Source organism: Simochromis diagramma, unplaced genomic scaffold, assembly GCF_900408965.1.
Source record: "Simochromis diagramma unplaced genomic scaffold, fSimDia1.1 OVJJ01000321.1, whole genome shotgun sequence".
Classification (NCBI taxonomy): domain Eukaryota; kingdom Metazoa; phylum Chordata; class Actinopteri; order Cichliformes; family Cichlidae; genus Simochromis; species Simochromis diagramma.
The window spans coordinates 9,884,297-10,003,430 of NW_024386772.1; the positions used below are offsets into that span (position 1 = coordinate 9,884,297).

Here is a 119,134-nt window from a genome sequence, read left to right on the forward strand (position 1 = left end):
AACCAGTTAAAACCGATATTTTTGCAACGCCTGAAAGCAGCGAGGGAGCTGCTAGCGCTAGTAGCATGGGTGACCTTAGCACGGTGTTAGCTGAACTTCGGTCGTTGCGCGGCGAGTTTAGTGTATTCGGAACTAAACTGGACAGCATAGATAACCGTATGGGCGAAATGACGAAGTCAGTTGCTGCTTTGGAGACAAATATGACGGAGGTAAAGCAAAATGTTGCTGCAAATGCTATACGACTGGAGGAAGCTGAAAATAGAATAATGTCGGCAGAGGAGCTCCTGGGAAAGAGCATGGCCGATCTCAGCAATGCCATGAAGCGGATATCCTACCTGGAGGCAAAAACCGACGACCTGGAGAACCGGGGCCGAAGGAAGAACCTGCGGCTATTTGGCCTCCGGGAGGGCACCGAGGGTCAGCGGCCACTGCTGGAGTTTATAAGGGAGGTGTTACCGCGCTGGCTTGAGACCGACAGATCGTTCATTATTGAGAGGGCCCACCACACCCTAGCACCTCCAAAGCCAAACCAACACAGAGCTGTCCTTATCCGATTCCTGAACTTCCAAGATCGGGAGTTTGTTTTCTGCTCCACAAAACACAGTAACATCGAGCACGATGGAAACAAACTCTTTTTTGCCCAAGATTTCTCAGCTGAGACCATCCGGCAGCGAACCGAGTTCAACGCGATCAGAAAAGTGTTTGCCGACGAAGGAGTGTTCCGCGGTTTTCAATATAATCCATGCAAGATGAGGATCCTCCACGATGAGAAGATACGCCTGTTTTCATCTCCAAAGGAGGCCAAGGATTTCCACCGTAGACACACTGGACAGGACTAACTGTAGTGGTGAGCGTTTCACTCCCTGAACTGCAGAATCAGCTGCTCATAACTAATAGACGAGCTGTAAAAATCTGTATTTTCGCTCAGTTATAATATTTGGCTTTTTGCTACTCATTGACTTGCCATGTTATTGGACACAGGAAGTTTTTTTTTTTCTTCTTTTTTAGAGCTTGAAAATTTTCCATTACGTTTTAATAACGCCACTACAAACGTAATTTTTTGTTTGTTTGTTTTTCCTTTTTCTCTCTTTCTCCCTCTTGAACACAACAATGTTACCTACTTTGGTTAACTTTTATCCTTTCAAGTGGGATTCTGTAAGTTACAAAAAGGACACTGTCATGGAATTATTCTAATTTAGTGGCTAGTCTGATATGTTAACACATATGGGTTTGTTATGTTTATGTTATGTTTGAATATGGTGTATGCATGGTTGACGGACGCCACTGTTGCTTTAGTTGGGTTGGGTTCTTATAGTTCAGCTATTCCCCTTTGCAGTGGAATAGCACAGCCCCTAGTTTAAGGGGAGGGGGGGGGAGGACTTTAAGTGTTATGGGTCAATGCCAGGGTTTTTTTTCACTATTTATTTCTCTATTTTATTTTATTCATAGTTTACTTGTCACTTTTGTTTACTCAACATCAGCATCACGTGTTGTTGTCTTAATATTACAGAATGAAAAGTATGGACCAACTAAACACCCGCAATATCTCTGACATAAAAGTCACTAGTTGGAATGTCCGGGGTCTCAGGAAACTAATCAGACTGAAACAGGTTATAAGCAGGATCAAGCAATTGAAATCAAAAATAGTTTTTCTTCAAGAAACACATCTGACAGACTGTGAACTAAAGTCTGTGAGGAACAGATGGCCTGGCCAGGTGATCCACGCATCATACAATAACTATGCAAGAGGTGTAATTATTTCGATTCATAGAAGCATACCATTCCAAATGACGAACATAATAAAAGACCCTGCTGTTAGGTACGTAATCACTCAGGGTACCATCCTTTCTATTACTTTAAACTTGGTGAGTCTCTATGGCCCAAATGAAAATGAGCCCAAATTTTTTGAAGATCTGTTTCTTACTGTATCTGCTTTGCAAGGACTGTATATAATTGGAGGAGCCTTTAACTGTACTCTCAATCCGAGTATGGATCGCTCAACAGGTTCAGATACATATAAAGCACAAACTAGACAACTGATAAATCGATTTATATCAGATATCAACTTGGTAGAAGTGTGGAGAGAACAAAATCCTGATAAAATAGAATTCCCCTGTCATTCAAGTATACATAAATCCCGCTCACGTATAGATTACTTTCTTGTCTCAAGAGAACTTTTATCAAGGATCAAACAGTGTCAGTATGATAGCATAGTGATCAGTGATCATGCAGCTATCTCACTGAGTATCCATCTAGGAAAGTTTATCCATAACCCCCCTCACTGGCGGTTTCAAACAAAATGGCTGCAGAATCCTGAATTTGTTAAATTTGTAGAGGAGAAAATCGAAAATTACTTTGAGTTAAATACAGATCAAACTTGTGCCTCAGTGAGATGGGAAGGATTCAAGGCATATATTAGAGGTGAAATTCTTAGCTTTACGAGTACAAAGAATAAACAGCAAAGAAAGCGAATGGAAACCCTGGATAAACAGATTAAATCTTTGGAATTAGACTTAAACGTTAGCGATGACTCAACAAAACAAAGTGAGTTGCTACGTCTGAGAACTGAATATAATAAATTATCATCTGATGCAGCAGCAAAAAGTCTAATGTGGCTGAAGCAATCTTATTACGACCAAGGAGAGAAAGCAGGTAGACTTTTGGCATGGAGAATTAAGAAAATGCAGAGTGAAAGAGCAATTAATAGTATAAAGACCTCCTCAGGGAATGTAACAGTAGATCCATTGGAAATTAATGACAGCTTTAGAGAATTTTATGAAAAATTGTATAAATCAGAATGTGCTCAAACCTCAGAAGAACAGGACATATTCTTAGATCAACTTCAGTTTCAGACGCTAACAGAAAACACAAAGCAGGAATTAGACAGACATCTAACTACTGAAGAGATATCACAGGCTAGGGCTGGGCGATATATCAAAAATTTATCGTTACCGAAATTGATGACTCTCATCGACGTCATTTTGCCCATGTCGGTAAATTCGGTATTTTAAAAAAAAAAGGAAAGGCATGTGCAGGTTGGCGATGTTCATGTCCCTTTAAGACGCTGTGCTACGTTACAGACTTGACGGGGTGGAGTCACATGACTCTACTACCTGTAACAAGACGAGACACGGGTGAACAAATGGAGGACGATTTAAATGTTGAAGCAGCAGCGACGGAGGTAGAGCTGGTGGAGGAGGAAGAGGAGACGCTTGTTAACAAAAAAAATGCATCATCAATCGTTTGGCAACATTTTGGATTCAACAAGGATGATATTGATCAAAAAATTGTTAAATGTAAACTCTGCAAAAAGACTGTTGCGTCAAGTCAAGGTAACACAACCAACCTCTTAATAAATAATATTTATTATTAAACTATTTTGTTTACAAGGGATATACATTTTTTAGAGAGCATGGTTACATATTGTATCCTACACTTTTTATTTTGTCCAGTTAATAAATCTTAACCACTAAAAGTACTTACTACTATTGTCTTCATTTATTTTCAGTGACATTTTACAGTCCTTTAAAGTGCTAATAATATAATTGCAATGAATAGGTCTAGGGGGAATAATATTATCAAATTAACTGGAGGAACTATGCTGCCTGCCACAGCCCCATCAAAAAAAAAACAAAAAAAAACGTTTGTTTTTTTTGGCACTTGGGGTGGTTATCGTCCATTTATCGTTATCGAGGTTAACTGCTCAATTTATCATGATATTGATTTTAGGCCATATCGCCCAGCCCTATCACAGGCTATCAAAAGCATTAACAGTGGTAAAGCACCTGGGCCGGATGGCTTTCCGATTGAATTTTATAAAACTTTCCAAGACAAATTGTTAATTCCACTTTTTAACATGTATGAAGAAGCGTATCAAAATGAAGCTCTCTCACCCACTCTGAGACAGGCAATGATTACTTTGATACTGAAACCTGGCAAACCCCCTGCAGAGCGTTCATCATTTAGACCATAGGTGTCAAACTCTGGCCCGCGGGCCAAATTTGGCCCGCAGCCTACTTACATTTGGCCCGCGAAGCCATACCAAATTACTATCAGAGCTGGCCTACTGGTATTATACAGCTAATATATATATATTGTTTAGTATTAAGCTTTGCTTGTTCCATATTCAGTTTTTCAGCAAAACGTGTTTGAGTCCATAAGAAAAGATTCATTCTTATATCTGGAGGAATAAATATATTTCAATAAATATTAACGTTAGCCCGCGACTTTGTTCCAGTTTTGAATTTTGGCCCACTGTGTATTTGAGTTTGACACCCCTGATTTAGACCAATAAGTCTGATGTGGGTTGACACTAAAATACTTTGTAAAGTTTTAGCAAGGAGATTAGACCCCTATATATCACATTTAGTTTATAATGATCAAAATGGCTTTGTGCCAAAACGTCAAGGGTTTCACAATATAAGAACGGTTCTAAATATAATTCACGAGAAATTTGATGCTAAAGGTACAGCATTATTATCACTTGACGCTCGTCAAGCTTTTGACAGGATAGAGTGGTCATATTTATTTACTCTTCTCCCAAGATATGGATTTGGAAACAATTTTCTCAAATGGGTCAAATTTTTGTATACAAATCCCGAAGCTTGTGTTTTAACAAATAACATAGTTTCTAACCCTATTACATTGGAGCGTTCCACTCGCCAGGGGTGTCCATTATCTCCAATGCTATTTATCTTAGCTATAGAACCCCTGGCGATGACAATTAGAATGAGAGCTGACATATTTGGTGTCCAGTTAGGAGATCAGGAGCATAGATTGGCTCTGTATGCTGATGACCTGATAGTTTTTCTGACTAGGCTGTCCATTAGTATACCAAAATTAATGCAACAAATGGAGTTATTCGGACAATTCTCTGGCTATAATATAAATGATTCAAAATCCTCAATCCTATTTCTGAAAAAGGATGAAAGGCTAAATCCTATTAAACAAACCCCGTTTATTAATGCAAAAGAAGGATTTGTGTATCTTGGAGTTAAAATCACCCCAGACATTGATACCATTGTAGCAACAAACTATGATCCTCTGATTAGTGAAGTGGAGGAATCTCTAAATAAATGGATGACAATGCCCATATCAGTGATTGGCCGTATAAACATGATTAAAATGAATATATTGCCCAAATTTTTATATCTCTTCCAGTCACTTCCTCTGCCCCTTCCTAAAGAATTCTTTGGTAAACTAAACGGTATCTTTAATAGATTTATTTGGAATAATAAAAAACCTAGACTAAGACTTCGCTTGTTGTACCTACCATATGAAAGAGGGGGGTTACAACTCCCTAATCTTAGACTGTATTACTGGTCTGCACAACTGCGCTCAGCCATGTTCTACTTTTCCACTGAGACACCACCGGCCTGGTTACAAATTGAACAAACATCAGTAACAAATCTTCAGTTAAATCTGTATTTATATTCTGCAAGCCTGAACAATTTAAAAAAAAAGACAAATAACCCTTTTTAAAAAAACACAATAGATGTTTGGTATAGGGCCCATCAGTATATGGGAGATAAGTCTTCTATCTCTTGTTTTTCACTTATTTGCGGCAACACATGTTTTAAAGCAGGAAGAGCTGATGGGGGTTTCAAAATCTGGGCAGATAAAGGTGTACAGAAGGTGGCAGATCTTTATAAGGATGGCAACCTTCTTACATTTGATCAGCTATGCCAAATATACAACATCCCCAAAAAACATTTTTTTAAATATCTACAAGTTAAACATTTCATTATGTCAAAATATAAACAGATTGTATCTGAGCCACCATTATCACACTTGGAGAATGTCATACTTCAAAAGCCAGTGGGCAGAGGCCATATCTCTTCAGTTTATACAGCTTTGTTAACACATGATAAGGAATCTGCCACTGACAAGTTGGACGCATGGAGGGCTGACATCCAAGAGGAGATACAGGAGGTGGACTGGGAAACTGCATGTTTAAAAGCCCAAAGACAATCAATTAATACAAGGATGAAACTCCTCCAATATAAGTGGTTGATGAGAACTTACATAACCCCAGTCAAACTGAATCGCTGGTTGCCTGTCATCCCAGATAGCTGCAGTAAATGTTTAGACGAGAAGGGCACTCTGCTCCACTGTGTATGGAGCTGTCCAAAATTACAACAGTACTGGAAATTAATCACGCAAACTTTATCTAAGATTGTTGGAGTAAATATACCTGTTGAAGCAAAAATGTGTGTGTTGGGTATATATCCAAAGAACTGTGACTTTAGCACCAGACAGCTAAAATTAATTGACTTTGGCCTCCTGCAAGCTAGGCGCTTAATATCTTTGTATTGGAAGAAAGTGGATGTACCCTCAAGTCATATGTGGGTGAAGGAGATGGCATCATGTATTGTATTGGAACGACTTACTTATATTGTCAGAGGAAAGGGAGTAGATTTTGAAGAAATATGCTTACCTTTAACTGAGTTTCTGAGACATTATGAAGGGAATTAATTTAGAAAGTGATACTTGGTGCTGAGTTTTGGGTTTCTTTGTGTGTGTGTGGTTTTCTTTTTGTTTGTTTTTTTGTTTTTTTGTTGTTGTTTTCTTTGTTATCTGTTTCTTTGTTTTTGTTGTTTTTATTTTTCGTTCGCGTCTTGCTTTGTTTGTTTTACCCATGCTGTGCATCGGTTTTGTTTTATTTTATTATTTATTTATTTTTATTATTATCGTTGTTTCTTTTAATTTATATTTGTTTGTTTTGGGGACTATGTTCTTTAATATAAATCTCATGTTAACTGTACTATTATTCTTTGCTTGTTCTGTGATATAAAAGTCAATAAACATAATGTTTAAAAAAAAAAAAAAAACCTTTCATTTATTAGAACGACTGAGTGTAAACACAAAAACCTATTTTATTTTATATGCTGGAATGTGCAAAAAATATGTTTAAATGTTAAACAAATTTCTTCCAGTCAGAGAATGTTGCATATAATTTATTTTTTGCTTGATGCATAAAGTTAAAAGATTAAAATGAATAAAACAAGTTTTAAAAAGAGACTTTTCCATTTGATTACATTTTTTATGATGAATATAGAAAAAGTAGAATTGGGCTGACAGATCTATTGCTTTATTATCTATTCAGGTTGTAAATTGTGTTTTTAAAAAGTAACTAAATATTAATTAATTACTTTTGAAAATAAGTAATCAGTAAAGTAACAGGATTACTTTTTGGGGGGAAAGTAACTTGACCAACACTGCTGTACACTATGCAAGACCCTGCTTTATTAATTTATGTCACTTACCAACACATCGCTGAGCTGCTGTGGTTCCTAATCACTTCCACTTCATTATAACACCACTAACAGTTGAATGTAGAATATTTAGAAACAAGGAAATTTCACTACTGGACTTGTTGCACAGGTGGTATTCTATAATGCTGCCATGTTGGAATTCACTGAGCTCCTGAGAGAGACCCGTTCTGCAATAAATGATTGGAAAAGAAGACTGCATGCCTATGTGCTTGATTTTAAACATGTGTTGCCATGGAAGTTTTTGAAACAATTGAATTCAGTGCTTTGGGTGGGTAATTAAAAACTTCTCTGTAGAACAATATGCCATTTTGCATCTTTAGCAGGTTAAACATTTTAGGCTAAATATTACCACAAATTCACAGTCAAAAACTGATAATGCCTGAGATTGACCTTTTACATCCAATCTATTTACAGTTATAAAAATATTCCTTCAGACAGAGCTGTATATATGTGTTTATATTAAAATGTCCAAATATATCGTACCAAACTTTAATAGGTATATTCAAAAACTGCCATAATAACATCACATATTTTTTCAGGATAGTATTTGTAGCTGCACTGCTCTATATATACAACTCTGGTATGCATTTACTTTTGAGAAAGGCAAAGCAGTAAAAAAGACGGACCAAAATCCAGTTCGCTTGTAAAAATGCAAGTTGAGTTTAAGGCAGTGCAAGTCACCATAAAACAGTGTCACTGATATAATACTGTAATGCTCACTCACATATAAGGCCACACTTGTTGGTGCCTTTCTATTTCGGATCATGCAGTACAGCTTACCTCAACTGAAAATGTGGACAGACCTTTAACAAAATCTGATATCTCCCCCACAGCACATCTATCTATACACGCGCGTTTGTGTGTGTGTGTCTGTGTGTGTGTGTGTGTGTGTGAGTGAGAGAGAGAGTGTGTTTGTGTGTACATGTTTAGACATTTTTGTGAGGACAGGAAATTGGCATACTACTATACTTGTGGGGACCAACAATCCCCACATTAAATTGAAGAGTAGAAGAGGGTTTGAAATTCTTGGCTGGACGTAGACTAATTACTTGAGGAACCCAAGTAGTATGAGATGCAGTGCCAAAAACTAAAACTACTCCCCTGACACCACCTTGGAGTCTTCTTCAAATTACACCTTATGCACAGGATGTACTCCACCTGTGTGCACCTTTCCTCTGCTCTTTAATGTCACCCTATGGTCATCCCTCTCCTTGAAATATCTGTTCACAACAGCCCTTTCCATTTTTTTTACAAAGCCCACTACCATCTGCTCTTCTGCATTTCACTACTTAATACCATACCTACCCAACACCACCTAATCACCTCTGCTCATTTTTATTTGTCAAAGCCTGATACAATCACCACTCTCTCCCCAGGAACACTCTCTACCACTTTATCCAACTTACTCCAGAATTCTTTTTTCTTTTCTAACTGACATCCAACTTGTGGGGCATATGTACTGACAACATTCAGGATCATCCTTTTGATTTCCAGGTTCAAAATCATGTTCCTGCCTGACACTTTATTCACCTCTACAACAGGATAGCAAGGTGTGACAGAAGAGAATAATAATGAAGTTATGTGGATAAAAAGAATAGCAAAAAGGGCACAAATATCAGGTCCAGTGTTCCATGACTAGGATTCATCCTGAATTAAAGGTTCAACTACAAGACACACTCTGCAGCATGCTGGCATAGACCCTACCAGAGAGGCTGAGGATGATGCCCACCATTTGGCACTCTGTGCATTATGCAAATGACTGCAGTTTCATCCTGAGCACTTGAGACACATGTGAAAGGTTCTGGAGAAGCCACGGATAATGTTATCAGACCTCTCGTTTGGGCAGAGTGCTTGATTTGTCATTCATCATAGTAAAGGGATCTTATCCTTGTCTCATTAGAGTTTAAGGCTTTGTGAATGGTGAAGGGATCACAGACACTTCATGTGTAGAATTGTTAATTAAATTGGGGGGTTTTGTGCATGTTAGTGGCATCCATAGATGTCTAAGTGATCAGACAGTACTCATCACTAGCTCTCTCTAATGAGAGAGTTAGTAGCTCCATCACAATTAAGAAATTTCAGTGCACTTGTCCAGATAGAAGTGCAAGCAAAAGAAACTCATCTATGACTCGATATGGACTACGATAGTATTTTCACAAAAGTATTAAGATATTAGTAAGTAAGAAGTAAGACACTTAATACTGTACACCTAGCAAAGCACTGGGCTAAATAAAAAGCAGATCAAAAAGTGTTTCCATTTTTGGTTGTAATGCTGTGTGTCTGCTCTGCAGTTTTGTTGCAATTTCACCTGGCCCTTGGAATTACAGTGAAAACACACAACATACTGCATTTGATATTTGACCATGGACTTACCTTACCAATAGGTATAGGTACTTCTGGGTACTTCTGTGTTTTTGAAAAATAATTATATCTGCCTTTTTTTGCCAACCACAAACCACTCCTCCTGTCCTTTGCTGGATTTATTTTTGACCACGATAGTATCTCATGTTCTGCTAGAAAGATAGCAAACATTAAGCCAAGTTTGTGCAAGCTTTGGAAATAAAAGCTAATCCTTTCTATGATCCCAAATTTTCCCTTCCTGTAAGAATATATCATTTATTAGTTTATCAAAATTGTAAGCTAAAAGCTGTGCGCTCACTTCTATCTGCACAGAAATTAAATGTATTTATAACAAACTATTTTATAGTAATACATTTTTTAATATTATGTTTCCAGTAGCTATATATAACACCCTTCTGGCAATAACAGAAAGTCTGACGATTTTTATGTCCTGTAATTATACACCAGTGGCACTAGAAGTTTAAAACTGGCTATCAAAATATCAAAGATAGTTGGACACACACACAAGCTTAGTATAAACTGTATCAAATTAATATCCATTTATCTTCAAGAGTTATTAGAATGAATAATCCCCAAACCATGCAGAGCACTATTTTAATTTACCACTAACTATATTGTTAACATTTCTCATATTTTCCATATTTAGGAGCATAATCACTTAAAGAAATATACCAAATAAAACACAATACATTCGCAACATCTTTTTCACTAAGGAAAACAGCTGAATTGTTTATATTTGAAAGTATGTTGTATTAGAAAAGAGGGGTTACATATGCAGTAAATGAAGCAAGATAATTCATTTATTTTTGACCATATCAGTATCAAGAAGCAAGGTGTCAGACATTCATGACCAAACTAAGGAGAGTGTAAATGCTGAGGAAGCAGAGCCGTTGTGTATAAAAGCAGCAGCTCTGGACATTTGCTCTAACTGACAGGCATCTAAGACGGGTGAGTACAGTAAAAGATTCAGCTATCATGTTTTATCTACTGTGTGTTATATGCTCTCATTAAGTTTATATTTTACACTTTTAAGTGTTGAGTTAGTTTTTTTTTTATTCACACTGAAAATTTTGCATTTTGAATGGATTCTTAAACCGAAGAGTAAAATGTCCATTGATATACGTTTACTTATTTTATAGCACCTTGACATACACAGGATACCAAGGAAGTTCTGTTTGCATCAGCTGAGGTAAAATCCACAAATCAAAAAGAATGGATGTCAATTATGGTTTGTATAATAAGTACAGTAAATGATTTATGTGTCAATCCATCATATTTTCAGTCTCTAGTAAAGTGCCACCATGAGCACAGACGCGGAGATGGCGCAGTATGGCGCGGCGGCCATTTACCTCCGCAAGCCAGAAAAGGAGAGGATTGAGGCCCAGACTGCTCCATTTGATGCCAAGACGGCCTTCTTTGTGACTGATACTGATGAGATGTATGTCAAGGGGAAACTTACCAAGAAGGAGGGTGGTAAAGCCACTGTTGAGACAGACGGAGGAAAGGTAGATGAATTATCAATGTACTTTATCTATTTGTCAAATATATAGTGCCGAACTTTGAAAGCTGATTTTTTCTAAGTGATCTTAATTTTCTATTCAGACGGTCACTGTAAAGGAGGATGAAATCCACCCTAGGAACCCTCCAAAGTTTGATAAGATGGAGGACATGGCCATGATGACCCACCTTAATGAGCCATCTGTGTTGTTTAACCTCAAAGAGCGTTATGCATCATGGATGATCTACGTAAGTTTTCACATTACTGTGTGTGAGAGGAAAGTATCATGCTGATCTGTAAATGTTTAAATGATATTTATTCTCTATGATACAGACCTACTCTGGGTTGTTCTGCGTTGTCGTCAATCCCTACAAGTGGCTTCCTGTATATGATGCTACATGTGTAGCAGCATACAGAGGAAAGAAGAGGATTGAGGCTCCACCCCACATCTTCTCCATCTCTGACAATGCCTATCAGTTCATGCTCACTGGTAAGCTCAATTCCCTATTAAAGCCTTTAAATGCATTTAGGACTTCTACTTAAAGAGATGACCATTAATCATTGTGTGAAAAAAAAATTTCTTAGCACATAGCTACTTATAAGTGATAGGAAATAAATGAATCCTAAGATTATTCAAGACATGCTTGTATGTTTTTCTTTTAGATCGTGAGAACCAGTCTGTCCTGATTACGTGAGTATAATAAAAACTGTATGCAAAATATATAAAAACTATATAAAGGCATTTTAACAATGTGTCCCCTAAACCCCAGTGGAGAATCCGGTGCAGGAAAGACTGTCAACACCAAACGTGTCATCCAGTACTTTGCAACAATTGCAGCTCTTGGAGCTAAGAAGGCTGAGCCAACAGCTGGCAAAATGCAGGTAGATTTTTTATTCTGCATCAAAGTCTTTGTGACAGAAAAAGAAAATCAATTTTGGAAGATCAGCTCACATAAAAACAATATATTCTTGCAGGGCTCTCTTGAGGATCAGATTGTTGCTGCCAACCCTCTGTTGGAGGCCTACGGTAATGCCAAGACTGTGAGGAATGACAACTCCTCTCGTTTTGTAAGTGATTAAAACGAGTTGATGTAAATGAGCTTTTTACTACTTGCTCTCATGAAAGGCAATATTAATAAAGATCTACCCGTGTAGGGTAAATTCATCAGGATTCACTTTGGCACATCTGGCAAGCTGTCTTCAGCTGATATTGAAACATGTAAGTTTGAACCACAGTGCAAATTACCATTATCTGTGACAGAAATTATATTTAATTAGTCACTTAAATGTATTCAAGCTCTGGGGAATGAGAATCAAACTGATAAGTCCAGAATGCCCCCCCCCCCCCAAACCAACCAAAAAAAACCCTAAATATTATGTAACAGATCTGTTTAGTTATTTTACAGCACATAAAAAGATGAGTCACTTAATTTCAGAAGAAGTAATATTGTCTGTTTTGGTGGAACGCACAGATGCATGAACAGTGTATATATAAGTTATATGCTGTAACCCAGTAGTTATCATGTGTGTAAGTAGGAACATATTGCAACTTCACAAAAACATTTAAAGTATAATAAGGTATACTGTGAAGCACGTTATAAGTAAAGAAACAGAACTGAAAAAAGTTTCAAACACGCCCAATGACAGCCAAGGAAATGAATGCATGCATGATCCATTTTGCAGTTTTGACTGTGATGTCTCATGTCTACAGTGTCAAAATTAATCTGTTGTCCTTAGATCTGCTGGAGAAGTCCCGTGTCACCTTCCAGTTGTCTGCTGAGAGGAGCTACCATATCTTCTATCAGCTGATGACAGGCCACAAGCCTGAGCTTCTGGGTATGTTGACAGGACACCTAAATTTAAAATTTAAAACCATTAAAATCACATTCTAAGCAAAAAACAAGTTAACTTCATTTCTCCTTTCAGAGGCTCTTCTGATCACAACTAACCCTTATGACTATCCAATGATCAGTCAGGGTGAAATCACTGTCAAGAGCATCAATGATGTGGAGGAGTTCATTGCAACAGATGTAAAATCACATTTGACACAGAATCTTATACTTAACCATAAATATCTTCTTTTGTTTTATTTATTGATAGCTGATTTCATTTTTTTCTTACAGACTGCTATTGACATCTTGGGCTTTAGTGGTGATGAGAAGTTAAGCATCTACAAGCTGACTGGTGCTGTGATGCATCATGGCAACATGAAATTCAAGCAGAAGCAGCGTGAAGAGCAGGCTGAACCTGATGGCACTGAGGGTATTGTGAAAAATTTCTATAATGGAGAAATGTTTGAAGTATTTGTATTTATTAGGTATTACAATGATTTGTTTTAATCCAACAGTGGCTGACAAGATTGCGTACCTACTGGGCCTGAACTCGGCTGATATGCTGAAAGCTTTGTGCTACCCAAGAGTCAAGGTTGGCAATGAGATGGTGACCAAAGGTCAGACCGTCCCACAGGTAATTTAAAAAAGGGAGACTTGTATAATCATATTATAATTATAAACATTATAGCTGTATTCATATGGTTTTGTATAATTATAAATTCTTGTTTGCCAGGTCAACAATGCTGTCTCGGCTCTGTGCAAATCTATCTATGAGAAAATGTTCTTGTGGATGGTTATCCGCATCAATGAGATGCTGGACACAAAGCAGCCCAGACAGTTCTTCATTGGAGTGCTGGATATCGCTGGGTTTGAGATCTTTGATGTGAGCACTTGAAACATTTCACCACATTTCTTAAACTTTAAAGACTTTATTGCCATGAAGTTAGACATGTTTGTACTATTACAGTTCAACAGCTTGGAGCAACTCTGCATCAACTTCACCAATGAAAAACTGCAACAGTTTTTCAACCATCACATGTTTGTCCTGGAGCAAGAGGAGTACAAGAAAGAAGGCATTCAATGGGAGTTCATTGACTTCGGTATGGACTTGGCTGCCTGCATTGAGCTTATTGAGAAGGTAAACAGCTGCTCTGGAAGAAATGTACGTGTGGTTGCATATGTTATCTCTGTTGAAATTTTAATATGACATGTGCCATTTTCTCAGCCAATGGGCATCTTCTCCATCCTTGAAGAGGAGTGCATGTTCCCCAAGGCCTCTGACACAACTTTCAAGAACAAGCTGCACGATCAGCATCTTGGCAAGACCAAAGCATTTGAGAAACCAAAGCCTGGAAAGGGCAAGGCTGAGGCACACTTCGCCCTGGTTCACTATGCTGGTACAGTGGACTACAATATCACTGGCTGGCTGGACAAGAACAAGGACCCACTGAATGACTCAGTTGTTCAGCTCTACCAGAAGTCTTCAAACAAACTGCTGGGCTTCCTGTATGCAGCCCATGCTGGAGCTGAAGGTAAGAAAAAAAAGTGCTCACAAACTCCCATGTCCAGTACAGATAGCTACAATGTGCATACTGCAGGCTAAAATTATACAGTGAAAAATATTTTTTCAATTCCAGTAATGAAATTTACTGTTTATGAAAACAGAGGCTGCTGGTGGTGGTGGCAAGAAGGGTGGTAAGAAGAAGGGTGGTTCCTTCCAGACTGTGTCTGCTCTTTTCAGAGTATGTATAGATTTATATATATATATATATATATTAGGGGTGCAACGATACACAAAATTCACGGTTCGGTTCGGTTCGATACTTTGGTGTCACGGTTCGATATTTTTTCGATACAAAAAAATGTTCATGCCTTTTTAATTTGTCATTTATTAAAATTATAAATATATATTTTAACTCAAAAGTACAGTTTTTAAATTTAACCCTAACCCTTGTGCGTGTTTTTTATTTTGACAGCGAATGCGCACCTGCGGACCACTTATGTGCAGCCCTGGTTATTTAGCTCGTCATATCGCAGCCACAGAAATTCTTTTGTCCATGAAACCATAAAGCTGCACTTTCTTTTTGCCTTATAGTCTGATTTGTCATACCTTCTCCGTTTTGCGGTAAGCTTTTCTTTGGCTGTCACTTCTTCACCCTGACCTGTCTTATTTGGCTCAGCAGAACTAAAATATATATCGTGCTGCTTTTACACACGCACTCACATAAGCTCAGCGATTCTCTGCGCGATCAACCTCTCACATGTTTAAGCTTGCTGCATGAGATTTCACTTGTCATGTTTGCATAGTAAGCTAACGATTAATAAGACGATGTCAGAGGAATTGGTGCACAAATTATCATCACTCACAGATCAGTGCTGTCGCTCTCTATACACAGTTCGCACGATTGCAAAGTGAAAGCAAAAAACAAGCGCAAATTCAAACGCGATTGCAATATGTCACATATTGACAGTGGCTCACCGATGCCAATGACATAATTACCCAGCTACATTTCTGAAAGAATGCAAAAGCATTGACATATATTTTTCCTTCCTACAATAGCCCGACGGGCAGGGCAGAGATAGATTTTGGTAAACCGACTGAAAAAATCGCTAGTCCCGGGACGTCGGCCTAGCGATTTTGCGAGCCCTGTATCTGATTGAGGAATCACTCATCTTTGGAAAAGAGAGTTTATTACAGAGAAATGTCTCTTTCCAAAATAAAAGCTATACTATCCGCTTCTTCTGGGCTATATTCTCAGCAGCATAAGGAGAATCATGTGCTAACAGCTGTCTAAATGACTCGGCTAAAGTTAGTAGCATGCTTGTTGTTTTTGTCTTTGCACTAGGATGATGTCGGCGTAAATGTGCAGTCATATTCGTTGTGTTCCCACTAGTGCTTTCAGGTTAATCTCGTTGAAATGACCTTAACGCCACAACACGGCAAATCTCCGTTAACAAGCTACCGCCGATCGCCCCATGCATGGGGCTAGACGGCCAACACGTTAACGAGCTAACTGCGCTAACACACTAGTTCCCACCCATGTAATTGAGCATTGCGTGGCACATCCAACATACTGTTTTACTTTAGTCCATGACTCGCTTACCTTCAGGGTCATACGTCACATGAAAACCAAAATAATTCCAAACGCCAGATCTGAATGAGAGTGGGGGAGGTCCATGTTAAAAGGAGAGCTTAACTTCTGTCTCGCTAGCTTGCCCTGCGCTCTTATTTACTTTTTCCGTAGTGTATATTCTGAGGCAGAGGTCTTGCTCTTGATTAGAATTTTAGGCAACATTTGTTTCTAAATAGTCTGGGAGTGTGACAAGTGGCAGCTGTAAAGGCAAAGATAATACTTCCTTTCTGGGTGGTTGCTGTGAGGCAGCAGCTGCTTTCGCGGTTACGTCTGCAAGAGCATTTCCCACTGCTTCGTCTGTGTCAGCCGTGCTGTGCCCCTTCGTTTAACAACTGCAATTGCCGATGGCAGCTGTATAGCCTGCAAAAGTCTTTGAACAAGATCAGAATTAGCGATTGATTTTCCATCAGCAGATGTGAATCCTCTTTGTCTCCACAATGTGCCAAAGTCATGCACCACACCGAATGCATAACGGCTATCAGTGTAAATTGTCACACGCTTATCCACATGTAGCTCACAGGCGCGTATTAAAGCCATGAGCTCTGCTTTTTGTGCTGAGTGAAATGGTAATGAGTGAGCCTCTAGTATGATGTCAGGCAATGTCACCACCGAATAGCCACAAAGAAATGAGTTGTCATTTGGTTTTGAACAGGACCCGTCCACATAAACAATGACTGAGTCTGGGATTGGTGTCTGCTCTAAGTCTGGGCGTGGTGCTGTGGATTCCTGTATACGTGTCATACAATCATGAACGTCAGGCTCGTCTGAACCATCCTGTCGGTCAGAGGAACACAGCATACGAATAAGTAAGTGTGCTGGCGAATTGGGTGTGCTGCTTGCTTTTATAGTGAGATTTGCTGTTGAAGTCAGTGTAGCTTCATAACCTGAGCGACGTTGTGCGGTCATATGTTGTGTAGTTATGTTTGCTAGAATGGTCGTGACCTGGTGATTGGTGTGTAGAATAGTGTCATGTGAGAGTGTGAGCTTCTCGCAGTCCCTTATCATGATAGAGCAAGCCGCTACTGCTCTCAGGCAGGCCGGCATCCCCTGAACTACTGCTGGCAGCACCTTTGAGTAGAAGGCTACTGGACGGTAGCCACAGCCATGCTCTTGGGCCAGTACACCTGCACAGGTTGTGCCGTTCTCTGTGACGTACAGGTGGAACGGTAAGTGGTAGTCAGGCAGACCCAAACAAGGGGCGGAGGTCAGCGCTCCCTGTAATGCATTGAAAGAGGCAGTCATTTCTGTTGACCACAGTATTCGAGGAGGCTTGTCTTTTTTGCAGCATTCACGCAGAATGTGGTCATGAAAAGAACAGTCTGGTATCCACTGTCTGCAATAGTTCACCATGCCTAGGAAAGACAGCATTTCCTTCTGTGTAGGGGCTTAGGGACAGAGGTCACAGCTTTGACCCTGTCTGTAGTCATGGAACGTTGTCCGTGAGACAGTGTAAATCCCAAATATTGAACAGAAGTCTGACAGTACTGCATTTTCTTTGCTGACGCTTTGTGGCCAGTCTGTTGGAGGTGCTGGAGTAGCATGTGTGTGGCAGTTTGACATAGTTTTTCACTTTCAGCACAGAGGAGGAGATCATCCACGTACTGTATCAGGGTACAGCCCTCTGGAGGAATGAAGCCGTCCAGGGTAGCACGTACCACCATTGAGAAAGCCGCAGGGCTGTCTACCATGCCTTGGGGTAAGCGAGTCCATGTGTACTGCTTATCTCTATGTGTAAAAGCAAATATCGGCTGTGTGTCCTCATGCACAGGTACTGAGAAAAAGGCGGAGCACAAATCCACCACAGTAAAATGTGTAGCTGTTGCTGGAATAGCTGTCAGTATGCTGGGAACGTCTGGGACGAGAGGTGGCAGAGGCAGAATGACTGCATTAATTTGCCTTAAGTCTTGTGTGAAACACCATACGCCAGGTTTGTTAGGCTTTGGCACAGGATTGACAGGAGTATTATATGGAGATACTGTGGGCTTTATTACTCCAGCTGTCAATAAATCTCCTATGATGATGTCTAAGGCTGCGGCTTTTTCAGCGGAAATGGGATATTGCTTGACATATACCGGCTTGTTGTGTTTCAGCTGAGCGTGATAAGGTGTACAGTCAATAAATCCTACATCATTCTCACCTCTTGACCATAATGTCATGTTTTGATATTCAGCTGGCAATGTGACAGCAGAGATAGTACAGTGTATGGGGTAGGTTAGATCTACGTGTCGACATGGTGCAGTAATGTCATAGCCCACGTCTGAGTTATGTGACAAAACCACTGTTTGGCCTTCACTGGTGTGAGCAGTTATCATGTTGTTGAAACAGTGTGAGAGAAACAAATATGTGGCTTCCAGGCATGGGGTTACCTGGTAGTGGTGTCTGTACACGTGTTTGGCACAGTGTGTGACGTGGGGTACCAGTCAGATGGATATTGAGTTCATTCTCTGCTGAGGCGTCCAGCTGACACAGAGGCTGTTCCTTCTCCATGGTGTCGGTGCATAGGGCAGAGAAAACATAGCTGTTATCAGTATCTGCAAACATTTCACCCTTTGTGTTAAATGAAATACACAAGTTCATTTTTGCCATTAAATCTCTGCCTAATAGATTCACAGGCGAGTTGGAATAATTATGAATGGATGATATGTGATTTCATCTGGTTTGGGCCCCAGCGTGTCTTTAGAGAATGAGTTTTGGGGCATTGCACTAGAGTTCCGTTTATTCCCATGGTGTTGATGCACACAGAGGAAACAGGCCCACTATAGAATTTTCCAGACAGTGAACTTTTAGTGGCTCCACTGTCAACTAAAAAGGAATAAATCTTTTCATCTATCTCTATATCTAACATGGGCAAGCTTTCTGTGTTACGAGACAATTGCAAATGCAGCATTGTGTGTAGTGCTTCACACTGTCCCTCATCCTCACCTGGGCCTCCCTATTGTCGGTCCAGCCTTTCGTTATCATATGGGTGGGGATTAAAATGTGGATTATAAGGTTGCTGCCTAAGTGCAAAGGGGCCATTATTTTGATGTGATTCCTGTCTGCGTTGCCAGTTACCTTGTCTGTAAGAGCTCTGCTGACGCCTAGTGGCAGGAGCTGGTCCTGTGTTTTGTGGTCGAGACCCACGTGCTGCTGATTTGCATTCCCTCCTCCAGTGTCCTATTTTTCCACAATAAAAACATACATCTCCATTCCTATCTCTCCTTCTGAAATCTCCCTGCTGCGCTTGTTGAGGGGGCGGGGCCCCTGCATACATCATTTTTTCACTTTCCTCTGAACCTTCAACATCAAAATTCAACATCATCTTAACACTTTTAGCCTTCGTGCTGTTGGGAAAAAGATCTGCACCAGCTTTTGTTTTGACAAGTGTGATAAAGTTCTTTATTTTCATGTCATAGAGATTATCAGTGGCAGTCAGCTTCAATAGTTGTGAACATTCTGGATGAATATTGTTTAAGAATGTTGTTATGAAAATCTGGTCATTTCCCCCGTCAGGCATGCATGCCTCATTAGTCCAGCAGTGCGTGAAACGTTTCATAAAAACTAGAATGGATTCATCTGGCTTTTGCTTGCACATGGTTACTGCATTTAAATCAATTTTATCTCTAGACATTGTGAGCAGAAATTTCTTTAAATTTTGAAAAAAGGCTGTGATTTTGTCATCGTTTATCCACAAAAACGAGGTGGTGTTAGCTGCTTGGTCATTTTTAGGGTCTAGTTCCTCTACTTCTTCAATAAGCTGAGATTCAGTCACACCTGGAATTCGTTGACATAATATATATCTATAATCAGGCCCACCCAAGTGGTGGTATCTGGTACTTCTCTGTAATGCAGAAACAAAGGCTGTAGGATTTTTTATCGGACCCGTCTAAGGTCTTTGAATTATTCTGACCCATGGTCAGTGATTTCCAGAGGGGTTTAGACGCTTGAAGGATTTAAGTTAGTTTTTTTTTTGCTGTGGCACACCTGAGGTTACTTGATTTTTTGCTAGCAATTTTATCTTTTTAGTGAGCAACTTCTCACTTTTTAACGAGCAACTTCTCGTTTTATGACCCCAGGCAACTTCTGTGTCCTTTCTGCTGGTGAGCAACTTCTTAGTTTTATGACAGCAGGCAACTTCCTGTGTCCTTTCTGCTTTAATTTACAAAACAACAGGCAACTTCCTGTGTTTCTACGTGGGCCACTAACAAAGGCTCCTCAGCGTATCCCACTTGTTACTATGTGGGCCACTGAAGAAGGCCTCGTCAGCGTATCCCGTTTCTATGTGGATCACTGAGAAAGGCATAACACAGTCTTATAAAAATAAAAAGACACGTGCCTACCTTCGTCAGGATCCCACTTCTGACACCAAAATTGAAGGAAACGGTTTCCAGGGCCTAATCCGTGGATCGACTTCCTTCGAGGCGTGGACGTCTATCAGCAGAGAATGTACCTTCACCTGTCAGCAGAGAATGTCCCTTAGTCTGTAACACAGTCAAATATATTCTCAAGTAACATTCAAGCATGCCATTCAGCGTGTTAGTACGAGCTCGGGAGCAGCTTGGGAGAACAAGAAAACAGAGACTGCTTCAGGTTGTCTTCCCAAAGTGACTCAACTTTATTCACAAGTACAACAGTTTTATATAGAGGGTAAAATTCATGAGACAGCAGATTATCAGTTTAAACCAGTACAGACCAAGATAAGGGAGCGTCTTCCTGCCCTTGGGTGAAGAAGCATCCTTTGTATAGTTTATTAGTTCAGATACAATTGTGATTATCTCAGCGACATATTTTCAAGGCACGAAATAAAGAGTTCTTTCATTAGTGAATTTCTGAAACAAACCATCTGGCCTTCAACAGGCGTCTCCTAAGAGATTTAGAAACTAATGTAGCTGAGGGAGTGATCTCTGTGGTATTTCAACCTTGTACCAGCCTGTGATTCTCACACATCAATTCTTGGGTCAAAGAGAAAAATAACTAAAACAAAGGGGCCTTATTGAATGACAGAGTTTTCCTGCATAATGTCACTATAAAACAATATCCAGTAAATGCTCCCATGGTACTAAAATACCTAACACTTTGTACTTTGGTCAACCTGTGTTTTTTTATGTGCTTATAAATACATTAATTGATTGATTGATTGAGTCATTTCCAAAATATTTACAGAATGCAGCTAAGCTTTGGGATCATATGGGGGGCCTCAGATGAAATGAAACACTATGGGGATTTGAATGTGAACAGCAACTAGGAAGCAGGAAAGCCTGGATGAATGGGTTTCGTGGCAGACTGCCTATGGATGGATAACCAGCATTATGTGCACACAGGAAAAATGAGGATCATGAAGAGGAAGAAATAAAACAGTTAAATAAAAGATTTCTGAAATACCAGGTGGCACAAAAGGAAATTAACAAAACAATGGAAAAGGCCAAGCAAATGGTGGTAACAACTATGAACTTGGAAACTTGGATGCAAGAAGCAGTAGCAGCTGCGCTAGCAAAACAACAACAGCTGACTCCACCAGCACCAGCTATATGGGGAATATCTCCTAACCAGCCCATAATGTATTAACAATCTATACCATGGCACGGAAGATGGACCAATAAGGGACCAAGGGGTCCGCCACGAGAGGTGGGTCGTGCTGGCCTCATCCAGCTCTGTATCTAGGTGATGTCTGATGAAGTGGAGACCTGTGGAAAGATGTATGGTTTTCAAAAGAATTAGGTCTGGTCATTATAGTGCTGTATACACTGCCAAGCTGCAGATGTTTGTTTGGAGCTAGCCTCCAAAAGCTGGCCATACACTGTGCGATTTGTGGCCCACTTTGAGCCGATTTTTCAGTTGCGCAACCGTTTTGGGGATCGGCCCAAGTTTTGCCTTAATCGTGTGTGCATCGTGTAGTATACATGGGGTAACGAAAAGCAGTAACACCTCACGACCAGCTCCCAATCATCAATCGTATGGTCGCAAGATAATCAAACCTGTTTGAAATCCTGTCGCCCCTCAACGCAGCCTCTCACACTGCGCATACACAAACACAGAAATGAAAGTGAAAAGGTGGAGCAGCACGGCAGTGCAGCGTGTGATCTGGACACAAGACATGGAGGCACAACTTGTAGAACTTTGGCAAGCTCATCTGAGCACGTAAGCGTAGAGCTGCCACCCAGGCAAAAGAAAAATAGAGCTATATTACGTTATAACGTGAAAAGTTTTTTGTTCTAACAATATACTTTTCATGTTCGTGCAATATACCTTTCACGTTTGAACAATATAATATCACGTTTGTACAATAATATTGTACAAACGTGATAATTCTGTATATTGTAATAACGTGATATTATATTGTTCAAACGTGAAAGGTATATTGTTAGAACAATAATAATATACTTTTTATGTTATAGCGTGATATAGCTCTATTTTTCTTTTGCCTGGGTGGCAGCTCTACGCTTCCATATCCGAGGCTTTTCAATGTGGCCTCACAAAATTATCACGACTACTACAACCATGAAAAGAGTTGGATGGACATTGCTGCTCAATCACAGCTGCCTGGTCAATGTTTTTCATTAGTAATTTAGCAAAGTTGATCATGTGTGTGTCTGTGTGAGTGAAAGACAGAGAGGGCGAGCGAGGGACAGATTTTGTATGATAAGCTTCATGTTATGGACGCACAGTTTGAGCACTCAGGTCGCATCAGAGCATCAGGCTGTATAGTGTGAGACCCTGCATCGTGACCTATGAACTTCTAACCCCTGCGATTTAATTGTACAGTTTGAGCAGGAGCGGAATAACGTGACTGAAAAAAATCGCACAGTGTTTGCCCAGCTTAATGCAGACTGATTAAACTAAACAAGCTGCTGTTTCACGTAATAAACCCTGTCAGTCGCAGTATTGCCTTCTGTTTTAACAGTTATAGCAGTAGAGACGAGCTGTTTGCATGTGCGTTGAACTCTAGCTTGTTTAACCAGGCTAGCTGTTAGCTTATAGCTCACGCTAGCTAACCAGCGAGCAATTAAAAAGACAGCCGAAGCTGCACAAAACACCCACAAACTTATCTCACTACAACGTAGCGCCGAAAATATGACTCGCAGCTCGAGCTCGACACAGCTGCTGTAACATAAGACTGACATCCAACTAACCACAGCTAAAAAGATATTTAGATAAAACATGTGAGTGAAGTTGGCCCCCCCACCTTCTTCAAATCCAACAAAAGTGGTATCAAACGTTTGTGCTACGTTTGTGCTGGTTTGTGCTGAAAATTTTTTTGTTTGTACTGCTATCATTTTAAAGATATTAATAAAAATTTCTAGAGGTCATCAGAGGTCAACCAGCCCCCCCACATTACCCGAATCCAACAAAAGTGGTATCAAACGTTTGTGCTGGTTTGTGCTGCAAAAATTTTCGTTTGTGCTGCTATCATTTTAAAGATATTAATAAAAATTTCTAGAGGTCATCAAAGGTCAACCAGCCCCCCCATATTAATGGAATCAAACAAAATTGGTGTCAATCAGTTGTGCTATGTTTGTGCTGGTTTGTGCTGCTAAAATTGTCATTTGTGCTGCTTCTGTTTTAAAGATATTAATGAAAAGGTAAAGGTCAAAAGGTCAACCAGCCCACCCACATTACCCAAATCAAAGAAAATTGATGTCAAACGTTTGTGCTACGTTTGTGCTTGTTTGTGCTGCAAAAAATTTTGTTTGTGCCGCTATCATTTTAAAGATATTAACAAAAATTTCTAGAGGTCATCAGAGGTCAACCAGCCCCCCCATATTAATGGAATCAAACAAAATTGATGTCAAACATTTGTCCTGCAAATTATTTTGTTTGTGCAGGTTATGTTTCTCTAATTTTATAAACAGTACATGTACAGTGAGAGACAGATGTTACATCTGTCTTCACTTGCATCCCAGTCATAGAAGCGTTGGAGGTAGTTCATAAGAGATTACAGGATCACCCCAACCTCAGCAACAGGACCACTCTCAGCACTGATCAGTTGTGTTTGCTTTTGGAACTGTGTCTTAATTCTACCTATTTTGCATAAGGGTCAGTACTACAGGCAGAAACTTAGGTGTGCCATGGGTTCCCACAGGCCCCTGGTCAAAGTCACCTAACCAGTTCGTAAGCAGGTACAGGTGTGGCCAGAAGGGTCCTCAGAGGCACTGCAAGACTGCTTTTCCACCACAGGCTGCCACACACGACAACACCACAGACTTTCAGGAATATACAGAAACTGTTATTGCCAGGTGTCACGGGTTGCTTAGAGGATCCACTCGCAGGACTCCTGAGTAGCGTTTAAACAGAGACGGTTTATTTACAGATCTTCACCAAGTGTATGTACAGACAGTGTGGGGTTAGTGCTATATACAAGACGTGAGGGGCAGGGGTCCAGGGCTCCAGGGAAAACGGGGAAATCACACAAGTGCTCAGTTCAACCTCTCTCTTCTCCGCTAGCGACCAGTCACTCCTTCCACACTCCACACGGGGAAACACGGGGACGGGTCCGGGGAATCTAGGAACAAAGAAACACTCGTTAAGTCTCTGAGACGGAGGCACAGGAAACTTGAGCTAGACGTGTACTGACTAGAGCCTTCCCAACAATCCAGCGTTGAACAGCTGATCTCCTCCTTCTAATATACCAGCTGGTCTGATGAGGCCCAGGTGTTCCCAATCCAGGAAGGCGTGGACCGAGGGCGTGAAGCCGCCATGAGTTCCGCCCCTGCAAAACAGGGGAGAGAAGGAGAGAGGGAAAAAGAGAAGAGAAGGAGGGCTAGGAGTGGAGAGATTCTGATCAGCACCTTGCCGATCCTGCAGGTCGTGACACCAGGACTATCACTGTCCGGGCCAATCAGAAACCATGGCTCACAGGTCAGGTTTAAATGCTCCTAAGGTTGAAAAATGCAAGCCTTCAGAGCCGGGAATTAGGTGAGCCAAAGAACAGCAAGGGCAAACTTGTCACGTGGCATCAGCTACAGCAAAGCTTCAGCGACAGCAGAGATACTTGGAGGCAGTGACAAGGAATACAAACCATCACAGACTACAATCCCACTCTGCAGACCGTGGTGAACAAATCCCCAGACAGTGTGTGGAGATCCCTTGCCAAAATCAGTACACGCAAAGCTCCAGGTCCTGATAACATCCTTGGACGAGCACTGACGGACTATGCTATGGAACTCACAAATGTCTTCACAGACATCTTTAACACATCACTAGGGTCAGGCCGCCGTTCCCACATGCCTCAAAGCCTCAAAGCCTCCACCATCATTACTGTACCCAAGAAGTCATCTACCTCCTGCTTTAAGGACTACCGTCCTGTCAAACTCACCTCCATCATTATGAAGTGCTTTGAACGGTTAGTCATGCATCAAATCAAATTATCGCTTTCCCCCAACCTGGATCCATTTGAGTTTGCATACCGGTCAAAACGCTCAACCGATGATGGAATTTCAACTGCCCCTCACTCAGCCCTCACACATCTGAACACTAGAGACTCATATGTCATAGACTTCAGTTCAGCCTTCAGCATCATCATTCCCCAGCAACTCATTGACAAACTGGATCTGCTGGGGATCAGCACCTTGCTGTATAACTGGCTGCTAGATTTCTTGACAGGAAGACAGCAGATAGTACGGGTCGACAGCAACACCTCCTGCCCAAGAACACTGAATACTGGGGCTCCCCAAGGATGTGTGTTGAGCCCCCTTCTCTTCACTCTGCTGACCCACGACGAGATCTACTACAGGGGTGAAGTTAACCATCTGGCAGAGTGGTACAGCAACAACAACCTGTCCCTAAATGTGGAGAAGACCAACAGCGACTCTACTTCCTCTGCAAACTGAGAAGCACAAGAGATTCAACCCCCATTATGAGCACCTTCTACAGAGGCACAGTTGAGAGTATCCTCACCAGCTGCATCACTGTGTGGTATGACTCCTGCACTGGGTCCTGCAGGAAAAAATGACAACGGGTAGTGAGAGCAGCTGCACCTGCCTCATCTGGAAGGTCCTCTCCATTACAGGGGACTCCACTCATCCCTTCAGCAGCGTCTTCAGTTTGCTGCCATCAGGAAGGATACTGAAGAGCCTCCGGGCCAGAACACACAGACTGAGAGACAGCTTTGTCCATCGGGCTGCCAGGATGCTGACCATCTCTGAATCGAGAAGGGGGGCCCAAGGGTACTACATCTTTCGCCATCCTACAATGCTGTGATTGTAGCCATTCCCCACTTTCTGTGAATGGTACTCATGGCCATTAATCAGTAGGCTTTGATTAGTTGTCATTGATCAATGGTCATAAGAATTTGCATACTAACAATCATGGAACTAACCCCCCAGCACTTTGTTCATTCAGTGGTGCTAATTTCCTTCACTATGCAAATGTACTGTTTATAAGGTTGGGGAAACCTTCAGTCAGCTGAGACTGAAGAAGTCACTTGGATGAGTGACGAAACGTTTCTCCAACTGAAAATGTCCAGATGAACAGAATCAACCTTTTGGGATTTACTTACCTGGATGATTAAGCACGCATCAAGACCTTATTTTATTAAAATGTTAGCAGCACAAACAAAAATGTTTGCAGCACAAACAAGCACAAACGTAGCACAAACGTTTGACATCAATTTTCTTTGATTTGGGTAATGTGGGTGGGCTGGTTGACCTTTTGACCTTTACCTTTTCATTAATATCTTTAAAACAGAAGCAGCACAAACGACAATTTTAGCAGCACAAACCAGCACAAACATAGCACAGTTGATCGACACCAATTTTGTTTGATTCCATTAATGTGGGGGGGCTGGTTGACCTTTGATGACCTCTAGAAATTTTTATTAATATCTTTAAAATGATAGCAGCACAAACGAAAATTTTTGCAGCACAAACCAGCACAAACGTAGCACAAACGTTTGATACCACTTTTGTTGGATTCGGGTAATGTGGGGGAGCTGGTTGACCTCTGATGTCCTCTAGAAATTTTTATTAATATCTTTAAAATGATAGCAGTACAAACGAAAATTTTTGCAGCACAAACCAGCACAAACGTAGCACAAACGTTTGACATCAATTTTGTTTGATTTGGGTAATGTGGGGGGGGGCTGGTTGACCTTTTGACCTTTACATATACATTAATATCTTTAAAACAGAAGCAGCACAAACGACAATTTTAGCAGCACAAACCAGCACAAACATAGCACAGTTGATTGACACCCATTTTGTTTGATTTAATTAATGTGGGGGGGGCTGGTTGACCTCTGATGACCTCTAGAAATTTTTATTAATATCTTTAAAATGATAGCAGCACAAACGAAAATTTTTGCAGCACAAACCAGCACAAATGTAGCACAAACGTTTGATACCACTTTTGTTGGATTTGAAGAAGGTGGGGGGGGCCCTCAGTTACACGAGTTTAATTGTTTCACGCTGAAAAGTTGGTTTGTTTTGGCTCTCACTGAAGACACAGACACTGAAGACATAGCTGTTCTTTTGTACTGCTTTTAAGCGACTCTGCCATGTTTTCATGTTTCTTCTTTCCGTGTGTCCGCTACTTTGAAACGCTTGGGCCGCTCTGCCCGCCACAGTTTCAAACTGGTCATGTGACTGCATGGCCACATCTCATTGGTAAAAAAGTTACCGGAAACTCCACTGGCGGCATATTATCTAATGTGTTAAACTAATTATTTTCTAAAAAGTAACGAATCGAATTTTGCAAATGTAGCGGAGTAAAAGTACAGTTTCTTCTTCACAAATGTACTCAAGTAAAAGTAAAAAGTATCGTGCAAAAAAGGTACTTTAAAAGTACATTTTTTTTCAAAAACTTACTCAAGTAAATGTAACGGAGTAAATGTAACTCATTACTACCCACCTCTGTCCGCCACTCTTAAATTATGAAGTTTACGCTACCTGGAATACATGTGGAGAATGTGGACACTGGTGGAGAGAATGTCCAAAAGGACAAGAAGGCATCCAGTGCTGGATTGAACAACCTAAAATGAGACCACAATTAGGACAAACTGGACTTCAAGGCCCTTACCTAGCCCTTACCACTCACTCCTGATCTAAGGTCTTTCATGGTGAGAGTTAGACCTAAAGTTCCTAAATCACTCTTTTGCATAAATATTAAAAATCTAACGGAACGGTTGTCATAGTAAAACAAATGAACAAACAAATGAAGACAGTAAAGTAAATATAAACAATGTTCAAAGTGGAGCCTTATTAGGGTAGGAAATACAGAAAATGCAGAAATCCTATTTTCATGTCTTTGCCACTGTTGCATCATTTAGAGCTCTGTCCACTGCTGCTGCTGCTTCAGTGCTGAATCCCGGGACTACCCGAGTTTGCATTGTCTCCTGGGCTTTGTGCAGATCATCCATCAAGCCCATAAATCCTCTGAACTGGCGAAAATGAGGATTCCCCTCGAGGATTGCCTCAATGCGTTTATTCCAACTGCCATTGTCTTTGAATTCAATTCAATTAAATTCAATGTTATTTATATAGTGCCAAATCACAACAACAGAATGAATTCTGTAACATTTACATACATTCATATTTTGATGGATGCATTGAAGAGCATCCATAAATTTAGGGGCGCACAGAGAGGGGGTTCCTCAGAGTATTATGACATTAAACACTTAATACTCTACACCTCGCAAAGCACTACAACATTAGACTGCAATCTGTGTAATGTGTTCTTCTGTAATACTAGGGCTAAAAAAAGCAGAGTAAAATGTTTCCATTTTTGGTTGTAATGCTGTGTCTGCTCTGCAGTTGTAATTCCACCTGGCCCTTGGAATTAGAGTGAAAACACACAACATATTGCTTTTGACACCTGACTACTCTTCGTGAAAAAAAAATTGAAAATCAAATAGATAAGCTCAAATGATTAATTTCTTTTCTTTAATCCTAATCCCTATGATGTTGAAAAATGAACATATCTATCTTTTGAGCCGACCACAAATCACTCCTTCCACCCTTTGCTGGATTTATTTTTGACCATGATAGTATCTCGTGTCCTGCTAGAAAGATAGCAAACATTAAGACAAGTCTCTGCAAGCTTTGGAAATGAAAGCTAATCCTGGCTGTGATCCCAGATGTTCCCTTCCAGCAACAGTTTATCACTTAGTTCATCAAAATTGGAACCTAAACACTGTATGTTCATTTGTATCCAACCAGATATTAAATGTAATCATAACAAGCTATTTTATAGTATTAAAGTACCTAATATTATGTTCCCAGTGGCTATATATAACACCTTTCTGGCAATAACAGAAAGTCTGACTCTGAATTTTATACCAGATGTCTTGGATTTTTATGTCATGTAACTATACACCAGTGGCACTGCAAGTTTAAAACTGGATATCAAAATATCAAAGATACTTGGGCGCACAGACAAGCTTATTATATACTGTGTCAAGTTAATATCAATTTATCTTCAAGATTTACTGGAATGAATAACCCACAAACCATGCAGAGCACTGTTGTGATTTACCACTAACTATTCTGTTAAAATTTCGTACATTTTCCATATTTAGGGGCATAATCATTTGAAGGAATATATGAACCAAAATACATTGACAATATTTTTTTTCATTAAGGAATCCAGCTATATTAACATGAGAATTTTACTTTTTTTTTTTTTATTTAAAAAATATGTTTTATAAGAAAAGAAGGATTTCATATGTGGAAAATTAATCAAAATAATTCATTTATTTTTGACCATATCAGTATCAAGAAGCAAGGTGTCAGACGTTCATGACCAAACTAAGGAGAGTGTAAATGCTGAGGAAGCAGAGCCGTTGTTTATAAAAGCAGCAGCTCTGGACATTTGCTCGAACTGACAGGCATCTAAGACGGGTGAGTACAGTAAAAGATTCAGCTACCATGTTTTATCTACTGTGTATTATATGCTCTCATTAAGTTTATATTTTACACTTTTAAGTGTTGGGTTATTATATTTTTTAATGGCATTGAAAATTTTGCATTTTGAATGGATTCCTTAAACTAAAGAGTAAAATGTCCATTGATATACGTTTACTTATTTTATAGCACCTTGACATACACAGGATACCAAGGAAGTTCTGTTTGCATCAGCTGAGGTAAAATCCAGGAATCAAAAAGAATGGATGTTAATTATGGTTTGTATAATAAGTACAGTATTTGAATTATGTGTCAATCCATCATATTTTCAGTCTCTAGTAAAGTGCCACCATGAGCACAGACGCGGAGATGGCGCAGTATGGCCCAGCGGCCATTTACCTCCGCAAGCCAGAAAAGGAGAGGATTGAGGCCCAGACTGCTCCATTTGATGCCAAGACGGCCTTCTTTGTGACTGATGCTGATGAGATGTATGTCAAGGGGAAACTTACCAAGAAGGAGGGTGGTAAAGCCACTGTTGAGACAGACGGAGGAAAGGTAGATGAATTATCAATGTACTTTATCTATTTGTCAAATATATAGTGCCGAACTTTGAAAGCTGATTTTTTTCTAAGTGATCTTAATTCTCTATTCAGACGGTCACTGTAAAGGAGGATGAAATCCACCCTAGAAACCCTCCAAAGTTTGATAAGATGGAGGACATGGCCATGATGACCCACCTTAATGAGCCATCTGTGTTGTTTAACCTCAAAGAGCGTTATGCATCATGGATGATCTACGTAAGTTTTCACATTACTGTGTGTGAGAGGAAAGTATCATGCTGATCTGTAAATGTTTAAATGATATTTATTGTCTATGATACAGACCTACTCTGGGTTGTTCTGCGTTGTCGTCAATCCCTACAAGTGGCTTCCTGTATATGATGCTACATGTGTAGCAGCATACAGAGGAAAGAAGAGGATTGAGGCTCCACCCCACATCTTCTCCATCTCTGACAATGCCTATCAGTTCATGCTCACTGGTAAGCTCAATTCCCTATTAAAGCCTTTAAATGCATTTAGGACTTCTACTTAAAGAGATGACCATTAATCATTGTGTGAAAAAAATTGCTTCTTAGCACATAGCTACTTATAAGTGATAGGAAATAAATGAATCCTAAGATTATTCAAGACATGCTTATATGTTTTTCTTTTAGATCGTGAGAACCAGTCTGTCCTGATTACGTGAGTATAACAAAAACTACATTATGGTCTATAAAAACTTTAAGGCATTTTAACAATGTGTCCCATAAACCCCAGTGGAGAATCCGGTGCAGGAAAGACTGTCAACACCAAACGTGTCATCCAGTACTTTGCAACAATTGCAGCTCTTGGAGCTAAGAAGGCTGAGCCAACAGCTGGCAAAATGCAGGTAGATTTTTTATTCTGCATCAAAGTCTTTGTGACAGAAAAAGAAAATCAATTTTGGAAGATCAGCTCACATAAAAACAATATATTCTTGCAGGGCTCTCTTGAGGATCAGATTGTTGCTGCCAACCCTCTGTTGGAGGCCTACGGTAATGCCAAGACTGTGAGGAATGACAACTCCTCTCGTTTTGTGAGTGATTAAAACGAGTTGATGTAAATGAGCTTTTTACTACTTGCTCTCATGAAAGGCAATATTAATAAAGATCTACCCGTGTAGGGTAAATTCATCAGGATTCACTTTGGCACATCTGGCAAGCTGTCTTCAGCTGATATTGAAACATGTAAGTTTGAACCAGTGTAAATTACCATTATCTGTGATAGAAATTATTTTACAGCACATAAAGAGATGAGTCACTTAATTTCAGAAGAAGTAATGTTGTCTGTTTTGGTGAAACACACGGATGCATGAACAGTGTGGTTACACTATATATATAAGTTATATGCTGTAACCCAGTAGTTATCATGTGTGTAAGTAGGAACATATTGCATCTTCAAAGAACATTTAAAGTATAATAAGGTATACTGTGAAGCACGTTATAAGTAAAGCAACAGAACTGAAAAAAGTTTCAAACACCCCCAATTACAGCCAAGGAAATGAATGCATGTATGATCCATTTTGCAGTTTTGACTGTGATGTCTCATGTCTACAGTGTCAAAATTTATCTGTTGTCCTTAGATCTGCTGGAGAAGTCCCGTGTCACCTTCCAGTTGTCTGCTGAGAGGAGCTACCATATCTTCTATCAGCTGATGACAGGCCACAAGCCTGAGCTTCTGGGTATGTTAACAGGACACCTAAATTTAAAATTTAAAACCATTAAAATCACATTCTAAGCAAAAAACAATAAAATTACATTTTAAATTTTCAATGCATTAAATACCAGATCTCAACAAAACCTCACAAATTTAATTTCTAATTTCAGAGGCTCTTCTGATCACAACTAACCCTTATGACTATCCAATGATCAGTCAGGGTGAAATCACTGTCAAGAGCATCAATGATGTGGAGGAGTTCATTGCAACAGATGTAAAATCACATTTGACACAGAATCTTATACTTAACCATAAATATCTTCTTTTGTTTTATTTATTAATAGCTGATTTCATTTTTTTTTCTTACAGACTGCAATTGACATCTTGGGCTTTAGTGCTGATGAGAAGTTAAGCATCTACAAGCTGACTGGTGCTGTGATGCATCATGGCAACATGAAATTCAAGCAGAAGCAGCGTGAAGAGCAGGCTGAACCTGATGGCACCGAGGGTATTGTGAAATATTTCTATAATGGAGAAATGTTTGAAGTATTTGTATTTATTAGGTATTATAATGATTTGTTTTAATCCAACAGTGGCTGACAAGATTGCGTACCTACTGGGCCTGAACTCGGCTGATATGCTGAAAGCTTTGTGCTACCCAAGAGTCAAGGTTGGCAATGAGATGGTGACCAAAGGTCAGACCGTCCCACAGGTAATTAATGAAAAGGCCTCATAATATCATATTATAATTATAAACATTATAGCTGTATTCATATGGTTTTGTATAATTATAAATTCTTGTTTGCCAGGTCAACAATGCTGTCTCGGCTCTGTGCAAATCTATCTATGAGAAAATGTTCTTGTGGATGGTTATCCGTATCAATGAGATGCTGGACACAAAGCAGCCCAGACAGTTCTTCATTGGAGTGCTGGATATCGCTGGGTTTGAGATCTTTGATGTGAGCACTTAAAACATTTCACCATATTTCTTAAACTTTAAAGACTTTATTGCCATGAAGTTAGACATGTTTGTACTATTACAGTTCAACAGCTTGGAGCAACTCTGCATCAACTTCACCAATGAGAAACTGCAACAGTTTTTCAACCATCACATGTTTGTCCTGGAGCAAGAGGAGTACAAGAAAGAAGGCATTCAATGGGAGTTCATTGACTTTGGTATGGACTTGGCTGCCTGCATTGAGCTTATTGAGAAGGTAAACAGCTGCTCTGGAAGAAATGTACATGTGGTTGCATATCTTACCTCTGTTGAAATTTTAATATGACATGTGCCATTTTCTCAGCCAATGGGCATCTTCTCCATCCTTGAAGAGGAGTGCATGTTCCCCAAGGCCTCTGACACAACGTTCAAGAACAAGCTGCACGATCAGCATCTTGGCAAGACCAAAGCATTTGAGAAACCAAAGCCTGGAAAGGGCAAGGCTGAGGCACACTTCTCCCTGGTTCACTATGCTGGTACAGTGGACTACAATATCACTGGCTGGCTGGACAAGAACAAGGACCCACTGAATGAATCGGTTGTGCAGCTCTACCAGAAGTCTTCAAACAAACTGCTGGGCTTCCTGTATGCAGCCCATGCTGGAGCTGAAGGTAAGAAAAAAAAGTGCTCACAAACTCCCATGTCCAGTACAGATAGCTACAATGTGCATACTGCAGGCTAAAATTATACAGTGAAAAATATTTTTTCAATTCCAATAATGAAATTTACTGTTTTTGAAAACAGAGGCTGCTGGTGGTGGTGGCAAGAAGGGTGGTAAGAAGAAGGGTGGTTCCTTCCAGACTGTGTCTGCTCTTTTCAGAGTATGTATAGATTTATATATATATAAAAAAGATTAAATGCTCATTAAATACTCATTTTTAAATAGTATTAACCTATTATCTAATGATGCTGATCTACAGGAGAATCTGGGCAAGCTGATGACCAACTTAAGAAGCACTCATCCTCACTTTGTCCGTTGCCTGATTCCCAATGAGACAAAGACCCCAGGTACCCCACAGTAATATTAACTGTAAAAATGACAGTAAGAATATAGAAAAGATTTGAAACATTATGCATTTCTGACTCTCAGGCCTTATGGAGAACTTCCTGGTCATCCACCAGCTGAGGTGTAATGGTGTACTGGAGGGCATCAGAATCTGCAGAAAGGGTTTCCCCAGCAGAATCCTCTATGGTGACTTCAAGCAGAGGTGACAGCACATTAAAATATTGGAAAGGAAAAATGAATTCATTGTTGTCGTAAAGGACAAACTTGAATATGATGGAAGAAAAATCTAAGTAACAACCTGATTCTCTCTTGAAGATACAAAGTGTTGAATGCCAGCGTCATCCCTGAGGGACAGTTCATTGACAACAAGAAAGCTTCAGAGAAGCTGCTTGGCTCCATTGATGTGGATCACACACAGTACATGTTTGGGCACACGAAGGTACACTTCATTATATTAATAGACATTAAAAAAACACTGTCCATTTGTACTTGTACTTATGTTTTCAATGATTAAATAGGTGTTCTTCAAAGCTGGTCTGCTGGGCACTCTTGAGGAGATGAGAGATGAGAAACTGGCTGAGTTGGTGACCATGACTCAGGCTCTCTGCAGAGGATACGTCATGAGGAAAGAGTTTGTGAAGATGATGGAGAGGAGGTAACATTATTATACTTAACTATTTTGTTTTCTCTTTTGCATTTCCTTTGTTATAAAAAGATCCTACTACAATAAAAGTAACACTCTCATGTTTGGTTTTTAGAGAATCTATCTACACCATCCAGTACAACATCCGTTCTTTCATGAATGTCAAGAATTGGCCATGGCTCAAAGTGTACTTCAAGATCAAGCCTCTTCTGAAGAGTGCTGAGACTGAGAAGGAGTTGCAGAACATGAAGGAGAACTATGAGAAGATGCAGACAGACCTGGCTGCTGCTCTGGCTAAGAAGAAGGAACTGGAAGAGAAGATGGTCAGCCTGCTGCAGGAGAAGAATGACCTGCAACTTCAAGTGGCTGCAGTAAGTAGTAGAGAAAAGTATATATTACACCTATAGTTCATGTATATAAGGTAGATATCAATAGGCCACGTGTTTGTCTCATCATCTGATTATTTGCTAAAACAAAAGTGTAGTTAAAATGCAATTAAAGAAAAAAACTAGGACAATGTGACTCACAAATAATCTAACTTGTGTTAAATGTACTATAGGAAGTGGAGAATCTCTCTGATGCTGAAGAAAGGTGTGAGGGGCTCATTAAGAGCAAGATCCAGCTCGAGGCAAAACTCAAAGAGACAACTGAGAGACTGGAGGATGAAGAAGAAATCAATGCTGAGCTGACTGCTAAGAAGAGGAAGCTGGAGGATGAATGCTCTGAGCTAAAGAAGGACATTGATGACTTGGAGCTCACCTTGGCCAAAGTGGAGAAGGAGAAACATGCCACAGAAAACAAGGTTCAGTTCATTTTGATTGTATTCAGTTCAATTAAAGCATGTAATGTTTTCTTTGAACATTAAACATTAAACCAGCGGTACCCAACCTTTTTCGCGCCACGGACCAGTTCATGCCCGACAATATTTTCACGGACCAGCCTTTAAGGTGTCGCGGATAAATACAACAAAATAAAACTAGTACCGGTACCATAAAAAAGAAGATTTATTCATAACAGATGTGAAAAGGCTCAGGAAAACCGAGTTAACAATAAAAACGATAACAAAATAACGCTAAAAACCGATAAAAATCCTGAAAACCATACATTTCACACCTGAGCCTCAACTCTCGCGGCCCGGTACCAAACGACTCACGGACCGGTACCGGTCCGAGGCCCGGGGGTTGGGGACCGCTGCCTTAAACGATCAAATATTCAGCAAATTCTCGAACAAAATTAAACTTAATATATACACATTATTTCAGGTGAAAAACCTGACAGAGGAGATGGCATCTCAAGATGAGTCAATTGCCAAGTTAACCAAGGAGAAGAAAGCCTTACAAGAGGCCCATCAGCAAACACTGGATGATCTCCAGGCAGAGGAGGACAAAGTCAACACTCTGACCAAGTCCAAGACAAAGCTGGAACAGCAAGTTGATGATGTAAGAAAACTATAATAATGATGTGTTTGTTTTTATAGGAAAATTGGTAGCACTAAGCGATTGTCTACTTTATTCAACTGACGATTTTGTATGATTTTATAGCTTGAGGGTTCACTGGAGCAAGAGAAGAAGCTCCGCATGGACCTTGAGAGAGCCAAGAGGAAGCTGGAGGGAGATTTGAAACTGGCCCAGGAATCCATAATGGATCTGGAGAATGACAAGCAGCAGTCTGACGAGAAAATCAAGAAGTAGGGCTTTTTTTTTGGTATTGCAAAAAATACTCTTATCAAAAATTGTATAGAAATAATCACATGTGCTGTGATACCAAAACCTGTCTTATTCCACACCAAGGAAAGACTTTGAAATCAGCCAACTTCTCAGCAAGATTGAGGATGAACAATCCCTTGGTGCTCAACTTCAGAAAAAAATCAAGGAACTGCAGGTAACACTCATGACCAGTGTTCATAAAGAATATTGTTCATTATAATTCAAAAAGAATACTATTTAAGGTTCTCACTGATAATTAAACAATTAATTTCAAACTAGGCTCGTATTGAGGAGCTGGAAGAGGAGATTGAGGCTGAGAGGGCAGCTCGGGCTAAGGTAGAGAAGCAGAGAGCCGACCTCTCCAGGGAGCTTGAAGAGATCAGCGAGAGGCTCGAGGAAGCTGGTGGAGCAACAGCTGCTCAGATTGAGATGAACAAGAAGCGAGAGGCTGAGTTCCAGAAACTGCGTCGTGATCTTGAGGAATCAACTCTGCAGCATGAAGCTACTGCAGCAGCTCTCCGTAAGAAGCAGGCTGACAGTGTTGCAGAGCTCGGAGAGCAGATCGACAACCTCCAGCGTGTCAAACAGAAGCTGGAGAAAGAGAAGAGCGAGTACAAGATGGAGATTGATGACCTCTCCAGCAACATGGAGGCTGTTGCTAAAGCAAAGGTGCGGACAGTATTTATAGAGAACAGATTTTTTCTTTTTTACATTTCAGGACCGCCAAAGCAGCTCATTAACTGTTAACATGGATATGACATTACTTGTTGACAGGGCAACTTGGAGAAAATGTGCAGGACTCTTGAGGATCAACTAAGTGAACTCAAAGCTAAAAATGATGAGAATGTTCGTCAGCTGAATGACATTAATGCTCAGAAGGCGAGACTTCAAACAGAGAATGGTAAGTGATGTATAACAAAGAAACCATCTCTTGGTAGGTTCACAGTTTTACACACTTACATATATTAGTCAAGTGACCCAAACAACAAACAATCAGTTGATGAAATTAACAACCTGGGCTTAATACATGTGTGTTAACTACAGGTGAGTTCAGTCGCCAGCTTGAGGAGAAAGAAGCTCTTGTTTCTCAGCTCACAAGGGGCAAGCAGGCCTTCACTCAGCAGATTGAGGAGCTGAAGAGACACGTTGAGGAGGAAGTGAAGGTCTGAACTATATTTTCTTCTTTTATATATAAAGTCATTTCATCATATAAAATGTGTCCATCTAACATTGATTGTCTCTTCAACAGGCCAAGAACGCCCTGGCTCATGCTGTTCAGTCAGCACGTCATGACTGTGATCTGCTCAGAGAGCAGTTTGAGGAGGAGCAGGAGGCCAAGGCTGAGCTGCAGCGAGGAATGTCCAAGGCCAACAGTGAGGTGGCTCAGTGGCGATCCAAATATGAGACTGATGCCATCCAGCGAACTGAGGAGCTGGAGGAGTCCAAGTAAGTCACCATACTTTCATTGTTTAAATTAGTTTTCACCGTTGTTTCACTCTTAATCAATACGAAATTCTTTTAACAATAGGAAAAAGCTTGCCCAGCGCCTGCAGGAGGCTGAGGAATCCATTGAGGCTGTGAACTCCAAGTGTGCCTCACTGGAGAAGACCAAGCAGAGGCTGCAGGGTGAGGTGGAGGACCTCATGATTGATGTGGAGAGAGCTAATGCTCTGGCTGCCAACCTTGACAAGAAGCAGAGGAATTTTGATAAGGTAAAGTTTTAAACATAACCAATATACTAACAAGAGGAATACACCCATAATAACAACTAATTGAATAACCTATATAAACCTAGGTCCTGGCAGAATGGAAACAGAAGTATGAGGAGAGCCAGGCAGAGCTGGAAGGAGCCCAAAAGGAGGCTCGTTCTCTCAGCACTGAGTTGTTCAAGATGAAGAACTCATATGAAGAGGCTCTGGATCATCTTGAGACCATGAAGAGAGAGAACAAGAACCTGCAGCGTATGCTTAACTTGCTATAGATCATATGGATATGATTCTAATATTTATATTCATTTACAGCTTTTGTTGTGGCCAAAACATTTGCATATATCAGCTCCAAGTACTAAAACTCTTGGCTGTGTTTGCTCTGTAGAGGAGATCTCAGATCTGACTGAGCAGATTGGTGAGACTGGAAAGAGCATCCATGAGCTGGAAAAGGCCAAGAAGACTGTTGAGACTGAGAAGTCTGAAATTCAGACAGCTCTGGAGGAAGCTGAGGTAATGTATTTTATAAAAATGTACTTTGTTTGTAATTAAATTTGTAAACGTATCCCTTCTCCAGTTTATGTTGAAATAAACCTTTATTTAAAGGGAACTCTGGAGCACGAGGAGGCCAAGATCCTTCGTGTTCAGCTTGAGCTAAACCAGGTAAAAGGTGAGATTGACAGGAAGCTGGCAGAGAAGGACGAGGAGATGGAGCAGATCAAGAGGAACAGCCAGAGGGTGATTGACTCCATGCAGAGCACTCTTGATGCTGAGGTCAGGAGCAGGAATGATGCCCTGAGAGTCAAGAAGAAGATGGAGGGAGACCTGAATGAGATGGAGATTCAGCTGAGCCATGCCAACAGACAGGCTGCTGAGGCCCAGAAACAACTGAGGAATGTCCAAGGACAGCTCAAGGTGAGTTGGTAGATGATTTTCTCTCAATTAACAAGTAAGACAGAGTAAACTGCATTTGGGTTTTTTTGTTTGAATGGTTGCTTGCTTGTTATCAGGATGCCCAACTGCACCTGGATGATGCTCTCAGAGGACAGGAAGACATGAAGGAGCAGGTCGCCATGGTGGACCGCAGAAATGGTCTGATGGTGGCTGAGATTGAGGAGCTGAGAGCCGCTCTGGAGCAGACAGAGAGAGGACGCAAAGTAGCTGAGCAGGAGTTGGTTGATGCTAGTGAGCGTGTTGGACTGCTTCACTCTCAGGTTGGTATTCATTACTTTACAAGAACTTTGAGATAGAAGAGAGTGAGAATCACATCATTAAAACTGTTTCTTTTTGATTCAGAACACCAGTCTTTTGAACACCAAGAAGAAGCTGGAGGCTGACCTTGTCCAGGTTCAGGGTGAGGTGGATGATTCTGTTCAAGAAGCAAGAAATGCTGAGGAGAAGGCCAAAAAGGCTATCACTGATGTAAGTTAGTACTTTACAAGCCTTCTTTTCTTTTCAAAATTCTTGTTCATGCTTGATCAATAATGCCAACACCACCCATATTTTCAGGCTGCCATGATGGCTGAGGAGCTGAAGAAGGAGCAGGACACCAGTGCTCACCTGGAGAGGATGAAGAAGAACCTGGAGGTCACAGTCAAGGACCTGCAGCACCGTCTGGATGAAGCTGAGAACCTCGCCATGAAGGGTGGCAAGAAGCAGCTCCAGAAACTGGAGTCCAGGGTATGTTGTTCTTGAACTATTATTCAAATATTTAAAAAGAAAAAACACTTTGATGCCATCACATAATCTCCACCCATTTTCTTCTCTGTACTCTTAATATTTATTAAAAGCTGATTATTTATCATGGCATTAAAGGTCCGTGAACTGGAAGCTGAAGTTGAAGCTGAGCAGAGACGTGGATCTGATGCTGTTAAAGGAGTCCGCAAATATGAGAGGAGAGTGAAGGAGCTCACCTACCAGGTAATTAATTACACATTTATCTAGAAATTCATAATTTCCTAAATTGTTTCTTCTCCAGCTCTAAATAACAGTTTGCTATCTATGCAGACTGAGGAGGACAAGAAGAATTTGGTCAGACTTCAGGATCTGGTGGACAAGCTGCAGCTCAAAGTCAAGGCTTACAAGAGACAGGCTGAGGAGGCTGTGAGTACATCTATTTTGCAATTTAATATATATTAACATATATGATATATGACAAGATTTTTTTTAATCCACATACTGTAATACTGTACAGGAAGAACAGGCCAACACCCACATGTCCAGACTTAGAAAGGTCCAACACGAGATGGAGGAAGCTCAGGAACGTGCTGACATTGCTGAATCTCAGGTCAACAAACTGAGAGCCAAGAGCCGTGATGCTGGAAAGGTAATTCATCTGATCCCATTTTATACAAAACTTTTGTTAAGGTAAATTTGTTGTTGTTTGATAAAAGTTTTTTATATTGTTAATTTGGTCTAAACAAAAGAATCAGAGTATATACTTATATAAAGTCACATGTGGTAAAATGTAGTTATGTTTTTACTAATTGTATTGTTTTTTCTAGGGTGAAACTGCTGAATAAGAGACATCTTTTTGGAACCTTTTGACAGTGTTCATAAAATATGAACCAGCTATTAAATCATCTGATTATGATGTATTAATTCAATAAACTCTTTCAATATGATTTCATGACATTTAATAAGCTTCTTTATTATATGAAAGACACAGAATACAAAAATACAGTGTTCAATCAATTCAGTTCAATTCAATTTATTTATGCATGCCAAAGCATAATAACAGTCACCTGAAGGCGCTTTATATTGTAAGGTGGACCCTACAATGATACATACAGAGAAAAACCCAATAATCATATGTGCCCCTATAAGCAAGCACTTTGGTGGCAAGGAAAAACTCCCTTTTAACAGGAAGACAACTCCAGCAGAACCAGGCTCAAGAGGGTGATCATCTGTCGCAGCTGGTTTTGGTGAGGGGAGGAATACAGGACAAAAGCTATTCTGTGGAAGGCAGCCAGAGACTAATAGCAAATATGAGTCAATGCTGAGAGGTCTGTTATGACATAGTGAGCAAGAAAGGTGACTGAAGAAGAAATACAAAATTCATCATGGGAATCCCCCAGCAGCCTACACCTTTTCCACCATAACTAAGGGAGGATTGAGGATCACCTGATCCAGCCTAACTATATGCTTTAGCAAAAAGGAAAGTTTTAAGCCTAATGTTAAAATTAGTGATAGTATCTGTCTCCCGAATCCAAACTGGAAGCTGGTTCCACAGAAGAGGGGCCTAAAAACCGAAGGCTCTGCATCCCATTGTACTTTTAAATACTCTGGGAACAACAAGTAAGCCTGCAGTGTGAGAGCGAAGTGCTCTAATGAGGTGATATGGTACTACAAGTCCTGATTATTTAAGACCTTGTATGTGAGGAGCAGGATTTTAAATTTAATTCTGGATTTAACAGCGAGTCAATGAAGGGAAGCCAATATAGGAGAAATATTCTCTCTCCATCTAGTCCCTGTCAGTACTCTTAATGTAGCATTTTGAATTAACTGAAGGCTTTTCAGGGAGTTTTTAGGACTTCCTGATAATAATGAATTACAGTAGTCCAGCCTAGTAGTAATAAATGCATGAACTAGTCCTTCAGTGTCACTCTGAGACAGGATATTTCTAGAGATATTGCGCAAATGGAAGAGAGCAGTCCTACATATTTGTTTAACATGTGCATTAAAGGACATCTCCTGGTAAAAAAAAAAAAAAAAACGACTCCAAGATTTCTCACAGTGTTACTGGAGGCCAAGGTAATGCTATCCTGAATTTAAAAGCTGAAAATTAGAGATCATCCAGGTCTTATGTCTTTAAGACATTCCTGCAGTTTAACTAATTGGTGTGTGTTATGTGGCATGTTGTATAGTTGAGGAATCCAGGAGAGTTGAAAAACGCTAAATAGGAATCAGTCCATTCACTGTCTGAACAGAGTTTCATCACGTTACTTTTGCACTATTATGTTCCGGCACATGTTGTTATTAGATGGCTTGATTAAGGTATACATTAGACTGACATCTGGGGCCAGAGCTGAAACTGTTCTGTGCCAGCAGTGTGTCTGCAACTGGCCCGTGGCTGCACACAACTTACACATTGCCCACATACCGCAAAGAATGACGGCCCTTTGGTGGCCCAGATCTGGTTTGCCAGAGGTAATCCACACATGGGCCAGCACAAGGCCAGTTGCAGACACACTGGTGGTCCTAAGACAGCTGGGTCAAGAGATGGCTTTTTAATTACTGCCAGCCTGAAGGTCTGTGGTATATCGCGGATTATTAGAGATAGACTGATCATATTTAAGATTGAAGCATTAATTAATGGTAGGACTCCTTTGAGCAGTCTGTTATGAAACGGCTGTGTGCAGGCAGGAAAATGACCTAAAGTGCAGACACTCGGAGACAAAAGGTGAACTTAATGCTGAACTCCAAAAAAAAAGTAACAAAACTGAGACTCCAAGGTAAACTTAAGCAGACAGCCCACACAGCAAGATAAGGGTAGATCACCACATGGACACAGAGAAACACAGGGTTTTAATACACAGGGTTTTAATCAGGGAATAGGAAACAGGAGGGAAACACAGCTGGGGCAACTCAGGCCTGACGAGACAAAGGAAGCAAAACCAGATACATTAACATAAGACATGGACCTTCAAAGTAAGATAGGAAACATAACACAGAGACGCACACTTGACAAGGGGATACAGTTGACAGGGGAGACAGAGCAACTAGAGAACACAGAGACATAAACCATAAGACAGAAATCTAACAAAGAAGCCAAAGACTAGAAATGATAAATAATATCAAAACAATTTCAATAATATAATAAACTCAAAACCCTGGGTCAACGACCCAGGCACCCTAACACAGTCTTGTAAGAATGAATTCTAAAAAACATGTTCATGGTTTCGAGGAAGTAATGACTGAAGTTACCTCAGAAAGATCAATAGGAGAAAAAGATTCTAAATAAATAGCCATGGTACTTGGATATTTATTTAGTCTTTAGTCTAAATAAATAGTACTCTTGTCCTATTGTCCTATTAAAATGGGGACACCACCTCTGCTGTCCATCCTAGGTAGCAGGGTTAGCTTAAACTAAAGAAACCACATTCTGCATAAACTAGCATAATATAAACATGAATGCTTCATAATAAGCAAAATATCCATCAAGAACCGCAATTAATTCCCATCGTCATATCAGTTAAACAAATAAGATAATAAAAACTGTCAACAGTTTTTTTCCTTAAACATTAAAGAAATACTTTCAGTATTATACAATTGAGAAGAACAGATATCCACATATAGGATAAATTAAATCTATATACAATAGTTTATACAGGGAGTGCAGAATTATTAGGCAAGTTGTATTTTTGAGGAATAATTTTATTATTGAACAACAACCATGTTCTCAATGAACACAAAAAACTCATTAATATCAAAGCTGAATGTTTTTGGAAGTAGTTTCTAGTTTGTTTTTAGTTTTAGCTATTTTAGGGGGATATCTGTGTGTGCAGGTGACTACTACTGTGCATAAGTATTAGGCAACTTAACAAAAAACAAATATATACCCATTTCAATTATTTATTTTTACCAGTGAAACCAATATAACATCTCCACATTCACAAATATACATTTATGACATGTCAAAAACAAAACAAAAACAAATCAGTGACCAATATAGCCACCTTTCTTTGCAAGGACACTCAAAAGCCTGCCATCCATGGATTCTGTCAGTGTTTTGATTTGTTCACCATCAACATTGCGTGCAGCAGCAACCACAGCCTCCCAGACACTGTTCAGAGAGGTGTACTGTTTTCCCTCCTTGTAAATCTCACATTTGATGATGGACCACAGGTTCTCAATGGGGTTCAGATCAGGTGAACAAGGAGGCCATGTCATTAGTTTTTCTTCTTTTATACCCTTTCTTGCCAGCCACGCTGTGGAGTACTTGGACGCGTGTGATGGAGCATTGTCCTGCATGAAAATCATGTTTTTCTTGAAGGATGCAGACTTCTTCCTGTACCACTGCTTGAAGAAGGTGTCTTCCAGAAACTGGCAGTAGGACTGGGAGTTGAGCTTGACTCCATCCTCAACCCGAAAAGGCCCCACAAGCTCATCTTTGATGATACCAGCCCAAACCAGTACTCCACCTCCACCTTGCTGACGTCTGAGTCGGACTGGAGCTCTCTGCCCTTTACCAATCCAGCCACGGGCCCATCCATCTGGCCCATCAAGACTCACTCTCATTTCATCAGTCCATAAAACCTTAGAAAAATCAGTCTTGAGATATTTCTTGGCCCAGTCTTGACGTTTCAGCTTGTGTGTCTTGTTCAGTGGTGGTCGTCTTTCAGCCTTTCTTACCTTGGCCATGTCTCTGAGTATTGCACACCTTGTGCTTTTGGGCACTCCAGTGATGTTGCAGCTCTGAAATATGGCCAAACTGGTGGCAAGTGGCATCTTGGCAGCTGCACGCTTGACTTTTCTCAGTTCATGGGCAGTTATTTTGCGCCTTGGTTTTTCCACACGCTTCTTGCGACCCTGTTGACTATTTTGAATGAAACGCTTGATTGTTTGATGATCACGCTTCAGAAGCTTTGCAATTTTGAGACTGCTGCATCCCTCTGCAAGATATCTCACTATTTTTGACTTTTCTGAGACTGTCAAGTCCTTCTTTTGACCCATTTTGCCAAAGGAAAGGACATTGCCTAATAATTATGCACACCTGATATAGGGTGTTGATGTCATTAGACCACACCCCTTCTCATTACAGAGATGCACATCACCTAATCTGCTTAATTGGTAGTAGGCTTTCGAGCCTATACAGCTTGGAGTAAGACAACATGCATGAAGAGGATGATGTGGACAAAATACTCATTTGCCTAATAATTCTGCACTCCCTGTATATTAGTGATACTATTATACATTTTTTCATGAAGTTATTTCCAGTAATGTAAAAAATCATATCACATGTGTTACGTTAAAAAGGTGACTGTATAACACTGCACCATTTAAAGTCTTTAATTAGTTAAAAATGTTCCTGTAGGGTAAAAATGAGCACATACATACAATAAAACATACTTCACAAAAACGTCTGAAGGTGCCTGATTGTGACTTCTTACTTTCAGTCTAGTTACAGTTATAAAAAATATTCCTTCAGTTAGGAATATTAGCGTTTTAACAGGAAGACATGTGACCATTTCTCAGTATAGTTTTGTATTATTTCCCTTTCAGCAAATCAAGTTGGATTTTTGAGTTTAAGTCCCATCTCTGTGCGTTTGGGTCATTTTCCTGCCTGCTGCACAGTTGAATTCATGACACCTGCTCCCAGAAAACAATTTCTGTGATGCTGCCACAAAAACTGCACTGCAGATTTGATATTGACCAGGTGATGAGCAGTGCCTGGAATGACAAGTGTCTTTGTTTTATCAGACCAGATACAGTTGCTTCTCATGATTTGAGTCCTTCAGGTACCTTTTGACATGGGACATTATATAGGCAGGTGTGTGCCTTTCCAAATCATGTCCAACCAACTGAATTTATCACAGGTGGACTCTAGTCAAGTTGTAAAAATTGACAGATGATCACTGGAAACAGGGCACACCTGAGCTCAATTTTGAGTGCCACGGCAAATGCTGTTAATTAGGACTGGGTATCATCACTGATTCACAATATCCCGATTCAATTCAAATAAATTTTGACCCAGACAGACAACTCAGACAATATTGTAATTCTGATCATTTATCAGTACATATCCATATTTCTATATCTATGTAGGCTATAAAAACAAAGCTGACACTTGTGAGATATCATCAGAGGTGTAAGCATCACAGCAGATGCCTTTGTGTCAAAATAACTGAGGACTCTGCACATCATCATCGAGCAGTCTATCGAATGGCAGTCTCCCTTGTACACAATCTTCATCGACTTTGAAAAAGCCTTTGATAGTGTCGACAGGGAGACCATTTGGAAACTGATGCAGCACTATGGATCCCGCAGAAGCTCATCAATATCATCCAACAGCTATACGAAGACTCGTCCTGCCAAATCATCCACAACGGAAAACTAACAAACCCCTTTGCAGTGAAAACCGGAGTGAGGCAAGGCTGCATGTGGTCACCGACAAGCTTCCTGATAGTCATGGAAAAAAAAAAAAAACATGAATCGACATATGAACATTCCCTGATGCTGCTGAAATGAAGCAGACCAAAGTTACAGAGGTTTATTAGTGACATAGCTAAGTGTTTTGCAATTTGGCATCATTTGTAAAAGTTAAAATTTCGTCGGTATTGAACAGCAGAAATTAGGCCTTTTGTTGGAGGCCATTTATGAGAAAAAAAAATATTGTACACAAGGAAAGACTGGTGCATAATAAGCAAGCGAATAATGCAGAAAACAGCAGTTTCTGATGGTAAACTGGTCCCTGGAATGTGTCCAGTGTCCCGAAGTACACAGAGAGAGAAAGAGCCATCCAGGAAGTGTGATTTTATTATGGCGGAAGCAAAACAGCAAAAGTACAGGGAATTCATGATGATGTTTTTCAAATGTGAAGCTAGTTTTGATCTTCTTTTGCTGTTGGTTTAGTGAAGAGTGACGAAATCTGCAGTTTTAGAATCTGTGAGGCTTTCAGCACCTGACATCATGTCCGTGTACGTGACCCAATGGTCGCATTTTGTGTTTACATCTTTGTGCAGAATCCATTTACCTGCTCTTAAATGTTTGCAGTTTTAGCTGCTTGGTGATTGTTGAAATGGTTTTGTGAGCTTTAAACTGAGATTCTGGCATTTGTGGCAAAATACATTTATATTTAAAAATCAGCTCAGGATTTAATGAATCAATAAATATCGCATTATTAAAACTGAAATTGATTTGAATCAGGAAATTGATGTTTTAAACTCACCCCAACTGTTAATGCATGTTGTGACACAGGACCCCGGAACACACACTGGCGTTACATTTGGGCAGTAGCCCTTTTATTTGTGGCAACACAAACTGCGGTTTTCGTAGCCTTTCAGCCCAGGACACAGACACTCCTGGTTCGTTGCCACCTCACTTCTGCCCAGCCATCACTAGAGCAGAAAACACAGACCCATCGTCAATCAGCCTGCCTAGGCTCACCTGTTCCCACCACGCCTCCGTGCCGTCCCTCTGAGCTCATTGCGTCACCCCTCCTCTGTAGCAAACCCGAGACCACACCTCTGCCACACTTGTTTACCTTATATTTTTATTTCATTATTTTTAATACATCTCAAGCAAAACATTTTACTTGTGGTGATTTTTAATGTGAAAAAAATATTTAATCCATTTTGGAATAAGGCTGTAACATCAGACAATACAGAACAAGTGAAGTGCTATACTTTCAAGAGGCACTGTAAGTAGTCATTGGGCATGTACTCATCTCCGTCTCCCTTTCATCCAGGAATTCTATGCCACAGAAGGAGATGTTATTGGAGAGATATGGAAAGAAGAGAAGAGAACAGCTGAAAACTGCTCCCAGCATATCACCAAAGCAAAGACTTTTGCCTTACTTGTTAACTAAGTTCATTTTCTAGCTCTATTGTCCTCAAGAAATGTCAGTGTGCTTGCTCCTGATAGAAGCAAAAGCCATAGTGACTTATCTGTGCTCATAAAACCAGAGGTACAGTGGAACTGTGGTAGTATTTTACAAATATATTTTGAGATTAAACACACTGTACATCTACAAAACATTACAACACTTCACTGCATTATAACACATTATAGTCTGTAACACTATATATAATGTGTTCTTAGGCAATACCATGGCTAAAAAGAGGAAATAGATCATTTTTGGCTGTTTTGGTTGTAACCCTCCTTATTGACTCTTTTTTCATGCATTTTTACCTGACTCTTGGAATTATGATGAATAAACACAGCATATTTTAAGTTTTTCAGGTTTTTTGGTTTTGTTTTATTGTTTACTTTGTATTGTTTTCTACAATAAACTTACCTTGCAGACATACATGTGCTTTTTTTAAGAAAATACATTTGAAAGTTAAATAGACAAGTTGAGATGATAAATGTCCTTCAGGCTGGGATTTGTTGTTAACAACATATCTAAATGTGTCCTATAAATATATCCTTCTCTTATGCCAAACACGAATCCCTGCTCCTTGGCTTTGCTGGATTTATTTTTGACCATGGTACCTCATGACCTTCTGGTAAGATGGCAAATATTAACCCACGTCTGTGCAAAACTTGGAAATGAAAGATAATCCGGTTATGACCCTTTCCATTCCATTAATCATTTATCACTTATTCATAAATCAAAAATAAAAATTTAACAGTTGTATGTTTCTTTTTTCATTAGAGATACACATTAACAGTATTTATAACAAACAATTTTCTGGTATTAAATTATCATTGTTGCATTATGTCCCTAGTAGAGATATATAACACCGGTCTGGCATTAACACAAAGTCTTGCCCTGAATTTTATATCCGATGTGTGAGATTTTTATGTCCTGTAACTATACACCAGTGGCATTTCAAAACTCCTCCACATATAAAACTCATTACTGGCTATGACATCAAAATTACTTGCACAAGTATAAGCTTAGTATAAACTCAATTTAATATCAGTTTACCTTCAAGATTGATTGTAATAAATAATTCACAAACCATGCAGTGCACTGTTATAATTTACCACTAGTGGTGTGCTAAATATTTATAAGCACAATCACCTTAAAATAATTTATTTCAACAAGAAATGCAGCTAAACTGATTGTGAAAATACTTTTGATGTGTTTCTGTTGCACTTCAAAAGAAGGATTGGAGTTACTCAAAAAGAAATAAATACAGCAATTTAAGTATAATGTAACTAATATGTGACATTATACTTAAGTGTATATTGTTATATACAGCCATAAACTGTCCCTTCTAGATAGATAGATAGATAGATAGATAGATAGATAGATAGATAGATAGATAGATAGATAGATATGTATAATGTATTATTTATTTAATTTATGTAAATATACATATTTGTATGTCTGTAAACTATATATATGTGTGTGCTTGCCTGTGTGTGCTTTTCATAAAGCATTGTAAAATCCTACATACATATGTAGAAAAATCAAACTTGATAATTAACTTCTTTTTTACTATATCGAGCACGTAGGTGTCAGAATTTCCTGACCAAATTGAGGAGAGCGCAAATGCTGAGGAGGCAGAGCTGTTGTGTATAAAAGCAGCAGCTCTGAGCGTTTGCTCTAACTGACAGGCATCCAAGGCGGGTGAGTAGAGTAAAAGAGTCAAATTGTATGTCATTGTCGATTATTCTAATTGTTAATTAAATAATGTATTGCATGCATTAGGGGTTAGTTACTTATATTATTTTATTCACTCCACAATTTTGGGGGGTTTGTAATAGATTGCTTGAATCTTTAAAACACTTACAAAACAAAGTAAAACTTGCACTCATCTACCTTTTACCATATTTTATAGCACCTTGACGTACACAGGGTATTAAGGAGTTTCTATTTGCATCACCTGAGGTAAATTCCATAAATCTAAAACAATGGAAATTAATTATGGGTTGTGCACTAAACATATGATTTATGTTTCACTTGGTCATATTTTCAGTCTCTAGTAAAGTGCCACCATGAGCACAGACGCGGAGATGGAGCAGTATGGCCCAGCGGCCATTTACCTCCGCAAGCCAGAAAAGGAGAGGATTGAGGCCCAGACTGCTCCATTTGATGCCAAGACGGCCTTCTTTGTAACTGATCCTGGTGAGATGTATGTCAAGGGCAAACTCGTCAAGAAGGAGGGTGGTAAAGCCACTGTTGAGACAGACGGAGGAAAGGTAGATGAATAATCTATGTACTTTATCTGTTTTTTAAATATATAATGCCGAACTGTGAAAGATGATGTTGTCTGATGGATCATTAAAATCTATTCAGACGGTCACTGTAAAGGAGGATGAAATCCACCCTAGAAACCCTCCAAAGTTTGATAAGATGGAGGACATGGCCATGATGACCCACCTTAATGAGCCATCTGTGTTGTATAACCTCAAAGAGCGTTATGCATCATGGATGATCTACGTAAGTTTTCACATTGCTGTGTGTGAGAGGAAAGTATCATGCTGATCTGTAAATGTTTAAATGATATTTATTGTCTATGATACAGACCTACTCTGGGTTGTTCTGCGTTGTCGTCAATCCCTACAAGTGGCTTCCTGTATATGATGCTACATGTGTAGGAGCATACAGAGGAAAGAAGAGGATTGAGGCTCCACCCCACATCTTCTCCATCTCTGACAATGCCTATCAGTTCATGCTCACTGGTAAGCTCAATTCCCTATTAAAACTTTTAAATGCAAATTAAAGACAGATGGCATTTAATCGTTGATGATGAATCGATGATACATCAGAACTCTGTGCTGTGTGTTTTTCTTTTAGATCGGGAGAACCAGTCTGTCCTGATTACGTGAGTATAATACAAACTGTATGCAAAATCTATAAAAACTTTAAGTTACTGAAGCTTAAATTTAACAATGTGTCCCATAAACCCCAGCGGAGAATCTGGTGCAGGAAAGACTGTCAACACCAAACGTGTCATCCAGTACTTTGCAACAATTGCAGCTCTTGGTGGTAAGAAGGCTGAGCCAACACCTGGCAAAATGCAGGTAGATTCTTTATTCTGCATCAAAGTCTTTGTGACAGAAAAAGAAAAGATTTTAGAATTTCAGCTCACATAAAAACAATATATTCTTGCAGGGCTCTCTTGAGGATCAGATTGTTGCTGCCAACCCTCTGTTGGAGGCCTACGGTAATGCCAAGACTGTGAGGAATGACAACTCCTCTCGTTTTGTAAGTGATTAAAACGAGTTAATGTAAATGAGCTTTTTACTACTTGCTCTCATGAAAGGCAATATTAATAAAGATCTACCCATGTAGGGTAAATTCATCAGGATTCACTTTGGCACAACTGGCAAGCTGTCTTCAGCTGATATTGAAACATGTAAGTTTGAACCACAGTGCAGAATACCGTTATCTGTGATAGAAATTATATTTAATTAGTCACTTAAATTTATTCAAACACTGGGGAGTGAGAATCAGACTAATATATCTAGAAACAGGCTTGAGCTTAGTGTTTTTGTCTGTGATGTCAAATGTCTACAGTATCTAAATGACTTTGTTGTTCTTAGATCTGCTGGAGAAGTCCCGTGTCACCTTCCAGTTGTCTGCTGAGAGGAGCTACCATATCTTCTATCAGCTGATGACAGGCCACAAGCCTGAGCTCCTGGGTATGTTGATAGGACACAAAAATTTTAATTTTCAATGCATTAAATACCAGACCTCAACAAAACCTCACGAATTTAATTTCTCCTTTCAGAGGCTCTTCTGATCACAACTAACCCTTATGACTATCCAATGATCAGTCAGGGTGAAATCACTGTCAAGAGCATCAATGATGTGGAGGAGTTCATTGCAACAGATGTAAAATCACATTTGGCTTTGGATTTGGAATATATTTTCTTTTAAGAAGTAATTGTTAATTTTGTCCTTGTGTGTTTCAGACTGCAATTGACATCTTGGGCTTTAGTGCTGATGAGAAGTTAAGCATCTACAAGCTGACTGGTGCTGTGATGCATCATGGCAACATGAAATTCAAGCAGAAGCAGCGTGAGGAGCAGGCTGAACCTGATGGCACCGAGGGTAATTGAGAAACTAATATAATTTTTATTGTGAAAGTTTTCTATAATTTACAAATACTTGAAATACTGCATATTAATTAGGTATTATACTCCAATCCAACAGTGGCTGACAAGATTGCGTACCTATTGGGCCTGAACTCGGCTGATATGCTGAAAGCTTTGTGCTACCCAAGAGTCAAGGTTGGCAATGAGATGGTGACCAAAGGTCAGACTGTCCCACAGGTAATTTAAAAAAGGGAGACTTGTATTATCATATTATAATTATAAACATTATAGCTGTATTCATATGGTTTTGTATAATTATAAATTCTTGTTTGCCAGGTCAACAATGCTGTCTCGGCTCTGTGCAAATCTATCTATGAGAAAATGTTCTTGTGGATGGTTATCCGCATCAATGAGATGCTGGACACAAAGCAGCCCAGACAGTTCTTCATTGGAGTGCTGGATATCGCTGGGTTTGAGATCTTTGATGTGAGCACTTGAAACATTTCACCACATTTCTTAAACTTTAAAGACTTTATTGCCATGAAGTTAGACATGTTTGTACTATTACAGTTCAACAGCTTGGAGCAACTCTGCATCAACTTCACCAATGAGAAACTGCAACAGTTTTTCAACCACCACATGTTTGTCCTGGAGCAAGAGGAGTACAAGAAAGAAGGCATTCATTGGGAGTTCATTGACTTCGGTATGGACTTGGCTGCCTGCATTGAGCTTATTGAGAAGGTAAACAGCTGCTCAGGAAGAAATGTACATGTGGGTGCATATCTTACCTCTGTTGAAATTCACAAATTTTAACATGATAAATTTGATATGGTAACATTTTCTCAGCCAATGGGCATCTTCTCCATCCTTGAAGAGGAGTGCATGTTCCCCAAGGCCTCTGACACAACTTTCAAGAACAAGCTGCACGATCAGCATCTTGGCAAGACCAAAGCATTTGAGAAGCCAAAGCCTGCAAAGGGCAAGGCTGAGGCACACTTCTCCCTGGTTCACTATGCTGGTACAGTGGACTACAATATCACTGGCTGGCTGGACAAGAACAAGGACCCACTGAATGACTCAGTTGTGCAGCTCTACCAGAAGTCATCAAACAAACTGTTGTGCTTCCTGTATGCAGCCCATGCCTCAGCAGAGGGTAAGAAACAAAGATGATCTGAGTAATCACAAAACAAGTATCCAGTCTAGATGATTTACATATGCATATGCATGCATATTTGAATAATGTGAATATGTAATACATAAAGTTTTGAATATACAATTATAATAGAAATTTCAAATTATACCTACCAGAAAGGGAGCAAAATTAATACAATTGGTAAATTTGTATTATTAGCTTTAAGGATAGTAATCAATAAATGTACATTGAAATTATAGATGATGGACATTTTTTATACTCAGAAATATGAAATTCACTTAAACATTTCTCCATTCCCACTTTTTAAATTCAATGTTTATGAAAACAGAGGCTGCTGGTGGTGGTGGTGGTGGCAAGAAGGGTGGCAAGAAGAAGGGTGGTTCCTTCCAGACTGTGTCTGCTCTTTTCAGAGTATGTTTAGATTTATATTATTAAGAAGTTTAAAAGCGTATATATAAATATTTTAGCCTAATGATGCTGATCTACAGGAGAATCTGGCCAAGCTGATGACCAACTTAAGAAGCACTCATCCTCACTTTGTCCGTTGCCTGATTCCCAATGAGACAAAGACCCCAGGTAAAAAGCCCACAGTACTATTAAATGCACAAAACATTTTAGTGTTGTAATATTAAGAAAGGGTTTTGGAAAAAAAACTATTTCTGACTCTCAGGCCTTATGGAGAACTCCCTGGTCATCCACCAGCTGAGGTGTAACGGTGTACTGGAGGGCATCAGAATCTGCAGAAAGGGTTTCCCCAGCAGAATCCTCTATGGTGACTTCAAGCAGAGGTGACAGTACATTACAATATTGGAAAGGAAAAATGAATTCATTGTTGTTGTAAAGGACAAACTTGAATATGATGGAAGAAAAATCTAAGTAACAACATGATTCTCTCTTGAAGATACAAAGTGTTGAATGCCAGCGTCATCCCTGAGGGACAGTTCATTGACAACAAGAAAGCTTCAGAGAAGCTGCTTGGCTCCATTGATGTGGATCACACACAGTACAAGTTTGGGCACACAAAGGTACACTTTGTTATATTAATAGACATAAAAAAAAAAACACTATTCATTTGTACTTGTACTTATGTTTTCAATGATTAAATAGGTGTTCTTCAAAGCTGGTCTGCTGGGCACTCTTGAGGAGATGAGAGATGAGAAACTGGCTGAGCTGGTGACCATGACTCAGGCTCTCTGCAGAGGATACGTCATGAGGAAAGAGTTTGTGAAGATGATGGAGAGGAGGTAACATTGTCATACTAAACTCTATTGTATTCTCTTTTATATTTCCTTCCTCATATTAAGATCTTACGACACTAAAAGTAACACTCTCATGTTTGGTTTTTAGAGATGCTATCTTCTCCATCCAGTACAACATCCGTTCTTTCATGAATGTCAAGAACTGGCCATGGCTCAAACTGTACTTCAAGATCAAGCCTCTTCTGAAGAGTGCTGAGACTGAGAAGGAGTTGCAGAACATGAAGGAGAACTATGAGAAGATGCAGACAGACCTGGCTACTGCTCTGGCAAAGAAAAAAGAACTGGAAGAGAAGATGGTCAGCCTGCTGCAGGAGAAGAATGACCTGCAACTTCAAGTGGCTGCAGTAAGTAATTAAAAAAAAAGTGCAGTAATGTGACATCTATAAATCTGCCATAAGTGAAATGCAGTTTTACAAAACAGCAAATCACAATATACATGATACATGGTACACTGACCATGAATGATATTATTATGTGTTCAATGTGTACTGTAGGAAGTTGACAATCTCTCTGATGCTGAAGAAAGGTGTGAGGGGCTCATTAAGAGCAAGATCCAGCTCGAGGCCAAACTCAAAGAGACAAGTGAGAGACTGGAGGATGAAGAGGAAATCAATGCTGAGCTGACTGCTAAGAAGAGGAAGCTGGAGGATGAATGCTCTGAGCTGAAGAAGGACATTGATGACTTGGAGCTCACCTTGGCCAAAGTGGAGAAGGAGAAACATGCCACAGAAAACAAGGTTCAGTTCGTACTGATTGTAGTGTTCACTAAAATACAAAAGCATAATATGTTTATATGCTGTAATGTCTTATTTTGCTATTTTAATTTGTTAACTTTGATGGGGAATTCAAATTTATTATTTATTTCAGGTGAAAAACCTGACAGAGGAGATGGCATCTCAAGATGAGTCAATTGCCAAGTTAACTAAGGAGAAGAAAGCCTTACAAGAGGCCCATCAGCAAACACTGGATGATCTCCAGGCAGAGGAGGACAAAGTCAACACTCTGACCAAGTCCAAGACAAAGCTGGAACAGCAAGTTGATGATGTAAAAAAAACACTTTAATGGCTGATGATTGTGTTTTTATAAATGAATTCTTGTTAGTGAATCATTGTCTTTCAAACCACTTGAATCAACTGATATGACTTTATAGCTTGAGGGTTCACTGGAGCAAGAGAAGAAGCTCCGCATGGACCTTGAGAGAGCCAAGAGGAAGCTGGAGGGAGATTTGAAACTGGCCCAGGAATCCATAATGGATCTGGAGAATGACAAGCAGCAGTCTGATGAGAAAATCAAGAAGTAGGATTTTGTTTGCTGTTATTAATAATGCCATTTTCACACAATCATACAGACTGTGACAATTAAAATCTCTTGGTTTCTCCATCAAGGAAAGACTTTGAAATCAGCCAACTTCTCAGCAAGATTGAGGATGAGCAGTCTCTTGGTGCTCAGCTTCAGAAGAAGATCAAAGAACTCCAGGTACCATTATTTTAGGTAAATATTATGTTCAGTGAAACTAAAACATGTCAACTCAGTAAGTCTTTGTGGTGTTATTACCCTAAAGGCTCGTATTGAGGAGCTGGAAGAGGAGATTGAGGCTGAGAGGGCAGCTCGGGCTAAGGTAGAGAAGCAGAGAGCCGACCTCTCCAGGGAGCTTGAAGAGATCAGCGAGAGGCTCGAGGAAGCTGGTGGAGCAACAGCTGCTCAGATTGAGATGAACAAGAAGCGAGAGGCTGAGTTCCAGAAACTGCGTCGTGATCTTGAGGAATCAACTCTGCAGCATGAAGCTACTGCAGCAGCTCTCCGTAAGAAGCAGGCTGACACTGTTGCAGAGCTCGGAGAGCAGATCGACAACCTCCAGCGTGTCAAACAGAAGCTGGAGAAAGAGAAGAGCGAGTACAAGATGGAGATTGATGACCTCTCCAGCAACATGGAGGCTGTTGCTAAAGCAAAGGTGCGGACATTATTTATAGAGAAAAGACTTTGTTTTTTTCACATTTCAAAACCTTTAAAAGCAGATATTCATAGATGTGATAATGTTATTATTACTAAAACTCCTGTGTATGAATGACTGTTGAAATAAGAAAAGATTAACATAAACATAACATAACATAAGGTAAAATAACATGAGATTTTAAAAATGTAAAAATTTGAATCTCTATAACTGATTGCAATCAGTCTTTAAAATGTTAACTGTTTTGACAGGGCAACTTGGAGAAAATGTGCAGGACTCTTGAGGATCAACTAAGTGAACTCAAAGCCAAAAATGATGAGAATGTTCGTCAGCTGAATGACATTAATGCCCAGAAGGCGAGACTTCAAACAGAGAATGGTAAGTGATCTATAACAAAGAAACAGTCTGTCTCTGGAAATTATTCACATTGAGTTGACCTAAAACTACCATCAATCAGTGGATAAAATTAAACAAACTAGGCTTAATTTATGTGTCTTAATTTCAGGTGAGTTCAGTCGCCAGCTTGAGGAGAAAGAAGCTCTCATTTCTCAGCTCACAAGGGGCAAGCAGGCCTTCACTCAGCAGATTGAGGAACTGAAAAGACACGTTGAGGAGGAAGTGAAGGTCTGAACTATTTTCTGTCTTCTTTTATATTATAGTGCTTACTAATTTAAACACATAAGTTTTAAATCAGTTTGACTGTTCTCTAATTTGGTTCCTAGTTGTTACCATTTAAATATCTCATCCTCTCAGCATTAGACTTTAAGATTGATTTTAATTAAAATTGTCCATCTGACATTGATTGTGTTCAAAAGGCCAAGAACGCCCTGGCTCATGCTGTTCAGTCAGCACGTCATGACTGCGATCTGCTCAGAGAGCAGTTTGAGGAGGAGCAGGAGGCCAAGGCTGAGTTGCAGCGAGGAATGTCCAAGGCCAACAGTGAGGTGGCTCAGTGGCGATCCAAATATGAGACTGATGCCATCCAGCGAACTGAGGAGCTAGAGGAGTCCAAGTAAGTCACCATCCTTTCATTGTTTAAATTGGTTTTCAGACTTAAAACCAACCAATTCAGCCTCAATAAAAACAAAATTCTTTTAACAACAGGAAAAAGCTTGCCCAGCGCCTGCAGGAGGCTGAGGAATCCATTGAGGCTGTGAACTCCAAGTGTGCCTCACTGGAGAAGACCAAGCAGAGGCTGCAGGGTGAGGTGGAGGACCTCATGATTGATGTGGAGAGAGCTAATGCTCTGGCTGCCAACCTTGACAAGAAGCAGAGGAACTTTGATAAAGTAAAGTTTTAAACATAACTAATATAATAAGAAGAGGGATACACCCATAACAACAACTAACTAATTAACCTATATTAATCTAGGTCCTGGCAGAATGGAAGCAGAAGTATGAGGAGAGCCAGGCAGAGCTGGAAGGAGCCCAAAAGGAGGCTCGTTCTCTCAGCACTGAGTTGTTCAAGATGAAGAACTCATATGAAGAGGCTCTGGATCATCTTGAGACCATGAAGAGAGAGAACAAGAACCTGCAGCGTATGCTTATCTTGCTATAGATCATATGGATATGATTCTAATGTTTATATTCATTTACAGCTTTTGTTGTGGCCAAAAGATCTGCATATATCAGCTCCAAGTACTAAAACTCTTGGCTGTGTTTGCTCTGTAGAGGAGATCTCAGATCTGACTGAGCAGATTGGTGAGACTGGAAAGAGCATCCATGAGCTGGAAAAAGCCAAGAAGACTGTTGAGACTGAGAAGTCTGAAATTCAGACAGCTCTGGAGGAAGCTGAGGTAATATATTTTATAAAAATGTACTTTGTTTGTAATTAACATTTGTAAAACTATCCCTTCTCCAGTTTATGTTGAAATAAACCTTTATTTAAAGGGAACTCTGGAGCACGAGGAGGCCAAGATCCTTCGTGTTCAGCTTGAGCTAAACCAGGTGAAAGGTGAGATTGACAGGAAGCTGTCAGAGAAGGACGAGGAGATGGAGCAGATCAAGAGGAACAGCCAGAGGGTGATTGACTCCATGCAGAGCACTCTTGATGCTGAGGTCAGGAGCAGGAATGATGCCCTGAGAGTCAAGAAGAAGATGGAGGGAGACCTGAATGAGATGGAGATTCAGCTGAGCCATGCCAACAGACAGGCTGCTGAGGCCCAGAAACAACTGAGGAATGTCCAAGGACAGCTCAAGGTGAGTTGGTAGATTGTGTGTGTGTGTTTGTGTTTTTTTTAATTAACCTCCAAGCAAACAATGATAATAACTTTTGTTTGTTTGTTGTCAGGATGCTCAGCTGCACCTGGATGACGCAATCAGAGGACAGGAAGACATGAAGGAGCAGGTCGCCATGGTGGAGCGCAGAAATGGTCTGATGGTGGCTGAGATTGAGGAGCTGAGAGCCGCTCTGGAGCAGACAGAGAGAGGACGCAAAGTAGCTGAGCAGGAGTTGGTTGATGCTAGCGAGCGTGTCGGACTACTTCACTCTCAGGTCGGTATTCATTACATTACAAGAGAATGTGAGAATCACATCATTAAAACTGTTCTCTTTCATTCAGAACACCAGTCTTTTGAACACCAAGAAGAAGCTGGAGGCTGACCTTGTCCAGGTTCAGGGTGAGGTGGATGATGCAGTTCAGGAAGCAAGAAATGCTGAGGAGAAGGCCAAAAAGGCTATCACTGATGTAAGTTAGTACTTTACAAGGCTTCTTTTCTTTTCAAAATTCTTGTTCATGCTTGAACAATAATGCCAACACCACCCATACTTTCAGGCTGCCATGATGGCTGAGGAGCTGAAGAAGGAGCAGGACACCAGTGCTCACCTGGAGAGGATGAAGAAGAACCTGGAGGTCACAGTCAAGGACCTGCAGCACCGTCTGGATGAGGCAGAGAACCTCGCTATGAAGGGTGGCAAGAAGCAGCTCCAGAAACTGGAGTCCAGGGTATGTTGTTCTCGAATTATTATTCAAATATTTAAAAAGAAAAAATACTTTGATTCCATCACATGATCTCCACCCATTTTCTTCTCTGTACTCTTAATATTTATTAAAAGCTGATTATTTATCATGGCATTAAAGGTCCGTGAACTGGAAGCTGAAGTTGAAGCTGAGCAGAGACGTGGAGCTGATGCTGTTAAAGGAGTCCGCAAATATGAGAGGAGAGTGAAGGAGCTCACCTACCAGGTAATTAATTACACATTTATCTAGAAATTCATAATTTCCTAAATTGTTTCTTCTCCAGCTCTAAATAACAGTTTGCTATCTATGCAGACTGAGGAGGACAAGAAGAATTTGGTCAGACTTCAGGATCTGGTGGACAAGCTGCAGCTCAAAGTCAAGGCTTACAAGAGACAGGCTGAGGAGGCTGTGAGTAAAATGTTTTGTGACCTTAAATATTGAAAGATGATTAATTATGTAAATATAGCTCTCATGAATGATCAGATATTTTTTTAACAATCCAACATACTTTAATACTGAACAGGAAGAACAGGCCAACACCCACATGTCCAGACTGAGAAAGGTCCAGCATGAGATGGAGGAAGCTCAGGAACGTGCTGACATTGCTGAATCTCAGGTCAACAAACTGAGAGCCAAGAGCCGTGATGTTGGAAAGGTAATTCATCTGATCCCATTTTAAATTAGTTGTCTTTAGATAGATTATCTTTTATATTATATTATTATTATTAATTTTGTATACACTGATAGAATTTAGTTTATGTCCTTCTGCAAAATCACGTGGGATAACCTGTAAAATGTTAATATGTGTTGAATAATTGGATTTTTTTTATGATTTTTTTTCTAGGGTGAAAGTGCTGAGTAAGAGACATCTATTTGGAACCTTTTGTCAGCGTTCATAAAATATGAAACAGCTGCTAAATTGTCTGTTTGCAATGTATTAATTCAATAAACTCTTTCCTGTGACTTCATTACATTTAATCAGTATAATTTTTTCTTTATTTTACAAAATTCACATTGGAAAATATAATATTCAACAGAAGAATCATCATTTATACTTACAGGACATTTAGCAAATGAGGACAGCACCTCTGCTTAGCATTCATCCTAGCTTTCAGTATCAGTGCTAGCAAGGTTAGCTTTAACTAAAGAAACCATATCTTACATAAACTAAGATTATTTAAACATAAATGCTCTATAATAAGCAAAATGTCCATTTAGAATGACAATTAATTCCCACTGTCATATCATTTAAACAAATAAGATAATAATTCAATATTAAAGAAATACTTTCAGTATCATATATTTGAGAAGAACAGAGCTGTAGGCCTACACTGTTTAAATGAGTTTATATTCATCTATACACACTAGATAATATGACACAGATTATAAATTTCTGGATAGAGTTTTAAAAGTTCTGCCCACTAATGCCATAAATCACGTTGTATCAGTTACATTAAATATGTGTCAATACAACAGTGCACCATTTATAGTCTTTAATTAGTTAAAAGCTCTCCCTGTAAGCTAAATATTAGCACAAATTCAATAAAACATAGTTCACAAATAAATAAATCTAAAGATGCCTGATTTGGACTTTTTAATGCTGTCAGCATTAATGAATGCTTTTAACAGGTTTATAAACACAGACATCATGTTATACTGATCATGGAGAAAAACAAAACTGTTCATGTTTAAAGAATAAATTACATGTTATACAATACTTTTTTTTTTTAATTTCTGGGGCTTTTAAAAGCTGTTACATTAAAAGCTGTACAATAGTGTACTATCTGAAGTCTTTAAATCAAAGTTAATAGTACTTGTAGGATATAGAGATAAACTCAATATACTCTGCTTCCCATTAAAATTGCACATGCACACTGACAACCTTATTTGTACTCCAGATGCCTGCCTGTTGATGCTTGCAGGCACATAAAGCCACAGTTGTTGGTTCCTTTCTATTTTTGATCTTACTATATAGCTTACCCAAACTGATAATGTGACAAGTCATCAAATAAATCCAATGCTGCCTTCACAAAATCTGATATCTCCTCCACAGCAAATCTCATGTTACATGGAAAGAGATTTAAAGCTGATTATATATATATATATATATACATATATATATATATATTACTAAATATATATATATATATATATATATATATATATATATATATAAAAGGTGACGCAGACATATATACACGCATAGGCTGATTATGTTATAAAAAATAAATTTTTACCTTTAACCACACATAGAAGGGAGAAAGGAAATCTAAACCTTTGTGAATGATCATATGTTAACATATTTAGTTCTGGTTTATTTCATTCAACACGTTATAGCATATCATATACATTATAACTGTACAGTTTCTGCTTAAATATTGAAAAACCAAAAATGTATTTTTTTGTTCTTATTAATAGTGTCAAAGTAAATTAAAATAGCCCCCCACAGACTCAACATTAAAGGGATAAGCAGTCATGTGTCATTTTGTAGTAGAAAAAAATCAATTAACACTACTAACTGGAAATAAAATAGTTACAGAATATTTAATTGATGATTAAATGTTAATTTAGGGAAAAAAGTCTAACTTGACAAGACACCTTGTCAAGTTAGACCAAAGTCTATAGTTATATTCAATAAAAATGCTAATGAAGATTGGATGCAACTAACATGCATTTTTAATATTACTCTAGGTTATTACAGTGGAGAAAGAGAAAGAACAGCATATTTTATTGAAACACACAGTTTTACAACAAACCGAATCCATAAACTTTAATAAACTGTTTGGAGATGAAACTTCACTTCAGCAACATAACAGAATAGTGTCCCAGCAATGGTGGGATGTACAACAGGATTTCTCCCCATAATGATAAAATGGGCAGCATTGGATTTTGTAAATAAGAATGTCTCAAAGGCATAATTATAGAAAAGCACTGACATTTAAACTACAGGGAATACAGGTTACCTGGCTCGCTGAACGTGAAAATGGCTGAAACATTGAGTGAGGATGATAGAATTGAGTTTGACATTGTGGGAAGTGACTGACAAAAATCAGCTCATTCTGGAACACAATTAGATGAGTGAATACAGATTCTCCTTAAGCAGAAGTTCATTATTAATATTTTGGTCAATTAATTAATGTTTTTAGTTCGAGTTAAGTGTATCCATGTCATGGTTCCACTTGTCCTCTCAGGCATTAACCTGCCTTCTCCTTTTCACTCCTCTTCTTGCTCTGCCTGTCTGTCCTTCTAACATGTGTGTAGGCATAAGTAATACTAATTTTACTTACTTCCTCCAAGAAGTGGGCAGGGCTAGCCCTGGCTCTGCTTGCTTGCCTTGTTCCCATTTACGCTTGCCTGTTGTATAAAACTGCAGTGCTTCACTTGTTGCTGTATCCTTAGCTATATGGTGTGATCTTTTTCTAGCGTGCCAACCTGCTGATCTACCAAGCTTCTGAAAATACCTGTCTCTTACCTTGCACTCAACAACAGCTTTCATTAAATTATGTCTAACATTTACAGAGGTTTCTCACATGACATAACACACACTTTACTCAATCACACATTTATCTAAAATTTATTTATTTATTTTAAAAAGGTTCATAAATAATTTCTTCTCTAGCCACTTTTTGAGGTTGTTGCTTAACTAGGTGAAATTATCAAAGAAGATTCTGTACCAAAAACCTCCCAGTTATTGCACTGGTTGCTAGCAGATTTCCACAGTTAGCTGTACTTCTTCAGATAAAAATGCTTTGAATACTTCCTAACTACTGGCCCAGCAGTAGAAATACTAGAAAGAGTGTGATGGAAACTGGAAATGGAGAAGGTTTGCCTTCAAAGTAAAAGCTGCACCTCAGCCAAAATTTTTCATAAAGTGCCACTATAACTCTGAAGCCAACTGCCTCCATTTCTAGTTTATGTTACACTTTTGGCAGGTTCAGTACAGCTCGGAGAGTAGACAGTGTTTTTGGATACATCCATCACTTCGATTCAAATTGCTACAGCAGAAATATGCTAGTGGCCAAAGCAAACACAAGGTTTTTGCCAACTGGTTGGGGAATAGACCAACTAGTTAAGTGACAGGTGGTTACCACTAGCCTCTAGGGCTGTATGACCAAGGTATTATTCACTCAATCCTACACTTTCACCATAATTGTTATATATCTAAAATGGCATACAGGTTAACGTTACGTGGGGAGTGGTTGCATGTCTCCAAAATACCAATAGTCATTCTCATACAGGTCATTACTTGTCCTCAGACCTTTTATTTTGGCAGAGTACTTGATGACAATAACCTCCTATTTATGTCACTCTTTGCTTTTTCTCCATAGAGTTTAAGGCTTTGTGAATGTTGAAGGTATCAGAGACACCCAATGTCTGGATTTGCAAATACAGCAATTTTCTAAAGAAAAATAAATGGGATATAGTCAAAAGTAAATTGTGAGCATGGAGGCAAATTAGTAGCCATTTATACTGTGTTTCCTAAGGAAGCTTAAGTGGCTAGATCTTTCTAGAGAAATGTCACTGTGTCTCTCCAGAAGTGCAGGCCAAAGTGACTCATCTGTGCTCATTAAAATAGCACTACAGTAACAGTATCGTAGAATTTCAAAAATTCAGTAAGGTTAAACACTTGCTACTGTACACCTAGCAAGACACTAAAACATTAGACTGCATTGTCTGTAATGTGTTCCTCTAAAATACCACAGCTAAAAGAAGCAGAGGAAATAAGTAATTTCCCTGTTTTGGTTGTTTTGTTGTCTTTGTGTCTACTCTGCGTTTTTCTTGCTATTCTAGCCAACTCTTGGATCACAGTGAACATGCACAATATGTTATTTTACTCAACATTTTACAATGAACTTATCTTACTTTTAAACATGTGCTTTTTTAGGAAAATACATTTGGAAATTAAACAGACTATTTAAGATGACAAATCTCTTACAGGTTAGGACATGGTCTTAACAACATATCTGAATAATGTCCTATAAATATATCCTTCACTTATGCAAAAGACAAGTCACAGCTTCTTCTCTTTGCTGGATTTATTTTTGACCATGGTAGCACCTCGTGACCTGCTGGTAAGATAGCAGACATTAAGACAAGTCTGTGCAAAACTTGGCAATGAAAGGTAATTCTGGCTATGATCCCAGACTTTTCCTTCCATTCATCATTTATCACTTACTCAGTACATCAAAATTAAAATTTAAAAACTGTATGTTTATTTTTTCCTTGCAGAAAGACATTAACATTTTTTTTATAACAAACAATTTTCTAGTATTGAATTATCTGAGCTGGCAGTCCTTCTTAAACTCTATTCCTAGTAGAGATATATAACACTTGTCTGGCATTAATACAAAGTCTTGCTCTGAATTTTATTTCAGATGGCTGAGGTGTTTATGTCCTGTAATAGTACACCAGTGGCATTTCAAGACTTCTCCAAATTTAAAACTCAGTACTGGCTGTGATGTCAAAATGACTTGCGCTTAGAGCTTAGTATAAACTCTTTCAACTTAATATCACTGTCAAGTTAATATCAAGATTGATTGGAATAAATAATTCACAAACCATGTAGTGCACTATTATAATTTACCACTGGGTATACTGTAGACATTACTGATGTACTCAGTATTTATGAGGACACTTACCTTATAAAATCTCTCTTGGTTTCTCCATCAAGGAAAAACTTGATGGAGAAGCTGGCTTAAGGAATTAAGCCAGCTTCTCGGCAAGATACTTTAGGTAACTTAAGGTAAAACTAATGAACAGCGTTCATAATGAATATTATTCATTCTTATGAAAAACAATTACAATATAAGTTCCCATTGACAAGCTCTGTTAATATAAAACTTCAAACTAGGCTCATATTGAAGAGGAGATTGAGGCTGAGAGGGCGGCTCAGGCTAAGGTAGAGAAGCAGAGAGCCGACCTCTCCAGGGAGCTTGAAGAGATCAGCAAGAGGCTCAATGAAGCTGGTGGAGCAACAGCTGCTCAGATTGAGTTTAACACAAAGCGAGAGGCTGAGTTTCAGAAACTGCTCTCCGCAAGAAGCAGGCTGACAGTGTTGCAGATTGCCCAGCGCCTGCAGGAGGCTGAGGAATCCATTGAGGCTGTGAACTCCAAGTGTGCCTCACTGGAGAAGACCAAGCAGAGGCTGCAGGGTGAGGTGGAGGACCTCATGATTGATGTGGAGAGAGCTAATGCTCTGGCTGCCAACCTTGACAAGAAGCAGAGGAACTTTGATAAGGTAAAGTTTTAAACATAACTAATATAATATGAAGAGGGATACACCCATAATAACAACTAACTAATTAACCTATATTAACATAGGTCCTGGCAGAATGGAAGCAGAAGTATGAGGAGAGCCAGGCAGAGCTGGAAGGAGCCCAAAAGGAGTTGTTCAAGATGAAGAACTCATATGAAGAGGCTCTGGATCAACTGGAGACCATGAAGGGAGAGAACAAGAACCTGCAGCGTATGCTTATCTTGCTTTTGTTGTAGCAAAAACATTTGCGTATGTCAGCTCCAAGTACTCTAACTCTTGGCTGTGTCTGCTCTTTAGAGAAGATCTCAGATCTGACTGAGCAGATTGGTGAGACTGGAAAGAGCATCCATGAGCTGGAAAAGGCCAAGAAGACTGTTGAGACTGAGAAGTCTGAAATACTTTATCAGGATTCCCAGCTGCACCTTGATGATGCTTTCAGAGGACAGGAAGACATGAAGGAGCAGGTCACCATGGTGGAGCGCAGAAATGGTCTCATGATGGCTGAACTTGAGGAGCTGAGAGCCGCTCTGGAGCAGACAGAGAGAGGATTAGGAGTTGCTGGACAGGAGTTGGTTGGTGCTAGTGACCGTGTCAGACTGCTTCCCTCAGGTTTGATTGTTTTTAACACTTACAATAATATATTAAAATCCTTTTTACAGTGCTCCTCAAAACAAAGCTACTGTATACTATTCTGTACAAATATCTGAGAGAGAATGCAGAAATATGAAAAGAAAATATTAAATTAAACTGAAGTTAAATTAACTAATATATAAATGAGGGTGCTCTCATTTTAATTCCCATCAGCTACAAGAGGAACATGCCAACATCTACCTACCCAGGCTGAGAAAGGTTCAGCATGAGCTGGAAGAAGCTCAAGAGTGCAATGACATTGCTGAGTCCCAGGTCAACAAGCTAAGAGCCAAGAGTTTGATCATGCCATGTAACATCTGCGGATTTTACTTTGACATATACCTAAGAACCGCTGCAGACCATGTACATCCTTTGCATTGAAAGAAATTATCCTCTTCCTTCACTGCATACCGGAATATATTTGAAGCCTGAGAAGTAAATTGATATAGAGCGACCAGTAGGAATTAGTTCAAACATGTCATTTAAAAATAAACCACCAAAAATACCCCAAAAATTGGGTAATTTCCATGATTTGTTTAACTCAGTCCAAACTGTGTAGGGCAATATATTATACTTGCAAAACTGATATTCTAATCCAAAGGAGATTTTAATCACTTTGAGAGAGCAAAGTAGCCTTTGAGGCAACTTCCAGTGCCAAAACATAATATCCTAAACAACTGAAAAATCTATGCCCTCCATCAAACATTGCATTCAGTATATTCAAGCTATTTAAGTGTGAATCACACCTTAAAGTAAACTAAATAGACAGGAAGAGCATAAAAGACTTTATCTTGTTTTATGCATGCTTTACATTATGTAAAATAATAGCCAATAATAAGCAATATCAGAAATTTGTTGAACTTTTGTAATTTTGTACAGTTGGAGAATTAAAGTTTTAATTTTTCAACTTTAGTCAAGGTTTCATTTTCATTTCCACTTCTGAAAATGTCAAGCAACAGTCAGTTTTTGTGACTAAAATGCCCTACTTTTGTGTGAAACTTCATAGGGGAATTCAAAACAAATAAGTTGACAGATTTTCTATCAAACTATGGAAATTAAATAACATAAGAACACAAAATTCACCTGCTTCTCTGGATATGTCGGACAAATGTCCTCTCAGTGCAAGAGTGGTATCCTAACTCTGTCCCTTAGCTGTTGTTATTTTTGACTACAGCAATGACTTGTAATCCTCTGTTAAGATGGTAAATGATAAACCACACCTGTCAACAGTTTCAGCACGTAATCAGAGAGGACACTGGAAATTATTCCAAACGTCAAGATACTTTTTCATCTCTGCTCATTCAGTAAAAGTTGAATATAAAGATTTTAAATAGAAACTAATACTATGTTCTTGTACCAAAATTGTCATTTTTCAACAATCATAAGTGAAAAACACTCATTTTAAATCTTATTTGTGCAGCTGTTATTTAAGGTCTTACCTGAGGTGCCAACTTTTCTTGTATTACGTTTCCAGGAATCATGTGTTGCTCTTTTAACTTTTATGGAAAGTACAGCAGCATGAAATTAGTATCAGATACCAGAGACATGTGCAACTATACACCAGTGACATTCTGACGCTTCCCCAACATTAGCACTCAGTCCTGGCTGTCATATCAAAATTAAATTGATGCAACTGCCTATCATAAAATGTGTCAACTGAAATCTGATCCCCAAGTACTTCTCTGGATTTATTGGAGCAGACACTTCACAAACCATGCTGTGCACTCTTGCTATGTAGTATTGAATAAACTGTGAACATAATAAGAGTAGTAAATACTGTATTTACAAATCAGTTAAAAATGATGTGTTAAAAGTGAAATAACATTATAAGAAAATGCATTCATAATATATATCTGAATGTATAATATAGTCGAATACAGTTCTATGTAAAATAAATCAACACTGAAATATTTACAGATTGACTTACCAATACTTAATTAGAATATGTAAAGTTGAGAAATTTTTAATTAATATTTGTTTTTTAGATCCAACAGTATTTTATCTTCTTTATTATAGAGAAATTGACTATAAAATTATGTTTAAAAAATATTTTTGGCATTTTTTTTTGTCTCATGTTTAACAGAACATAATCAAAAATCACAACTATTCTGTCAATCATAAAGTAACATAGAGGTATTTTAATAAGTACTCATGGTGTCAGCAATGAGTCGATAACTGTCAAGTAACAAAGTGAAAAGCTGTGCTGAGCAGACACACTCGAGCATATATAAGCAGCAACTCTGGAAACCCAATCCAGCTGACAGGCATGTGACACAGGTGAGTGTGGTCAAGTATTCACTGGTTACCGTATTTTAACGGTTTAAACATTCCTGTTAAATATGTTGCTGCTGTTTGAGTGTAGTAGCACTTTGGTCAGTCAACTGAATGAATAAATATTTTTACTGAAATATGATGGTTGAAATATTAGACACAAAGGAGCAAAGCAACTTAATTTTGGCATTTCTTTAGATTGCAGCATCTTTACACAGGATACTATTAGTTTTCAGTTGGGGTCCAGTGAGGTAAGTGGTTCGATGCAAATGACATTTTCATGATAGAAGATATCTGCTTAAGAAAATTTCAAGAACTCATAAATGGTCACATTGTTTCATTTTATGTCATATTTTCAGTCTCCAGTAAAGTGCCACCATGAGCACAGACGCAGAGATGGAGCAGTATGGCCCGGCAGCCATTTACCTCCGGAAGCCAGAAGAGGAGAGGATTGAGGCTCAAAACACCCCATTTGATGCCAAGACGGCCTTCATTGTGACTGATCCTGACGAGCTATATGTCAAGTGTAAACTTATCAAGAGGGAGGGTGGTAAAGCCACTGTTGAGACAGAGGGAGGAAAGGTAGGTAAAAATTCTTTCCATTTTACGTCTATATATTTGTCATCCTGTCTATGTAAACATTTGTCTGCTATATCACAACAAACACCCTGTTGATTATTTAAAAATTGCTTTCTATTCAGATGGTCACTGTGAAAGAGGAAGACATCCACCCCAGGAACCCTCCAAAGTTCGATAAGATGGAGGATATGGCAATGATGACACACCTTAACGAGCCATCTGTGCTGTTTAACCTCAAAGAGCGTTTTACATCATGGATGATCTACGTAAGTTTTATTTGAAGGTTTATCTAAAAGAAATAAAATGTAAATGAAAAATGAAAAATGAAAAATGTAAGCAACCCTTATGCTCTCTGCTATGACAAAGACCTACTCTGGGTTGTTCTGCGTCGTCGTCAATCCCTACAAGTGGTTTCCTGTGTATGATGCTACATGTGTAGCAGCATACACAGGAAAGAAGAGGATTGAGGCTCCACCCCACATCTTCTCCATCTCTGACAATGGCTATCACTTCATGCTCACTGGTAAGTAGTAGTTACTGTTAAAGTTTGTGAATACAAACTAAAAGATGCCTTAAATGTGAGGTTATTGCTGCAGTTAGATAAAATTCTTTAATGTTTGTATTCCAGATCGGGAAAACCAATCTGTTCTGATTACGAGAGTATTGCACACATGATTATCTCTAAAACTTGATACAGAGGGTGAATCTTGAAAATATGTCTCTTATACTGTCTCCAGTGGAGAATCTGGTGCAGGAAAGACTGTCAACACCAAACGTGTCATCCAGTACTTCGCAACAATTGCATGAGCTAAGAAGAAATCATCACCTGGCAAGATGCAGGTAATATTGGTTATTTATGATAGACCCATGTGTGGGTTGAGTTTAAGTACGATTCTAATGTTCTAATGTCATTTACAGCTTTTGTTGTAGCAAAAATATTTGCATATATCAGCTCCAAGTACTCTTGGCTGTGTTTGCTCTGTAGAGGAGATCTCAGATCTGACTGAGCAGATTGGTGAGACAGGAAAGAGCATCCATGAGCTGGAAAAGGCCAAGAAGACTGTTGAGACTGAGAAGTCTGAAATTCAGACAGCTCTGGAGGAAGCTGAGGTAATGTATTTTATAAAAATGTACTGTTTGTATTCAAATTTAAAAAAGTATCCCTTCTCCAGTTTATGTTGGAATAAAATTTTTTTTACATAATTCTTTTAATCATTTAAAGGGAACTCTGGAGCACGAGGAGGCCAAGATCCTTCGTGTTCAGCTTGAGCTAAACCAGGTGAAAGGTGAGATTGACAGGAAGCTGTCAGAGAAGGACGAGGAGATGGAGCAGATCAAGAGGAACAGCCAGAGGGTGATTGACTCCATGCAGAGCACTCTTGATGCTGAGGTCAGGAGCAGGAATGATGCCCTGAGAGTCAAGAAGAAGATGGAGGGAGACCTGAATGAGATGGAGATTCAGCTGAGCCATGCCAACAGACAGGCTGCTGAGGCCCAGAAACAACTGAGGAATGTCCAAGGACAGCTCAAGGTGAGTTGGTAGATGATTTTCTCTCAATTAACAAGTAAGACAGAGTAAATTGCATTTGGGTTTTTTTTGTTTGAATGGTTGCTTGCTTGTTATCAGGATGCCCAGCTGCACCTGGATGATGCTCTCAGAGGACAGGAAGACATGAAGGAGCAGGTCGCCATGGTGGAGCGCAGAAATGGTCTGATGGTGGCTGAGATTGAGGAGCTGAGAGCCGCTCTGGAGCAGACAGAGAGAGGACGCAAAGTAGCTGAGCAGGAGTTGGTTGATGCTAGCGAGCGTGTCGGACTACTTCACTCTCAGGTTTATTTGTTTGTATCACTCATTATAACCATAACAAAAATTCTTTATACATATATACATTATTATTTTTTGCATGTCTGAACCAGAATTAACACACTTAGTGATTAGGGAACAAAAACATATTATAATACAGAATTAAACTGCAGGTTAATAAATAAACCAATAATTAAATTAAAAAAACATAAATACTGTTGTTGATATTATGATGAGACTAGTGTATCGATTCTGATATATTCTATATATGTAGATTCTTGATATAGCATCCAATATTTAAACCAAAATATATTTTTCTTGTTTCATTCAGAACACCAGTCTTTTGAACACCAAGAAGAAGCTGGAGGCTGACTTTGTCCAGGTTCAGGGTGAGGTGGATGATGCAGTTCAGGAAGCAAGAAATGCTGAGGAGAAGGCCAAAAAGGCCATCACTGATGTGAGATATTTTTTTTCTTCTATTTTGTTTTTCACTATTACAGGGTTCTGAAATCTCTATTTTGCAGTTCATGTTAAGTTCAATTTTAATGTAGAACAGATTTTAAATTTTGGAAATATTTCATCACTTCAGGCTGCCATGATGGCTGAGGAGCTGAAGAAGGAGCAGGACACCAGTGCTCACCTGGAAAGGATGAAGAAGAACCTGGAGGTCACAGTCAAGGACCTGCAGCACCGTCTGGATGAGGCAGAGAGCCTCGCCATGAAGGGTGGCAAGAAGCAGCTCCAGAAACTGGAGTCCAGGGTACAAACTATACACAGTACTAAAACTAGTTTCACAATGGAAGTCTACCTTTGTGTAGACATGTTCTTTTGCCTTCAGCGAGACTTAGTTTTTCTTGTAATTTAATTAATTATGCTTTAATTAATTTACTTGTTTTCTTTTATTTGTTATTTATTTATATCTATATTTATATATGTATCTTTATAATTTAGTTTTGGTGTACAGCACTTTGCGTCAACTATGGTTGTTTTAAAGTGCTTTTTAAATAAAGATGATGACGATGAGGTAGAATTAAGACACTTTTATTTCTATGCTTTACTATGGCAATAATACTGTAGCTACGTTTTTTTTATTATATTATATTACAATCCTAATTGTTTAGACTGAGGAGGACAAGAAGAACATTACAAGACTTCAGGATCTGGTCAACAAGCTGCAGCTCAAAGTCAAGGCTTACAAGAAACAGGCTGAGGAGGCTGTGAGTCAACTACAATTATATGACAAATTTCCTTCAGCTTAGTTCATAGCATGACCATTGACTCCCCTATAACTAAGTCAGTATCTCTGTAAATCCATCACAGGAGGAGCAGGCAAACACTCACATGTCCAGGCTCAGGAAGGTCCAGCATGAGCTGGAGGAAGCTCAGGAGCGTGCTGACATTGCTGAGTCCCAGGTCAACAAGTTGAGAGCCAAGAGCCGTGACACTGGAAAGGTAGCAACTTCTGTCCAAATATCCAAAAAAAAAAAAAAAAAAAAAAAAACAATTGTGCACATCATTATAAGTGAGACACATTGTAATGCTTTGTGCAGTTAAGCAAACATTATTAAAACAAAATATGTTAAAACAGAAAAAGTCTTCAGAGGATTCAAATAACTTAAAACCTTTTTATAACTCTCTTTTTTTCTGTTTGTTTGTTTTTTCAGAGTGAGTCTGAGTGCTTTTTATGCTGCAAAATATAAATAAATGTTTTGAAAATGACTCATTCATTTTAGTGTTTCTTTGCTTTTGTAAAATAATGTTTAGAATGTAAATGTAATAATTAAAGAAGGAGCTATTAAAAGTAATAAATAAAAAGCCATACTGAATTGCTTAGTAGCCACTTTTGAAAAGGAGTATTCAGAAGGAATGTTTATTAGCTCTACAGATACTGTTAGTTACTGTTAGTAACTAGCTCTTACTACAGTGCACATCTAGCAGAAAAGGAGGGGTCTGACTCAGGACGCCCCATTTGAGGCCTAAACAACTTTCTTTATAACTGATCCCGATGAGCTGTATGTCTAATATAAACTGATTAAGAGAAAGGGTGGCAAAGCCGCAATGAAACGATGAGTATAGTATATTGGTACACAAAAAAGACACTGTTGAATATTTAAAAACACATTTTCTATTTAGGTGGTCACTGTGACAGAGGGAATTTAACCCTAAAACCCTTCAACGTTCAGTAAACATGGCAAAGGCACACAATCGAAAAGGAACATAGCTGGTTAGGAAGGAGGAGGAAAAGTTTACATGAATGTACCACCAGTGATGGGAATAACGGCGTTACAAGTAACTGCGTTACTAACGGTGTTACTTTTTTCAGTAACGAGTAATCTAACTAATTACTATTTCTATCGTTACAACGCCGTTACCGTTACTAACAAGAAAATGCTGTGTGGTTGTGTTATTATTTTTCAACAAACAGACGGTTGAAGCTGTCTTCAGCTTACTGCATCTTATGTCAGTTGCACGGAAGTAGCTGTAAGTAATCTGGATGCTACAGCTTTGAGCAGCTCCCTGCGCTCCCGCTGACGGCAATCACTTTCTGGCACAACACCTGGAGCCAATCGCATGAGTGCTGCTGTTTGACTGAGGGAGAATAAAGTAATTGTGGTAAGGCAATCACATGACCACTTCAAGATGACAAAGTAACAAGGTGATATATACCAGTTTTTAAATTGTGTTGATAAGCCACATAAAACCAGAGTCATGATAAACAATATATATGCAGCGTTTTTTCCTGAATAGTTTCATCACGTTTACTGTCTAAGGAAAAGCGCTAGCAAGCACTCTCTGCTTATGACCAAAAAAACAAAACAAAAAACAGCCCTTTCGTGTTGGTGGAAAAATGCACCATGTCGACCAATCAAAAATGATATGACAACATGACATTTGGCTGTTTATGAAGAGGGGGAAGTTTTAGGAGTGACGGTGAGAAAGAGAGAGCAGAAAAAGAGAGAGAGCCAGTTTTGAGATGTGAGAGATGTGTGACGTTTAGCATGTTTGGAGCGTGTAGTTAATGAGCTGTCTTGTGTAGTTAGTGTGTAGTGTTGTGGATAGTTTTGTGTCGTGTGTCATAACAATGAGGCAACTGCTGTCTCCAGGTTGAAAACAGGAGTGATACACCTGCTGTCAGACCTGCAGGTATCAGGCTGTGGTGTTCTCCTTTATAGTGGACAGAAATTTTTGGAGTGGCACAAATAATTTGTGTGGCATCTTATTGAATGCAGAACAGCTGATTGTTATGTCAATAGTTTGATATGGTTATAAAAAAGGGGGGGGGGGGGGTAAAAGGTAAATGGCTGCAAATAACTTTGTTTGCAAAACTTGTGCATATGATTTTAAAATTGACCATTTATATTTGCATTTAAAGTTATGAAATATGATTCATTAAACATGTTTGTGGTTGTTACAGTAAAAAATATAACTTTTTTTATACTCAAATTTTATGTTTTTTGTCTGATTTTAGATCAGTTGTGTTAATACAGTATGTCAAAATGAAAATATAACTGTAAATTCAGACACGTGAGGTTGTGCTGAAAACAATGATACCAAACAACACAAAGTAAATCGTTTTTAAAGGTAAAATGTAGAGGAAACATCAAAAGTAGTTAAAAATAGCCAATTATACCCTGGACCCCAGAGGGTTAAACATTTTTTTAAAGTAATGCAATAGTTACTTTAAAAAAGTACTCTTTCGTCCTTATAGTGCGGCTCTGCGTGGTTTGGGGAAATAAATTAGAAGTATTAAGCTGAAGTGTATTTTATTTACGTTAGTTCTTTTTTTTTTAACTTGTACTTCTAAATTGGAAGATTATTGTGATATTGAAATGTAAAAATTAATTTTTTTTTTATTTTTTTTTCATCGCTCAAAATAAGCGTCACACTTGCGGAAGCCGGTGTACCCGCCGAAACGCCGTGCATTTATCGAGACTTTCAACCCCAGGTAGGCCAATTATGGATCTTCGGATCCACATTATGTCAGCAGCTGTTCTCCACCGTGAACTATGTTAAAAACAAACACCGCTCACGCCTCACAGATGAAAGCTTACAGTCCTGCGTAAAGATGAAAGTGACTACAGCCCCGATTTTCAGACGCTGTGCGCAGAGGTTCAGGAGCAGAAGTCCCATTGTAAACATATCACGGCAGACCCGACGATGTTTGCATGAACATGCTTTTCAGCTTCTCTTTATTGACCACTTTTCACACACGGTTGCTGTACGCATACAGCCGGCTGTAGCTTTTCAGCTCACAGGCGTGATTGCGGGTGCCGCTCAGGTGCGTCCCCCTTCCCTGCAGCGGCACTGGAGACGACGCCCCGCCACACACATTAACCTGGTAAAATACATATTTAGGCAGAGTTTTGCAAATATCTATTTTTCATTTTTTAGCAGCAATAATTCTTTTTTTCCAGTTATTTTTTTAAAAGTCAGGTCAAGGCTCCAAAAGCCCAAAGGTGATATAAGGGTAGCCTAGTTTTTGTTTGCTACATGGATGATTTTAGTTCAGCTGGGTGTCTTTCTTTTTGTTATATTTCTTTAAGAGTTCAAAATGTGTTAATTACATAAATAAAATGTAACTTTCTCTGTAGCACTTCATGGATTTCATAAGCAACACACCTTAGTTGTTCACACAAAGCATAAAGGTAAAAAACAATATATACAGTGTTATCTTCATTTTAGATGTCAAAAAGTATTTGCGTCTCCCAGTGTTTTCGTTTGCGCGGAAACCGGGTCCAAATGGTTCTTTGGGTCTTAAAGGTTGCTGACCCCAGGTTTAGAATGAAAGGGCTTACTTACTACATAATTTATGCTGTATGTGCATAACAAAAATTTAATTTAGTTATGCAGTTATGTAACCAAGTGAGTATAACTTCAAAAACTTTCACAAGATGTCCAACACTTACTTGTCCAGGCTCTGAAAAAGTCCCACTTGAGCTCAAGGAAGCCAGAGAATGCTCTGACATTTCTAAGATCCAGTTTTGAGTTCACAGGCTGAGAGCCAAGAGCAGTGATGCTGGAAAGGGAGCTTTTTATTCAGGTGATAGCTAATAATTGCATTAGAATTGTTCACACATACTTTGCTGGCTAAAAGCTACAAAAATGACTAAAAGATTTGAGTCTGACTAATACCACCATGGATTAATCATTTTATTATTTAATATAGTGAAAAAAATTTTAAGCATTTCGCAATTTCCTAGCAAGGTTCCAAGAAGTGTTTATTGTTGTTTTCCAAGAACTAAGTAAACAGAAAATAATAAAGTTCTGTAATTAAAACTTTCCCAACAGCAACCACTGTCAGGCCAGTGTTTAAGAAGATGTTAGGACTTAACGGGGACTCAATGGCACTTGTAACAGTGAGCCACTTGCTGTTCTGGAATGACAATTAGCTTAGTATAAGCTGAAAACCATTGCAAGAATCCAAGTACTCTCTTGTGGCTTCTTGTTGGCCAGTATTGTCAATGCTATGAAAGCTCAGCAGTATGATGGCAAATTAATAGGAATCCTAATAGTGCTCTAAATTTGTGACCAGTATTTGTTGCCAACTTAGCCTGCTTGTAAACACAGTGCTGACTGCTGAGTGACCTATTTTAAATGAACCCAGCTTTCATCAAAGGTCACACAGGCCAATAGTAATTGAAGTGCTCCTATGAGGTTTGGTAAGAAGAAGAAGAAAAAGACGAATCAGAAGAAGACAAAGAACTTTATGAATGTTTGTAAAATGATTGATAACTAATATAGTATTACTCAACATTATATTATCTTTGAGGAGTATAATGTAAGACAGTTGTTTTCTTATTTCTTTATTTTTATTTGTGGCACAGCTGGGGTGTCTGCTACAATGGAAAACTACAATGTGAAGGACATGGCTATAACTCAATATTGTATACAACAGGCTACAGGAGGCATGAAGGAAGTATTAATTAGATGCAGTTAAAGGAGCTTTTGTGCTTGGCACCAGAGGAGGCACAGGTGTTCCAAGCCCCCGGACAGATTGTATTTATGAGATCATATTATACTAGCAGGATGTGAATTTGTGAGCCAGTACATTTTTCGGGGTTAGCTTGAGCATTGTAGTGCACATACCCAGCAGCTGAAAGATATAGTCTCATATGACTGACACAAACTATGTCCCTTTAAACAAAGCTGTTAGCATGTCTCTAATGAATAACTGACCAATTAGGCAAGCAGCAATTGTCTGCTTGAACAAGGAGTGAAACTACTACAATTTAATGTTATTTATTTTCTCACTCAAACTACTGAAGTGTTAGGCATTTTTTTCTCATTTCATAGGAAACATTCTACAAGTATGCAAGAAGGCAAGCACTGTTTAGTTCACAATATTCTCAAACAGTTAAAACTGTGTTCTGTACTTTTTATTTATATGATCATATATAACATATAATAGCTCCAGTTCCAGCATGCTAATTAGTATTAGCTTATTAATGATCTGATGCAAAAATATTGTTAAGCACACATAGAGAGTTTTATAGTTAGTCTCACCTCTTCAAGCTTTCTTTTTCCTTCTTGTATTTTTATGTCACTTTATAAGTTACTACATTTCATATTAAACTAATAAGTTACACGGAGAAACAAAATCACCTGAAATTTCAGTCTTATAAAGGGGGCACTCTAGAATGTTCCCCTTCTCTGTCTGTACCCTTTTTCTGAAAACATAAAACAAAGATTAAAGTCAAAGAACGAAAGCCAAAGACACACTACCCATCATTCTCCCAGTGCTACTACCCCGTCATGGAATAATCTCACACTCTTTTAAAGCTTCTTAGGCTCCTCCTTGCCAGACATGGTTGGCATGTTTTTACTCAGTTTAGGGCTTAGTGCAGAGGGCCATCTATATGCATCTACACACCCAAGGACATTCAAAGGAGAACATTAGTCAGGACAATCAATCTCTGCCCATGTACCCATTGGCACCTTCTAAAAAAAGGCTTGTTTTATTCACTGTATCCCAGCAGGTTAAGTGTAAATTGTATGATGTTTGGATTCACAGTAATAAAAAAGTTTAAGCAAGAAATCATTAAAAACTTTACATTTGTATACATATGCAAACTTCAAACGCCGTACTTAAAACTATCAAAGGTCAGTTTAAAACTAATTCTGCAACTTGAAGCAGGTTAGAGTCTTTCTGCTCTGGGGTTAATCACACTGGTATTTGAAAGTCTTTGTAATTCTACTGCAGGGATTCATTTATTTGTTGTTTTATTGATGGCAGTGGAGAATACAGTCTAACATATCTGCTTATCACCTCCCATAGGTATTTCATTGAGTTGAGATCGGATTCATACCATTTTCAAACGCATCAAACCATTAGCTGACCCCTCACATCATGTGGATGAAGGAATTGTCATGCTGGAAGAACCAACTTCCCATTCTGTCCCATCAGAATATAACAGTTTCATCACAGGACAAAGGTGATCAATCAGAACAACTCTTAAGTGATTTACAGTACAAGGCTTTCCTCTAAAGGGGGCCCAAACATTGTCAACAAAATACCTCCCAAAGCAAAACAAAGCCACCGGATCCCCTCACTGTGGGGGTCATGCATTTGTGCTTTTCCTTTAATTTGTCAATTGTGTGTATTTGGAACAGTTGTTACATTTTGTCACCATAGATAAAAAACAGTGTGTATTCAGGGTAGCCCAGCACAGCTTTATTTGTTTTGTTTTTGTTTTTTTGTTTTAGCAAATAAAAAAAATGCTGCTAAATTAACATGGATGGAATCACAGATTATTATTTGTATGATATGTATGAAATAGTGTGTAACCATAACTATATCAAGATCATGCATACGAAGTTTTTAACAAGCAAGTTGACCCTGTTAGATCTTAAAACGTCTATGGCAAATGCTATTAAGGGTGACTGAAAAAAACTGAAGACATTTGACTTTACTTGGGAAGCACGTGTTCTGCATGTTTGCACTGAAAACCCACCTGTGCACAGAGGTTATATGGATTACATACCTCAAGGTCATCTCTTTTGAAGAATGAAGGATTGCTAAATTCAAAAAGGCAAAAAGAAAAAAACAAACAAACAAAATACAGCTTTGTTTTCCTTTTTACCTTTATGAATTTATTATTAAGCTAAGCCTTAAATGTAAAAATAATCCCGGATATAGTTTTCATTCACTTTACTATTACAGTCCTGGCATCTCTAAAATCTTGTTTATTGCCACAGGTCTTATTTTGGGTCTTATCCCATTCTAGATGGCAACTGTTCATCCACTCCATTCCAAGACGATATGTAATCTCTTCTAAGCTTTTATGGAATGGCGCTCAGTCTCAGTTCAGACATCTGAGATGTATGCTTGTCCTGCAACTTTACACCAGTGACATTTATATGCTTCTCCAAAACCACAGCCTGTGTCATGACATGTTCCACTAGGATGATTAATAATAACATTGTAGAGAAGCAAGAACCAGACAGGCTTGTATGCTAATTAAATATTAGAAGAATATATTTTCTACAAATGGTTAGAATCTTTGATACGTGCGCAACAACTGTTCTACACATTACAGAGCTAAATCAGATGATACAATGAGTGAACATTAGGAGAAAAAGACTCATTAATCTGTTGATACTAAAATGTGTTTAAATCAGTCGATCTATATGGAATGTTTTGACCTTGCTTTATGGAACAGTTGTTCACTTGCTGCCCCCTTTTTTTATTGGACCACCAAATCTGACATGTGTGAAGAGCAACTGTACACCAGTGACATTTGGTGCTTCTCCAAAGTAAAAAGTACTTCTAATATACCTTCTGCTCCTACTGCTATGATAATAATAATAATTATTATAATTATTATTATTATTATTATTGTTATTGTTGTTGATAGAAGTAATAATAGAAATGTATTATTAATAAAAACATTGATGCTCATAAATCGAGTTCATCTTTTAGATGAACAGTATTTTACACATCTAAATTAAGAAAAGCCTTGTTACATGCCTTGTAAGTTATATAAATTATCAAATGTAAAATGTTGTTGTGTTATCGTTCAAAGTAATCGATCTTGCAGTAATTTTCTTTCATCTTCAATCAGCACTGTGTCTTATGACTGCCCAGTTTGGCCACCTTCTGTTACAAATGTGCTTGCAAAGCAGTTTAATCACAGCAACTGTCACTGTCACGGGATTAATGGCAACATGGCAAGAATACAAGACCAAACTGAGCGAGGCACACCTACTGAGGAAAAAGTTCTCCCTCTATAAAAGAGGGTGCTTCAGTCTCAGTCAGCAACTGATAGGCTTCCAACTCAGGTAAGAACATTAACTTCAGCTATTTTGCATTGTGAAACACAATTTTATCATAGCTTTGGGATATTTAACACTGCACGTTTTAATGCTTTTAGAATTGTTTACGGTTACTACTACTACAACTAATAATAATAATTTTAGCAGTAGTAGTAGTAGTATATTTTGAAATTAATGGACACCCATATTTATTATACTTGATGGTTTGTTATTAGGATTCAAGCAACAGAACCAAGAGTTTACAGTTTTCTGCTGGGACTAAGGAAGGTACATTATAGTGTATTTTCTGTGATATCTGAACAATTCCCAAACACACACATTAGCATGGAGATGTTTATGAAAACAAAGACATAAGAAACAAAACCTCTCAACCTCTCAATTTCAGCCCCCTAAAGTTCCATCATGAGCACAGATGCAGAGATGGAGGCCTATGGCCCTGCAGCCATTTACCTCCGAAAACCTGAGAAAGAGAGATTAGAGGCTCAGAACACTCCTTTTGATGCCAAAAGTGCCTACTTTGTAACTGATGCTGATGACATGTACGTGAAGGGTAAACTCGTCAAAAGAGAGGGTGGCAAGGCAACTGTTGAGACACTTACAGGAAAGGTAAGTAAAACAATTAATTCTTCAACTTTCTTAGAAAAGATTAGACTCATTTTATGGATTATGTAATGTACTATGTTAAAAAAGGTTTTGTTTAATTTTATTCTTTTTCAAATGCAGACAGTCACTGTAAAAGAGGATGACATCCACCCCATGAATCCTCCAAAGTTTGATAAAATTGAGGACATGGCCATGATGACCCACCTCAATGAGCCTGCCGTGCTGTTTAACCTCAAAGAGCGTTTTGCATCATGGATGATCTATGTAAGCTTTAATCTCATAATATACTTTGCTTGTATTTTCTCTGAGTAACAACTATATATATGTTTCTGTTTCTTTGTTATTACAGACTTATTCCGGCCTCTTCTGCGTCGTGGTGAATCCCTACAAGTGGCTTCCTGTGTATGATGCTCAGGTTGTTGTGGCATACAGAGGCAAGAAGAGGATTGAGGCTCCACCCCACATCTTCTCAATCTCTGATAATGCCTATCAGTTCATGCTCACTGGTAAAATCAAAGTTGATTAAAGATTCAGGTGCATGGGACAATGAGGATTGTCAACTGTAGGTTTAATATGCGTGTGCTCTTATATTTCAGATCGTGAGAATCAGTCTATCCTCATTACGTAAGTATGACAAAACATTACAAGAACACTTCTTTAGTAAAAACCATAATTGTATTGCAAAGTAAAAATCATGCTTTAACTCCCCAGTGGAGAATCTGGTGCAGGAAAGACTGTAAACACCAAGCGTGTTATCCAGTATTTTGCAACAATTGCAGTAGCTGGAGCTAAGAAAGCTGAAACATCCTCAGGAAAAATACAGGTAATTGTGTTCAAATCAAATGTGTTTGTCACAGGTGATTGCTGCTGCTGTTTTTAAACAGCTGTTTGATGTCTCTGTGTAGGGTTCACTGGAAGATCAAATCATTGCAGCTAACCCTCTGCTGGAGGCATATGGAAATGCCAAGACTGTGAGGAATGACAACTCCTCTCGTTTTGTAAGTATTCGTGTTCTGGACTCTAAAATTATTTTCTTACACCTACTGTTATCCAGAGCCAAACTGACATTTTGTGGTAAATGTTCAGGGTAAATTCATCAGAATTCACTTTGGCTCCACTGGAAAGCTAGCCTCAGCTGATATTGAAACATGTAAGTTAGCGTTATTTTCCTTTTGTAGTTAGTAGTATACAAATGAAATGCCTGTACTGTTTGATCATCACACTTCCTATTCAACAATTGTTCACAGATCTGCTGGAGAAGTCCCGTGTCACCTTCCAGTTGTCTGCTGAGAGAAGCTACCATATCTTCTATCAGCTGATGACAGGCCACAAGCCTGAGCTCCTGGGTATGTGATGAACTGAACAAGACATACTGTAAATTACTTTCCATACCCCCAGTTGTTTTAAAGAAAAGAATAGTCTTTATCTGGGAACCACTCCAATTAAGCTACTTCTTTTTTTGTTTGGGGAAAAAAAGAAAACATTATTAATTAAATAACTTTTTAAGGTGCTACCTCTCCTCTCTCTCTCTCTTTCTGTTTCTCAACCCACTATATCCTTACACCCACCCAAACATATAATTTCACATAATTTCATAGTGTAAAGTTATGTTTTTAACATATAATAATCTTGAAGTTACTGTTGGTTTTACTGTTTTCTTCCCCCAGTTTTCCTAACCTAGTCACTTTCTTCTCTGTGTTATATAAATCCTTATGTCAATCACTAATCTTGCACAATTAAGAAACAATAAGGAAATAACCATGTTCCACTCAAGCATTTCTTCTACTTTCTTCTAGAGTCTCTTCTAATCTCCACTAACCCTTATGACTATCCAATGATCAGTCAGGGTGAAATCACAGTCAAAAGTATCAATGATGTGGAGGAGTTCATTGCAACAGATGTAAGTTGATGGTAACGTGTAGAATAAAGGCAAACTGTCACAATAACTTGTTTAAAAGTTAATGCTGTGCTTGGATTACAGACTGCTATTGACATCTTGGGCTTCAGTGCTGACGAGAAGGCGGGCATCTACAAGCTGACTGGCGCTGTGATGCATCATGGAAACATGAAATTCAAGCAGAAGCAGCGTGAGGAGCAGGCTGAACCTGATGGCACTGAGGGTAATCAAATTGATTTTGTAATATTACATCCTCATGAAGTAATAATTCACATTAACTCTTAGAACTACAGTGACATCCAGAGCATTAACCATTCCAATTTAGACAGATAAATATCATACTAATATAATGACTGAGCAGAGTGACTGCCTGCAGTTGTTCATAAAATGTAAAATACATCTTTAGCACTGCTATCAATGCGGATTTTAGTTGTGTTTTAGCTCATTCCATAGTGTTAACATTTCTTTGTTACATAATGAAACATGTTTGTTTTTCCAATCAGAGGCTGATAAAATCGCCTACCTATTGGGCCTGAATTCAGCTGACATGTTGAAAGCTCTGTGCTACCCAAGAGTCAAGGTTGGGAATGAGTTTGTGACCAAAGGTCAGACTGTCCCACAGGTAATTTTTTTAAAAATTGAAAGGATTAAAAAAAAAGTTTCATTTTAAAATACTTTTACAGTGTTATCCAGGAATTTAGGAGAATGTCGAATTCTCTTCTTCCAGGTCAACAATGCTGTCTCGGCTCTGTGCAAATCTGTCTATGAGAAAATGTTCTTGTGGATGGTTATCCGTATCAATGAGATGCTGGACACAAAGCAGCCCAGACAGTTCTTCATTGGAGTGCTGGATATCGCTGGGTTTGAGATCTTTGATGTGAGCATTTCAAAAATGTGAGACCGGATTTAAAGATAAATATGATTTTTTTTTTCATGATATGAATTAGCTTTCTGTTACTACAGTTCAACAGCTTGGAGCAACTCTGTATCAACTTCACCAATGAGAAACTGCAACAGTTTTTCAACCACCACATGTTTGTCCTGGAGCAAGAGGAGTACAAGAAAGAGGGCATTCAATGGGAGTTCATTGACTTTGGTATGGACTTGGCTGCCTGCATTGAGCTTATTGAGAAGGTAAGACCATTCAGATGTGCCGTTCAGGACTAAAATGGCAGTTTCTGACTAGGTACTAAAATACAGATTTTTCCTGAATACAACTTCTCTTTTCAGCCAATGGGCATCTTCTCCATTCTTGAAGAGGAGTGCATGTTCCCCAAGGCTACAGACACTTCTTTCAAGAACAAGCTGTATGATCAGCATCTTGGCAAGAACAAGGCATTTGAGAAGCCAAAGCCTGCAAAGGGTAAAGCAGAAGCACACTTCTCCCTGGTTCACTATGCTGGTACAGTGGACTACAATATCACTGGCTGGCTGGACAAGAACAAGGACCCACTGAATGACTCAGTTGTGCAGCTCTACCAGAAGTCATCAAACAAACTGCTGTGCTTCCTGTATGCAGCCCATGCTTCAGCTGATGGTAGGAAATAAATAATGTAAAAAAATACAGGGCAGCTGTGGCTACAACTGTAGCTTGCCTCCACCAGTGTGTGAATGTGAGAGTGAATGAATAGTGGCATTGTAAAAGCGCTTTGGGTGCCTTGAAAAGCGCTATATAAATCCAATCCATTATTATTATTATTATTATGACCATTTGTGAATACTCATTAAATATGTTTCCTCTAGGAAATGAAGTTGAATCAGTGATCACACAGTTATTGTTTTCATTGAAAATATGGTTTAAAATTAAATTATTGTAAAACACTCACTGTAGCATTAGTTATTCAGTTCTCTTAATTAAGTGTATTGAACAACAGATGCTGCTGGTGGCGGCAAGAAGGGTGGTGGAAAGAAGAAGGGTGGTTCTTTCCAGACTGTGTCTGCTCTTTTCAGGGTATTTTGAACCGCCACAAAAAAAATATCAAGATCCTATTCAAATGTATTGGTTTATTTTAAGCAGCTATCATTTGTTTAAATATGTCGTCCCCCCCCAGGAAAACCTGGGCAAACTGATGACCAACTTAAGGAGCACTCATCCTCACTTTGTTCGTTGCCTGATTCCCAATGAGTCAAAGACCCCAGGTATAAAGCACACAGTCTTACTGATTTTAAAAAATGTTAAAAATGACATATTGAAATGATTTAAACTATATGAATTTTTAATTTTCAGGCCTTATGCAAAATCATTTGGTCATCCATCAGCTGAGGTGTAATGGTGTCCTGGAGGGCATCAGAATCTGCAGAAAGGGTTTCCCCAGCAGAATCCTCTATGGTGACTTCAAGCAGAGGTGACTTCTGTTTTCTTTATAAGAAAGTTAAAATAACTTCAAAGGTACTGGAAAAGGGAAAACACAAGAACAATGGGTGCAAAATCCAAGTAACATCACTATATTTTCTTACAGATACAAAGTGTTGAATGCCAGTGTCATCCCTGAGGGACAGTTCATTGACAACAAGAAAGCTTCAGAGAAGCTGCTTGGCTCCATTGATGTGGATCACACACAGTACAAGTTTGGGCACACGAAGGTACACTTTATGATGACCTTTACAACCTCCAGTTGTATTAAACAGAACTAATTCATGTGAACTAATTTGTTTCACTTCAACACAGGTGTTCTTCAAAGCTGGTCTGCTGGGCACTCTTGAGGAGATGAGAGATGAGAAACTGGCTGAGCTGGTGACCATGACTCAGGGTCTCTGCAGAGGATACCTCATGAGGAAAGAGTTTGTGAAGATGATGGAGAGGAGGTATAATTCAGAAACAATATGTCAAATTACTATTTAAATATCATGTGATGTTACGCAAAAGCAGTATATCAAAGCATGGTAATCTGCGTTGTTTTTGTAGAGATGCTATCTTCAGCATCCAGTACAACATCCGTTCATTCATGAATGTCAAGAACTGGCCATGGATGCATCTGTACTTTAAGATCAAGCCTCTTCTGAAGAGTGCTGAGACTGAGAAAGAGTTGCAGAACATGAAGGAGAACTATGAGAAGATGCAGACAGACCTGGCTACTGCTCTGGCCAAGAAGAAGGAACTGGAAGAGAAGATGGTCAGCCTGCTGCAGGAGAAGAATGACCTGCAACTTCAAGTAGCAGCTGTGAGTAACAAGGGGGAGGAGAAAATACATGTTCTATTATAATAATGCTCAATTAGCTGAAAAATAACCACATATTAGTCTATTTATCAGTATGACTTTTTGGCTGGTGTTTGGCTGTGAGATGTGCTGTAACTGAGAACTGTGCTGAATTGCTGTAATTAAAAACATGATAATATTCTTTATTTATAAAAGTATGATAATAATTGTTCTTCTTATACTATAATATAATAATATAATTCCCATATTTCTTGCCTTGTCACAGGAAAATGAGAATCTTTCTGATGCTGAAGAAAGGTGTGAGGGGCTCATTAAGAGCAAGATCCAGCTCGAGGCCAAACTCAAAGAGACAAGTGAGAGACTGGAGGATGAAGAAGAAATCAATGCTGAGCTGACTGCTAAGAAGAGGAAGCTGGAGGATGAATGCTCTGAGCTGAAGAAGGACATCGATGACTTGGAGCTCACCTTGGCCAAAGTGGAGAAGGAGAAACATGCCACAGAAAACAAGGTTTAGTTCATAGTGATTGTAGTTTTCACCAAAATACAAACACATAATATGTTTATATGCTGTAATGTCTTATTTTGCCATGTTAATTTATTAACTTTCATGGGAAATTCCCATGAAATTCCTAATTATTATTTATTTTAGGTGAAAAACCTGACAGAGGAGATGGCATCTCAAGATGAGTCAATTGCCAAGTTAACCAAGGAGAAGAAAGCCTTACAAGAGGCCCATCAGCAAACACTGGATGATCTCCAGGCAGAGGAGGACAAAGTCAACACTCTGTCCAAAGCCAAGACAAAACTGGAACAGCAAGTTGATGATGTAAGAAAACATCATCTTTTTTTAAAAAGGAGATTTCTTATTTTTATATTATTATGAATTATTCAGTTGTAAAGAATATGTAACATTTTTTAATAGCTTGAGGGGTCCCTGGAGCAAGAGAAGAAGCTCCGCATGGACCTTGAGAGAGCCAAGAGGAAGCTGGAGGGAGATTTGAAACTGGCCCAGGAATCCATAATGGATCTGGAGAATGACAAGCAGCAGTCTGACGAGAAAATCAAAAAGTAAAAAACAGTTACTGATAAAGTTCCTACACTTGCATTCAGAAGAGCCACAGAGCTGTCAGAGTCATTTCTTTGTCTTCTCCATTTACAGGAAGGACTTTGAAATCAGTCAGCTTCTTGGCAAGATTGAGGATGAGCAATCTCTTGGTACTCAGCTTCAGAAGAAGATCAAAGAACTCCAGGTACCATTATTTTAGGTGAATATTATGTTCAGTAAAACTAAAACATGTCAACTCAGTAAGTCTTTGTGGTGTTATTACCCTAAAGGCTCGTATTGAAGAGCTGGAAGAGGAGATTGAGGCTGAGAGAGCAGCTCGGGCTAAGGTAGAGAAGCAGAGAGCCGACCTCTCCAGGGAGCTTGAAGAGATCAGCGAGAGGCTCGAGGAAGCTGGTGGAGCAACAGCTGCTCAGATTGAGATGAACAAGAAGCGAGAGGCTGAGTTCCAGAAACTGCGTCGTGATCTTGAGGAATCAACTCTGCAGCATGAAGCTACTGCAGCAGCTCTCCGTAAGAAGCAGGCTGACAGTGTTGCAGAGCTCGGAGAGCAAATCGACAACCTCCAGCGTGTCAAACAGAAGCTGGAGAAAGAAAAGAGCGAGTACAAGATGGAGATTGATGACCTTGCAAGCAATATGGAGGCTGTTGCCAAAGCAAAGGTATGCAATTTTGAGAAAAACAATGAAAGAGCGCAACAGTTATATCTTTCCTGGATTTGGGTCATGACAATTATGTGCAATTCATAGGGCAATCTGGAGAAAATGTGCCGAACTCTTGAAGACCAGTTAAGTGAGCTCAAGTCCAAAAATGATGAGAATGTTCGCCAGCTTAACGACATGAGTGCACAGAGGGCAAGACTCCAAACTGAGAATGGTGTGTATCCAAAGATATGAAGTATGTAACTGTATTTTATTTAGTAGCCGTTTTAAGTTCAGAAACAACTGAAGTTTCAAACAGATGATATTGTTTGTGTTTAAAATACATGGTGATTTTTCAGTTATGAAAAGTATTTTTCTTTAATCTGTTTTGCCCAGGTGAATTTTCTCGTCAGCTTGAGGAAAAGGAAGCTCTTATTTCCCAGCTTACCAGAGGCAAACAGGCTTACACTCAACAGATTGAAGAGCTTAAGCGACATACTGAGGAGGAAGTGAAGGTACCAGATGTCATATTAAAGAAGTATTATATTCAGCATTACATACATTGTAAGATAACATTGATGAACCATGGATCTGCAAGTGAAAACAAGAATAAATGCAAGTTACTTAATGTCAACTTATCTCACATTAATTATATCTCACAACCTATATCTCAAATTTAGAATAACTTTACATTACTTTGTCAACATGCTCACTGAGAGATAAAAGAAAAGCAAAGACATTTATTATTATTTAAAATGTATTATTATTAAAATCCAGGCCAAGAACGCCCTGGCTCATGCTCTTCAGTCAGCCCGACATGACTGTGATCTGCTCAGAGAGCAGTTTGAGGAGGAGCAGGAGGCCAAGGCTGAGTTGCAGCGAGGAATGTCCAAGGCCAACAGTGAGGTGGCTCAGTGGCGATCCAAATATGAGACTGATGCCATCCAGCGCACTGAGGAGCTGGAGGAGGCCAAGTAGATAAATGCTTTCTTCTCTTTTGTGAATAAAAATGTAATACTGTATTACTTTTAATACATAATGGAATTAATATAAGCAAATTTTTGCAAATTGCAGGAAAAAGCTTGCCCAGCGCCTGCAGGAGGCTGAGGAATCCATTGAGGCTGTGAACTCCAAGTGTGCCTCACTGGAGAAGACCAAGCAGAGGCTGCAGGGTGAGGTGGAGGACCTCATGATTGATGTGGAGAGAGCTAATGCTCTGGCTGCCAACCTTGACAAGAAGCAGAGGAATTTTGATAAAGTAAAGTTTAAACATAACCAATATACTAACAAGAGGAATACACCCATAATGACAACTAATTGAATAACCTATATAAACCTAGGTCCTGGCAGAATGGAAACAGAAGTATGAGGAGAGCCAGGCAGAGCTGGAAGGAGCCCAAAAGGAGGCTCGTTCTCTCAGCACTGAGTTGTTCAAGATGAAGAACTCATATGAAGAGGCTCTGGATCATCTTGAGACCATGAAGAGAGAGAACAAGAACCTGCAGCGTATGCACCCATAACTTGACAAAAAATGTCAAAGAATATAGATCTGGATCTAAGATAATAACAACAGTTTGGTTCATTTTTCTACTTTAGAGGAGATCTCAGATCTGACTGAGCAGATTGGTGAGACTGGAAAGAGCATCCATGAGCTGGAAAAGGCCAAGAAGGCTGTAGAAAGTGAAAAGGCTGAAATTCAGACTGCCCTTGAAGAAGCAGAGGTTTAATATTTTTTATGTCAATATTATTTATTTTGATGATTCTACTTGGTATTTGTTACTTATCTGACTTATCTCGCAGGGCACTCTGGAACACGAAGAATCCAAGATTCTTCGTATTCAGCTTGAGCTCAACCAAGTCAAAAGTGAGATTGACAGGAAGCTGTCAGAGAAGGACGAGGAGATGGAGCAGATCAAGAGGAACAGCCAGAGGGTGATTGACTCCATGCAGAGCACTCTTGATGCTGAGGTCAGGAGCAGGAATGATGCCCTGAGAGTCAAGAAGAAGATGGAGGGAGACCTGAATGAGATGGAGATTCAGCTGAGCCATGCCAACAGACAGGCTGCTGAGGCCCAGAAACAACTGAGGAATGTCCAAGGACAGCTCAAGGTGACCTTTTTTCCATATCATTAGTTAAAGAAACAGAATAAGTACTTATTTATTGATTGATTTATTTCATCAGGATGCCCAGCTGCACCTTGATGAAGCTCTCAGAGGACAGGAAGACATGAAGGAGCAGGTCGCCATGGTGGAGCGCAGAAATGGTCTGATGATAGCTGAGATTGAAGAGCTGAGAGCCGCTCTGGAGCAGACAGAGAGAGGACGCAAAGTAGCTGAGCAGGAGTTGGTTGATGCTAGCGAGCGTGTCGGACTGCTTCACTCTCAGGTTTGTTTATAATGTCAAGAAACATTTAACCTAATGTAATTTTAATTAGGAAATACATTGTAAATTTACTGTAAATATCTAGTATGTGAACTTACAACATATTTATATCATATAATCTTTCCTAAACCTTTAGAACACCAGTCTTCTGAACACGAAAAAGAAGCTCGAAGCCGATTTTGTGCAGATCCAGAGTGAGGTGGATGATGCTGTGCAGGAAGCAAGAAATGCTGAGGAGAAAGCAAAAAAAGCCATCACTGACGTGAGTTTAAATCTCTAAGTAATCTGTTCTATTAAACACTTCACTTCCTTTCAGTGGTAATAAAAGCTTACCATAGATTTTTAAATAGATTAATTAAATGGAGAAAATTATTTTAGGCTGCCATGATGGCTGAGGAGCTGAAGAAGGAGCAGGACACCAGTGCTCACCTGGAAAGGATGAAGAAGAACCTGGAGGTCACAGTCAAGGACCTGCAGCACCGTCTGGATGAGGCAGAGAACCTCGCCATGAAGGGTGGCAAGAAGCAGCTCCAGAAACTGGAGTCCAGGGTATGAAGTGTATATTGTATGCTTATATACATAAAATATATTTTGATTAAATTATATGAATTTAAGTTTTTCTTTATATTTGAAGCAAAGTTAATTATTTATCATGGCATTAAAGGTCCGTGAACTGGAAGCTGAACTTGAAGCTGAGCAGAGACGTGGTGTTGATGCTGTTAAAGGAGTCCGTAAATATGAGAGGAGAGTGAAGGAGCTCACTTATCAGGTAAGTCTTCTTTTGCCAACAACAAGCAAACGTGCCCTTTGTCTCTTCTCAAATACCTCTTAAGTAACAGCTGTATTTTGTGTAGACTGAGGAAGACAAGAAGAATGTGACCAGACTTCAGGATCTGGTGGACAAGCTGCAGCTCAAAGTCAAGGCTTACAAGAGACAGTCTGAGGAGGCTGTAAGTCAACTACAATTATATGCCAAATCTGCTTCAGCTTGGTTCATAGCACGCCCATTGACTCCCCTATAACTAAGTCAGTATTTTTGTAAATCCTTTACAGGAGGAGCAGGCAAACACTCACATGTCCAGGCTCAGGAAGGTCCAGCATGAGCTGGAGGAAGCTCAGGAGCGTGCTGACATTGCTGAGTCCCAGGTCAACAAGTTGAGAGCCAAGAGCCGTGATGTCGGAAAGGTGGTATTTCATTTGCAATACTTTTTGTTATTGCATTCCTACTGCAATATATCCCTATAAGCATTAACTCTATGGTCTGTATCTCTCTCTTGCTTTCAGGGAAGTGACTCGGCTGAATAGGAAATGCAATCCAGTTGCAGCATTTAAGAGTTCATACAATATGAACAACTTTCTCTGTAAATCCTCAATAAATGGTGAAAATTTCCAAAGTATTATGTTTTCTTTTTATTGCTTAGCATGTTCTACTTCATATGGTCATGTTTTCAGCTCAGTGGGTGGAGTAGACGACCCATATGCTCCAATGCTAAATGCAGATGTCAAAGTTCAGAATTCAGACCAAAGGAAATGATTCCCCATTTATTGCTGTTGGTTTTTTTTTTTTATCATGTTTGGTTTGGTTTGGTTTTTGTCACATCTTCACAGAGTTTAACAGACCAAAGGTTTTAATTCAAGATTACAATTATAATTGACAGAAAGAATAGAATTCCTTACAGTGTATTTACATTTAGAAAATTTGCAAAACTCAAAACATAATAGACACAATATGTACTGTAAATTTAGCTAGCAAAGGACTATCCTTCAAATGACCCTATAAAGCAGAATCAACATAATTTCTAATAAGAGCTTTTAGCAATACAAATAAAAAAATTTTGCTACTTTTTTTTTTTTTACATTTAAATCCCATAATTTACAAGTACATTATTTGCCACTCTTCTTCATGTCTTTCTTTACAGCACCCTTTCCTTTTCCATGCTGTGCCTTTTCCCTCACCTTTCCAAGTTCTCCTTTCCCCTTTTGTCCTTCTTGAGCCATTCCTTTCTCCAGGTGAGTCTTTTCAGTTGGGGAGAAGGAGTTTACATCTGCACTGTTGTGGCTGGTCACAAGCTTCCCCTGTTCATGTGAGCATGTAGGATGTGCTTTACCAGTCGCACCTTTGTTGGGAGATGGCGGCCTGGAGTTGTTTTTTCTGGGACTGGAATGGCTTGGAGAGCGATGCCTGAACTTAACATCTTCCTTCATAACAAGGTTTAAGTCAAAGGACAAGGGCTTGCCACATACTGGACTCAGAGGTATCACAAGGTTGTCCCCTGGGGCTCCAAGAGTTAGATAGACATCTGGAAATGCATCTGGCTCATTGGCATTCTTCTTTTCATTTTCCAGAGAAGAAAAGAGTAGTACTGAAGGCACTTCTTTTATTATGGCAGTACCTTTGGGTAATAAGTTATCTTACAACTTACCTCCTGAGGTGTGAAGCTCACAGATACACTCACTGTTACCTGTAACATGTCACAAGTCACTGAACTCAAACAGTGTTACAGAATCTCTTATCAGCTTTTTTGTTTTGTTCTGTTTTTTTCATTTACTGGGATATCAGCTTTTGTGTTTCTAATTCAGGAGGCTTTCAAAAAGGAGAATCTGTTTGTCCCATACAGAAACATATAATATTTTAGAGAATAAAAATACTGGTAATTTGTTATACTCTACTAATGTGTGTTTATTTGTTATATATTTGTCTACAAACTTGAATGTACTGAAAAATGGAAAAATGAAGAATTTACCTTAGCTGGGAAATTAGACTTCTTCTTAAATTCTCCCTTGGGAATAAGTGAAGCAGATTTGGGTAAGGCCTCAGTGGAACCAGGCTTTCCATATGCCATTTGAGGTTGTGAGGCAGGTGTAGGACACTTTTTTGAAGTTGTAGGTGTACATTTAGCCACTGTGATCTGTGGTAGTGGAGAGACCTTACGGAAAAGAAATGATGAGAGACCGTTAAACTGGCAAGCATTTTGCAGAAAAACAAATGATCAGTTGCAATTTATTAAAATATAATCAGCAGTAGAATGGTGGAAAAACACTCTTAATTGAGGTTTTTGACAGAGTGGTAACTACATTTAGAGCCATGAAAGAAATTTTGGTCATGGTTGTGTAGTTACAGTACTGTAGACAAGCCAAAGGTTACGAGAGATAGCCTAAGGTCTACATAATGGTCATTTACAGTTAAATTTAATGGTTGGATATGATGGGTCTCTAAGTATGACAAACTGAGAGAGAGAGAGACATGGTGTCCTGCATGCACTTAACTTCTGTGGGAGTGCATAGAGTTAAAAGAATATATATATAACCACATTTATTACACTTTTCTTAATTTTCACAGTACCAATAATTTAGATGTTGTGTAACTTACTGGGATTTCAGCTGTTGTATGTCGTTGTATGTCTACTTTTCCTTCAGAATTTCCACTTATCCCTGGCAAGGTAGGAAGTGCAACGCGCTGATCATCTAGTCGTTGCGACTGACTGGAGGTGATGATTTTGAAGAACGCCTCTGCTTCTGCGCCTGAAATAATTATTCTTGACATTTCAGAGACAAAATACTCATATTCAAGTGCACTGTGCATTTTTCTGACCTATGGGTACTTTATTCAAAGCACTGCCATTGTGTGTAGGTGAGGAAGGTGTGCTTCTGCTGGGTTGTAAAAAGCAGCGTTGCTCTTCCATGCGTCCACTTTGTATTCGACTTATCATTTTAAGGAACTGCTCCTCCTCAGCTGCGGATATTCCCTAAATTTTTTTACAGAAAGATATGTCATAAGAAATGGGACAACTCTCAAAAAGACATAGCAAACAGAGACTGCCATTAAGCAATCAATACAGCTATGTTATTTCTTTAAAAGACTAGATAATAAAAGTTCTAGTCAATCACTATATAGTTTTTGTGGCTTGCTTAAGAAATATAAAATTACAGGGCAGAAAAAGTATAGGTAAAACAATGTTGAGTGATATGTGGTATGAACATTGACCTGCCCATGCTGTTCAGTTTTGTCACGGTTTAATGAGGCAGACCTCCAAGGAGGTTTACCAGATGTGCGCTGAGCTGATGGGGTACCCAGATTCTGGAAGATGTGGGGTGCAGAACATCTCTGTTCATCCATCCTTGAGCCCTGTGGGTAAAAAGTTTGATTGAAGCAAAACTGATAAATCTATATGTGCAAAAACTTCGTGGATACTTAACAAAGAAACAAAAGCTGTGAATAACTTTTCGCAATGTTACATATAGGGCCAACCTGGACTTTGGAAACCAGATAACACAAGTAGCTTGCATCCGTCTCAGCAGCAGTGGGTGTTAATGTGGTACCTCCATTCTGTATTCCAGGTAATGAAGGAAGGGACACTCTCTGGTCGTCCAGCCGTCGGCCCTGTGAGTTGGCCAGTAAGCTGAAGAAATTATCAGAATCTGGGCATTGGATGTTAGAGAAAAATAAAATACTTGTTAGCTTCATTGAGAAATGTATGCGCTGTTATATATCAACGTACAAAACAACTGAGTTTTCATTTAGAAAAAATATCAAATGCAAAAAAAGAAACAAAGGGAAAATTTCCTGTTTTCTGACCTTGGGGGATTTCACTTTGACTGAAATGGTGCTTAGGTGTGGACTGGGGTGTAGCATTTAGGACACATCGCTGTTCATCCATCCGGCCATGGTGGGAATTACTAATTAAGGTAAAAAGATCTTCCTGTTCAGCTGGAGTCAAGAACTAGATGGGATAATGTGAATTTTGTTAAGTGAATGAATAATACAAAAATATAACACATGCAAAAAGAAATAGGGTGATCTAAAACCTCATTGTTTAGTGTCGATGCTGTTTACAATTTCTTTTGGGGAGCTAAAACTGAAAGCGCGGAGATACCTGTTTTTGAGGATTTTTATCCTCACTTTTTAGTTGCTTTATGTCTGAACTGGAGCTGAAGGAGGCTGAGCGTAATGGGTTTAAACCGGGTTCAGACTGATCCTTGTTTGATGAACACGGTGTCTCTGGGGGTAGGATTTGAGGTAATGAACACCTTTGATCATCCATTCTGGAGCCCTGAAAATAGATTAGGTCAGCATTTTTGATCAATAGGTTGACTATAAATACATAAAATAATGTGGTTATTAAACTCTTAACTAAAAAGCTACACTTGTAGTTGACAGCTGTGGAAAATCTGCCTCAAATGTTTTAATGTGGCATTCCTGTTAAAACAGACTCAAAGCAGTTAATATCATCATTTCAAGCAGTCAAGTTCCATGCAGCATTTTGATACTTTGTATTAAAAGAGAACAAAGAAAATTCTTTACTTGAACTTTAGAGACCATGTAACACAAGTAGCTTGAATCTCCCATAGCAGTGTCCTTTTCATTTTGTAAGCCTGGTAATGATGGAAGCGACACTCGCTGGTCATCGAGCCGTCGGCTCTGAGTGTCGGCCAACAGATTGAAGAACATTTCAGGATCTGTCACTGGTCAAATACAGCAAATTTTCAATATAAATATTTAATCTGTCAGAACCTGAAACAGTCAGGTTCATAAAGGAAGTTTAAAATGATGAATGCAATTTATTAAAATGGCAAGAAATTATTGAATTTTCAACCATGTTTAACATACTTGCAACAGTTTTTTTCTCTGTGTATCTGGGTGTGCAAGGAGCACTCTTGCTAGGATCCAATGAGCAGCACTGGTCCTCCATGCGTCCACGCTGTCCATAGGTAATCATCTCCATGAACTTTTGCTGTTCAGCAGATGATTCTGACTTTTTGGGTTAAAACAGCATGATAAAGCTTCAATGAATGGGGTGATGTATATGTGATAACAATTATTAAACAAGTCAACATCAACAAATCTAATTGTTACAGCTATCAGAATAACACTGTTATAACTTGTTAACACATTAACAGACCTTTATAGAATTTGAGCGTTCACGTTGAGAAGGAATCTGTAATTGGTCAACTGGAACTGACAGATGCTTCCTGTTTCTATCTGGAGTACTCTCAGTCACTGAGATATGAGGTGCAGAGACATGATGATCATTACGTCCACTTTCCTGAGAAAACAGGTAATAATTGAGAGCTGATGTAATTTAATCATCAGTTTTACTTGTACAGTGTATCCCTCATCATATTATAGTCATAAGTCTAGTACTTGGTAATTAAATCCAGGCAACGATAAATGCGAGTTGACATATTGTCCCTGTTTATTATCTGAAGTATGGGATGATCTCTCATCTTTTGACCCTGTGGGAAGCAAGAATGAAACAATCAATAATCAGGCCAAAAAAGGGAGATGTATACTGTACTGTGGTATTTTCACTATTCCAACCTGCAGATGTCGTCTCTATTTTAGCAGGACTTAGAGTGCAACACTGTCCGTCCATTCGTCCACGCTGTGAGTAACTCATTATGTCCAGAATCTGCTCTAGTTCTGGGGATTCCTATTCAGCATAGAGATTGTTAAAATTGTTTGAACTGTCAACATTATAGTTTCTCAATATGAATAGTTTTTTCAGACCATCTTGACTCAAGGTCAAATGTGAATCTTAATGTAAAGATAATTCATCCTAATGGCTAATCTTTTTCCAATATCACAATAAAGGTTCTGTAAAGCTAACATTGAACATTAAAAACAAATTAATTATAGTGTATTACATCAATACATGTATCTATTATGAAGAACTAAAAATGATAACACACATTTCTTTAACTAATTAGAAGAATTAATATATTTCTAAAATCTAAAGAATATAGTCCTCCCTATATAATTAGAACAAGAACATAGAAAGCAGTTTTGCACTGACATCTTACCAGCACAGCATCAGAGGTTTTAGATTTTGAATCCATCCCAGCAGCTGCCATCAAAAAAATAACTGAAAAAAATAATATAAACCCCAAATGAAAACTAGATGCAAGCAAAGTGTTACAAAAAACTTCTATAAAAGATGAACTGTTATATGCATAAATGAAATAATACCGAATGATGCTTCTCTCAGTGTGTACTGGATATGAAGCGGAAGAAGGGTTTTAATAGTTTAGTGCTGAGTATAAACCGATTGCCATTAAGACCTCAGCGTCTGCCCTGTTCTTCATATTGCCATCTGTAATCCCAGATGAAAACATAATCCTCAGAGGGATGATCTTTTTTCGTGGTAGGTGTGCATGCTCTCCTTTCTGACCTAACACTTTACTTAAGGTTCATGTTTACATTTTAAAGGCCCCACTTTCACTTCACATAGAGCAAGCAAGCAGGCAGGCAGCAGATAGACAAACGGGAATCCTAGAATGGTACTATGACTGTAACCCCAAGGCAAGGGGTTACATGAGGAGCATGTGGGACCTGACAATGAAACAACTAGTAGCTCAGTTTTCCAACACGCGAAAGAAGCAACTGCTATCAGAACTAGAGATTTATGTGATATAACACAATTGATACAGGAAGGGGGAGCCAGGACTTCAGGTCAGTGGGAAGTGTCATCATCTCCACCCTCCTAAGAAGTACTGTAAGCTGCCCATACCTTTAGGCCTCAGAAACTGCCAAGAAAAGACTCGCAGCTTTGGTTAAAAAAAAAATGTATACCATCAAAGGTGTACGATCCCCAGAAGGGACTAGTCCCCAGTCTAACTGCAGACCAGTAACCTGCCTCAGTACAACATGGAAACTCCAGTCAGTCATCATAACAGCTAAAATGAAGAGGAACATGGCCCAATACATGAAATCCCAGAAAACACCAGTGTCAAAACACCAGCTACTGCTACCTAGAGCAGTCATTCGAGACTATAAGACCATACTGACCAACCTGTGCACTGTCCAGATTAAGTACAAGAAAGCCTATGACTCAATGCCCCATAGATGAATCTTAGAATGTCTAAAATATCAGATCATCAGGACCCCAAGAGCCTTCATCATGAATTTGATGGGGAATTAGCAATCAACACTAGAGAACAACACTTGCAGCCAATTCTACAAGTCACCATCAAGTGTGGGATTTCTGTTCTGCATAGGTCTGAACCCCCTCAGGCAGATCATTAACATGGATATGGATACAGACTACGGAATGGAGCAATCGTCTACCATCTCCTCCACATGGATGACGTCGAACTGTTTACCAGAATATATATCCAAAGCACTCTGTCAGTGCAAAATGTTCTTCGTTTCATCCTGGAATGCCATTCCAACACTCACTAACCTCACTCTCCTACTTCCTGTTGGCCACAGACCCCAAGGGTGCTGGACTTTGGGTGGGGACCTCTCATTATGAGGAGTTTTTATGAGTTGACATCAGTGACATCTATCTCATCCTGAAGCCTGCTTATTATTCCACCTGGGTATCTAATGACCGGTAAGGACTGTGTAAGGACTACTCTGCTACTCTGTCTTCTGGAAATTCCACCCCTTCCAGTGTGGATCACCTTTCCTCTCTTTGTGACCCTTCGATCACACTTATATAGTCAAAATGACATCCTGATATCCTTGCTGTGGATCTGGTGAGTTGGATCAGTAAATTGATGTCTCACTTATTCCCAGCATACAGATTAATGTCACCCATGTGCATGTTGATTAAGGTGTGGAGTGATCATTAACATGTATCCGCTCTTAGTGATGAGCTGGCTTAGGGGGTTGAGGCCTATACAGAACAGCAGCAGTTTTTGAAAAAATAAAGTTAAAATTTGCCTATATGGAGAATACTAGCAAACTTTTTAGCATAATATGAACAAACTATACATTTTTTAACAAAATGAAAATATTATGCATATTGAAGCATACTAAAAGGTCCTATAGAAAAGAAACAAGACAAATTAAATTCAATATTTTTTTTTTTATTTTATTGCTCATTTCCATCAACAAATAAACAAGCACCCACTGCTCTAGCGCCCAGCAATATATTAAAGTATCTAGTAAATGTGCAACGGTCATAACACAGCAGTTCTGACATTATTACTGAGATGAAAATTTCAAGAAGAGGGTTGAGGGAGAGAGTTACCTAAAATAAAATATTTTTAATCTACTTTTAAATCTATATACAATATGTCCTTCAATTGTGTGCAACTACAATATACTTGAATTAAGAGATTTCTATGAGGTGAGAGCTGCTCTTTCTTTGTAACAATTTTTGGAATTTCTGACAAAATAATTACGCAAGTCAATTACAACAAAATTAAGAATTTAAATATGAATAGAATAATCAAAATATTAATATTGTTTCATTTATTACTTAAATACAATTTCAATCACAGAAGTATACAGAACCCAACTAACAACAAAAGAGCACACTATAATAGAATAGTCACAACTGCTTTCTTACATGACTACATCTAAGATTTCATATCAGAGATGTCAGAGAAGCTAAACAGGACAACAGAAAGACATCAGTTTAAAGGAACAACCAGACTCCTACTGCAGTATTGCTGTCCCGACTTGGGGATTACGGATCAGAATTAGTATCTTTGTCCAGAGTCTTCAAGTCATTGAGGAAGCTGGTTGGAGTTAGGATGTGAGATGATCCTGTCAAGGAAAAAAAAAAACAATATTTAAATAGCAGTTCAACAGTCAGGTTCATCAGTCATAACTTCTTAATTAGCAATTGCTTACCAATCAGGACTTCCCATTTCCCATCTGTGGCTCGAGTCACTTCATAAGCACAACGCATCTCAGAGTATGACACCCCACCAATCACAAAAACAATGAGACGAGGGCCAGACCGATACTCCGTTGGAGACTTATTTTTGTGCCAGTGTCCAAAACGTGCACTGCTGTAAAAGAATTTCGAAAATGATTGAGAAACATAAAACTATTACTAAAACTACAGCTCCCTTTCAGCTATTTATTGATTTTCTGACATTTATTATTTCAAACAATAATTAATACAACTGTCACACAATGGCTCATTTTCATACCGTGTTGTCAGGAAATTGACCCTGATGAATAAGTATGAATGTGAAAATACTAACAGAAACTCCTGAGTTTTTTTGTTTGGTTGGCTGGTTGGGTTTTTTTTGTTTTGTTGGGGTTTTTTTTTTTGGTTTTTTTTTTTTTGGGGGGGGGGGGGGGGTATAGCCAGTCTATATTATTATCAACTTCTCCATTTTAATTCTGCATTTTGCTTAAAAAGTAGAAAAGTACCGGAACACTCCACAGATCTACAAGCGTGGTCAGCACCATCATTATGATGGGAATTCCCTAGGGATTATAGAGTATTCAAAAATGACTGAAATTTACCCTTTAAACTCTACTTCACTTTGTCAAAAGCTCGGCTCTGATTCATTTAAAAGGTTTTAAGGGGATAAAAGGTTTTATTTTATAAGATTATCTGTCATTTACCCCACTTGTTGCTAAATACAAACTGTTTTGGAAAGAGATCTACCCATCTATCTATATATATTTATTTATTTCTCAGATAGAGGGAGAGCACCGACCGACCTGACTGCAGTCTGAGTTGTGTTGATGGGTGCTGGTTCAGCGATGAATGGCCACAGCTTTTTGTCCAGTTTGTCTTCTATGGCATTCTGTGATCCAGAAACAGATGTTATAAAAGCTGTGTTGTGAGCAAAGGTGAGCAGGTCTGCCAGTGACATCTGAAACCTCACTTAGGGCTTAATACCTCCATGATGTCCTTGACGGTGGGTGTCCACCTGGAAAGCTGGTATGTGCTTTCTGTACGCTGCTTACGATCTGGCAGTGTTTTCCCAGAATTGCGACCCTGAAAAACAATGTATGTCAAATATTCAGGGTTTTTTTTTTTTTTAAGTTTTATAAAATTCTCAGTTCCACAGCATGAAACTGTAGCCAAACTTACCCCAGCTATAATATTACAGCCTAGGTTCTGCAGGTTGTAAATAATGTTGCTGTCGGCCTGAATATTTGCATGCTGGATGAGCTTGGCAAGGTTCTCCTCCCCAATGCCTGAATAGACAACCAGGCAATGAAAACACTGTTTGCTATAAATAAGTAACGACAAATAAAGCTTCTCTTCAATGTAACAAGATTAGGACTTAAAAAGATTTAAAATGTTTTGAGATCTTCTTACCCTTCTTCTTGTGAAATATGAACAGCAGTATGATGCGGATTTTGTCAAAGGCATCAATGTTACCATCTAAGAGCACAGGAACAATGCTCTTCATGGGATCTTTCAGTGGTTCCCCTTCTGCATTTGCTACCATTGCAAGGTCCTGTGGAAGAAAGCCCTAGTTTACTATCAACCTTTACTGAATATCATCAACTTAAGACAGGCAGTTAAGAGAGGTGAATGAAACCACTTTATTCCCCTTTCCCCCAACACACGTTCTCTTTCAGAGCCATGATATTGCCATAAGACTATTGCAACAAGAAAATCTCAGATTGCAAAGTAAACCTCCAGATTTGCATTTGTAATCAGGTACGTTATGTCAACATAAAGCTAAATATTGGGTACACTAGCTATATGTAGCTTTGAGATTTCCCCTTTTTTGCAATCCTCCAATAAATGGTCACTTGGTACTGTGTAACTGCCTTAAATAATTTTGCTAACCTTACATGAATTTGGACTAAACTTTATTAAAGCCAGCAGCAAAACTTTGCGAGCAACTGAAAGATTATTTTATTTGCAACATTACACACACATTTGTAATGGGCTTCCAAACAATGTAGAACAAATGACAGCTGACAGAGAGCTGTTGCCATTTGGATCATACTGCAGGTCTTAAGAGCCAAAGCATGCCCAATGGATTAAAGAGACAGCTTTCAGACATGCTGACAATCCATTAGTGCAGTTGAGCGATTTACTTATAAAAAAAAGGCCCCATTAACACTTGCACCTCATAATGCCACAGCCATGCATAGCTTATCATTTCTCATGTGCTTTTCACTCATCTGATACTGGACTAGATATGGCCAAACATTTCCCCTCAGGAACACAAGGCATGTCTGGCACATATAACTAAAACACTGGGGTTTGGCTCCAGTTTGGATTGTGGCTTTTTTCCCAGGTCTTGCTGGTGGAAGAACTTCTACTGTACCAAGTGGTACATCTGTGTTATTACATGCCTTTAAGCTTACAGTAAGCTCACAGATCTACGATGATTTACGCTGCTGATGTGTAGTTTAAAGCGTTTTACGAAATATTATTATTTTTTAGTTAACAAATAAAAATATCAACAGACCAGAAGCAAAGAAGCACAGGAATTACAAAGATACATTTCAGGTCACTGAATGTGATGAGTCAATGTAGTTATTCCATGTCAGGCATTTTGTTTAGACAGTCTGTGTCAGTGTATTGCATTGTGCTATTTGACCATATGTGGCAGAAATGTTACAACCTAATAGACTTTTATTGCATTATAATTAATATTTGAAAACTATTAGGTTCAGTAGTCCTCAAAGATAATAATTTTGATTACATTTTTTAAGTAGACATACATGATAACAAAAGCCAAAAACTGAACTGGACTTTCAAAGTGTAATTTACCAACAAAAAACAAAACAAAAAAAAAAAAAAAAAAAACCACTATGCTGACTGCTGCAAGTCAAACATTTTATTACAAAAAATTATGTTGTGCACAAGGCTACTAACCTGCTCCACTTCACAAAGTTTATCAAGTGAGGCCTTGAATTTCTTCATACAAGCTTCAGCTAGGTGTAAGTGAGTGGAGTACTGTAAAAAAAAAAAAATTACATTAAAATACATTACTAATTACTTACTTTAACATATGGCATCATATTTTTATTAAAAAAAAATTAAACATAATTAAGACTGACAACTCTGATATAAAAAAAAAAAAAAAAAAAACGTTTTCTAGGAAGTCTTGTCATAATGGTCAGATTATAACTAGAATTTTTTTGGCCCAATTTTGATCCAACTAAACTTTAGCTGGCCCAGCTAATGCTTAATTAGGCAAAACAACCATGGTCTAAATTGTATCTAATTTATCATCACAAATGTATCCTAATATGCTTCAAAAACATTTCCCTATTTTTAATTAACGGTCTAAATAAACTGAACAGACAGTGCTTTTGGATTAGATAAATTAAAACAAACAAATAAATAATGATAAGAAGTTACATAAGGGTTTGTTTGTTTGTTTGTTTTTTAATGTAACTCACCATGCTCAGCTCCTTCTGATACTGTGGCATCTTCTTTAACATCTGAGACAGATCTTTGATATTGGCCTGAAAAGAGAAACATTTTCCCCAAAGTTCCATCATAACACAAAAACAATACTCATGTTCTATCGTGGACTTTTCAAACACCTGAAAAGATAATGCACATAACACTCACATTGTCAGTGCACATCCTCTTGCTCTCACAAAATGTGCGAAGAAGCTCTGTCACCTTCCTGCAACAATCAAATGAGAAAATTAGTAGACACCTAACGCAAAAAAACTTTTTTTACAATGACTCCACAATCAAGTTGTAGCAGTCGTAGAAATGTTACTGTGACAAACATACTTGGTGACATCAGCAATGTGCATGTGTCTGAGCTGAACCCAGAGTTCATCATCTTCATCCAGTAAGACGTCTTTCTCTTTTGAGTTCCCAATGCCGGTTGTCTGATAACTTTAATATCCAAAAATAAATTTAAAAAAATGTTTAAAAGTCCACAAATGGAGAGACTGGTATACCAAAGACAACACACCAAACAGACAGAGCAATATAAAAATATAAAGGTAGTCCCTTACGTATAGATGTCCTGTTTGATGTCTAGCAAATCGTAAGCCATTGCTTGGAAGGTCAACTCATGAAGAACAGGTGAGACGGGATCAAACCCACGGTCAACAATGATTAGCTGTGATCGCGCCTTATCTGGACCCTAAAAATAATACAAATTAAGGATATCATCCAGTACTTTTGAAATATATGATTTAATTTAAAGATTCATTAAAAGAGACTGGCTGAAAGTACACATTAATTAACTGTTGCAATGTCATGCAATGAAATCAATTAATTATCAATTATTATAATTTAGCATCACAGCTAGATGTAGAAAAAAGAAAAAAAAGAAATGCGTACAGCATAGTATGATAAAGCACCTGACATGCATAGACGCAAAAAGGGAACAGTAATACATGCCTTTTAAGACTCATCTCAGGAGCAAGGAAATGTCAGCTAAGAAAAACAGAAAAGAAGAAGGGAAAAAAAGGACAGGTCCAGCAAAGGATGAGAAAATAATCATCAGGAAATAAATCCCAGAAACCAAAGAAATATTCACAACCTGTTAAGCTGAAGAGCTGCAGAATCCCAACAGAGGTTTATTCTCTTACATGAGAAAGATGATTTAGCAGGAAAAAAAGCAGTGTAAACATTTTGTTCACCATTTTTTTTAAGATTTGAAATTACACAGCAGAGAACGTGAGACATCGAGTGGTTGAAGACCAAAGTATTTCCTACCTCTCCCATGGTTGGGTTTTCAGCTTTGTGAGCAATGAGGCGCTGATAGACCTCTTCAGCCAGTCTAGCATTTTCCTCAGGTCCCCTAAAAACAAAGTAGAATACAACTTTAAAATCAGCATAATACATTCAGTGGGAAAAGATTTATTTGTTTAAATCCATCTCTCTTCTCATGAAGGGGCCCATACTTGCGATAACGAACTGCAGGGTACTCTTTGAGAGTGTCACACAGGGTCGCAATCTGCTCTGCCACATTTTCCATCATTTTATCTCTTGTTTCATTTGCCTTAGAACTGTAGAAGGAGTACAAGGATTTTGGGTCATCCAGTGAGAAAACCTACGGGGACAAGAGAAACTGTGAAAGGTATTGCCTGTCACAATAAACCGACAGAGAATATTACTATAACTGATTGCAGCTCGGGAAAACGTTTGTCTTTTTGCCATACAATTAAATGATTAACTGTCAAATAAGTTTTGTCCAAAACCAAAAACATTTCTAATGAAATGTCCAAAGACAATTTGGACTCAATGAAATATAAGAATTTTACCCACCTGCGACTCATATGGAAGAAAAGCAACATTGATCTCTTTTAAAGTCTTGATAAATTTTGAAACTTTGGCTCTCCCAATCTCAGCAAAGAGAGGATCTGGACAAGCTAAACAAGGGCAAAAAAAAAAAAAAAAAAAAAAAAAAAAAAAATGAATTAATGTCAGTTTTAGCGTTTTACACTGAAGTCTGGAAAAAAAAAAACACATTTCTCATATTTATAGTTCCACTCTTACTGTCAGTGAAGAAGATGTGTGCTGCCTTGTATGTAAAGGCTGCATCTTTGAAATCATCAATGAGACCATGAACCGACTGTAATTGAAAACATATTCATCTTTAAAATATTATGCACATGAGAACAATCTTGAAGATATGGCAACATTAAAAGACGGAACTCTTTTGAACCTTTGCAGATGGGGTGATTAAATAAATGGCCTCCAAACTGGAGATGGGTTCTCTGCGTTTATTGATGTCCTCCACAACTGAAAAACAGAAAAGACAATATGATTATTTCAATGTCATTTAAACGTAGAAAATGAATTAAGTTGGCGCATTTTACTCTTCAACAGCTAAAAGTTTGATCTCTCATTTATTTAAAAAACTAAACTAAAAACTATGAATTATATCCATACTTACTGGTCACCCCCTCCGCCAAAATGTCAGACATCTTGCAACAAGAGGACAGAATTCTTGTGGTCATGTGATCCACAATAAGAACCTAAACAAAGGCCACACAGTGGTAATAAATTCAGTGCAACAAAAAAATCAAAAGAATTTCTTTTTTTGTATCTACCGTTACCTTCCATTCTCCATCCTTTTTCACACTCTTGATCACACCACTGATGATTTCTGTAGATGAAAAGATAATTTTGTGATGCAAGAACCCATAACCTCATAACAAAAACGAGCTAAAACGGGGTCACAAGTGGAGTAAATTTAGCAACAATAATAATAAAAAAATACTTTATGAAACATTCATATAGTCAAAATGCTCTAGATTGTTGTTGCAGCATTCATTAGTAATTTGAGCTTTTCATGAAATGTAGCTTACTGAATAGTTTCCAAAGAATTTGTGTGACTTATGAAACAACAACAAAAGTCAAAGGTCAGCTCTACTGTCAAAAATTCAAAAAACAGGAACCCTTTTTAAACATATTTAACACTTGCAGTAACAAACTTGCTTGGGTGCAACTTCCTGGTCTTATATAGACAGAAGCACAATTGTTCCAGTGACGTCCCAAGCACAACAGCTAAGGTGTGGTACGTGTGCTAAAACAAACAGCCAAATAGTCTCCTGCAGTGGACCACTGTTCCCAAAAAAAGTTTTCATTGAATCACACAATAATTAACTAGGGTACAGAAGAAAGGAGTGTGGTAGGAAACATCAAAAGTTGAACTGCACCAATATGATGTCTTCACTTCCTTGTTAAACCACGAATTGAACCTGATTGAAAACATAGATTCTGCTCCCTAAGACATATGACTCACTGTTTTCACAATAATAGCTGACATAAATAGCTTGTTATGGGAGTTCATAAAGAAAATGTGTTCTTTATTCCGAGTTAGCCATCACTGTAATCACTATTTTATGATTGCTGTATAAATCCTGGTAAGGTTCCTGGTATTATGGTGGCTACTGAATATATGTGTATTATGGTTCAGGGCTTTTGAGAGAAAGAAATGGGGGGGGGGGGGGGGGGGATTTCTTTTTTTGCACCAAGTGTGACCTTCGTCACTAACTAATGATTTTCCAGGTCGCTCATACAGGGAACTGGAAAAGATTATACTTTCGAAGAGTTTTGTTAAAGCTAAAAAAAAAAAAAAAAAAATTACCCAGTTTGCAAGGAAACTTCCTTATGGGGATTTATTCTCTCACTGCTCTGAATACAATATTGAATATGAGATTTTATTTGATATTTTTGGCATACTCCAAATAGGTTAAGTCATCTTGTATGGACAACGTTTTCAGCTAATAATAGCAGATAGTAAATTACAAATCATACCGCTTTGTAATGGTATGTTTTTTTTATTTTTCAGACTTCTTAAAAGAAGTGAAAATGTGAGATGAAGGAACATAAGCCCAAATTTAATGCTTCTAAAGTCTAGCAGAAGCAATTAGCATATAATTACAAATAAGCATTACTAGATGAGCCTTGTGAATACGTAATGTTTTAACCCCGGCATGCGTTTTGTTTTTTTTACTTTCAACGCAATGTACTACAAGTTATTGTGTAACAAAAGTTGTGACTTCCTGACGTTTTACAGCCTAAATGTCCAGGATGATTTAACAGATCACAAGCGAAGTTACTAGACTTCCCTTTCAGATTAGCTAGCCTGGGTTAGCCTATAACTTGGACTGTCACAACATTTTCAATCCCTAACGTCGCGACTTTTAACTTTCAAGTGTGGCTAATGTCACAAAACACATGAAACTTCAGCAAATTAAGCAAATACTGCTATCACTACGTGTAACACAATACTATTATTTTATTTATATATATATATATATATGACTTTTTAAATGATGACATCGGTTCCTTCGGCAACGTTAGCATATATATTAGGAGTGAAGCAGGAAGAGTTGGTGAACCGTCATCCACAACACGATTTTGTTTAATAAATTGAACGTCAGTTCATCAAGTTACAGCGATAAAGGTTACAATAAAGTACTTTTTTTTAACTGTAATAAACTGCTACAGTGAGATTAGATACAATAAATATGTCACTTACTTTCCCCGACTACAGCTTTCAGCCCAATCGGTGCCATCTTGACAGCAGTGCTCTAGAGAGTTGGTCACTTCCTTGTGGTCTAAGCAAAGCTTCGAAGCATTTGAAAGCTAAATACTGCCCCCTACTGTCAAATATATCACCATTACAAGAGTCTCGTGCTTTGGACTTTTTATTTGCCCCGGTCTTATGGAACAACCTTCCTGTTGCTATTCGGGCGTCTGACTCTATGCCACTGTTTAAATTACGGCTGAAGACTTATTTGTTTAATCTTGCCTTTCCACCTAGTTAACACTTGGTGTGCGTTGGTACATTTTTATCCGTTATACTTGTGAACTACTTTTATATCTTATGATTGTCAAGGTTTTTATAATTGATACGTGCCAGGTCCTTTCTCTTTTCCCTCCCATCTCCCTTTTCCTATTTTATTTTTGTCAAGCACCTTGGTATACCCTTGGTTTTTTAGTGTGCTTTATAAATAAAGTTTATTATTATTATTATTATTATTTAAGTTTTTGATTTAAATAACAAACACGTAGAAGTATCCTAGACTGCATTAATGAGTTATTTTCGCCTTAAACAACTGGACACAATGAAATTAGTAAGCCTTTCTATGGTCGTTTTGATTGGTTCAAGTGTAGGCTACATCCATATATCACCGCTTGGCTTCTGTCATTTACATCTATTATCATAAAATGAATAGCACTTACCTGCTTGTTACATCATAAAACAGAGAGCTTAAATATGGCTTCAGAAGTGAATGACAGTTGTAAAAGATAAACAGTAGTAAGAAAGAAATTCACACTCTCTCTCACCAGTGGCCCAGGAGACAGCCATGAGGGATCCAGCTGGCTGTATTGTACTGCCAAATATATTTGAGGATATGAGCTGACGAGCCAAGGGGAAAATCTGTCAGCACTTCAACACCATTGATAAAAAGTTTAGCTGTTGGCTCTCTCAGATGTAAATATTTATACTTAGATTATATTTCCATTTGGTACGACTCCTTCAAAATGATTAATGATTTCAAATCTTCAGGATGTGGGAACAAGTCTCACCTCTTAAAACAAGTAGTAATGAAAAGTTGGGCAGCACAGAAACATTAATTCAAGGAGATATGGTTTAGTAGAGTATCAAGCCTTTACTGAAGGTGTACAAACTCTAAGTGTTGCAAAGGAAGCAGTTATTAGCCATTATTAGTGTAATTTTGTTTAAAACATGTCCTACGTTTTGCATAATATGAGATGCACTTTCATATAACATCACTGTCGTTCATTCAGTAAATAAAAGCTTTTGCTTTAATAAATAAAACATAACAAAAAAAAAAAAACATATATGGTTTGCTAAGTATATGAATAATCAAATAATCAAGCAAATTCTTCCCCACAGTGATACATGGAAAATGCACTTACAAAATATGACATAACTTAATCATCATTATTAAAAATACCCAACTAGCATCATTCATTCAAACAGAAAGCACATCAAGTTGTGCTAACTGGAAAACAATTGGTTTATTCTGTTAATTATTTTAGAGGAGTTTGTGGAGAACTGATTTATAGTTAGTTTTTATTTCTGTTAATCTGAAGCACCATTATCTAGAATACAATGCTGCAATACACTACAATATAAGTAATAGGACAAGGTAAAAACATTTTAGGCACTGCACCTTGCAAATAGATAATAATAAACTAGATTCAATCTGATGTACAGCTCAGTATTTATTTTAAGGCAATGTAACAACAACAGCTAAGAAAACAATTGTACCATTTGAAAAACCATGTGTGAAAAAAAAAAGTTGCCCACAAATGAAAGCACAATAAACTTATTAGGCATAAATAATTATTACCCAGCGAATCTTTGGGAAGAGTTAATCTAGCAGAAATTTCCAACATGAAATGGGCATACTCCAGTCCAACTTTTTTCCTTGGGCCTCAAAATCACTGCCAGACAGTTGGTATCATTGGTAGAGGGTGGAAAATCATTTTCTTCAACATGTAATTTTCAGTTCTCAGATTCCAGAGGAATATTTTTTAATAGCCGCTGCTCCTTACGAACACGCATTCGCTCTTTGAAGTCCTCCAACTCTTTTCTCTGAAAACAGATATATAGAACAACCATAATCAAATAATGTGCTGTTTAGCAGTAACTCAGCAGTCTTTATGAAAATACTGTTCTTTTTGAACAGGTCAAAGACATTGAGCTATTGACAGACAAATCAAAATTTACAACTCCCCTATTCTTTTATGAACAGTCCATAAACATCTGGGAACTGAGGACAATAGGTGTTCAAATTTTGGAGAAGACTGTTATGTTATGGGATGATGTAGGATTCTAGCTGCTCAACAGTCCTGTCTGTCATATGTTTTTGGTTGATGTCGTGCCAAATGTTTTCATTAATGCACCCCTGAACCATTAGAGATAAAGGTTTTTGAACTGAGCAGTGATAAAAAGCTGGATAGCTCCTCTCCTCCTAATAACAAAGAACACTGTGTCCATGTTTTCCAAAAAAGAATTTCAAATTTCAATTTGTTCCACCACATAACAGTTTTCCACTTTGCTCAAGTTCATTTTAAATAAGGATTGACTCAGCGAAGACAGCAGTGTTTCTGGATCAAGTTGCTTCTTCTTTGCAATATAGCACTTTAACATGCAATTATGAATGGTGTGGTGAACTGTATTCATGAGCCTTTGCAGCAATTTTCATGACAGAATCCTCCCTATTTTTAACACAGTCCCACCTCATGGCCTAGAGATCATGAGCATCCAAGACTGATTTCCACCCATGTCCCTTGTTCACAGAGATTTCTCCAGATTCTTGGACTCTTTTGGTAATATTATGTACTAAATATGACAAAGTCTTTTCAATTCTAAATTAAGGACGATTATTTCAACATTATTGATCCACAAATTTTAAATGCAGTTTTTTGAAGATTAGTGAAACTCTGCCCATCTTTACCTCCCTTTTTAAAATGTCTTTTTTTATGTTTACACACAGCACACACACACAACATGTTAGTCACCTTTTGCCAATTTACCAAACTGGTTGCAAAATGTTCCTCCACCTGCTTCTTTTTATTACCACTTACCTTTTCCCCTCCCAACTTTTTTAAGACATGTTGCTGCCATTAAATTCAAAATAAGCTAATATTTTTCATGAAACAGTAAAACATTTCAGTTTAAACATTTGACAGTTTTCTATGTTCTACTGTAAATAAAATATGGTTTTGAAATCTGCAAATTATTCTATTCAATTTTATTTAGATTTTAAACAATGCCCAAAGTTATTTTGTTTGCTCTTCATCTAAGTCACAACTATTGATGAATACAGATTTGACTAACACAGAGTCATCATTAGTCCATGCTGGAAATAAAATATTTGAATGTCTGTGCTAGAGTACATGTGTTTATGGCGTTATTGAGATACTCCTCCTTATAAATAAAAGCACAAAGTCTAATTACTGACAAAGCCTTTCCCTTCTCGAGAAGGACTGGTTGGTGTGACTTGATGATAAAACCTTTCACAGGGTCCTAGAAAAAACTTTACAGATACACAAAGCTGGGAAAGACTACAAAGCATTCCTTAGGAAGAGGGTATTTGCCAGCCAATACACACTCCATACAAATTCTGGATTCCAGTTAATTCTAACAGTGGGTCTTGTGCAAAGATCATAACATACAAACCTGATAGAAGTGAAAAAACCCACAGAGGCACAGCAAAATACGCACGGACATCAATACAAGATGGGGGTTTTTCGCCACTGAGGTTCTACAAGTTACTAAATTCAACAATTAACGTCGTTTTTTCCAGCCTGCACTGTGAGTGATTCCTAAAGGTACTCAATGCAGATAAGAAAAATACAACCCTTGATTTGTGTTGATCGCAACTAACTTGTGTGCATTTTTTTTACCTGCGATTCCTCGTCGGGGGGGAAGATTTCCCTCTGTATGCCACAAAAATAGACAACATGGCACAGAGAAAGATGCAAAAATTGTTACTACAAGAATAATTATCTAGAGAAGACCGATACACATGACATAAAATAAATTTCTAACCTTTCTCTTCACTATATACTCTTCAAAGTACTCTGCTTGATTTGAGATCCAAAACATGGTCACAGGAAAGGAGAGATACAGCATCATCTGTGCAAAACAAATAACACACATCGGTTTTTAACATAGAGTAGAAAACTGTACCTCTGCTAGCATAATGAAAACGGCTAACTAGAGCGAAAACGAAACCCTAGAAATTCGAAAGGTCTCAGAATGTAGGGAAAATATACATGTCCACAGCCTTAGTATAAAATAAATACTTACTCGAAATACCTCTATTTTAACACCCATTTTCACAGTGAATATGGACAAGCAACCTTATCCAAACTCCTACTATAAGCAAAGACCTTCAAACTACTTCCGGGTTACGTCTAGCGCAAGAAAACTATGGCGCATGCGTTGGTGGTTGTGAGAAAAGATTTTTAATAGATAAAAATTGAATGTGTCACTAAATCTGCTGCAATATACTACACAGTACACATTTTGGCTCCTCGATCAAATCAAATTTGTTTCAGACAAACACTTTTACATCGCACTAATGTTTGGATTATGGCATTATAAACCGAGGTTGTCCACAGAGGGGCTCCAAAACCACCGATTCTGTCCAAATGTAGTTGATCGGTCCTTTCTGAGTAATATTTGCAAGCGGATATTTCAGATAACTTTGATTGGTCCAACCTGAATGGTGACTGCAATTCTGTAACTTTGATATCAGCTTTTAAGTAATTTCAGAACCAACGAGTGCACGCTAAGCACCATACTTTGGTATAGTTATGTTTATTATAGCTTCAGTCCTTAACGTGATGTATTCCTTCATCACCTGTCCCAGCTACCATAGGGGGAGGGGGACGGTACACCCCGGACAGGTCGCCAGTCTGCCACAGGGCTAACACAGACAACCATTCACACCTATGGACAATTTAGAATTACCAATTAACCTAACCCCACTAACTGCATGTCTTTGGAATGTGGGAAGCCTGAGTACCCGGAGAGAACCCACGCAAACACAGGGAAAACATGCAAACTCCATACAGAAAGGCCCTGGCCTGATGATACAATCAAATTCAGTACCTCCTTGTCAGGCAACAGCGCTAATCACTGCGCCACCGTGCACTTATACTCTTACCTGTTTATTTTTTGCTCTCCCTCATTTTGTATGAGAAAAGAGACAGAGGCCCTTTTAAATGCTTGAGCACCCCTAAAAAGTGTCTAAACTCACCAATATATTCCTTCAAATGCAAAAACTCAGTTGATGCCTTCTTTTCCCCCAAGCTTTATTTCGAATCTTGAAGAAACTGAGAAAGGTAACAGAATAGCTTTGGGTTGTAAATACATACAAATCGATCACAGTTACAGAAGGAGGAGAAAAAAAATAGAAGAAATATTTCAGTAACATTTAATTGCAGTTTCATCCCTTCACTTGAATGCAAAGTTGCCGCTTTTTAAACTTTTAAGTAACCAAGAAAGGTGATGAAATAGGTAAATGATGCAAAAAAAAAAAAAAAATACAAACAAATAACTGAGTTAGATCAAGATAATAAAATATCAATAATAGTAATTTAAAAAAAAAAGAAAATCTTCTTTTGTCAGTGTGGAACAAATCAAGAGGTCAGCAACATGTTTGTCTCAATAATCATAGCGGGCATATTAAAAATTACTATAGAAAAGAGAATACCATATGAAACATTAAAATTTTTTTATAACATTATACACCTTTCCAGAACCCTTATGTAAAAATAACAAGACCAAGGAACACGTTTCACGAGATTTTCATTCTTTAATTTTTGAAAGAAATTGTTAACTGGACAGAATCTATGGATCCGCTTAAATGAGACTTTGAATTAACTTTCTAACTTTGTTAGAAAGATCTTTTTGTTTGTTTAAGTCAATATAATAACAGACTGTTGCTGTATTGGGCAACAAGTTTTCCGGCAACTTACTTGCCGGAAAAACAAACGTTATGAATGCCATCTGCACAGGGTAAGAAGACAACAGACGAGAGCTCCTCATTTGACGCTGAAGTTGCAGTCCGCGATATTTGTGACGCGCTCTCTACGTCTTCATCTAAAGACCTACGCGTGACGTCATCAACAACGAGAGGTGTTCAGGTTCCTCGGAAAGAAAGATCCCGCGCGCCCTAGCAACCTGAGAAACACAGGTAAAGGCTCTTGTTTAAAACGTTGTTGTGGCAGTCATGTTGTCTGTGTAAACCGAATGAATAACCTGCAAAAGAAACGGTAACAGCGGCGGAAAGGCCTAAGGGAGCGCACTGATGACCGGCGCCCACTGAGACCATTCTCTTGCACGGCGGCCTGTTTTTGGTAGCTAGCTTGCTGCTAAAGCTAGTTGGTGGTTGTGGATCAAAAGACACAATAACCGCACCTACAATGTGTGTGTACATGACACTCATTGTCTGTCTCACTCAATGTTAGCCACAACTACGCTAAAATAGTTAAATAAGTGATGATGCGATCATCATGTTTGGCATCTATTGCTAGTTTGCTCGTCGACTGTCTTGTGTTGTGGGAGACGGTGACGCCGTCACGGTGATGATGGCGCACACTGGAGCTTTTTTTTTTTGCTGGGAATGCAGTCAGTTGAGCGTGTAACAAAAAAACACAACCCTTATGTGCATTTTCCAAAGCGGTGCTGTCATAATTTCGGAAATCAAACGTCTTCGTCTTGTTTTCTGTTCTGCTGTGCATGGTACCGACGTCCATTACGAAACCCAGGCAGTAATCTATGCCCTGTGGCCTAACTTTAAGATCTTGGCTCCTCGACGATTGTTGCTCGCCAGCAGTCATTACTGTGCAGTTTTTCGTTTTATTCACCACATCTGGTAATTGTTGCCATTCCAGACAGATGTGTTTGAGCATTATAGACACAGAGCATGGGCATTCATCCGACTGGGTTCTTCTAGAGATTGCTCACGCTGAGGCCCGTTACTTAACTAATCATTCTAAGGCTTTGCAGATACGAAGCTTGGGAGTTTATTTTTCAGTCTTTCAATCTTTGTAGTATTTTGGGGTGCAAGTGTGTGACCATGCACAGGGTAGTAATCTAAAAATTACTGTTTGTACAAGCTTCTTTCCCTAGAGGCGAGTAATCATGAAGTCATACAGCATTTTAAAGCTTTAGCATAACATTTACTGGTTATTACCTATGGACATTCTTTTCATTTTCTTTGAGCAGTATCCTTTAGGTTGTTGTTTTATGTATATACTTTAAAAGCCATGGTTGGATTTGGATTTTTGTGATTAACTTATCACCACTGAGGTGATAAATTATTCACCTGAATTTAAGGGATGTTCTCATGTGTGTACACTGTGTGTGTAAATAAATAGGACCAGCTGGGTCAAAGGCTAGTTACTGAGCAATGAGCAAGTCAAACAAGCTCACGGGGCTGAACTATTGATCACATTACTCCTAATTCGTTTTCCTTGTCTAAACTTATCATCTGCACCATAAATTAGCAAAGAAAGACTGGGTCAAAGTCCTTTGAGTAATCGGGTAGGCAGTATATCTGAGGGATTCCTAGAGCTGAACATACTTTTCTTACACCTTTTTTGGTCCTGTTCTTTCTGGTTTAGTTGCCATGGTAACAACATCCTTGGCCTAGTTGTGAGTGACCCCTAGATCAAAAACCGTGTGGTCTGAGAACAAATGAACAAGCAAACAAAATGTATCCTACTGGTTGTGTATGTATTTCCTTTATTTATTAAGATTGAATCACTGACAGGAGTCTTAATAGCTTACAACATGATCTTTTTGATTTAATCAGTTTATTACATTGTGACATCTTGGGGTGAAATACACAGTATTAATAATTTATGTTGTTTTTTGCTTTTGAGGTTTACCTTTGTGTTACCCATTCAATTTTGAGATGTTTATTCATTGTTTTATTGCATGTCAGAGCAATTTGCCTTAGTGCACTGTTAATCATTCAGATAAAGAATCCCAAAGTTGAATATGGTCATCTGAATGTAGCGTTTGGAGTAGGAGAAATGTTTTGTCTCTGGTCCAAGTAAATTCTTCAGTCTCAGTGACTGCAGGTTTCCCCAACATTTTAAACAGTACATTTACATTATAACCAGAACTGGCACTATTGCCTAACAATGGGCTGTGAGCTCAGTTTCATGATCTTTAAAATGCAAATTGTCATGACTGTTGATTAGTGGCCATGAGTACCATTCACAGAGAGTTGGCTGCAATCACTGGATTCTGTGATTGTGAACGACGTACCCTTAGGACACCTGGGTGAAAATCAAATCTCAGTGATCACATTAACTTGGTGGACAAACACAGCAAGTTCACCCAGGAGGATATGAAAAATAATAGGTTAGCTTTCTTCAGTTTCATAGTCAATGTGTAACAGTAAACCACTGCATAGGGATCACTAAGGTTTGACTCTAATCATCCACTGGAGCAAAAACTAGATATCACTAGGGCACTACAACACAGAGCTAACACCATCTCCACAGACACAGACATGCCACAGAAGAACATCATAACGAAAAGCCCTGAGTAAATGTGGTTACCCTAGCTGGATATTTGTCAAAAGTTGGAAAGTACCTTAAATATGGTCAAAGTGATACAAGAGAAAAGGACAACCAATTCCTAAATGAAAACCTTCATTAATCCCTTAATATCAGAACAGGTGAGACACATTTTCTCAAAACACTATCACTGTTGTTTTCAAACACCAAATTGTGCTACACCAAAAATTGGTAGACCCCAAGATTTAGTTCCCCCAACAAAGAGTAATATAATCTATGTTGTTAAGTGCCATGGACATTACAATGAGTTATTTATCAGAGAAACCAATCACCCTCTGGCTAAGCACAACACAGAACTACCTCATCAGGCCAGGAGTCTGCAGTCTGTTTACATCTGCACTCCAGTGGTCACTTTTTCAATATTGATGTTGATCCATCCAATGATTGATGTGCACATCCTGGACAGTGAGGAATCCTAATTTGAGTGAGGAGTCAAGGATGCCATTTATGTGAAAAAAGAGAGAGTGTCTCTGAACTGAGGAGGGGGCCATCTTTCACTGTCTTACAATGCTGTGATTGTGGCCATGACAATTTGCATATTAACGATCATGAAACTGAGCTCACGGCCCATTGTTAGGCAACGGTGGTAGTTTCGGGCATTATGCAGATGTACAGTTTAAAAGGTTGAGAATTCCACCGACAGCTGATACTGAAGAAGTCACTTGGAGGTGTGACGAGACATTTCTCCTGCTGAAAGTGCTACTTCCAGATGAACAGAGTCAACTTTCTGGGGTCAGAGCAATTTTTATTTGGTTAAAGTTTTAGGGAGTATCTTTATCTGTTGCCTTAATATATCCTTTCTTTAGTTTTTATTATTTTCGTTTTTTTTATTATGTATTGTCATTTTTATTATGCCAGAACCTGACTGCATCATGTCTGCCCTTGTGGTTTAGTAGTGTTGGCTTGTTTGGGGAAAATAACAGTCTACTGTTATGTAGCTATCAACACTATGAGAGCGTGGTAGCTAAACATAAGCTTACATCAATGCACAACTGTTGGCCGTGGCAGATTGTAGTGATAATTCCTGCTATGCTCCACCTTTTACTATGAAGGTATTTGATACATTGTTGTTAACGCTGCTTTATTCAGACCAATCAGTATTACATTTTTGCTTGAAAGTTTTCCATTGCGTTATTCTCTATGCTGTAAGATTGAAACCTAAAGTTGAAGAAGAAAGTGTTGGCATGATATCTATCAAAACATTTTTAATTATTTTCTATTAACTGTAAAAATCTATAATCTGTGTAGGGTAGAGATAAGAAAAACATGATCTTACTTTGGGGTAAAAATGTATTATTGCAAGGGGTGTATGTTTACCTGGCTGAAATAACATTTTGCTTGGATAGGGGCATGATATGCAGAGACAGTAAAAGCAAAACATTAAATGAAACAAATTGAAAGTTGTCAAAATTGAAACAGAAAGTAGTAGTCTCTAGAATCAGTCAGGCTTTCTATTTTTAGACCTTCTTTAAGTGCCCTCCTTTTTTTTCAAATGCAGTCTTTTTGATAAAACTTGCATGTCAAGGCTAAGTTGATATATGTCTGATGATAGTGAGGTTATTAGATTATTTATTCTGGATTCTTTATTTCATAGTTGAGAAAGTTTTTTGTTTTTTTTTTTTGCTACAGAAGATATTAGGAACTATATAGTATATATTGCATTGTTCTCTGGCAGAATGTCATCAAGTATTTCACTGCAGCCAAGAATGGGTATTGTCAGGATTTCAATGCTGAAATTATTTATCAATACCTATACTTTTCCATAAGTCTGTTGATGTTTTTTTTCCAGTTCCTGGTGTAAATTAATAACAGAACAGTAGTTATGCCTACCATTGACACTTTGGGCTTCGAGGACCTAAGGAACATTTTCATGTTAAAAAAACACAAGGCAGTGAAATAGAGACATTGTAGTTTTTAGGACATATATTTTAGTGTATTTTAACACTCCTATTTTGAACTATCTAATTTGCCAGCATGAAGGTAACTTAGAGTGACATGGGTGTAGTCAATCAAGGCATAAGTGTATGTTGTTGTGTTTTTTTGTGTTGTTTTTTTTTTTTTGTTTTTTTTTTAACAGTTTCTTTCAACTTGGAAATAAGGTTCTACCATAGAGTGAAACAAAGTAGAATGAAAGTGCTGTATCACAACCAGTGTTGGGAAGGTTACTTTTAAAATGTATTCCACTACAGATTACAGAATACATGCCCCAAAATGTATTTTGTAATGGATTCCGTTACATTACTCAATGAGAGTAACGTATTCTGAATACTTTGGATTACTTAATATATTATCAAGCTTTTTACAACTACATGAATCTACTATTGATGTGTGATTTATTACTATTACTCAAGAATACTCGCCATACCAATACCAACTACATTTTTAAATCTTAATATAAATGAGTAACAGTAGGGTGGACATTACATAAGGCTGCACTTTTTGCAGCAGTCTCGTATAGAAAACTATTCCACACGTATATAAAACGTATTAAAGGTGACCTCTGGCTAATACATCGGGTTCTGTGTCGGGCTCGCAACCGAAAACTAGCTTTACTTTATTGTCTGGGTCAACTTTGCTAGTGAGAGGCAGAGAGAGGCGTTGAAAGGCTGCTCCAACGGAACTTATTGTTTCGGAGGAAAACGTGAACACAGTGTACTGTTCAGTAGGGCTGGGCTATATCATACTGTTCACGGTAATACCGGTGTAATGTTGGGCAACGATAAGAAAATGAAATATCGCGATAGAATATGGGTAAAACGCGCATGAGCAGTGCTTATGTTTACATACACACATGGCAGCGACGCAGAATGAGAAGAGCGAAAGTGGATCGTTGAATGAAACGGATGAAACATTGGTTTGTAAAAATGCTGCAATGTCAGTGGTGTGGAACTGGTTTGGCTTTCGTCCGTCAGATATTTAACAAAGCACTATTTTTGGTAGTGCATGCTAGTGGGCCGTTGTTATAACAGTGTTGTTTTCTTTTTTGGAAAATACAGCACACTTAAAATCAATCCTTTGATTTTCTGAAAATCGACAGTGCCCCTTATAATCCCGTGTGCCTTATGTATGAATTCTGGTTGTGTTTACTGACCTGGAAACGATTTTATGTGGTACACGGCGCTCGAAAATCTGTCAAATGTTTCAGTACGACTTTGC

General features: G+C 38.6%; 7 protein-coding genes across 13 annotated transcripts; 4 read left to right on the plus strand and 3 right to left on the minus strand.

Moving 5' to 3' along the window:
- The first annotated feature begins 10,502 nt into the window (after positions 1-10,502).
- LOC120739222 (myosin heavy chain, fast skeletal muscle-like) lies at positions 10,503-25,905 on the plus strand. The gene is made up of 20 exons (XM_040040920.1): positions 10,503-10,583; positions 10,775-10,824; positions 10,918-11,140; positions 11,238-11,381; positions 11,467-11,623; positions 11,797-11,824; positions 11,904-12,015; positions 12,109-12,201; positions 12,289-12,352; positions 12,871-12,969; positions 13,060-13,163; positions 13,257-13,395; positions 13,481-13,599; positions 13,699-13,848; positions 13,933-14,103; positions 14,191-14,497; positions 14,631-14,707; positions 24,521-24,642; positions 24,709-24,934; positions 25,123-25,905. The coding sequence occupies exons 3-20, from the start codon at positions 10,937-10,939 to the stop codon at positions 25,903-25,905; spliced, it is 3,099 nt and encodes a 1,032-aa protein (XP_039896854.1). The 5' UTR covers positions 10,503-10,583; positions 10,775-10,824; positions 10,918-10,936.
- A 3,932-nt stretch (positions 25,906-29,837) lies between these two features.
- Positions 29,838-40,834, plus strand: LOC120738539 (myosin heavy chain, fast skeletal muscle-like). Its single transcript, XM_040039804.1, has 41 exons — positions 29,838-29,910; positions 30,103-30,152; positions 30,246-30,468; positions 30,567-30,710; positions 30,796-30,952; positions 31,127-31,154; positions 31,230-31,341; positions 31,435-31,527; positions 31,615-31,678; positions 32,074-32,172; positions 32,318-32,421; positions 32,517-32,655; positions 32,741-32,859; positions 32,957-33,106; positions 33,191-33,361; positions 33,449-33,755; positions 33,889-33,965; positions 34,065-34,152; positions 34,235-34,352; positions 34,466-34,589; positions 34,669-34,805; positions 34,909-35,164; positions 35,353-35,595; positions 36,056-36,232; positions 36,335-36,480; positions 36,584-36,674; positions 36,779-37,168; positions 37,274-37,400; positions 37,544-37,662; positions 37,749-37,945; positions 38,028-38,211; positions 38,295-38,460; positions 38,594-38,718; positions 38,812-39,120; positions 39,216-39,419; positions 39,502-39,627; positions 39,715-39,885; positions 40,021-40,125; positions 40,213-40,308; positions 40,400-40,531; positions 40,710-40,834. Exons 3-41 carry the CDS (start codon positions 30,265-30,267, stop codon positions 40,725-40,727), a joined length of 5,817 nt encoding a protein of 1,938 aa, XP_039895738.1. The 5' UTR covers positions 29,838-29,910; positions 30,103-30,152; positions 30,246-30,264; the 3' UTR covers positions 40,728-40,834.
- Positions 40,835-49,391: 8,557 nt separating this feature from the next.
- Positions 49,392-78,026, plus strand: LOC120738469 (myosin heavy chain, fast skeletal muscle). 5 transcript variants are annotated; one of them, XM_040039756.1, is made up of 41 exons: positions 49,397-49,447; positions 49,659-49,708; positions 49,797-50,019; positions 50,117-50,260; positions 50,346-50,502; positions 50,618-50,645; positions 50,733-50,844; positions 50,936-51,028; positions 51,116-51,179; positions 51,367-51,465; positions 51,555-51,658; positions 51,739-51,877; positions 51,980-52,098; positions 52,198-52,347; positions 52,432-52,602; positions 52,708-53,014; positions 53,343-53,425; positions 53,503-53,590; positions 53,685-53,802; positions 53,916-54,039; positions 54,122-54,258; positions 54,362-54,617; positions 54,768-55,010; positions 55,141-55,317; positions 55,424-55,569; positions 55,659-55,749; positions 55,835-56,224; positions 56,476-56,602; positions 56,730-56,848; positions 57,040-57,236; positions 57,329-57,512; positions 57,596-57,761; positions 57,895-58,019; positions 58,114-58,422; positions 58,514-58,717; positions 58,785-58,910; positions 58,998-59,168; positions 59,304-59,408; positions 59,496-59,591; positions 72,044-72,175; positions 78,000-78,026. In XM_040039756.1, the coding sequence occupies exons 3-41, from the start codon at positions 49,816-49,818 to the stop codon at positions 78,009-78,011; spliced, it is 5,817 nt and encodes a 1,938-aa protein (XP_039895690.1). In that variant the 5' UTR covers positions 49,397-49,447; positions 49,659-49,708; positions 49,797-49,815; the 3' UTR covers positions 78,012-78,026. The 5 variants fall into 5 exon arrangements, with proteins under 5 accessions (XP_039895707.1, XP_039895700.1, XP_039895690.1 ...); XM_040039741.1 differs by lacking the exon at positions 78,000-78,026 and adding an exon at positions 72,388-72,438; XM_040039747.1 differs by lacking the exons at positions 72,044-72,175; positions 78,000-78,026 and adding exons at positions 59,707-59,838; positions 60,028-60,161 and having other exon boundaries at positions 49,398-49,447.
- On the plus strand, positions 68,704-91,131 carry LOC120738492 (myosin heavy chain, fast skeletal muscle-like). Of its 2 annotated transcripts, XM_040039784.1 has the most exons (41): positions 79,925-80,002; positions 80,212-80,263; positions 80,382-80,602; positions 80,720-80,863; positions 80,949-81,105; positions 81,196-81,223; positions 81,311-81,422; positions 81,505-81,597; positions 81,686-81,749; positions 81,847-81,945; positions 82,396-82,499; positions 82,581-82,719; positions 83,000-83,118; positions 83,224-83,373; positions 83,460-83,630; positions 83,727-84,033; positions 84,371-84,447; positions 84,548-84,635; positions 84,724-84,841; positions 84,956-85,079; positions 85,165-85,301; positions 85,402-85,657; positions 85,920-86,162; positions 86,304-86,480; positions 86,577-86,722; positions 86,814-86,904; positions 86,990-87,379; positions 87,467-87,593; positions 87,755-87,873; positions 88,136-88,332; positions 88,433-88,616; positions 88,699-88,864; positions 88,955-89,079; positions 89,159-89,467; positions 89,541-89,744; positions 89,878-90,003; positions 90,120-90,290; positions 90,406-90,510; positions 90,596-90,691; positions 90,795-90,926; positions 91,026-91,131. In XM_040039784.1, the coding sequence occupies exons 3-41, from the start codon at positions 80,399-80,401 to the stop codon at positions 91,044-91,046; spliced, it is 5,820 nt and encodes a 1,939-aa protein (XP_039895718.1). In that variant the 5' UTR covers positions 79,925-80,002; positions 80,212-80,263; positions 80,382-80,398; the 3' UTR covers positions 91,047-91,131. The 2 variants fall into 2 exon arrangements, with proteins under 2 accessions (XP_039895719.1, XP_039895718.1); XM_040039785.1 differs by lacking the exons at positions 79,925-80,002; positions 80,212-80,263; positions 80,382-80,602; positions 80,720-80,863 and adding exons at positions 68,704-68,922; positions 69,042-69,185.
- A 139-nt stretch (positions 91,132-91,270) lies between these two features.
- Positions 91,271-98,430, minus strand: LOC120738669. Its single transcript, XM_040040043.1, has 15 exons — positions 96,543-98,430; positions 96,061-96,172; positions 95,884-95,975; positions 95,642-95,785; positions 95,350-95,494; positions 95,044-95,204; positions 94,616-94,792; positions 94,318-94,462; positions 93,991-94,160; positions 93,727-93,867; positions 93,334-93,487; positions 93,112-93,263; positions 92,486-92,668; positions 92,165-92,203; positions 91,271-92,072 (listed from the first exon to the last, which is right to left on the minus strand). The coding sequence occupies exons 1-15, from the start codon at positions 96,591-96,593 to the stop codon at positions 91,626-91,628; spliced, it is 2,313 nt and encodes a 770-aa protein (XP_039895977.1). The 5' UTR covers positions 96,594-98,430; the 3' UTR covers positions 91,271-91,625.
- Positions 98,431-98,536: 106 nt separating this feature from the next.
- Positions 98,537-107,497, minus strand: stxbp2 (syntaxin binding protein 2). Of its 2 annotated transcripts, none has more exons than XM_040040131.1 (19): positions 107,373-107,497; positions 105,442-105,491; positions 105,279-105,360; positions 105,048-105,124; positions 104,879-104,954; positions 104,648-104,751; positions 104,284-104,432; positions 104,096-104,180; positions 103,387-103,517; positions 103,157-103,264; positions 102,986-103,043; positions 102,811-102,876; positions 102,281-102,361; positions 100,760-100,901; positions 100,529-100,635; positions 100,334-100,432; positions 100,153-100,238; positions 99,325-99,482; positions 98,537-99,237 (listed from the first exon to the last, which is right to left on the minus strand). In XM_040040131.1, exons 1-19 carry the CDS (start codon positions 107,407-107,409, stop codon positions 99,158-99,160), a joined length of 1,776 nt encoding a protein of 591 aa, XP_039896065.1. In that variant the 5' UTR covers positions 107,410-107,497; the 3' UTR covers positions 98,537-99,157. The 2 variants fall into 2 exon arrangements, with proteins under 2 accessions (XP_039896065.1, XP_039896057.1); XM_040040123.1 differs by having other exon boundaries at positions 99,325-99,485; positions 107,373-107,496.
- A 993-nt stretch (positions 107,498-108,490) lies between these two features.
- Positions 108,491-111,811, minus strand: LOC120739050 (protein PET100 homolog, mitochondrial). The gene is made up of 4 exons (XM_040040702.1): positions 111,687-111,811; positions 111,426-111,512; positions 111,281-111,313; positions 108,491-109,463 (listed from the first exon to the last, which is right to left on the minus strand). The coding sequence occupies exons 1-4, from the start codon at positions 111,711-111,713 to the stop codon at positions 109,374-109,376; spliced, it is 237 nt and encodes a 78-aa protein (XP_039896636.1). The 5' UTR covers positions 111,714-111,811; the 3' UTR covers positions 108,491-109,373.
- Positions 111,812-119,134: the final 7,323 nt, after the last annotated feature.

Coding starts and splice junctions, on each gene's coding strand:
- LOC120738669 (XM_040040043.1), bottom strand. CDS start 96,593: ATGGCAGCTGCTGGGATGGATTCAAAATCTAAAACCTCTGATGCTGTG. Junction 96,173..96,542: donor AAACCTCTGATGCTGTGCTG/GTAAGATGTCAG, acceptor TATGCTGAATAG/GAATCCCCAGAACTAGAGCA. Junction 94,463..94,615: donor ATAAAAATCCTCAAAAACAG/GTATCTCCGCGC, acceptor TATCCCATCTAG/TTCTTGACTCCAGCTGAACA.
- LOC120738492 (XM_040039785.1), top strand. CDS start 68,719: ATGAGCACAGACGCAGAGATGGAGCAGTATGGCCCGGCAGCCATTTAC. Junction 69,186..80,948: donor TTACATCATGGATGATCTAC/GTAAGTTTTATT, acceptor TTGTTATTACAG/ACTTATTCCGGCCTCTTCTG. Junction 89,080..89,158: donor CTGCCCTTGAAGAAGCAGAG/GTTTAATATTTT, acceptor CTTATCTCGCAG/GGCACTCTGGAACACGAAGA.
- LOC120739222 (XM_040040920.1), top strand. CDS start 10,937: ATGAGCACAGACGCGGAGATGGCGCAGTATGGCGCGGCGGCCATTTAC. Junction 11,382..11,466: donor ATGCATCATGGATGATCTAC/GTAAGTTTTCAC, acceptor TCTATGATACAG/ACCTACTCTGGGTTGTTCTG. Junction 11,825..11,903: donor AACCAGTCTGTCCTGATTAC/GTGAGTATAATA, acceptor CCTAAACCCCAG/TGGAGAATCCGGTGCAGGAA.
- LOC120739050 (XM_040040702.1), bottom strand. CDS start 111,713: ATGGGTGTTAAAATAGAGGTATTTCGA. Junction 111,314..111,425: donor AGTATATAGTGAAGAGAAAG/GTTAGAAATTTA, acceptor TGTGGCATACAG/AGGGAAATCTTCCCCCCCGA. Junction 109,464..111,280: donor CCCCCGACGAGGAATCGCAG/GTAAAAAAAATG, acceptor ATCTGTTTTCAG/AGAAAAGAGTTGGAGGACTT.
- LOC120738469 (XM_040039741.1), top strand. CDS start 49,816: ATGAGCACAGACGCGGAGATGGAGCAGTATGGCCCAGCGGCCATTTAC. Junction 53,591..53,684: donor CAATGAGACAAAGACCCCAG/GTAAAAAGCCCA, acceptor TCTGACTCTCAG/GCCTTATGGAGAACTCCCTG. Junction 56,849..57,039: donor ACGTTGAGGAGGAAGTGAAG/GTCTGAACTATT, acceptor TGTGTTCAAAAG/GCCAAGAACGCCCTGGCTCA.
- LOC120738539 (XM_040039804.1), top strand. CDS start 30,265: ATGAGCACAGACGCGGAGATGGCGCAGTATGGCCCAGCGGCCATTTAC. Junction 32,422..32,516: donor AGGAGTTCATTGCAACAGAT/GTAAAATCACAT, acceptor TTTTTCTTACAG/ACTGCAATTGACATCTTGGG. Junction 35,596..36,055: donor AACATGCCACAGAAAACAAG/GTTCAGTTCATT, acceptor ACATTATTTCAG/GTGAAAAACCTGACAGAGGA.
- stxbp2 (XM_040040123.1), bottom strand. CDS start 107,409: ATGGCACCGATTGGGCTGAAAGCTGTAGTCGGGGAAA. Junction 102,362..102,810: donor ATCAGAAGGAGCTGAGCATG/GTGAGTTACATT, acceptor TTTTTTTTACAG/TACTCCACTCACTTACACCT. Junction 100,902..102,280: donor AACTTTGTGAAGTGGAGCAG/GTTAGTAGCCTT, acceptor TTTCTTCCACAG/GACCTTGCAATGGTAGCAAA.